Source organism: Vitis vinifera, chromosome 7 (genome assembly GCF_030704535.1).
Source record: "Vitis vinifera cultivar Pinot Noir 40024 chromosome 7, ASM3070453v1".
Classification (NCBI taxonomy): Eukaryota; Viridiplantae; Streptophyta; class Magnoliopsida; order Vitales; family Vitaceae; genus Vitis; species Vitis vinifera.
Window position 1 is genome coordinate 25,211,102 of NC_081811.1, and position 135,503 is coordinate 25,346,604.

The window sequence follows — 135,503 nt, forward strand, 5'->3', positions numbered from 1 at the left end:
GTCATAGTTTTGTCTGAGGGCGTTCTGCATTTTTTGGGTTTCTTCTGATGTGAGGAGGGAACTGATATTCGTAAGGTGAGTTCCTTCTGCCAAAATTTGGATCGTTTGCAAGGGATCTGCTGTCGGGGGATATTTGTCCACCGGACCCAATAATTGCTATTGGTCATGCGGATTGTTGAACTCAGGGAAGGATGCATCTTCCTGGCTGGTCCCTAATTCTCGTGCTATCTGGTAGCATTGGCGAACAGCTAACTGGCTGCCATATAGATTAACTTGTCCATCCTTGGTAAGGAAACTTACCATTTGATGATATGTGGAGGGGGTGGCTTTCATGTAGTGTAGCCATGTGCGCCCCAAGATGACATTGAAGGGCGATAAGTCTTGTACCACCAAAAATTGTACGTTGAGAGTGACTGGGTCAGCTTGGACCGTTAATATAATGTCTCCCAAGGACGTAGTTGACGACCCGTTGAATCCGGACAGGATTCGTCCAGGGTTTTCGAGGCCTGTGAGACTGTGTCCCATGCGGCCAACGACCGATGCTTGCACAAGATCGGCCAAGCTGCCTGGGTCAACCAGGATGCGTCTCACATCGAAGTCTCCTATCTCTAGGGACAGGATGAGTGCGTCGCGATGTGGCTGTAGTGTCCGGGTGGGATCTACTGGTGGGAAAATGATTGTCCCATCTATAGGGCGAGGGCCCTCTCTAGTTAGTCTAGGCCGGATGGAATTGATACGTTCGCATATTGATGCGGCTCGCAACAATTTCTGCCTTTTTCGCATGGAGTCATACTCCTCGTCAGATGGGCCTCTGTTAATATAGTTTATAACGGCCTTGGGGGCGGCTGGGGCCTTGGGGGCTCCAGAGTTGTGATGTTGAAAAGCGCCCCTACCCTCAGCATCTGAGCGGAGGTACTGCTTTAAATGTCCTGCTTTGATGAGCCTCTCGACCAGATACTGGAGGCACCTGCATGTCTCTGTTGTGTGACCATGTTCTTTATGGAAGACACATCTCTTGCTATGATCTCTTGTGGATGGGTCTGTTCCGATGGGTCTAGGCCACTTGAAGTCGGACAAACCCTGGATCATCGGGAGAAGTTTCTCATATGATATGGAAAGAGGTGTGAGAGACGGCCTTTCCGGGTGACTTGGCCCTTCCTGTCTTCGGTCAGACGGCCTTGGCCGGTCCGGAAGTTTAGCATTTCTTTCCGCGCTACCTCTAGATGCCTGTCCAGCGACTAAGACTTGCTGGGTGGCTGCCCGTACGTCATCTTCGAGCATTGAGTATTTGTTTGCACGTCCGAACAAGTTATCCATCGTTGTAGGAGGCTTTTTAGCTAGTGATTCGAAAAATGGTGTGCCTGGACAGATGCTTCGCTTAAAGATCTGTAGGATAGCATCCATACTGCAAGACTCTACTTGAAGCACGGCTTGACCGAACCGCTTCACGAACTCCCTTAGGGATTCGTTATCCCGTATTTTTATGTTTTGCAGAGTGCTGATGTTCTGTTTGTGTCGAGCGGAGCACAAGTATTGTCCCACGAAAGCTTCGGACAGGTCCTTGAAATTGTCAACAGAATTGGGAGGTAGGCGGTGAAACCATGAAAGGGTTTGCCCTTGTAGACTGGCGGGGAATACTTTGCACAGCAGCGCATCGTTGCCAATATCGAGCGTCATGAGCTGTTGATAATGTATGATATGATCGAAGGGATCGCTGGACCCATTGTATGTGGAAAATTTTGGTACGAGGAATCCCCTTGAGGGCTCGTAATGAATGATATAAGAGCAGAAGGGCGTGGAGAGCATGTCGTCCAGCCTTTTGCTGATGGAGCCAATGGGTGGCTTGTTTAGGAGGTTTCTCCCAGCTTGTTGTACCGCTAGGTGCGAGTGAACATTCCGCACCATGGGGGTGACCATAGGGTCACGGTGCGGAAGCACGTTCTGCACCATGGGGGTGACCATAGGGTCAGGGCGTGCTGCCTAGGTTGTGGCTGTTGGTGGCCTTGGTCTCCCAGGCTCTTGTGGGCCTAGTCTTGCGCGCATTGAATTTGACAACTGGGATTTTCTATCGCGTTGTCTTTTTGTTGAAAAATGAGTGGAGTCTGAGCTTTCCTCACGGGGAGCTCGAGGCATGGGTGTGTATGGCTCATGTGGCCTCACGTTGTATGTTTCTGGGATAGCTCCCGCTATCTCAGGATGTATTGACTCTGGTTCTGGCCTCGAGTTTGCTACCTGGCCTCTCGAATGCTAACGACGAGGAGGCCCCGATGTTGAAGCCTAGATGCGTAGTACCGCGTTTTCTTCTCTTAATCTTTCTGTCTCCTGGAGGAGAGCTTTCAGTTGTCATTCGCTTGCCAACTGTCTTCTTTCGATGACTTGGCGCCATTCAGAATTATCTTCTTTTTCCTTACCAGATGAACGGCTTTGGGAAGGGGTGGCCATCTTTGCTGGTGACTAAATCAGTGATATGTTCCCACAGAAGGCGCCAATGTTGAGGCCTCGCGTCCTTGGTAATCCACGTAGTTGCCAAATGAATGGACGCACGATCTCAACCAATATAGATTCTTGATTCAGTCGTTCTACCTGAAAAAGGCATCTAGACGGGGTGTCCAAACGCACCCTCCGATGGTTTTGTCAGCCATGGTTAGAGAGAGATAAATCAGTTGGCCTTTTACTAGGTATAGCAAGTTTACCTTCCTCTTTGTGTGAAGGTTTGTATATATCGTATCAGAAGCTTTGTTCCCCTCTTTAATGGTGGGGAGATATTTTGTGTTGTCATGATGACACTAGGTGGTGGCAGGGGCATCATCACCCTACGGGCGACTGACAGAGATCGTGGTAGGTGATGCGGCTGTCAGAGATTGTGGTAGGTGATCGTGGGAAGTGACTTGTTGTCACTTCATCTTGTCCTTTCACTCTGCAGGTGGCGGAATGTGGGTCATGGTAGGCTGTTGTGATAACGTGCAAGACTTGCTTACTTCAGTCAATGATCTGGACAAACGTATCCGGATGGCCTATGTTGGTCGTCCAGATGCATTTGTGGAAGTCGTCCGGATGTTATGCTTATGTATGTCGTGTGCCTCTCCTTGAGGTAGTCCGGATAGGAGAAACGCGCCACGTGCACTCTTAGGGAAATCCGAATGAGAGTGATCCGGATGATAATGCGTGCCACGTATCACCATGAGGTGTGTGGCAAGTGTTCTCAGGAGGAGGGGTCCCTACAAAAATTGAATCAAATAAATATTCTATGCGCTCGTATCTTATAGTTTATAATTGTTTATTATTTGATGAGTTTATAAATTTCTTTTTAAAAAAATTGAATTTAAGTTGAATCAAACTAATCATATAAATGAATCAAATCAATATTCTTTAGTTTGGTTTTTCCATCCCCAAAAGATGGAATCAATTGTGATTCAAACATGAATGGAGGATGACGCGAGTTTTTCTCTAAAAAATGACCAAAAGCAAACCTTTCTACTCTCCGACTTTGACTTGTGTGTCATTGGACACCTTTCTTCACCTTACCAAACTAAGATTTCAAAAAGGGAATAGGAAACGTAAAGCAGAGGGACAAAAATTTGTTGTGACATCAAATTAGAGATGTCTATTTAAGCATCCAAATTCGTATCACATAGAGATATAAACTACACGATTCACGGGGTTCATCATGTTGGGGGTTTCTTATCTAGATAAATTCGGTAAAAGCATATAACCATACATTAATTGACCGAAAGCACAATTTGACATTTTTCCACAGCATCCAGTTCATTAAGCTTTGTTCCACCACTTCTTTAAAGAAGATTCCAGTTCATGTGAACTCCAGGTATTCCATGGTCCTATTTTTATCTTCTTTCTTTCTTAGATCGCAGTCGGGTAATGAAATCAATATTCTGCTTTTTCGGAAATCGTTAAGCTGTCATAGCATATCACAATTCACAAATAGGAGTGCGGCTATTTTTCCAAGCCACATGCAAGCTTGAATGGCATATTGTTGTTGAATAAGACGGTGCGAAGTTTCCATCCAATGAATGGCGTGTGTGTCCAGGACCCAGGTAATGGCCGTAACTGGAGTCGCTGTCTTATATTTTGCGGGTATCTTTCCGCCACTCCTTTGTAAGGGTTCATAGGAAAGTGGAAGTTGCTTTCACTAATCTCGCCTTCAACCTTTTTCTACCACTTCTTGAATGTGATTTCAGATCTTTATTCGGCATCAAGGAGAAGAGCCACAGAATTTCTAAATCCGAGTAGTTTTTGTCTTTGGCTTTATTCTGGCTGAATTTTTGTGTCTACTAGAAGGTGGTTTCTGCATACCTTCATCTATATGTCGATTTGAAACTAATTCCCAAATGGACCCAAGTGAGTGCATCCCGTGTGAATCCGCTTTCTCCATGTTGTCCAATATCCCAGTGGTGGCCAGCTTTTCACTGCTGCTGCTGCTGCTCATCATTGTGAAATACAGGTGCATCCATTCAGAGATGCCAAGTTGGCCCGTTTGAGGGAAATTTAGGTGGTTTCTCTTTTGCTGTGTTTGGTTACCGAAGATATTAAGAAAAGACAAAAAGAACGTTAGCCTTTTTTTTCTTTCCTTTTAAATTGATAAAACATCACTCATCATAGTTCTAGAAAATGTGAATATTTTATCAAGTTTGAATTAAAAGCTTCATCAATAAGGATGACTTCTTTATTCTGCGGGGGCCACAGGCCACAGGCCACAGCAGGCCATCACTGCAACCAAACACACCCTCCACCACCGTATCGGCGTATCGTTCCCGGCACAAGACAGAAAGGCTCCAATGAGTATCTCCGTCATTTGAGGCCAAGAGTATGACCAATTTCCAAGAGTATTTTTTTAAGGTGTTGGGGCCATGCAGGAACGTGAAGTGAATCATCTCCAAGCTTGGTGGAAGTCCACCACCACTACCTTTTTTCTTTTCTATATTTTAATTATTTATTACTTCAAGAAAGAGTAGTCACCTCCCCCTTACTCGACAAAACCTTGGCCCATACCACCCCATCCATTTCAAACAATCCCTTAATTGACCCATCAGTGTCATGACCAAAATCACCTCTACCACATATCTCCTCCCCCAGTTCCCATCTCCTTCTGTTCCAACTAACACCACACTTTACCTTCCAAAATTTAATTACCATGTTTTTATAGGAAGTTTCCCACCCTCCTGTGAGCTTTGGAAAGATCATCCGTCAAAGTCTCTGCCTTGAGATGCCAGTTTTCAACTCACACATCACCCGTCACTCATAAACTTCATATCAAAACAAAAATGTCAGATTTAGAGATGACCAAAAAAGAAAACTTCATCAACCCGAAACACAGATGGAACCCTATTCCTAGTCCCGAACCTGAACCCGAACCCGCTTGAGTATGTTATAACTTATATCATATGTATTCATACTAGTTCTACAACTACCAAGCATTATCACTGTTTGAAGACTTTCCCTTCTTTATGTCTCATTCTCTAACTTTCTTTCCATGTTTCTTTATCATATAATATATAACCCTTATTATAAATAAAATTAAATAATTTATTAAATTAATTTTTTATTTTCTTTAAATCTTCTATTTATTTATTTCTATAATATTATTACTTATTTTTATGAAAAAATTAGATAATTTATTTACTAAACTTTATTTTTTCATATTTCTCTATTCTTTAATATTTTCCATATTATAAAAAAAATTATAATTTATTTACTAAAAATTCCTATTATGCTCCATATATTTTTTTTCCTTACTTCTTTATTCTTTAATATATATTATTCTTTTTATAAATTAAATGCCTATTACCTTTTCATGTTTCTTTTTTTCATATTTGTTTGTTCTTTGATATTTTTCCATAACTTGAAATTAAATAATTAAATAATTAAATAATTTATCTACTATAAATTTGTAGTTTGTTAATTTCATGCATTCATTTTAAACCTTCTATTTTTATATTTTTATTTTTTAATAAATATTATTCTATTTTTAATATATATCATTTTTCTTTTTTGATTGGTCTTTCCTCTTTCTCTCACATGTCCACCTCTCATTGAACTTCCATTGATGGCTACTTGTACCCATATTTGATTTTTCCCACTGACTTTTCTTCAGGATTTTGTAATGCCTCATGGGAAGATTGGATTAGTATGAATGAGTTGCCGATCTTTAACTTATTTCACTTTCAAATGACTGGAATCTTGGAAAGATATTGGAAAGGATCATTAATAAATGGGAATAAATAAAATTTATTTATTTTCAATAATTTGACTGGAAATATATATATATATTTGTCTGAATTTGTTATTATTATTATTATTATTATTGTAGTAATGCTTAGTAAAGAATTTATCAAAACTGAAAAAGTCAACTTGTGAGGCTCTGATATCTTTTTAGTTTAATTAAGCTTATTTGGTAGGATATTAAAATATTCCGCTAGTTTATGGCACTTTGAATATTAAAAATTGATTAAGAAATAAGTTTAGTATCGCTTAAACCTCCAAAAAAGACACTTGCCTCTAATCCTAATACATTTCCATCGAAATTAGGCCGGAAGGGGTTTCACCTGAAAGCATTTATGAGCTATGACGTATATCTGCAACCATCGCCACTTTCTATATATAAGTGACCACGTAATCTGCACCAATTAAGTGGGGGGTTTAATTCTGTAAAAGATCCTTATCTTTTCTTTTCCATTTTTTCAGTGAAGGAATCCAATTGAATCAAAGAGATGAGTCGATTTGAGATTTTGCACACAAATAAAGAAAATAAAAGATTTGACTAAACACGGGTTGCTTGTGCGCTGTCTTTGATTTGATTTTATTTGGTTTAGTCCTCCCTGGCGTATGAGCTAGTGCTTGTTTTCTTCCGCCAACAGAAAAAGGTTTGATTAAGCAGACAGAGCGGTTGGTCTCAATTGGACACCAGCTCTTTCCTTGTTAGATGCACTTCCGACGTGGAGCCACCAAAAACATGGAACTTGTTCAACTTTTGAATGCGTTTTATGTAGCGTATGTATGTTGTGTAACAAAAATATTCAATTGTTATTATTATTACTATTTTTCTTTTTTTGCTTTATTTTAATTATTTAAATAAAGGGTATAAAGTTGTAGCATGTGGATCACGTTAACGAAGCAATTTGGTGGGGGCAGATTTGACAATTAGAACGAGGTCCACTCAACAGAAAAAAGAAATCATTCTATGCTTTTCAATAAATAAAAAAAACTTTATTATAAACAACACGGTTTATAATAGACATGATTCAGTATTGAATTTTTCTTTTTGGATTTTTACTATTGATGCGACGTCGTTTGAGACAGTCCAACGGCCGTTTACAGGGGCAGAACAACTGGGGGAGCAAAGGCGGGTGTGGACCAGCGCGAAGATTCAAAAAATAACAGCGGATGTCAGCACCTAATTTTTTTCAATGTAGGGCCGCTTAAACCTCGGATAGTTTCCTTACATGGATGTATGAGGTGGCGCATCGTTTGGCGGCCGTACGTGTTTCGATGACCGAACGATAAGCATATGACTTGGAGGCGATGATGCTGATGGCCCCCACACCCCCAACCCACCCTTCCCCCCGATTGACACGGGAAGGTTCTCTCTTATCCTCCTCACGAGTACGTCATCCTTGGAATCTAGTTCTCTGTGAAGTTCATTTGACGGCTCAGATCTTTTCTTGATTGTGATGGACGGCCTAGAGTTGAAGAAATACGAACTCCCGTCACGGAGGTTATCTGCAACAAATTTTCGTGGTTTAACCTTTCTATTTATCTAGAGATCTGTTGGTAAAGCCATGGGCGGTGTCGAAGATGTCTACCATTACGTTGCTGACACATTGATACTACCATGGTAACATTTTTGGCATTATGATTACATATACGTATTTATCTTTTCTATTTTTTTATATTTAAATAATATATTTTATCATATCGTTCATATCCTAATTCACATTCTTGTTATCATAATCATAATTTTTATGACCTTTCAACAAAACTCTAGAAAAGATTTAAATCTTTAATTTTTAGTTTAATTTTAAATTCTATTTCAATTTATTAACTTTTTATTGAAAAAATAATTTTAATAAATAAATTAACTAGAAATTACTTATAATTCTAATTTTATTATATTGAATAACTAAAAATAAAAATATTTTATCTTAAAATTATTTAATTTTAACAAAAATCAATTAAAAATAAAATTTAATTCCTAGACATCAACTATAAAACAAGTTATTTTGAAATTTTACTTTCATTGCTAATAAATATTTTGATTTAAAAGAAAACAGATTTAGTATAAAATTATTTATTTTACAAAATACTAATATATAAGGTAAAATAATAATAATTTTTTATTAAACAAATTACCGATTTTTAAATAATATTTGGTCTCAAATTATTTAAATTTTTTGTTATCATACACCCTTAAAAAATGGGACTTATCATTTTTTTTCAATTATATGTCATTAGATTATTTTTTTTTCAGTCTTTGTGAGACGGGTTTTCCTCCTCCGCTTAACTCTCCGTTAAATTTTAAATTTTCTATGAATTTTTGACTCTTTCATAAATTTCTAATTGTTGAAAACAATTTTAAAATATTTATTTTAAATTATTCTTCCAACTTTTGAAAACAAATTTAATAAAAAAATATTTAGGTTTTTTTATAATTCATAGGATAAAAATATTATGTATTTAAATAAAACAAAATATATTATCTACACGATTAAAAATATTACCTTTGTTTATTTGACTAATGTTAAGGAAATTAGGATAGAAAATTTGGAAAATTAAATACATAAATTATATAATAAAATCAACATTAAAATAAATAAATTCAAAGAAAAAAAAATAGTTTAACTGATTTGGTTTGACTAGGCATGCAAAGACGAAGACATGTTCTTCTAAAGATATAATCATATTTTGATTCCTAACAACTCATTGTCTTTTTAGAATATTGACTAAATCGACGGCATCTCATTGCTAAAAAAATAATGAATAAAATAGAAAAAAAATAGATTTTGTGAATTAACAAAAAAATTTATTGACAATTGTTACGAAAAACTCTCATTTTAGAGCTTTAAACTTATAATTCCTAGAAAATTAAAGATTATTAATTATAAAATAAGAAAATCTGATTTGCTAAATTAATTTGTATAAAATATTTTTATTCCAATTTTAAAATAATTAAAATTTTAAATATGATTTTATCCTAACCCAACGCTCACATCATCCATTTAAAACGTATTATTAATAATATTCTCACGATGAAAAGAAAAAAAAACCTCACCAATAGATCTTGTGCACTTTGAGTCATCGATCTCATCCACGTAGGTATCCAAGTCAGCCATCTGACGGCTGCCAATAAATCAGGACAAAAAGTTGGATTTGAGCGGTCCATTTAACAACTATGCATCTGTTTGCGGCGAACCGACGCGGATAGGCAATCATAATCCAGTACAAATGAGCACACTTTATTAAACTAATCCTCTGTATGAGTTTTTTTCAATTTTTTTAAAAAGTTAAAATTCATGGAAATAAGTCAACTGTAAATCTATTGATATTTTCACGATACTTTGACTGTGAGGTTCCGGAACTGAACACGAATTTAAATTTGAATTAATGTACGGTGGAGACACCGTTGCAAACTGTGTGTGTACATGGAAGGTTATCTGGTTATGGCGCTCGCGTGTATACTCATTCGTATATGAGGGGAAATTTCATGTACTCCTGAGACTACCGAGCAACAGAGCGGTCTCCAATCTCCACCGTGACGAGTCAGATGATCATATTTTCTGGGTTTGTGATTTATACAACGGACTTGATTATCTGAGGGTAACCGCGTTAGGCGGTCCTGGGTGCACCCGAGTCTAAAGGATATGAAGGTCCGTTTCCAACTTAAATGGATTTTTTTGGAAAATTTCACTTTATGGAACTTTAACCAGACTAGATAGGGTTTAACCATAGTTAGTTTGACGAGGGTTATACCCTAGTTAGAGGGGGGTGCTGGAGCCTTTAAAACGGTGGCTTGGGCACTCCATTATTCGCATCACCTTCTCATTTACCTCTACGAAAGAACTGCACTTTGATGGTGGAGTCCTTTGCTTTCATTTCCATTTCATTCTAGCTTTTGGGTTTTGTTTCCCACTCAGTTCTCATTTTCGTTTCGAGCTCTCCCCCTCTGGTCAGATTTCTCTTTTTCTCTGGATTGAATTTCAGAGAATCTCTTGTTGCTTCGTTAACAATCCCTGATAATCGAGTATATTGTTCTTTGAAATGAAAAAGATATAAAAAGATCTGCTTAGATCTACTTTGAATGGAAATATACGCGTTTTCAAGCATAGTTTGTTTGATGATTTGTTTAGATGTATTTTGGTGTTTTGAATACGAATTTCTGATTGTTGTTGATGGATATTGCAGAAAATGGCAGGAAACGGAAACGGACACGAAGAATTCAGCTTCAACAACGGAGTCGTCGCGCGCAACGGACTGGCGAAGGTCCAGACGCACAAGAAACAGAGCGAGATCTGTCACGACGACAGTACTACGCCTGTAAAGGCACAGACGATCGATGAACTTCACTCGCTTCAGAAGAAGAAATCCGCGCCAACCACTCCCATTAAAGGGTCTGAGGGAGCTTTTGCCACCATTTCGGACGAAGAACGCCAGCAGCTACAGCTCCAGTCAATCAGGTATACACAACAGTCATCCTGACCGTCCACCTCAGCAAGAGGGCCTCAGATTATGGGCCTCTTCTGATGTGGACGATTTGGATGCTGCCACGTCCTCTGACCGTGGAGGAGCCTAATTAAAAATAAAAAGGGAAAACAAAAAAAATGATAAACATGATCCCCTGCCCAAGGGACCCGCTCACCGCTTCACCATATGCATGATGCATCTGCATCTCTTAATAAGGGGCATAAAAGTATTTTTATCTCTTAATAAGGACATAAAAGTAAAGTATTTTCATCTCATAATAAGGGGTATAAAAGTATTTTCATTATTACTGGAATCATTATCTTTTTATCTTTATACCCCCGATGGACACATGTCATGACAAGAGGGTCACTATATTCCCACCATTCATAGTCCTGGATATCGTATGTTATGAAATTTTACCTGATCGGCCTTCACCACGTGGGCCTCGCTTGAGTACTGAGATCTGAATGGTGGATATGTAGTACTGGAGATATGGTACTGGAGATGTGGAAGAGTTCTGATACACCAGACGGTTTAAACTTTAAATATGGTGGTGGTTCTGTAGGGTTTATCATAGACAAGCAGGGCTGGGGCCCAGGAAATATCGGGTGGTGTGCCCTTAAAGAAGCCCATGAAAATTTAGTATAAACTAAAATTATAAAAATACCCTCAAAATTATAAGATAGGTCGAGATCTGGAAACTGGGAAATTTTGGTAATTTGGCCATTCATGAGGATTGATAAGGTATTTTAATCCTGGCTTGTTTTTGCCGTTTTTGTTAGAAGCAGAGAAAATGGTATTGGGGACGGCCATAATTGGTTGGATAATGACTATTGTGGTTTCTTTTAAACAGCGCATCTTTGGCGTCCCTGACGAGAGAAACTGGACCAAAGGTCGTGAAAGGGGACCCAGCTAGAAAGACCGACACTACTCCAAAGTCGCACGTGACGCACCACCATTTCACTCCGACGCTTAACATCAGCGATAGTGCCTTGAAGTTCACCCATATCCTCTACAATCTCTCTCCTGGAGGTAATAATTCTGTTCATCGATATATATGTATATGGTACTGTTTTTATTATTATTTTTTTCCTTGTGGTGGTACCACTAATTTTCATTAAACCTTTGGGTCTGGGGTTGCAGAGTTATACGAGCAGGCAATAAAGTACGAGCATGGGTCGTTCATTACATCGAGCGGTGCCTTGGCGACCCTTTCTGGAGCCAAGACGGGCCGTTCTCCTAGAGACAAACGCGTCGTCAAGGATGAGACCACCGAGGTCGAGCTCTGGTGGGGAAAGTATGTGTCCCTCCCCCTCCTGCTCGACTCATTTCAGCACCCAATAATTTACTTCGGCTGATTTGCTTGATCTGAATCATTTATATTTACAGGGGCTCACCCAACATTGAGATGGACGAGCATACCTTCATGGTGAACAGAGAGAGAGCTGTTGATTACCTCAACTCTTTGGACAAGGTATCTTCTTTCTAATCTTAGATATTGTTCCCTACTCCCGTTTTACTAATTAATTTCAGTATTAAATGGACTTTTTTTATTTCTCCCCTCCTAAACATAGAAATTTAAAAAGAAATGGAAACCGTTGTTTCTGTTTCTCTTTTTGGTCTATGGCTCCCACGCTTTAATTAATTTCGTCCCTCAAAACAAGGGGTTTGGAACCTTGTTTGGAAAAAGAAGAAAAAAGCTGGCATGTTCTCATCCATGATATGGCTCTGAATGATGGTGATGTGTGTCATGGTATCTTTCTTGTCTTTTTCTAAAATGACCCATCTGACCCTGATCCTTTGGGAGAAGCAAATTTGTCCTACTGTGAGTAATTTACATGTCCTTGCTAGTATATGGTATTCTATTTCTTTTTTCTCTGTTTCTTATTCAATCCATGACTCAGGAATTTAGGTCATATATGATAAACTCTTTCGGGAAAATCAATTACAGAAGGGGTTGGTTTAGGTGTACCCCTAGTGTGTCACGGTCTGTTGTCCATGATGGACCACCTGATCCTTTTTCTCCTCTGTTCTGATTTTCAAGTGGCAGTTGGCCAGGCCTAAGGTTCCTGGATTGCAAGATTTATGGGTATGGGTTTGTTTGTTTATGGGAAAGTTTAGGAAAAATAAAATAGAGATTCAACATAGCTTTCGAGAAAATCTGAGAAAAAAATATTAGGAAGAGAAAAAAAAAAAAAAAGAGAAATGAAAAAATTAAATAAATAAATAAATAATTCTGTATTTTATTTAGATGTTTTAGCATTTTTCCCACATATTTTCCTTCAACATTTTTTTGTTCTCACCTTTTTCATTGAGATCTAATAAAAAATCAAGTACTTTCAAGACTCAAACCAGGAGTATGCCTTAGATATTAGATGCCCTTGAGGAAAGATTGGGTCATTTATTTATAGCAACGAGATTGATATACCTTCGGTATTAGCCTGGGATTGTAGGGTTAAAATGATGTTTACTCATCCAATTTTTAATCTCGCATTCTTAATCCTTTTGATTTCATTTGTGAAAATCTTTTTTTCTACGTTCTATTCATTTGCGAAAATCCTTTTAATTATTTCATTAGCATTTAATGAAATATTTAATGTCCTGTGGATCAGGAGATGGATGGCAATAATAGCTTTTCTATCTGTGATTTTCAGGTTTTTGTGAATGATCAATTTCTGAATTGGGACCCAGAGAACCGACTCAAAGTCCGGATTGTGTCTGCCAGGGCTTATCATTCACTGTTCATGCACAACATGTAAGTAAAAAAAAAAAAAACAGAGACATTAATTAATTATTTGCAGTATTTATTTGTGTTCTTCCCTCCTCAAAGGCCTAGAGCCCTGCCAGATAAGTCTCCTTAACGTTGACATAATGTTAATTATCCTATGTTGAGCATTATCATTCCTACATGGAATTCAGTGAAGGAACTAAGAATGAGTGGTAGAAAATGTGCCATGGTGTATTAGCTTAGTGTACAATTCGATAACTGGGTGGGTGGCAGGTGTATCCGACCCACACCTGAAGAGCTGGAGAATTTCGGTACTCCGGACTTCACTATATACAATGCTGGGCAGTTCCCGTGTAATCGATTCACCCACTACATGACATCCTCTACTAGCGTAGATCTTAATCTTGCTAGGAGGGAAATGGTCATCCTCGGCACCCAGTACGCCGGGGAAATGAAGAAGGGTCTTTTCAGTGTAATGCACTATCTCATGCCTAAGCGTCAAATCCTCTCCCTACATTCCGGCTGCAACATAGGCAAAGATGGAGATGTCGCCCTTTTCTTTGGATTGTCAGGTAAGTCATCAGCGGATGGATCGCGATGTGGAGCCATTTCCCCTTGCCAATATGATATGTGCCTTTTTACCTTCTCACCTCATTGACCCCTTTTTATTAATGACATAACTGGCTATTTGGTTTATCTCGTGCTTTCACTGTTATTAATGAGTACTTCAATTGTTTTTCTTTAATTTTAGGTACTGGGAAGACAACTCTGTCTACTGACCACAATAGATATTTAATTGGAGATGATGAACACTGTTGGGGTGACAATGGCGTGTCAAACATTGAGGGTGGTTGCTATGCTAAGTGCATTGATCTCTCAAGGGAGAAAGAGCCTGATATCTTTAATGCCATCAAGTTTGGCACTGGTAAGGTCCTCTCCTCTTATTATTCTAATACAATTATTTTGCTGGATCGTTTCAAAGCTAAGGTTGTGAAGTTGAATTATTATAATTTATCGTTGTTGGCAGTGTTGGAAAATGTGGTGTTCGATGAGCACACACGCGAGGTTGATTACACGGACAAGTCTGTTACAGGTAAACACCAATCCTTTGATATAATCTGACTGATTATTGGATAAGTTATGACTTATCACCGTTATAATTGGTAGAATATTAAAGTCTACACTTAAATAGTTATGAGGATAATGTAGAATATATAATTAAATAGTTATAAATGTTATACGGATAACATAAAGTCAGCGCCCACTTAACCAAATGGGTTGTTTAAGTCAACGTTATAATTTCCTTGATGCTCCCTTCAGTTGCCCAGATGACAATGGAAGGCCAGCCCTTTTACCCTTTTAAATTTGACCGCCAGTATATCTGAATGATCCGAAGTGAGGAATGCAGAGGGACTGAAACAATTTTTGAATAAGATATACTAGATAAATTATGTGTGGGTTAACAAGGACATCTATGCAACAGCCTTGTTTTCATCTTATGACTGTTATTCTTGTTGCAGAGAACACTCGTGCATCCTATCCCATTGAGTATATCCCCAATGCGAAGCTTCCATGTGTTGGCCCTCACCCAAAGAATGTCATACTTCTGGCATGTGATGCATTTGGTGTGCTCCCACCTGTGAGCAAACTGAACCTGGCACAGACCATGTACCATTTTATCAGTGGCTACACTGCTCTGGTATGTACCTCATCCTTCGATTACTTATTTCCTTAGAATGCCACTTTAGTATTAGTTGGATAGCCACTTATTGGTTCGGCTAACCGCTGCCACTATTCACTGAGTGAATCTCTTGACAATGATTGAAATAGGTGGCGGGCACAGAGGAGGGTGTGAAGGAGCCACAAGCAACATTCTCAGCTTGCTTTGGTGCTGCCTTTATAATGTTGCATCCTACTAAGTATGCGGCCATGTTGGCCGAGAAGATGCAGAAACATGGGGCAACGGCATGGCTGGTCAACACTGGTTGGTCAGGTGGAAGGTATACAACCAATGTGGATTACATTATACAAATCCTTCATTACTATGGTACAATGTGATTAAGTGAGTGACTTCCATTTTCTTTCTCAGCTATGGCTCAGGGAAGCGTATTAAGTTGGCACACACCCGGAAAATCATTGATGCCATACACTCTGGAAGCCTTCTGAAGGCAAATTATAAGAAGACTCAAGTGTTTGGGCTTGAGATCCCAACCGAGGTTGAGGGTGTGCCTTCAGAAATCCTGGATCCTGTGAACACTGTGAGTTGGCCTTTCTTGACCTCTTTTCACTACTGCTTAGTACTTATATTTAATTTTCTTTTACTGATGTACTTAAGTTTTGGATTGCAGTGGACAGATAAGAAGGCATATGATGAAACACTGCTGAAGCTGGCTGGCCTATTCAAGAAGAACTTTGAGGTATTCGCTAACTACAAGATTGGCAAGGACAACAAGCTGACTGAGGAGATTGTTGCAGCTGGTCCAATCTTCTGATCTGGTCCTACCTTCTGATCTTCAATGGAAGAAATAACAAAATTATCTGTGGGAGTTGCCGTAAAAATGGTAGAAGAAATAAGAAGACGTAGATGTATCATTCATCTATTTCAGTTCATATGTAAGTACGTAGGTTAATGCAGAATGGGAGTTTGAATTGGAATTAATATTAAGTGGTCCTTTTGTTTGGTTAATATTCTTTGGGTTTTGAACCAGAATCGTATGGTGTGATTAGTTTCCCTTGTTGCTTTTTCTGTGCTTCTAACTAGTAGGTGTGAATTAATAATTGTGACCTATCCTACAACCACAAAGTGTGCTTAGTACTGTTCAGTTTAATCATTTTGGCACCAGCCAAGTGGCCATTGACCAGTAGTTTCACATCACACCAGATTGAACTATATAATATAATGGAAATATGTATATCCTTAGCCCCTAACTCGTGATGCGATGGGAAGTGGGGGTTCTTTCGTCTTCGGTTAAAATGGACAAGGGAAACAAAATTATGGGCTGATGAGACGTAACCATCAGAGTACCGCAAGGAAAACCCAGTCCAACAGACCAGCGTATGAAATGTAAGGACCTTTCAACAAACACTATGATCGTATGAACTTCAGATCACTTTGCCATCAGGAAAAAAAATGTTGGAACGTTTGATGTGCATATGGCAAAGAAAATTAAATCTATACTGCTTATAAAAAATTTGATTTTCAAGGCAAAGGAAAGCATGGGGGGCAAATTTCATTAGCGAAACATCTGGGGCTGAGCACCACCATTTTCCTGGAAGACAAACAGTATTATATCATCTAGGAACTCATATATGGTAGTATTCTAGTTTAGGGCAAGATTTATTTATTTTATTTTATTATTAAAATGTATTTTACTTGATAAATTAAATACACTGCAAATTCAGGAAATTCGATTCTCGTTTCCTTTTTCTTTTCTAGTATGTTACTCTGAAATCATTGAATGGCTCAACAAGAACTACCAATCATTCAATCGTCTCCTTCTTCTGTTTTGTTTGGAAGTGAGTATTTTTTGTCTAAGAAATGGAACAAAAAGCGGCTGAATTAGCCTATTTCTTGCGTGTACCAATTAAAGTACTTTGAAATGAATTGTCCTTTTCTATAGCATAACTTAACTGAAGTTTCTTCGCTCATTTGAGCCAAAGCAGACGTATACGAAACAATCATAAAAGGAAATTGTTTTTGTCTGTAAAAATGGTCTTTTATGCGTATGAAAATCTACTCACAGTACAAAGCAAGTATCAAATCAAAAAATTCCCATAAAGTCATTATCAAGAATTATTGTAGTATATAGAATTTAAGGAGCTATAAGAAAAATATCTAAAAGAGTTACCATAGAGTACCACTTATAGAGTGTTCTCTACTAACATCTCTTTAATAAACTCTCTATACTTGTCACAAGTACTATTAAAAGGTCAAGTCCTTATTCTATTCCTGACTAGGAGTCAAGAATAGTGGACTTGCTTGCCACAATAGTATACTCATGAAAATTACTTACTGGTCGTGACCCTTATAATCAAGAGTCACTCTCTCACTAGAAAAAGAAAAGGAACTTTATTTAGCTTCTTTGCCAATGGAGTTCCCCTGGACCCCCATGTGTCACTAGGCTCCACCAATAGACAAATTAACTTAGGAACAACTGGAAGACTTGTTCCTGACTCTTGTCAGAGTCACTCACGCTAGGTTTAATCAGTATTTTATCAGTAAAAAAATTAGTTAAAGTTTAATCGTATAGTGACAAGAGAAATAACTTATTCGAAGAGAAGGGACCCCTTGGTTAAAGGCCGAAATATACTATATCCTTTAGACTCTTGAGGAGCGCTGCATTTATATAGCTCTTAGGCGTGAGTGGCATAGTGTTTCCGTTTTATAAACTTTTAAGTGAGTTGGGAAACATATTACTGAATAATCCTTCTCAGTAGGTTTGTTAACGAGAAAGCTCTTGTTGTTAATGTCCAGTAAAACTTTCGTATACCTAATGGGGTTATGCCTCTCTATGAACTATCAAATAACGGGAAATGGGAATCAATGGTCCCTATACCGGTTTGTTTATTGAGTAAAATAGAGTTATCGAAGTTAGTAACTAGTTGTTTATTTCGAACTCGATAATATAATTCGACTATTCGAGACAACTAGAGGAACAATATTGCCAGCGTTAACATAAAACTCTATGCGGTGGTCTAGGAGTGGTGAACCTAGATTCGGATGAGAAAGAGAGTGGGGCCTTCCCCAGTCCGTTACATAAGCGCCTATAGTGTTGAGCATGTTGACTAGCCGACGATGGCTCCATACCCTAGGTAGATATGTGGAATCTCAATTCGAGGATTTTAAAATCTAAAAATTGTTTTTATTTTATTTTATATGGAAAGTCAATAGGAGAGAGGGTTCCCCCCTCACCCCTTATAAGGGTCGTCCCTTACTCCATTCATTTTGAATGGCGGGACGGGAGGAATAACAATAAAAGAAAATAAAAGAAAAGAATAGGCTAGCAACTCAATAACTCTCCTTTGCTTAACTCTCCTTCTTAAGCGATCATGAGCACCGTCGGGTGCTCACTCACTTATTTAAGGGAGAAGATGAAGAGGTTATTTTAGTTTCTAAAAGGTTCCTAGGGGAGGACCCTTGGATCCCCTTCCACGAACAAGAGATTGTGAGTGAGCACCTCAGTTAGAGGCACTCACTCACCTGTTCCCTTTTCGGAATAATAACAAATATTTCGTTAAGGGAGGATTGTAAGTGAGTGTCTCTGACAAAGAGGAGATGAGAGAAATAGCTCACGGGCTTGGACTTAGGAAGCTTGACTTCATATAGCTTGTTAGGTATCCTTTAGGAGAGAAAATCATGGTTGGAGAGATACATGTATATCTTATATCTTAGTTTAAGATTCAGTCATCTTATGTACAAAAGATATTAAAAAAATTAAAAAATAATATATCGAATTATTTATCTTATTCTATGTTTAATTGAACATATAATAAAACAAATGATGAAATTCATTTTATCTCATATTTGGTCAATAATAAGATATAATAAGTTATCTTTAAGAATAATATATCCTATTATAAAACAAAAATTTTATTTTATTTTCTTACTCTCCCTTAGCAACGAGAAAGGAGTCTATCTATCTGCCTAACTTTGGTAGATTTCCCACAACACAATCTATAAAAATTCCACAAATACCCGAGTGGATAAGTCCGATAACTCAACAACAATGTAGAATTGATTTTCTCATAAGTATGCGTATAAGAGTATATAACCAATCTACCCTTTTGTATAAATCTATACACATTAGTGAAGTGACTGGATGCATAAGGGAAGTACATGTTTGTGAGACCTTAGTCGGGATGCATAGGGTAGTCAACCTACTAGCACGGAAGAGTGTGATATTTGTTGAATATAAGACAAAATATAATAAGTTATTCTTATGAATAATATATCTAATTACTTTATCTTATCCCACGTTTGGTTAAATATATGATATATTAAGTATTGAAATTGTTGGAAAAATATTTTCATTTGATGTTTAATATTGAACTTAAATTAATTAAGACATGGTTAATAATTTAATTTTTTAAATGAATCTTTTAAATTTTAAGAATATGTTAGATTTCAAAAAGTTAATCCAATTAATTACAAATAAAATCAATACAACGTGGAATACTTTATCGATAATTGAGTATTAAATATGTGCATATAATAAAAAAATTGACTCATTTATATGTTAAAAAATTTAAATTTTATTTGTTTTTAAATTCATTATAAATAAAATATATTACAAACAATTACTATTTTAAAATTATTTATATTCATTTAAAAAAACGATTATGCTTTTAAGTGGATGTTAATATCATTATTTTTATAACATATATTAAAATAATATTTTTTATAAAAAGAATAATTCATGATTTTTTTTATAATATTACTATTTATATCTTAATAAAAATATTTTATTATTCACTTGTAATTAAAAATTATTTAATTTTTTAATAAGACTTAAATTGAATTAATTAATATTATATAAATTGAATTTACAATATTTTACAAAATAAAATAGAAAAATCATTTTTAAAAATAAACAAGTTTTTTGTTTTTTAATTTTTGAAAAATGTTTTTAAAAACAATTTACCAAACATCCTTATTTCTTTATAATATATATATATATATATATATATATATTTATATTTATATATCTACTTAAAAATATTAACCTTATTAATACACTCATTTATCCCCCATGCACACATATATCCCTTTCCTCTCATTTTAGAAAATAGTTTTTGAGGCGTGCATCCCCAAGAATCGATTTTAGTTACAACAAAATGCTTTGGACAACTTATAATTTTTGAAGCAAAATACTTGAAAAAAAAGAAAAGAAAATCCAACATAATTTTTAAATTATGTTGATTGAATATAAAAAATCTTTCTAAATAATAAAATTAATTTGAAAAATAAATTTAAATTAAAAATTTAGAAGAAAAAAAATCTTTTAAAATATTTTTAGGTCATATTTGGTTGATTAGATATAACATATAACCATAGATAAGATTAAAAAAATAAAATATTATATTTTATATCATGTTTGATTAGTAATGAAAATATAATAACTTATAAGTTATCTCTTATCATATTCAACACTCAATCAAACAAACACAGATAAGCGGTGGAATATATTATTTATTTAATTTTTATTATTTCTACATGTAATATGAATATTCCTTGAATTATACAATTAATTTTTATTTTATTTTTTATATACTTATTTTACTAAATATCTTTTTTATTACAAGTTAAATTTATGGTTAAAAAAAACTAAAAATAAATTTATAAACTAATATTAATATATAACATATGCATTATTTTTATATATTTAATAACATAATATAAAAAAATTTATTTATAAATTTCAATTTTTTAAATAGAAAAATATGTGAATGTAATATAATTGTTATTTTAAATATAAAAAATAATATATATTTCATATTATTATTTTATTCATTTCACAATTAAATATCATATTCATAAGATATATATATATATATATATTCAATAATATCAAATTTCATTAGAAATCATATCATATGTTGAGATATGATATCTTATTATATCATATCTAGTGTTTTTAAAATTGACTCAAAGACCATTAACTTTCCTTTTATATATATACCTATTGAAGAGTTCTCTTTTAAGTGCGGTTTTAGATCCAATGATTTTTCACCTTCATACATTTTTTATATCGAAATTTTCATTACTTGTATTAAAATCTTTAAAAAAATGAATGGAAAATTTCAATACATATATTAAAATCTTTAAAAAATCACTTATTCACTCTCTCCTATCATTACCGTAACGTATCATTGGTTTTTCTTTAAAGTGTTATAATGGTGTTGTAGAGAACAAAAACATTCTCCATATTCTTTTCTCCCTCTTTCCTTTTCCTTTTCTTTGTTTGGCTTTTATTTTTATTTTACTTTTTTATTTTTTATGGCTTGTACACGTCACTCCTGCCCAGTTCTAATTGGCTCAAAATTATTTTTATTATTTTTGATCATACGCATAGAATTCATATTTAAGTAAATTTATTTTCTTAAAATTGAATCAGGACTAGAATTTTAAGAAACAGTGAAAAAGAAAAAGCGAATCATAAAAGAACGAAAAGGAATAATCTTTTATTTACAAGAATTTTGATATATTTAAAATTAATTAATAAATTTAATTTCTTTTTTTTATTGACATGGAGTTTGAAAATTTCCGATTTGTTTCCGTTTTTGGAAATAACCTTTTTGATTGTATTCCACTCAGGCAAAATAATTGTTCATGATATAGAAAAAAAGATTGAATTGGTATAAATAAATAAATTTGGACTAAAAAATAAAATTGGTATAAAGTTTTATAATAAGATTTTAAAAATAAAAAATATTATTACAGCTCAGCTAATGAGAAAAATAATTTGATTTGAAATTGATGATGAAATCTTTACAATCTTCTCTCCTTTTTCCTTATTTATTTATTTATTTTTAGGTGATAGGTTCTGTAATTTTAAATATTAAATATTTTAGTTGAAGTAAAGTTCTTTGGTTGAGGGGTGGTTTTACCGGGATTCGGGCTATGACTTTAAAGTGGGGGCCGGCTGGGGGTGAACTGAGAAATGTGACTTGGGGGTGCGTATTACGCACCTTGGCTCAGTATAGCATTCGCAGCGTTTTGTTTCTGGGTCCTTCCTTTATTCCTCAAATTGACGACGAAACCCCTTTCCCTTTGGCTTCCTTCTCCGCAGATCCCAGTCATTCCGTTCGCTGTATCCGCCCTTTCAATTAATTTCGCTGTCATCTGCGGTTGGATTCTGTTTTCGCGGTTGAAAATTGCGTAATTTTGATACGAATTCTTCGAATCCTCGTCAAGCATCAGGTATTTGAACCTCTTTGTGTTAGATTTTTTATCGTTGTACAATTTTTTATTTATTTTTATTTTCTGGTTTTGGTTAATTTCGAGGTTTTTATTCTTTTTGATGTACTGATGATTGGGTTTGCAATTGGCTTGGAACTGTCCAATGTCAACTGTTTCGATGGAATTAGGGTTTGTGTTTTGTATTTTTTTTTAAATCGCTGCAAAATCTTTATTGCGTGCATGTGTCTCCTCTCGATTATGGCCCGAATTTGGATTGATTGCGAGGTTGGATTAGGGTTTCTTTATTTTCTTAATATGTTTTGTTTAGTACAAACATCTATATTGCTTTGTGTATTTTTCATGACCGAAGAAGAGTTTTCTTCTTCTTGTTCTTCGAATTTTTTTTTTTTTTTTAAGTTTTTAAGGAGAGAAACATTTTTTTTTGGAATTAATGTCGACGATTGAATCATTTCAGATTTTTCTGATTTGTGCAGATGCTTACCATCTCACCATGTTTAATTTTATTTTATTTTTTTGCAAAGAAAATCCATTCAGGGTCACAACAATTGGAATAAAGAAAAGGCGTACATATTTTTTCATTTTTTTATTTGTAATTTCTTCCCAATATTTGATCTTTAGTTGTTTTTGCTAAAACCTTCTAGTTCTTTTTCTTTTCTAAAACCTTCAGGCATCCAATATTTGTAACTGGTGCTAAGTAAGCTTGTTCGAGAATCAGACAGGATGCGGGGATATGATAGAGCTGTAAGCAGTCTTAAAATCAATTTTGAAATTTTTATTTTAAAATTATTTTCTTATGTACTTTTCTGTATTAAGGGGTGTGTGTGTGCGATTTTTAAGTACTGTTTTCCCCTAATGGTGTGGTCTATAGGAGTATTATCGAAGTGATGAAGATTTAGATGAATATGAGGAGGAAGGGGAAGAAGCTGATGAGGATCAATATGAAGAAGAAGAAAAAGAAGCTCCAAAGCCTACCAAGGAGGAAGTGGAATATCTCGAATTGAGGCAAAAATTAAAAGAATCTTTCAGAAAGCAGTTGAAGAAGGACACTGGTTCTGGTCACAACATTTACCAAGAGAAAAGGAAGAAACTTCCATATGACAAGTGAGCAATGTGCCTATTTATCCTTATTTGCTATACAACCATTTGGTTGACTCCATTCTGTTACACTGACAACTTTGTGTGTTTGATCTGTTTATTCTTTTCTTATGTGATTGTTTCTAGTTATTCCTAACAGAATAGCCTATGTTCTCTCTGAGAGTATTGATGCAGATTGCAACAGATCTTATTGCAATGATGTATTTCATCACTCTCAGAGAATGTGCATTTTACTTGTCTGATGCTATAGTATTGGAACCCATGTTATCATTGATGTCCTTGGCTAGGTTAACATCTGTTTTTTATTAGGATTTCTATGTTTTGGCATTGAAGGTTATTCTAAGCTATCCCAGTTTTACTCTGATATAGGTTGAGTTGATATTTTGTTGATCAAATTTGCTATAGATATTTAATTACTCTTGGTTTATTTCATAATTCCCAAGCAGCAGGGAGAAGGTTGTGGATTAAGTTTAATCTTTGCTTTTGGGTTGTACATATTTTTCCTTAGTTCTATTGTTTGATCTTCTTCTAAGCTTAGTCTGATCTATTTCCGGTTTATTTATGGGAAGGGTTTTGGGTGATTTATATGGCATGTAACGAAGAAGGGATCATTTGAAACTTTTATCTGAAATAGCATGGAAGTAATCAAAGGATTTTGGGGATTGCCTTCCCTTCTTTTCATATTTATTTTAGGGGTAAATACATTTAATCTCATCAACCTTTGGTGTGTTTTACAATTTGCCCCCTCACATTCAAAACTCAATATTTTACCCCCCAAATTTGTTAAAGAGCAACACTTAGCCCCCCAATTACAATTTTTTTTATAAAATTATAAAAGGAATTGCTCTTTTTCACACTTTGATTCTAACATGGGTTTGAACTTGGGTAGAAGCAACTTTAAATTGGTAGCCTTGAAGTGGAATTTTTCAAAGGCCTTCAAAATATGACAACTACCATTTTTCAGCCTTATTTTTTAACTTAATATGCTATTCATTGACTTTGAAACAAGTTTGGGGGGCCAAATGTTACTCTTGAACAAATTTGGGGGCCAAAGTGTTGAGTTTTGAATATGAGAGGCAAAGTGTAAAACACGACAAAGTTTGAGAGGATAAAGCTTCAGTTTAAGTAGATGTTATTGTCATGGTCTAGCGTTCTGTTGTTATTTGGTCTGTACCTGAATTTTTGCCCTTGGTGGCAGTAGTAGCTGACTGATGGTAAGCTTAGGTACCACTTGAAAATATGACAATGTGTTTTGGAATTTGCTCAATGTATTGATTAGTCCTCTACAATAAAACCCCTATAAAATAATACTCTTGGGACAAATAGAAATTATTATCTTAGCAGGGTTATTGATGTATTGATAAATGAATAATTTATTAATTTAATGATAAACAAATATTTATTAATTTTGAGAGGCTATAAAGTATTTATACATATATGACTTATAAATCCAAAAATAATGGATGTGGTGAAAAGTTAATTCATAGAAGTCTAACCTATCAAAAACAAGTTAAAACATAGAAGTTTAATGCACTTTCCAAAAAAAAAAAATGATTATTAATTGTAGAAGATAGAAAGACTCCTAAAAGGGAGAGATTTGATGTCAAAACTTAGTGTCTTAGAAGATAAAGAGCTTTCAAATGTGTTATGGTTCTAAGAAAGAGTTGAATTGAGAAAAATAGTAGTTGTAAAAAACTAATCAATATTATATTATGAATTTTTGTTTGTTATTTTTTTATGGGCTTCATCAAGCCTTTAAGGATTTCTAAAAAATTATTATCTTATGCATTTAATGAGATTATTAATTTGGTATGCTAGCTTGAGTTATTTAAACGAGTTTATTAACTTATTGGACATTTATTTATTGAGGTTTTACTACATATCTTTCAGCATTTTTGATTTAGCACACACGTTATAATGGTATGGACCAATTAGATTTTGCCTCACTAAGTATTTTGATTAAGGGAAGATTTAATGGTTGTATAACTCTAAATCATTTGGTTTATGCTGTGTGATCATTTGTCTTTTTAAATTTAGCACATGGGTTCCTTCAGTGAGACCTGTCAATTTTTCTGCTATGTTTGGTAGTTTCTGCTGCTGGTGGAAATAATTTCTGCCCAAGAGAGCTCAATATATTACTTAATCAAAGTTCAATCCTTAGTTTATGGTTTGTTTTGGGGTTGAGAACACGCAACATGGTATTACTGGGAGAGGGAAAAGAAATTAAAGTGTAGGGATAATTCAAATTCAAGGAATCCTACTTTATGTGGGGAAAAAGAAAAATTCAGCTATTTTTAATTGGAACTTCTAATATCAACTTGTAGTCTGATTTTTCAAATTTCAATAACTAATATTGTAAGCATTGTTTGTCCCTTGTAACTGCATGTAAAATGCCTAAACATGTTTAATTATTTATTGTGGCATTTGCTAAAAAATGCAGGTTGCACAAACACTTGATTTTAGATATAATTTTCCAGTTCCATTGATACTTCTAAAATCAAATTCTGTTTTTTAATTTGCAATGAAAAGTTTTATTAAAAAAGGAAAATCAATTGGTTTAGGCAAGTTGGTTTAGGTGGACCCATGGACCTTGTGTTGCATTGGGTTAGGTTTAAGATTTTCAACCCCAATAGCAAACAGGTCTGGTTAATGTTTGGCACGTATGGAGTATTCCATATGCTTGGCCGTGCCTGAGCAGAACCAAACTGAACATGTTGCTGTATCTATTGTTTGAAGTAGGCATTGTATTTAACTAAGAACCCAAATGTTATACCATGCTCAAGCTTTTTTACCTTATTGGGAATCAGTGTTTGGTGCTTTTAATTGAAGCAAAGAGTGAACAGCAGTTCCTTTTGTGTGTGTGTGCGTGTGACTTGAGGCTTGTTACTGGTTTTTTTAATCCTTGTTCTTACTTTTAAATTTTTAGTACATCCATAACTAACTTTAAACGTCTGAAGGCTTTATGAAGGTAACAAACAAAAGACCTTGTTATGCCAATGCAAAGTGTGTGTTTGGGGTTTGTAACAGTTTTTTTTTAATAACTTTGTTCTTTTTCTTTTTTACTTCTAAATTTTTTTCTACATTTATGAAACTTTTGGATATCTGAATGCTTTATGAAGGTAAAACACCAAATACTTTGTTATGCTGATGCAAAGTCTTATCTTTAACTAGGTCTCACTTCATCTTTGAATACAAATTAATTTAGTCATTAAGATTCCTTTACTGCACTAATAAATGAATCTTGCAACTCATTTCCAGACTTTCAACTTCCAATTAGAATTATACATTTGTATGCCCATCCATAGTTTATTATTAACAGGGCCTTGTTTTGACCTTGAAGACCAATTGGCCTGGTCACCAGAACACTATTGATGCACTAATAATTGAATCTTGTGACTCATGGTTAAATGGTTTTTCCAGTCATATTAGCAAGCAAAGAATGGTTTCTCTAACATTATGTGTTTTTTTTAAAGGCTGTTATGTTTCATTTCTTGTGGTAGGAGTCAAATGCGATACGCAGTTGATGTTTCATCTTTTATGATGCTTATATTTGATGTTTTCACATCTGAAGGATATCCTAGAGGTGAAGATGAAGTCTGGTTTCCTGAATTATTCCTATAAGATGTTATTCCTCATAATTGTGCCTCATAATTTGCAGTTATGGATCCTTCTTCGGTCCTTCTCAACCGGTTATTGCTCAAAGAGTAATCCAAGAAAGCAAGTCATTGTTAGAAACTCAGCATCTGGCATCTTTGGTTACAAACTCCCATCACAATGTATGTATTCAGTTTGTGTTTTGTGCACATAATCCTACTTGCTGCAAATATGATCTTGCTACAACTGACTGAATAACGTGATTGTGGAGGCTATGACCTATATGCTCATGAAGCCATGTTTCTTTTAATACCACTTAAGAGCCTTGTGCTTATTTTCAGTTATGATTTTTTTTGGGATTAATAGTGTTTTCAGTTATCTGGAGATCTAAGAAATTCCAGCAGTGAGATATCAAGCTTTGACCTAAGTTACTGGTTTCGGTTAACTAAAAATGCTGGAATAAGACATGTATCACTGTCCTAACTCTGTGTTAGGTCACTTCTTCAAAGAATTTGTGGGGGTTCATAATGAGATACATATACATTGCAACCCTAGATTGTTAAAAAATCATTTTTCAAAAAAATCTGTGAGGGTTTCTAAAATTGATATTAAGGTGAAGCTTGAGGAAAATGCCTCAAGTTCTAGTGTAGCAGTCAGGTCCCTAGATTCATGCTTGATGCTCAGGAAAATACCTGAACAGAGTCTGGGAGTATGTTGCCCTAGGATTCTTGCCCTAAAACATGAGGACACATATCTGATAGGTTGGCAAAGAGACTCATCTTGTTTATGACATTTAAGCAGTAATAGGGTTTTCAATGCGATTTTAAATGAATGACATGTGCATTAGGTTTTCAGTTCAAAGAAAATCTTTGAGGCCTTATTTCCCTTGGAGGATTCTTGTACTTGTTAAGGATGCATTGCTGTTATCCTACAACTTTTTGCAACAATTGTTCAAATACAATAACACAGCTTTCCATAACTTTACCTTTTGTTTTTCAAAAACTAATTTTAATAAATAAATAAGTAAAATAAAATATATAAAATTGGTTCCATGGAAAGGCAAAAGAAATCTCAGGCTTTAATGTGCTTTTTATTTATTTATTTTATATGTACAGTCAATTTTTTGTTATTAACAAAATAAAGAAGTTGGAGATACTTAGCTGTTGAGGCTCACATCTTAAGAAGGGAAACTTGGCTTAAATTTTTATCATCTAATATTGTAGGGATTTGGCTGTGTGGTTTGATTTATGCTATATGCTTGGTATTTCTTTTTAGGTGATTCATTGGTCCTTTTCTTATAGAGATACTCAGAATTGTGTTGTTAGACTATGGCACTAGGAAGTCGTGTTGTGATTATAGCTTCATTTGAGATGATGTTTATTTGATGACGACTTTACCTGCCTCCACAGAACAAAAAGAACTCTACTTCAACCAATGCAGGATCAAGGCCTAGAGAACAGGGCCACCGACCCAAAGTCATAAATGAGGTAATTAGAGCAATCTATCACATATTGGCCTTGTAACTTTGACAAAAACCTGTGGTTTGAATTAAAGTCATGAATTTCCTGATATGTGCAGCTAAAAGTGAAGGCTCAGAAACTTAAGAATACAAGAGATTACTCTTTTCTATTATCTGATGATGCAGAGTTTCCAGCTCCTAGAAAAGAGCCTCCACCTCGAAAAGCTCCTGTTCCTAACTCTGGTATATTTCTGCTTTGCTATATCAAATCTGTTTTATGGTCTATGAGATTTAAAGCATGCTACTTTCATTGAGGGCTTATACAGGTTTTTTTCTGATGTTGAAGAGTCACGGTCAGTTCAATTACCACAAAAAAGCATACCACCAAAAAGCAAACCACCTTTGAGCAACACTGGCAGACAAGCTCCTAGCAGCCGTGAAGAGAGAAAACCAGTTTCAATGAATGGTCAAATACAAGCTAAAGCAGGATCCCAGAAGTTAGTTTCTGCTAGCAAGCCTAATTTGATGTCAGTGGATTCCAGAAAACAGCTTGGTACCAATAATGGAGCTGGTCCTGGCCGGCCTGTGGGCCCAAAAAGCCTGCCTTCAAAAATGCCAGTTTCCAGTGCAGAAAAGAAGGCTTCTGCACCAGGTGCAAGGAGTTCAATGTCTAGTTTGCACAAGGCCCCCCCTTCAAAGTTGCATCCTTCTATTCCAAGGCAAAACTTGGACCAGAAAAGGCAATTTCAAGATTCTAATAAGGGTAAAATGATGCCAAAGCAGAGAGTGGATTCATCAAGGCCTCAGGTTTAGCTGCACTTCTACATACATTTGTACTGTCATTTGAGTGTTAATTCCTGTTGGATATCCTTAAGTCTTTTGAAAGATCTGACCAATGTTTACATACTTGAAACTGCCGCAGATAAACAAGCCACTTAAGCAAATGTCATCACACTCTACTTTGTCGGACCATCGCCCCAAGAAAAAACCTGTTAGACGGTACTCTGATGATGAGGATGATGATGAAGATGGAAAGGCTATTAATATGATCAGGCGAATGTTCGGGTAAAAGTTCCTTCTTCCTTATTCTTCTTGCAGTCGGATGCCTTTTAGTCTTCTGAAGTTATGCATTCTTTATGTGCATATTGCAAATTTAAAATTTGCTGTAATTTCTTCAATGTCAAATCTTCACATTTGTTGGCATTCCCAAAATGTTTCTAAAATGCTACCTAACCTACGGACATTTCTGAGATGTTGGGTTTTTATTGGCTGTTTGGCTGAATGGGTTGGATTTGTGTTAGGCTCCTTGACCTGCCATCTCAAAACCATTCGAGTTTTTTTCAAATGTAATGGTTCTATTCTGATATTAAAATATTCTCGGTATTGTGATGAGATGCTGGAGAAACTGAAGGATGCATGAATTTGGAATTAAATTAGATATAAATTGCTGCCCTTATAAGTAAAGTTTGGTCCATTTGATTATCAAGCCATTTCTTTTTCAGGTACAACCCCAATAAATATGCAGGCCGTGATGATGATGATGATAGTGATATGGAGGCTAACTTTGATGATATTTTGAAGGAGGAGAGGAGGAGGTTAGTTTGGGTTTCTAAGTTTCAATGACTGGTGTTAAATTTCCTTGTTCAATTTTGGTTTAGATATGTATTTTCCTACTGATATCAATTTCTAGTTTCTACCATCTTCTGCATATACCATCTGGCCTATAGGCCCTGTACCCACCTGTCCACTTTTACATTCCTTACAATATAATCTTTCATATTCATCTTTAGGAGCTGACTGAGTAGATGGTTGGAAAATAGAATAACTCTAAAGACATTTTTTCTTGTTTTCTTTTGTAATGGTGAAGGAAATAAGGAAAGAAGAAAGAGGTCTGTTGAGAAAATATTTTGTTTTCTATTTTCATGGAGCTCTCACCAAAACTGGAAAAAATTAATTTTTTAAAAGAAAAAAACAGTGTCTTCTTTGGTTCAGAATATTTGAATTTTTCCTTTGCTTTCTACAGATTCACCACAAATTTTGCAGGTTTCATTTTACGTAGGGACAATAGGAGGCAAATTTTAGAATTATTTTCTGATTCATGTTGAGTTGATGTTCTAATTTCTATCACATATTTGGAATGTAGTGCAAGAATTGCAAGGGAGGAAGACGAAAGGGAACTTCGTTTGATAGAGGAGGAGGAAGAACGGGAGCGGCTGAGAAAATTGGCAAAAAAGCGCAAGCTGAGTCAGCGATGACAATAGAAAATCAATTTAATTTTTATGTGGGGTTTGTTTGGGTTGGGTAACTTAAGCCTTTCTTGATGGTTCTCCCCTCTTGTAGCCCCCACCACCCACCCTTGTGAATTATGGGACTTCATTATTCCTCATTCTTAGGAATTTTATTGGCAATTTTAGATGTATTTTTCAGGATGAAGGAGAATATATTTGGAAGGATATTTGGGGATGTTGGTTCTCTTCCTCAGGAGTAGTGTCAGCTGTACCCTGTAGGCAGTCTCACTTGTTTGTATGAGGACCAGGAGATATTCAAGAGAATACCGTCGACTTAGGCAGACTTGCTACATACAACTTTTTGACATTCGAATAGCCCCTAATTGGGTTCGGTTCCACCAGGAGATATTCAAGAGGATACCGTCGACTTGGGCAGACTTGCTACATACAACTTTTTGACATTCGAATAGCCCCTAATTGGGTTCGGTTCCCCCTGCCGATGTATAGCATATCTTGACTTCACATGATATCTTGAAATTCTGCTGTGTTTGTCATTAACCCATCCACTCTCCAGTTCTCTACTAATGTTGAAGGAGACAGTTGTCATTTGTTTATTAGTTCCATAATCCTAAGAACCGTTTTGTACGGTTGTCGGGTCGAGGATTTGGCCTTGGAGTGGGTGTTCTTCTGAGTGTGGTTTGGGCCCTGCACACTCGTCAATTGTCTCATCTCCAACAAGCCCGTCTATGTAATATTCCCTTTTCCGCTATGACGGTGGCTCTATGACTTTACTATGTTTTTCAAATTGTTCAGAGTTTTTTTTTTTTATGCATTTATCACAAGTCTCAATCTGCCTCGAGGGTCTGATTCGTTAAAATCACTATAAACATTATTCTCACGGCCAAAATGTAAGAAAGTGTCCTGCATTTTTATGAAAAAAATATTTAGATGATGTTTGACGGAATTGACGATTAAAAAATATTTTTTGTTAAATTATAAGCACTAATAGTATGCTCTGAAATTTACTTGTTGAAAATAGTTAATAAAATTTAACAACTTAATTTAATTTTTGGCTATTTCATAAAAGAAAAAAAAAAAACATAGTTTAATAGTTTATTTTCTGTTTTTTTTTCCTTAAAATGACATAAGAGTTGTTTGATTACTTAAGACATTTTTACACGAAATTCTTCTTTTTAACTAATCACTTATTAACGATATGATATACTATATTGATATATTAGAGGAGTTTACGTACCATTGGATTGGAATGAATAAAAAACATAAGTCCAAATAAAAATTCAAAATATATTAACGAGCCATTAACATTTTTATTTTTATATATATAAGAAATATATATAAAAATGCTTTATTTCTTAAGCTTATTATAAGAGTTTTAGTATTTAAAAATTTTGAGGGACAAACTTTTTTCTTTTTTCTTTTTTTTTAATTAAAAAAAGATTGCTTTTAAATTTTGTTTTCAAGTTAAAGACAATAATATATATATATATTGCTTTTGACAATTTATTTTTAAAAATAGTATTAAGAAAAGAAGAAAAAAATTCGTTTAAATAAATAAAATTTAATTATTTTTAAATATGTTTGTTATTTTGATTCTATTAAAGATTATAAATTCAATTAATATTAAATTAAATTCACTTTAAAACTTATTAACAGAATATTTTTACATTTAGAAATAGGTTGAAGATAAATAGTTTTCACTAAAATATAAATATTAATACGATAAAATCATAAGCCTTTTTTTTTAAAAAAAAAAATGATACTATTTTAGTCTATGTTATAAAATACGTATAGGAAATTATTTTTCAAAATTATTGGAGTTATAAACAAATCAAACTCAACAATTCCTTGTGTAAGTCAAAATATGCTATCTCCGTTTTCTCCTGTCTGCCAGTTTTGGTTTCTCCGTTTCTTCCTCTCTGGCGTTTTTGATCGCATTCTGGAGTTCTCCTCTCCCCCACGTGAGAGACTCCTTTAAGCCAAACACCACTGGAGTTACATACGCAGATATGCTTAGAGACCAGATGACGATAGCGGTCCCGAAGCAGCAAATCCCTTTCGCCAGATCTAATTAGGGTTTTGTAAGCTTCAAAATTTGATATTTCTAGTGTTCCTCATTTGTATGTTTTTGTTAGTTCGAATGTCTTCAAATATTAAAAGCAGTTGAACTGTTTGAATTGTCTTTTGATCATTAGGCTCCATTTGGTTTCCGAGAAAATATAGGAAAATAACAGACGCGGGAATATTATATATTAGTTTTTATGCATTCTGTTATTCCGCAGAACGGTGAAGTAGGGGGCGCTAATGGAGACTTTGATAAATGCTGCGATCCCTTTGGCCTTCGGTTTTCCAAAATTCAACACATCCAATAAGCACCGTGTTAAACCTCGAACAGTTCGCTGCTTGAGGTAAAATCTTCAACTGAAAATTTTGGTCGCTTTCAAGGGTTACACTAAAAATACTACTATAATACTGGCTCCTTATTCTGACACTTCATCAGGAAGAATGATGAGGTCAATGGCTTATTCGAAGCACCTTCACAAATGGAGTAGGTGTAATTTTTATTTTTATTTTGAAATATGTATTTGGTATGTGCAACTCCGATAGTGACAGGTTTTCCATGACATTGCCTTCCAGCTTAGAAGGTCATGCTCATATGAAAATGTCCCAAGTGCGTATTTGATTGCTTCAGAATCTGAGTCCATATTGTCTTTCCATTTCATCTAAATGTCTGTTTCACATGGATATTTTGGTTGTTCTTTGATTAAAAATTGCTGCAGTCACCAGAGAGCGATCCGGATACAAAACATAATGAAATTTGGCAACTCTTTAGAGAAGCTCAGAGGAGTAAGCCCCTAATTCTGACTCAGTTTTTGTTTTTTTCTTTTCTTTCTACAAGTGAAAAGGTAAAACATGAAGTGAGAACTCATGCAATGACCAATATTTAAGACCTTATGTAGTTAGAATATAAGGTCTGGTTATTATTGTATAAAGAATATTCTGTGATATATTCTGATGCATTTTTTTAATTGGGTTTTCAGATATTCTGTACTTAAATAAACAACGCCTGATGGCTGTGGAGGAGCTGAAAAAGGCTAAAACGGAGAAGGAAATGTTGCTTGATAGGATACAAAAATTGGAGGAGGAAAACCAGGCTGATGCCGGAAAAGGTGATAGTTCCTGACATTGTAGACTGAATTTACCAGTGAGGCTTAAGTAATGAATTATAAATAATTGTAGTCTGATTTAGAATCTTGATTTGTTTATACCATTTTTTCATTTGGTGCCTTTCTTTTACAGGATGTGCAGTGATGCATTTCCTGCAGTTTATCATTTGTATAGTATTTTACATGGGTATTGGATTCCTTATGAATTTGTATAGTACTTGCACCACTGTGCTACATGCCTACGACAATGTTGGCTGTATACTAATCATAGTATCTTGTGAAAATAAAAAATATTATTGATATTGGCACTAAAGTTGAGAAAACCAAGAATTGTACTTCAGTGTTTAAATATGTACTGTCCGGATATAACATTGTGTATGAGGGGGGTATTGTTTAACAATCTTCTTTTCCACTTAAACCAGATAAGCTATCAATTCTCTGGGATTTGCTGCTTCGTATAGACTCGATGGTCCTCAAAGGCATGATTGACACTGGAGAGGCATCTGATTTCAGAAGGCTGGTCATGAACTCTAATGCCATTGTAGCTGATGTTTTCTTTGACATCATGCAGAGAAAAGATGTGGAACTTCTGGCAGAACTACGCCACTTCTCAGACAAGAACAAAAGGTAAAACTGATTCTTTTATTTTGACTGCCCAATAGTATTGTACTGAATAATGCAATACTGTAAATGTTCAAACATGCAGACAGTTTTTCCTTATAGTTTGAATTACTCATAGTATTCTTGTGTGGGCGATGATGGTGACTTTTTCCTTAGATCTTGTCTTTAGCTGAGAAGCCCACCATAATCTGTGTTAAGGGTATGGTAGAACTGTTGTAGAAAATGCATGAATCAAATGAACAGTACTGAACATATTATAGTTTGAAAATTTATGAAATTTAGAATATATTTGTTTCTGCAATGCTTACTTCAAAATATGACTTCTTTAGAGAAAAGTTGTAGTTCATATATAAAGTAGTTCATGAATCCTTTGGAGAAGTTATTTTATTCTTTATCTTTCTGAATCGTGACACCAAGATAATTCATGACATCCCTTTTTCTTTTTCTCTTCTTTCCTTGTTTGTCCTGTTCTAACATTTTTCTTTTCCTCTCTTATTCAATTCAGGAATGGTTTTCACATTGTCCACATATGCACTGAAATGGTACCTGTGGTCTCTGTTGGATCTTTGGCATCTTATGTGACTGGTTTGTCTCATGCACTTCAAAGACAGGGCAACTTGGTGGAGGTTATTTTACCAAAGTAATCAAAGGACTTCAACTTTCATGTTGATTTTGTCTCAAATTGCTTCCAGAAATTAGCAATTGAAGATGATGACCTCATAGCTCGTGCATATCAATTATTGGCAAATGCCATAAAATTGAATGTCAACTGTGCACTATTTTGGGAACACGCGCAGACAAACATTAGCAACAGAAGACAGAGAAAGGCAAATCATAGGATAATAAAATTATTCCAAGGAGACATGTTAAGTATTTTATAGCAGCAGTACCCTAATTTTAGTGTAGTTAAGGAATCATCTTGGCATCTTCTTGCCTGGCAGGTAATCAAACTCCTTTCTTAAGTTGTAAGCTGCAGTGGTAGCAGGTGACACTTTGGCTTTCAATGAAGTGGAGTAACAGGTGTCAGCTTGATAACCTAGATCTCTTGTTAGGTTTAATGGGATCTTAAGCACTTTAGCTGAACATGTGTCAAGATGGTCCTTAGCATATTGAGTCCACCAAAGACCAACATGTAGAAATCGATTATCTTATTTGTTAAGGCTTCTGAAACTATTTTAAACAATTTGAACCGTTTGATACTACAGAAGGTCAATTGCTTCTGAAACGCATCCTAAATTTTCACCAATGTAGATTCCTTTGGGTAGAACTGTTTAGCTCTGTTGTCTCATAACCATGATCATTTTGAGTATAAATTCGCTTTTTTTGAAAAAATCGGTGCTTTGATATTACATCTTGCAAGTGAAATAAAAATGCTTAGCTGACCTTGTTTACTTTCAAATTGGCACATCTGCCTGTGAATTAAGCTTCACGTTGTGTATCTTTAACCCTTTTTTCATGAACTCTATTCATTGAGTGGGAGAAATGAAATCTTACGTTATATTACTCTATCTACTCAACTCATCTGCACAGATGCATAACTGCAAATTGCATGCCTCACCACTTAAATTAAAAATGTGAAATTCAGTATAGATGAAGATAGTAATAAACTTTTTTTTGCTTAGGCACTGTATAGGCAGAAATGGGCCACACTTCAACTTGTGATGCCCAATTACCTGGACATTGCCTAGATGCCCTAAATTATACAGCTGCTGTTTTGTGATAATCCTGTTTTTTATACTACAGGTCCATTATAGTATGCATCAAATGAAAGAAACTTAACTGTTGTTCCCTTAATTTTTTTTGTATGTTTCATTAGAGACCTGAAGTTTCAGAGTTGACTTAGAGGAGTAATCCTTGTGAGCAGGTATGCAAGCCTAGACCTAGATGAAGTTCAAGGATTACGAGAAATTGAAGCGGAGTTCTATTCATATTTTAATGGTCAATTGCAGGGAAACAGAATTTGGACAGGGTGAGATTTGGTTGTTCTTTTTGTACTAAAAATTTACAGTGGCCTTGTTTTTCGGGGCAAGATGAAATTTAGAGTTTCAGTAAATGGTAACAAAGGAAAAGGAGAGAGACAGAGAGAGGGGGGAGGAGAGTCTAACAATTAATTTTGCAGTGAAATTCATTAGTTCCTCTTCTCGGCAAGACTTTTGGAAGGATTTAAATTATGAGACTCTAGATTTATGTATCTTTTCTTGTTCTTGTTCTTTACTTCTGGACGCATTTCTATACATTCAACTGGCCTTCCATTAATCCTAATTTTATTCCTAAAACCCTATTCTTTGATTGTGAACTCTAGCCTTGCTTTTACTTCTACTACCATAAATTAGAGACCCAAAATTCCCTTTCTGTCCAGATCTTCTAGCAAGCTTTTTCTTTTGTTTTTGACCTAAGCAACCTTGATCCATTGCCAATCAGACCCTTATTTTATCCTTAACACCCTATTAGACTGTTCCCTTCATAAACCAAACTAAAAGCCTAGCCCATATTATTTGTTTGTATGGAGCTACTCTTAGGTATGTAGTAGATCGATATTTTTTGTCCCCATCAATTTACATATCTTTTTATTGATATTACTTCTTATTCATATTATGCAGAGTTGTCTATGGAATTGGAGTTACTTTTATTCAACCTGTGCACTATTCAACCTTTTTTACCCGTGAGAGGTTATATGGCTATCCAGATGATTTTGAACGGTTGGTAAATTTATCTATAATGTGTTTGCTGTTGCTCTAGTTGACTCTGTGTTGTAGAATTCTTTTGTACTTATTGCTAGCCTAATTAGATAACGGTGACCATCTGACATGAGTTGTATGTCTTGATTTCATAATATATTGACAGAGGCATTGCTGCCTGAAAATGATGGTGCCTATAATGTAGTCTTGCATGGTCCGACTCTAGTATGCTTGACACTACCTGAAATTCTAGTGTGTTGCATGTTGAAACATTGCTTTTGTTAAATAAATAAAGCTAATAGAGATTTAAAAATCTGAACACTCCATTGTTTACAAGTTAATAACTTAAAACTGCTACCAGGATAAATACTGAAGAGAAAAGTCTGATTATGGAGCTAAAAAAAAGTTGAATATGAATCCTGAAATTGGGAAGAGATCGACATTATTAGCTTTTATTGTTTGTGTTACTTCTTATATATCCTTTGCTAATTTATGCCACTGTTGGTAACCATTTTTTCCTAATGGATTATGTAATTGGTGCTTTCAGATTTAGCTATTTCTCCCGTGCTTCGTTGGATTATATAGTAAAATCAGGAAAGCAGCCTGATGTGTTACATATACACAACTGGGAGACTGCTATTGTTGGACCACTTTTCTGGGATGTTTTTGTTAAACAGGTGCAGTTAAGAATTAAGTTCATATGTTCTATGTACTGAATATTTTGGTTTGAAAGGCAGCTATTGCACTATATTGTGGTAATATTCTTATTATCTGATCAAAAGAATATGATCTTCACACCTTAAGATTTTATTTTATTTTGGTAAATCAAGGAATTTTTTAATGTTCTTGGAACCTATTTGAGCATAGAGTATTCACTGAGCAGTTATTTAGTTTCTAATTTAATTTTAAAAACCTTACATAAGAACCATAGCCTATTGGATTTGAAAACAATGTTGGTCCCTCAATTAGTTCACATGTGGTATGGTGCACTTGTGTTGCTTCTTAGGAGTGTTGTTCAAAAGGAAAATCTCTTTGACTATGTTTGGTTGGCTGGATTGGATCTGTAATCCTAGGATATCATTTCCAATGAGATATGATATCCTTGGATATTATATCCAATGGAATGATATCACTAGGTTTTATATCCAATGGGATATGTTATGTCCTACTTATATTAGTTGCTTGAGGTGGAAGATGGGGAATGGTCCTATACAGTAGCAGTTTCAGTCACCGGAGAAGATGAAGACGCCGACGCTGTCACGTCTGAGAGAAACCGTAGCAAGAACGAGTGGGTGAGAGTGGGAGGTTGTGTCTCTCAGTCGTCAAAAGCTGCAGAAGGGCTACGAGGTAGTGTTAGGGACATTGAGTGCTACAGAAAGAGGCGTCTTCCCAGGGCACGTTATTGACAATCAAGGAAGTGTTTGGCAGATAAAGGGGAGATAGGAGGGGGATGGAGCAGATCGGGCCCAGCTGAAGCAAATTTTATTGGGCCCGAGCATGAGTTCTCTTTTAAAGCCCACAAGGTTAGTGCCCAAAGTGGGATGAGGCATCGTGGGCTTCAAGATGGCCCAGAAGCTCCTCAAGCCCACCAGTCTGCATCGGCTTCGTCCCTTTCTCCCCAGCGAGCTGATTCTTCTACAAAGGCGATCGCGATGCTCTGTCCAGACGGTGTAAGGGCCTGCGCCAAGGTTTTCTTTGGAGAAGAAGGTCGAGCCGTTGAGCTAAAGGCCCACTCCCTTCCCAACCCTAGGCCATGGTCAGACAACACCGTGGGCTGTAAGTTTAAAGGCCTGTTGGGATTGGGCCAAAACTTAGGAGGAACGAAGCCCTCTGGTATGGAAGTCTGGTCACGAAGGGAAGAAATCGAAGCAAGGAAGGGGAAAGCCCCCGCGGTTCACACGAGAGATGCTACGCAGGAGGAAGAGACAATAATTTCAAATAAGACATGGTCTGCCCTCTTCCCTCCAAGCGCCGATCGACGACAGGGACATCGGTGTAGCAATGAGCCTATTTTCACACGGGGTTCGTCGTCGTCAAGTGAAGACCGCAACATGGAAGAAGAGTTTGGGATGGGCTTTCAAATGGAGCGAGGAATCAGAGTGAATCCTCTCTCCAGATGTCCTCTGTCTGGTAACCTTTCGAAGGAGGACACCTCGGCGAGCCGCGTTGAAGTCAAAGAAGGGCTAACGGGACAAGTGGGGTTTGATCCTCGTGGCTATTCAGACATGGTTTCACCTTCTAATTCAATAATCAGAGGTAAATGACTCATCTTTGAGGGGTTTTGCGAAATTCCGGGAGCCAAAAACTTGGAGGTATGTCAGCCCTCTCCTTCTTAGCCACCCGAGTCACCTTCTTTTCTTTCCTGTACTCTGGATTCTCCTTTGACGAATCCCTCTGGTCCACTTCTTCCCAATTCAGTCCCTCTTCCTCAGTCTCCTACGGAAAATCAAAGCATTTCAAAATTTTTTTATGAAAAAGGTGGTGTTGACTATTTAAAACATGGTGACATACCTGACCGTGTTGAGGAGGAGAACCAGTGTGCTTCATCTAACCAGATGACCGAGAGCTGTACCCCTAAGGAATCTATTGTCAGGTCGCATAAGGAGGATTCGGGTGATTTCCTTATTGATGGTCTGTCCCCCGGGAAAATGGCCAAAGTGCGAGAGGTATTATGCTCTCTTGACATTAAGGTGTATTCTAGGAGGAAGAACAGAGGCCCCACAGGTTATTGAGACATGTTGGTTTTGGCTCGGAAGGTTAGGGTCTTTGTGTTTTCCCATGAAAATTATTAGCTGGAACGTTAGGGGTTTAGGTTCAAGGAATAAGCGTAGGATGGTTAAAGATTTTCTTAGGTCAGAGAATCCGGATGTTGTGATGATTCAGGAAACAAAATATGAGAATTGTGATAGAAGGTTTGTGGGTAGTGTCTGGACGGTCAGAAATAAGGATTGGGTTGCTCTTCCGGCGCCTGGGGCATCAGGTGGGATTTTGATCATCTGGGATTCAAAAAATCTGCGTAGAGAGGAGGTGGTAATAGGATCTTTCTCGGTCTCAATCAAGTTCTCTTTGGACGGTTGTGGACCTCTTTGGATTTCTTCTGTTTATGGTCCAAACAGTCCTTCACTTAGGAAGGATTTTTGGGTGGAACTTTTTGACATTTATGGATTAACTTATCCGCTATGGTGTGTAGGCGGTGATTTTAACGTCATAAGGAAAAGCTCAGAAAAAATGGGGGGTTCTAGCCTAACTCCAAGCATGAGGGACTTTGATAGTTTTATTAGAGAATGTGAATTGCTTGACCCACCTCTTCGGAATGCTTCATTCACTTGGTCAAATATGCAAGAGTCTCCCGTGTGTATGAGATTGGACCGTTTTCTCTACTCAAATGAGTGGGGGCTGCTCTTCCCCCAAGGCCTTTAAGAAGCCTTAATCAGAAGGACATCGGATCACTGGCTAATTGTTATGGATACCAACCCGTTTATATGGGGGCCAACACCTTTTAGGTTTGAGAATATGTGGTTACAACACACTAATTTCAAGGAGAACTTTAGAGATTGGTGGAGTGGGTTTCAAGGAAACGGATGGGAAGGTCATAAGTTCATGAGGAGACTTCAATATGTTAAAGCTAAATTGAAGGAGTGGAATAAGTTTTCTTTTGGAGAGCTTAAAGAAAAGAAAAAAAGTATTCTCAATGATTTAGCTAACTTTGACGCCATTGAGCAGGAAGGGGGTCTCAATCCTGATTTGTTAAGCCAAAGAGCCTCAAGAAAAGGGGAACTAGAGGAATTAATATTGAGGGAGGAAATTCATTGGAGACAAAAAGCCAAAGTGAAATGGGTTAAGGAAGGGGATTACAACTCTAAGTTTTATCATAAAGTGACTAATGGCAGGCGAAATAGGAAATATATCAAGGAGTTGGAGAATGAGAGGGGCTTAGTGCTGAAGAATGCCGAGAGTATCACAGAGGAGATCTTACATTACTTTGAAAAGCTTTACTCAAATCCTACAGGAGAGTCTTGGGGTGTTGAAGGATTAGATTGGTCCCCTATTTCGGAAGAGAGTGCGTTAAAGTTAGACTCCCCTTTCACCGAAGAAGAGATTTCTAAGGCCATTTTTCAGTTGGATAGGGACAAGGCTCCGGGGCCAGATGACTTTACTATTTCCGTATTCCAAGAGTGTTGGGATGTGATTAAGGAGGATTTGGTGAGAGTGTTCGCTGAATTTCATAGGAGCGGAATTATCAATCAAAACACTAATGCCTCTTTCATTGTTCTAATACCAAAAAGAGTTTGTCAAAGAGAATATCAGACTTTAAACCTATTAGTTTGATCACTAGTCTTTACAAGATAATAGCCAAAGTGCTCTCAGGGCGTCTAAGAGGGGTTCTACATGCGACCATCCACTATTCTCAAGGCGCTTTTGTTCAAGGGAGACAAATATTGGACGCGGTTCTTATAGCGAATGAGATAGTGGACGAGAGAAGAAGGTCAGGGGAGGAAGGCGTCGTATTCAAAATAGACTTTGAAAAGGTATACGATCACGTGAAGTGGGATTTTTTGGATCATGTGTTAGAAAAGAAGGGGTTCAGTCCTAGATGGAGGAAATGGATGAGTGGTTGTTTATCTTCGGTATCTTATGCAATCTTGGTGAATGGTAGTGCTAAAGGGTGGGTTAAGGCATCAAGAGGATTAAGACAAGGTGACCCTTTATCCCCTTTTTTGTTTACTTTAATCGCAGATGCACTGAGTAGGATGCTTATGAGAGCTGAGGAAAGAAATATGATGGAGGGTTTCAGGGTGGGTAGAAATAGAACTAGGGTGTCCCATTTGCAATTTGTTGATGACACCATATTCTTTTCTAACTCAAGGGAGGAAGAGCTGCAGACTCTGAAGAGTCTTTTGTTAGTGTTTGGGCACATTTCTAGGCTCAAAGTCAATCTTAACAAGAGTAGTATTTATGGCATTAATCTTGATCAGGCTCTTTCAAGATTGGCTGTGATGCTTGATTGTAAGGCGTCTGGATGACCTATTCTCTATCTGGGTCTCCCTTTGGGCGGGAACTCTAAGACGTGTGGCTTTTGGGATCCAGTGATTGAGAGAATCTCAAGTAGATTAGATGGGTGGCAAAAGGCCTACTTATCCTTCGGGGGGAGGATCACTCTTATCCAATCTTGTCTTACCCATTTGCCAAGTTACTTCCTTTCCTTATTTAAAATTCCCGCTTCAGTGGCTGCAAAAATCGAGAGGTTGCAAAGGGATTTTTTATGGTCAGGGGTTGGGGAAGGCAAAATGGATCATTTAGTGAGGTGGGATGTTGTGTGCAAACCGAAGACAATAGGGGGTTTGGGTTTGGGGAATAATTCTTGGAGGAATCTTGCTCTTCTAGGGAAATGGTTATGGAGGTATCCTAGAGAGGGTTTAGCTCTTTGGCATCAGGTCATTTTAAGCATTTATGGTTCACACTCTAATGGTTGGGATGCTAACACTTTAGTCAGATGGTCACATCGCTGTCCTTGGAAGGCTATTGCTCAAGTCTTTCAGGGGTTTTCTTTGATTACTCGGTATGTGGTAGGAAACGAGGAAAGAATTCGGTTCTGGGAAGATTTGTGGTGGGGGGACCAACCTTTGGAAACCCAATATCCAAGACTATTTAGAGTAGTCGTGGATAAAAACATTTTTATTTCTTCAGTTCTCGGTCCATCTCGGCCTTTCTCGTGGAATTTGAATTTCCGCCGTAACCTATCAGATTCTGATATTAAGGACTTAGAAGGCCTCATGCGGTCTCTTGATGATTTGTATCTCTCTCCTTCGGTCCCAGATGCCAGATTATGGCCATTATCATCTTCAGGGTTTTTTTCAGTCAAATCATTTTTTCTAGCATTATCTCAATCTTCTGGTTCTCCTCAGAACTTTCCTTCAAAGTTCGTGTGGAATTCTCAAGTTCCTTTCAAAGTGAAGTCCTTTGTCTGGTTAGTGGCACACAAGAAGGTGAATACTAATGATATGTTACAAGTGAGAAGACCCTACAAAGCCCTTAGTCCTGATATTTGTATCCTGTGCATCAAGCACGGGGAATCAACAGATCATCTTTTTCTTCATTGTTCCTTGATGATTGGGTTGTGGCACAGGTTATTTCAGTTAGCTAAGATGGATTGGGTTCCCCCAAGGAGCATATATGACATGATGTCCATTAAATTTAAAGGCTTCGGTAATTCTAAGAGAGGGATAGTTTTGTGGCAAGCTACGAGCATAGCTCTAATTCGGGTTGTGTGGTGGGAAAGAAACGCAAGGATTTTCGAGGATAAAGTAAGGAATTTAGAGTTCCTTTGGGACTCTATTGTTTTCCTTGCTTCCCTTTGGGCTTTCTGCTCCAAGGCATTTAAGGGGATTCCCCTTAATGTGATTCAACTGGATTGGATAGCGGTGTGTATTCCATAAGGATTGGTCCTTAGTGGGAGTTCGTTTGTTTTATGTGTATTTTCCTGTAATTTAGTTGTCTTTGGTGGGAGGATTTCTCATCTTTCTTCTTGTACTTCTTTTTTATATTAATATATCTTTGTGGCGTTTCCAATCAAAAAAAAAAAAAAAGGCAAAGTTGTGGGGTCTGAAAGGCAATTTAGGCTTGGTCAAATTGGAAGACGGCAAGGCATTACTGGAATTTGAGGTGATAACAGAAGCTGAGAAAGCCTTAAAAGATGGGGAAGTACCGGTCGGTGGCTTCGTCATGCGATTGGAGAAATGGAGCCAAAGGACGGGATGTTTGATGGAGGGAGAGAGAGGGAGAGAGGCCTGGGTGAGAATAGTTGGCCTTCCCATTTCCTTATGGGATTGGGATATCCTGAGTAAGATAGGAGAGGGGTGTGGGGGTTTTTTGGACATTGATGATAAAACGGAGAGGATGGAGGAGCTGCAGTGGGCTAGAATTCTGGTAAGGATTAAAGGTGAGAAAATCCCTAATATGGTGGAAATTTGGGTCGAGAATATGTGCTACTCTTTAGCCTTATGGTGGGAGACCAGGCCGACGCTAAGAGCGCTGATGACAGACGAAAGGGGGAAACCCTTCGTAATAACTGGAGAGGTAAAGGGTGAGGTTTAGTCACGCAAGGGCAAGCGCGTGATGGAGGCTGAAGGGGGTCCAAGGCTCAAGGATCAGACGCAGTCGACGGATGGGACGCGGAGGCTGACATATGGGTCGGGGCGACCCATGGATTGTTTTCGTGGGCTTGATGGGTTGCATTTAGGGCCCCAGGGAGTGGTGAGAGTGCAGGGTGGGCCTTTAGAGATGGGCCTCTTGGAAAAGCCTCGTGGGCCTGTGGGTCTTAACCCATCCTCCTCTTCTGTGGACTCCTTTGGGCCAAAGGAGATGGTGGATCTCAGACGGACCAAGGTCTGGAAGACCTCGGAGGGTGCTGGACTGGTAGCCGATGGTCAAAGCCCCTCGGTGGAGCCCAACGACCATTTTGGTGAGGCCTAGAGTTGTGGCCCAAGCCATTCGGGGAGTCCATTCTCTGAAATTCCCCTGTTTTGGGAAAATGATGGCCTGCACAGGCTGAGCGAGGCAGAGATCCTCTACAAAGAGAGATCGAAGACTAATCTCACCTTTGTTGAGGAAGCGTTGAGGTACGATAGTGTTTCTTTTCAGTCTGGTTGTCTGGTCTCTGGGCCTCTTTCTCTCTCTTCTTCTTTTTACGGTCAGACTCCATTGGGGGAGTATTGCGACCTTTTTGGGGATGAAAAGGAGCATGATGAGGGAGAAAATCCGCTTCAAATACTCATTGGCACAGAACCCCCCATGGGTGAGACTGTCGAATGTTGGGATTTGGTGGAGGTCAACAAAAGCAGAACTGAAGCTGTTGGAAAGGAGATAGGCTTTGATCAAATAGTGTCACGAGTAACTAAGGCAGGGGGGGAGCTCAGTTGGGAGAAAAGTGATCTGGCCAAGTTTAGTAAATTCTTGGGGTTCTCGACAGAAGGTCTAGAGAAGGATATTATGGACTTCTTGGTTAAAATTCGTAAGAGAAGGGAAAGAGTTCACAGCAAAACCCTTCTGGAGAAATCTAAGTTTGAGAGGGAATTGAAAAGATTAGAGTGTTCCATTAACTATGAAGGGGGGAAGAAGCAAAATGGTGGAGAGCAAGTAAGAGGGTGCCAGATTATGGAAGTTAAATGAAGCTAAGACTCCTAAGTTGGAATGTTCGTGGAGCCAATGATAGTTCCAAAAGAAGGGTTATTAAGGCAGTGATCAGAAGTCAGAGGGTGGATCTTTTTTGTCTTCAGGAGACCAAAATTCAGACATTGTCGGAGGGTCTGGTGAGAAGTTTGGGTTCTGGTAGGTGGTCAAATTGGGTGGCCTTGGACGCCTTGGGCTCTATAGGAGGGATGCTGGTGTGTTGGGATAAAAGGTCTCTGGAGGTGATGGAGACGGAGGTGGGGAACTTCTCAATCTCCTGCAGGATTAGGAATGTGGAAGATGGGCTAACCTGGATCCTTACTGGTGTGAAAAGGCCTTTCTCCAAAAAAGACAGAGATTGTTTGTGGGAAGAGCTAGGGGCAATCAGAGGCTTGTGGGAAGATCCTGGGTGTTTAGGGGGTGACTTCAATGTCATCTTGTCCCAGAGGGAAAGGAATAGACAGGGAAGGTTGACTGGTGCTATGAGAAGTTTTGCCCAAACTGTTGATGAGTTAGAACTTCTTGATCTTTCTATGCAAGGGGGTGTTTTCACTTGGAGTGGGGGTAGGAATAATCAATCCTAGGCTAGATTAGATAAGTTTCTTGTGACTCAGTAGTGGCTAGATATGTTTAGTGGGGTCGCCCAATGCAGACTGCATAGACCTACTTCTGACCATTTTCCTATTTTGTTGATGGGTGGTGAGTTGAAGAGGGGCCCTACCCCGTTTAGATTCGAGAATATGTGGCTGAAAGTGGATGACTTTAATGGTCTTCTCCGGGGGTGGTGGCAGGGGATTGAGGTGAGAGAAAGGGCCAGTTTCAGATTGGCCTCTAAGCTGAAGGTATTGAAGCAAAAAATTAAAGTTTGGAGTAGGGAGGTGTTTGGAAGGTTGGAAGTCAACAAAAATTCTGCCCTCCAGCAACTAGAGTATTGGGATGGAGTGGAGAGCGAGAGGAGCCTGTCTATAGCTGAAACCGAGCAGAAAAAAGAAGCCAAGGATGCCTTCTATAAATGGGTGCTTATAGAAGAAGTCCATTGGAGGCAGAAGTCAAGGGAGTTGTGGCTCAAGGAAAGGGATAGGAATACTGGTTTCTTTCACCGGATGGCTAATGCCCACCGTAGGAATAATTCCTTGGATAGGATTATGATTAATGGGGAGTGGCTGACTGAGGATCAAGAGGTAAAGGAGAGGATTGTGAACGCCTTCCAGAACCTACTCTCAGAAGAGCCGGGGTGGAGAGCGGACATTGAGGGGCTGCATCTCAATCAACTTAATTCCTAGGAAGCTGAAGACTTGGAGATGCCTTTTTCTGAGGAGGAAATCCATTTTGCCTTGATGGAGATGAGGGGAGACAAAGCTCCAGGCCCGGATGGATTCACAGTGGCTTTTTGGCAAGCATGCTGGGATTTTGTGAAGGAGGAGGTGGTGGATCTGTTTAAGGAATTCTATGAGCATGGGTCCTTTGCCAAATGTCTCAACACTACCTTTCTGGTCCTTATCCCTAAGAAAGGAGGTGCTGAAGACTTAGGGGATTTTAGACCTGTCAGCTTGCTTGGGGGCTTGTACAAACTCTTGGCCAAAGTCCTAGCGAATAGGCTAAAGAAGGTGCTAGATAGGGTGGTCTCAGTAGACCAAAATGCTTTTGTGAGAGGGAGACAGATTTTGGATGCTCCTCTAGTAGCTAATGAGGTGATTGATTATTGGCACAAACGAAAAGAGAAAGGGTTGATATGCAAGTTGGACATTGAAAAAGCTTATGATAGCATCAATTGGAAGTTTCTTATGAAGGTGCTTCGGAAGATGGGCTTTGGGTCTCGTTGGATGGATTGGATGTGGTGGTGTATTTCAACTGCTAAGTTCTCCATCTTAATCAACGGGGTGCCTGTCGGTTTCTTTTCGAACTCAAAGGGGTTGCGGCAAGGAGACCCTCTCTCTCCATATCTCTTTGTCTTGGGTATGGAAGTGCTTAGCACCCTTCTTAGATGGGCTGGTGAGGGGGGCTTTCTTTCCAACTGTAGGCTTCGGGGGAGAAGAGGTGAGGAGCTGACTGTCTCCCATCTCCTTTTTGCTGATGACACAATCATTTTCTGCAAAGCTAGAAGAGAGCAACTAACCAATCTAAGCTGGATCTTGGCGTGGTTTGAGGCGGCCTCCAGTCTCAGAATTAATCTTGCCAAGAGTGTTCAAATTCCTGTTGGGGAAGTGGATGAGCTGGAGGAGTTGGCGGCTGAGCTAGGATGCAGATTAGGGGCTTTACCCACTGTCTATTGGGGCTGCCCCTTGGAGCCCATCATAAAACCTCTTCTTCCTGGGATGGGGTGGAAGAGAGAATGAGAAGAAGACTAGACTAGCACAGTGGAAAAGACAATACATCTCGAAGGGGGAAAGAATTACTCTTATTAAGAGCACTTTGGCCAACATACCCATCTACCTTCTATCCCTTATCTGCATTCCTAAGTCTGTTGCAAAAAGGATTGAAAAAATTCAAAGAGACTTCCTTTTGGGGGGGGCGCGAAAGCTCACTTAATTAACTGGAAGGTGGTCTGCAGCCCTAAGGATGAGGGTGGATTAGGCATCCGAAAGATAGACTTGTTGAACAAAGCCTTGCTGGGCAAATGGGTTTGGAGATATGTCTATGAGAAGGATAATCTTTGGAAAACGGTGATAGGGGTGAAATATGGTCAAGAGGGGTGTGGGTGGAGAACTAAGGAAGTTTGTGGGTCTTTTGGAGTGGGATTGTGGAAGGAGATCATGAAGGAGGCTGATTGGTGCTGGGAGAGCATTGAATTTAAGGTAGGGAAGGGGACTAAAGTTTTGTTCTGGACGGATAAGTGGTGTGGTAATGAGGCGCTATCCCAAACTTTTCCACAGCTGTTTACCTTGGCGGGTCATAGGAATGCCAAAGTAAGTGAAGTGTGGGACTCTAGCCTGGGTCAAGGAGGTTGGAATCTCAGCTTGGCTAGAGATTTCAATGATTAGGAGCTGGATCAGATAGGAGATATGCTGAATCTGCTGAGGGACTTCAGGACTTCTCCTGAGGAGGATTCAGTGAGATGGAAAGGGGATGACAATGGTTTTTTTGGGGCTAAGGGTGCTTACAAAATGCTAATTGGCTCCTCAGCTTGTGCCTTCCCGAACAGACGCATTTGGATGGATAAGGTCCCAACAAAAGTGTCTTTTTTTACTTGGGAAGCTTCGTGGGGGAAGATCCTCACCTTGGATAAGCTTCAAAGAAGGGGGTGGCAGCTCCCTAACCGGTGCTTTTTGTGTGGCTGTGAAGAGGAAAATGAGAATCACATTCTTTTACATTGTACAGTGGTTAAGACTCTTTGGGAGATTGCCCTCGCCATTTTTGGAGTTCAGTGGGTGTTCCCAGAGTTAGTTAAAGAGGTGTTACTTAGTTGGAGGGGTTCTTTTGTGGGGAAAAAAGGAAAAAAGATCTGGAATTCCATCCCGTTGTGCATATTTTGGACGGTTTGGAAGGAAAGGAATAAGTTAACTTTCAGGGGGGGGGGGGGTCGTTAGATATTCAGAAATTCAAAAAAAAATTTGTATGTAACTTGTGGAGTTGGGCTAGGGTGTACAGTGGTGAGGAAACCTATTCTCTCTTAGGCTTTTTGGAGTGGCTTGCGGCCACTTGAGGGTGGGCGAGGTTCCTCCCCTCTTTTCTTTCAGTTCCTTGTTTTGGGCTTATGTGTATACCCCCCCCCCTGTATATGTGTGGCTTTTTAGCCTTTTTTAATATATTTTGTTGATTGTCTATCAAAAAAAAAAAAAAAAAATTTACAAAATGAGTAAGTAATATAGAAAATTGAAAAAAAAAATTAAAAAAAGTAACAAGAGTAAATTTATGATTCATGGGATATATATATTCCATAACATAGTATTAGTGTATCCCATGTGTAAAGGATATAAAAAAGAAGTGAGATAATACATCTCACCACTTATCTTATTATATCCCATGTTTGGTTTAAGATAAGATATGATAAGTGATAGGATAACTTATCCTATCCTATCCTCAACCATACATGTGATAGGATATATTATTCTATCTCTTATTCTATCTCATGTTATATCAAACTAACCAAACATGGCCTTTATAAGGTGAAGGCATTGATTGTTATCGGTTTTCACCTTCTTATCATGTTTTTATTTTGTGATTGACTTAGTATGTGTGTTTATTTGAACAATAATGTCCAATAAGTTTAGCAACATCAAGTGATGTTGTCTATTCAAATTGTAGCATGTGGAAGGAAAGAAGACTTTAGGGGTGTTTGATAAAAGAACTACTTAGTTAAAAGTGGAAAAATTGTTAGGTCCTACTTTTTAAGCACATTTGATAACACAGATTTTAAACCACTTAAAAATAAAAACTATGAAAAAGCCATTGAATTTGTTTAGTAAGAGAGGTTTAATTAACCATTTAAAGAAAAAAACAGTGAGTGATTTTTAAAATTTAAGTCTTTTATTCCATTTTTATCTTTCTTTTATAAAATAAAGATTTTTATTGAAGAATTCTTTTTACACTACAATATAACTTCTTTTAAATTAGAATCTTTTCACATGAGTTATTTAATACAATAAAAATTAAAATTATGAAAAACAAAACTCTATTTTAATTGATAATATTAAAGGGTTCTAAAAATTTCTTGTTCATATAATTAGAGAAAAAAATTGCAAGGTATGATGGAAAAACCATTCATGTTATTTATTTATTTTATTTTTTCTATGAGTATGTAAATATTGTAATAATTTATTTTAAAGTTTTAAACTTTGGTGTGACAAGCAATTGCCCAAGTGCTTGGGCATGTGCCCCTAGACTAGCATGATACAACTTTGAAGCCTATTCATGTTGGAGTTGAGTTATAACCATGAAAGTTACAAGCTTGGTACACTAACTGCTTTGTCACGCCTCACCTTAAACCCTTTAAAATTTTTAAAGTTTGAGGTAGCAAAATTTTTTTAATATCTCATTTTTTTAAAAGTCATCACCTTTTTTTAAGGTAAATTTCAAAGAGTTCTTGCGTTTTATGGCGTTACTATCATTTGAAAAAAATCAGAAAACAAGAAGTGTAACTATTTCAATTATTTGAACTTTTTTTAGCTATTTCAATTATTTAGGATTTTTGTAACTATTTATTTGTTTTAATTTTTCTAGGGAACAATCCATATAGTAATTTGTGTCAATTAATATTAATATATTATTCATACAATATTTGGAAAGAATATTTAAAATATGTCATTTCATGAGTATAAGATTAAATTGTAAAATAAGCCATTTTCAGATTTCAATTTTTTCTATTATTAAATAATTAAATTAAATCTGACATATAAATCTAAGATGATATTGAACACTTTTTAGAAATTTGTTAATTATATTTTATATTACTTATAATTCAACTGTCAAGTTCTTATTACTTAATTTTCAGTTTTATTAAACACCTCTTTATTTTCAATTTTAGGTGCAGTGAAAGTAGCCGTGTTTCTAAAGGTATTTTCTTTAGGAAATTGCACTATATAGATTCCAAATCCCCTCAATGGACTTCTTCTCCTTTAAATGTGGTTTTAGAATGCAAGAAGCTAGGATGAAGGTGAGGCTTTTTGTCCACCTGCGTCTCAAGGTGTATGCATGAATTCATTGGCATAAGTATCATGATAGATGAATTTATTCAAGGCAAGAATTTGCAATCAATAGAAAGAGAGTATCTATACTTTTTCTAATAATTAATTGTGTTAGATGCCACCTGGTCTAAAACCAAAGTTGAAGAAACAAATTTACCTTGTGATCAATTTAAAGCTGATAAACAATTTATCAATGTGAAATTCTAAGAAATTGTAGGGCTAAAAAGCTATAAAGCAAACCTTTCAGTCCAAAACTCAATGTGGATTTTGGATTGTTGGAAAGCAGTCAAAAGTACCTTTAATGTAATTTAGTGACATTGACTTACTTTAATATTAAATAGGAGCTAAATGAATTTTAAAAACTGCAGTTGTATTTGTAATGTTTGAGCAAACAGGCAACAGTTACAGAAGTATGTAATTTATACAGAATTGCCCCAATTTTGGAAGGAAGGTATCTACATCTGATTCATCTAAGAGGTAGATGCTGAGAGAAGCCTCAATGCATATATGTCTAATTAAAGCCTCACCTTGTTTGATCCTTTGACAGTACTGGTCCATTTAAACTGTGCTGTGCTACAGTTGGGCATTTGCCTTTTAGCATGACATCATTGAGAATTTCTCTACTTTTTTTCACATCCTTTCATAGGAGTGGTACTTGCTTGTTAAACCAAATTCAAACATGTGAAGAGTTTTTTCCTTTTTTGTATTATACTCTTTTGCTGAAATATATGCATATTTGGGGAAAACACAAACTTCCTGGTAAATATTGGCTGTTATCCGTTTATGAATTTATGATTACCTTGAACTGATATGAACCTTCATAAAACTATTGTCTAATAGCTCAGCTCTGGTGGATTCTACTAATTGTAGAACTTAAGAAAATGGTTAATTGTCTATGTTTCAAAACTTTTTCTTTTATATCACATGAATTTTTTATTTGACACGTAGTAATGCATCACATTGTTGTATATATCTCTTTTTTTTATTTAACACTTCTGACAATTGATTTGTGGAAAAAGAAATGTTAATCTGTTGGAAACATTCTCATCATAGAAATGTTCTTGTTTGAAATATGTAGGGACTTGGAGGTACTAGAATAATGTTAACATGCCATGACTTTGGTTCTCAGGTGATGACATTCTTTCCTGAATTTACATATTTCTTCATTTTGTGCTTGACATCATTAGCCATCTTAGTGATAATGATTTATTATTTATCTTTTAGTGTCTTGAGCAACCTGATAAGCTTGCACTTTGTGGACTTGATTCTTCTAGGCTCCACCGCTCTGATCGTTTGCAAGATAACACTAAGGGCCATCTTGCCAACATTTTGAAGGTATACATTTCTGCCTGTTATATAGGTGTGTGCTCTCTATGGTTGGCATTGTTATATAATCTACCATCTTGCGAATTGTTACTCTGTGGCCAGCATTGGGTGATTATTGTGCCATCCATCCATCATTTTGAGAAACTGTGAACTTCATATGTTTTCAGGAATTTTTACCACACCTTAGTTAAATGAAATAACCAGAATCATGAGACTGAGCAAATCAAACCTAGGTGAAATTGGCTGCATATTTTCAAGGATGAAATTATATTCAACATAAATAGGATGTAAATCCCATGTTGCAAGTAACTCATTACAAATCTGCCACATAACCATATATCTTTTCACATCTTCATCATATTTTTGCAAATTTCCTCCAAATCCCAGTCTCTATTTTTGTAGAAAATTGTGCCATTAAAGTAGGTCTTATACCTTTTCATCCACTATCTGATGCTTATTGTCAACATGCAAACTCCCTCTTTATTAGAATCTTTAACTTTTTTGGCTGCTTGGAATCACTTGGGTTTTATTCCAAAAACTTGCAGGGTGGAGTTGTTTACTCCAATAAAGTTGTCATAATGTCATCCATGCATTCAAAAGCGAGTATTATTCACAGTTTGAGTCATGGGTTGGAATCCACTTTCACCATCCACAAGTAAGTCATGCTTCTATGCTGTTTATGAATTTGGGCCTTTGAATGTTTTATGAAACTTTTTTTTGTATTCCCCATTTTTTTCCTCTTTGAAAACTGAAATGGAATAGATGTTCTTGGTACAAAAAATTGATTGGTTCAGAAACATTAATTTTCTCTCATTATTTGAGGCTGCTTTAATACTGCAACTTTCTAATTCTTCTAGTTTTTTTCTTGTTTACATTTGGTTGTAGGGACAAATTGCTAATTGCTCCTTACGGATTTGACAAGTTCACCTGGGATCCTTCCAGGGACAAGTTTCTTCCAGAAAACTATACTGCAGATAATATGATGGGGAAAGCTGTTTGCAAGGTCGCATTGCAGCAGCACTTGGGTTTAACTGAGCACGCTTCTGTCATTCTTGTGAGTGTTACATAGAGGGTTTCTTTAATCTCCTGATCTTTTCTTTTTTTTCCTGTTGCAGTTTTGGTTGTGATTTGTTAAGTTGGCCAATGTACATGTTAATGTTTTTATGTGTCTAAGTTGGAAATTCTGTTCCATTTTCAATAAACCAAATCAGTGACTGATAATTATCTTGTCATGGACTTACTCAATGATCAAAGGCCAAAGAAGTTCATGGTACTTCATCCCAAGGTCTTTGAAGATATTGTAAACTAGACTATGATAGGTGTGGTTTTACTCAAAAATCGACTAAACCAAGCTTAGCTATAGGTTGGGTGTACAGAACGAGCAGTTCTGGCATTTCAGAAGACCTGTTTTCAGATTTCTTCAGGAGACCAATTGATCCATCTTGGAGTCAATCCATCACTTGAGGAAACTGAGAGACTTGCTACATCAGACGATTGGTCAACCACACTCGAATGGCTTGATTGATTGTTCTAGATGGGTGATTTTGGGAATAGTGTGAAATAACGCACAGCCAGAATGGTTGATTGATAGACAATTCAGGCGATGTCTTAAATCATGTTGTTTTGAAACTCTAGTTTGTACCTAATGTCATCATGATCTCACTCAGTTATGATTGCTGGAGTATATTCGTCTTCATATAGCTCTAACTACCTCATTTGGCTAGTTAAAGAAGCAAAGAAATTAGAGAGTTTTTGGGGAAGGCTTTTTAATCATTGAGTTGTAAAATTCACATCCATACTCTCTTCATTCAACTGGGCCAATGTTTGATTGGCATCTTGGAGTGAATTCATGATTGTGAGAGGCTTTACACCTTGAAGCAAGTTCAAGGAAGATTCATGAGAGTGATCAAGTGCTGAAAGTGTTTAAGAGTGGGTAGCATGGAGTAAGTCCATGAGTGGATCACAGATCTCATGTCTGGTAAGTGTTGTATCTTGACTTGGTTTTTCTCTCATGTGGATTGTGGAGCAAGCTGCAAAGGCTTGTAGTTTCTGATCTCGCACAGGTTTTCCTTGTACATCCATTGCCTCTTATGATTGTTTATGATTTCATACTTCAATTATGATCATCATATTGGACCAGAATTAATTGATTCTGTTTGTGATCCAAATAAGCTTTATTGAAAGTAATTCTTCGAGCCCCCATTGCTTCTAGGTGAATTTCATAACATTGAGTAGCTAATTTCAATATTTGTAATCAGGTTTCACCTTCTGATGGAAATCATAATTTTACCTTTTATATGGAATGATTTGGTGTTTACTGGTTTCTTAAGATGTAAACTAGCATATGGAGCAATTTCAGGACATCAGTATCTGCACGTATTTTCTAGTTGAGTTTGTTAACATGCAAGGGTGAAAAAGTTGTTTGCTAGTTTTCTACTTCTGAAGATATAAAATTAATTTTTTTCCTATTTCTGGAAAAATATATGATAATCACTCACACATACACATGCTGTGATCAGTTTTTGTTAGAAGGTTCTGGAAAATTCTAAAAGAATTTCGTTAGCAGGTCGGATGCATTTTCTCTGAAGTTTCAGATGTTGATCTGGAGAACCTGAAGGAAGTTGTCTTGATTGCTTCCAGGAGGAATGTTCAGGTTGTTACTTCTATGAATGCCATTCTGTTTTTTCATAGATATTGTTGACTCATCCACAGAATTTCCACTGAAGACCCTTATTGGCCGTTGTAGTAGCCATGACCTTCTGTAAAACTAATTTTTTATAGACACAACTTTCTGTAAAAATATTTGTATGATGTGCTTTTCTTAATTCCATAAGAAAGTGATTTGTCCAGTGATTCTCTACAGTTTGTATTCACAAGGCTTAGCAAAGTACCAAGCAAAAACACGTCTCTGGATTCTTTTCTGGAAGAAATCAAGGTACAAGCATTGCTTCCTTGTTTGTCATACACTTTCCTGTCCCTTAATATTTATTTGTATTCATTGCAGAGTCAGGACAAATATGGTGAAGTGTTATCTAATATGATTTAAATCAACTGTTCTATCTTATTTGGTTATGGTAAACCTACCCATGCAGTATATCCTAGATATAGGTGTCATTTTCAAATTAAGGATGGAATCTTGTTGAAGGCCTTGTGGAGTTTGTAAACCAAATATTTACAGCCATTAGCCTTGAAACAAGCAAGCTGTAGGTGCTTTCGTAATATTTTTTCAGAAGCAAATAAATTTGCTTATGAGAATGAGGCTCTTTGGAAGCTGGTAATTGTAGGGAAGTACAGAGAGGAAGAAGGGGGGTGGCATTCCAGAGTTTTGAGGGAAGGTTATGGGGTGGGTCTTTGGAAGGCAATCCGGCATGGGAGGAAGGAATTCAACAACAGGTTTGATTTTAAGGTAAGGAAATGGTGGGAGGGTGAGGTTTTGGAATGATAGGTGGTGTGGAGAGAATCCTCTGGCAGTGACTTTCCTAACATTGTTTTCAATTGCCAATGATAAAGAAGCTTGGGTAGACCAAATGTGGGATCAGGTTAGGGAAGGGGGTTGTTGGAACCCAATGTTCACAAGACAAGTAAATGATTAGGAATTGGGAGAGATGGAAGAGTTGCTTATAGGTTTGATGTAGGACAACCCTAGGATGGTTGCCTACACTCAAGGGTAGGTGGGCTAGGGTTTTATTTTTAGGGTGTAAGGAGAGGAACAAGGAATAAACTTTATGGTAGAGAAAATTATAAGATAAGAAATAGAGAGAAAGAAGAAACAATGAAGAAAAGATGGAAAACCTTAGAGTCTCACTAAGGCCTTCTAGGAGTCTCACCTAGAAGAAAATCAATGGAGTCTCACCATTGAGGGTTGCAACCTTGCAATGAAAGAAAGTATAATATTATTCATCAAAATTCATCCCTTTGATTTACATTGATTAGCCTATTTATAGGCTTCTCTAAGAAATCCAAAGTTTACTAGGACTTTAATAACTTATTCTACTAGGACTCTAATAACCTATTCTACTAGGACTCTAATAACCTATTCTACTAGGACTCTAATAACCTATCATGACTCAAATTCTAATTATATTAATCATACTTAAAGTTTACTTAGGTCTTCTCTTTCTTCCTTGAATAAACTTTAAAAGGCTTTTCCCCATCAAGGTTGCAAGGGCAAGTGATCAGAAAAGGCGTTGAGGATGTCATGGCTTGACAGTTAACAAAGGAAGGTACCTTTACATTGAATTCCTTTTACTCTTACCTAGCAGGGAGTCAGTTTTTTTGCTTAAGAAGAGGTTTGGGAAAAATTCTAACTCTAGATCAGCTAAAAAGGAGGGGTTGGTGTCTTCCAAGCAGATTTTATTTGTGTAAAGGTGAAGAAGAGTCAACAAACCATATCCTACTCCACTATCCAAAGGCGACCTTGTTGTGGCACCTTCTCCTTGCTTTTTTTAATGTTTAATTGGTAATGTCTTTCTCAATCAAGGATGCCTTCCTTAACTGGTAGGGATCCTTTGTTGGGAAGAAAAGAAAGAAGGTATGGAGAACGACTCCTTTATGTTTATTTTGGATACTATGGAAGGATAGAAACCGAAGAGCCTTTGAAGATTTAGATTTGACAGACCATGCTATTTTACGCTCCTTCATGTAGATGTTTTTAGAGTGGTTCAAGGTACATTTAGGGTTTAGCACATTGTCTTTATTTGATTTTATTGATTGGTTGGGTTGTAAGTGAGATGAGGGTGTTGTTTTTGTGAATCCCTCCCCTTTTTTTGGCCTCGTATACATCGTATATACTATAGGCGCGTTTTAAGCACTTTTAATGCATTTGCTTCTACCTATCAATTTTTATTTTTTTTTGGAATCAGCCATTGACTTCTCTAGTCAGGATGGCAAGCTTGAACAAGCCACTTGTATGGGTTGTTGAAGATGTTCTAGTGATGATATTACCAAAATGGTGGATTTTTTTGAACCTTTGCTTAATAGTTGGTGTGTGTGTGTTTCTTTTTAATAAGAAGCATTGATTTCATTGCAATGAAATATTAAATACAAAGAAGGATGAGAAATCCTTCCAAAAAGTACACAATGCTCTATGAAGAAAGTTAAAGAAAGCTTAGGAAAATTTCATTCTTACTTTTCTGAATGAGTACAATACTTTAAATAATACAAAATAGTTCGACTTAGTAGAGCCAAATAAGGAAAAACAGCTAGGAGCTAGCCTATCCTAATTGCATTCTGATCTCTAGGAGTACATTACAAAAATATCTATAATTAAGTCTCATTTACAGCAGGAAATAAAGTAATCTTTTCAATAGTATCAACATAATATCCTCAACACTCCCTCTCAAGCTGGTTCAAATATGTCTATCATTCCTAGCTTGCTAATTATGGATTGAAATATTGTCTTGTGAAAATGTCTGCTAATTGTTCTTTTGTTGAGATAAATGGTATACAAATTAATCCATAAATCCAATTTTTCCTTGATGAAATGTTGGTCTATCTCAATGTGTTTTGTTCTATCATGCTAAACCGGGTTGTGAGCTATGCTAATAGCTGCTTTGTTGTCACAATATAGCCTCATAGACCCTCCATTTGCTATTTTTAATTGATGCATTAGAGACCTTAGCCACATGAGTTAATAAATTCCTTGTGTCATATACTTGAAGTCGGCTTCTACACTTGATCCAGCCACAACTTGTTTTTTTGCTTCTCTAAGTCATCAAATTTCCTCTAATAAAGGTACAACACCTAAAAGTAGATCTTCTATCAATTATAGAGCCTGCTCAATGTCGCATTAGTTTACAAATTCCTTGTGTCATAGACCTAAACTTGGCTTTTACGCTTGATCTGGCCACAACTTCTTGTTTTTTGCTTTTTTAAGTTATCAAATTTCCTCCAATAAAGGTATAATACCCAGAAGTAGATCTTCTATCAGTTATGAAGCCTACTCAATCTGCATTAGAATAGGCTTCAACCTCTAGGTGACTATTCTTAGTGAATAGGAGACCTTTCCCAATAGTCCCCTTTAAATACCTCAATATTTTTACTACAACATTCATGTGTTCTTCATTTGGAGCATGCATGAATTGACTGATAACACTTGCAACAAATGCAATATCAGGTCTTGTGTGTGACAAGTAAACTAACTTACCAACTAGCCTCTAATAGCTTTCTTTATTAACTGCAATACATTTTGTTGATACTCTAATTTCGTGGTTTACATCTATTGGTGTATTGTCTGGTTTGCGTTCCAACATGCTTGTATCTTTCAAGAGGTCTAAGACGTGCTTTTGTTGTAATAAAAAAATTCTCCTTCTTGATCTAGCAACTTCAATTCCAAGGAAATATTTGAGGTTATTTAAATTTTTAATTTCAAGCTCTTGTGCAAGTAGCTATCTTAACTGCTTTATTTCAACAAGTCATTACTAGTTATTATCATGCATCAACATACATGATGGGAATTGTAATTTTGTCTCCCTCCACAAACTTGTAGAACAAAATATGGTCACCTTAGCTTTGAACATATCCTATCTTGTGAATTGATTTAGTGAATGTCTCAAGCCATGTTCGAGGAGACTATTTCAAACCATAGAGTGAGTTCTTTAGTTTATAGACCATTTTTCTTTTGAAGGTTTGTTAGAAGCCCAGAGGGAGTTCCATGTACACTTCCTCTTATAGATCACCACGGAGGAAAGCATTCTTTACGTCTAACTAGTGTAGTAGCCACTCCAAATTAGCTATAAGAGATCGAAGTACCCACACTATATTCCATGGTTCAAAATCGCGATATCGGCATCTCGATTCGGTATCGGGCGATATGCAAAATAAGATACTTAAGAGGTTCAAAAAATTATAAAAATTATTTTTAATATAATTAAATGAATTAAGAAACTAATAAACTTAATAATAAATTATTGACATAATAATAAATGAAATAATTTCTTAAATTATTAACAATAAATTAACATATAAAATAATACATCTTATATAATACAATTTCCATGTAAAATAATATATTACCTAAATTAAAGTCATTCATATCATATTTAATATATAAAATACTAATTTTCAAATTTCCAATTCCAAATACCGTTGGCATATAAGGTAAAATGATGCAAATACATGAACATTTGAAATAATAAATCATTTTTATATAAAACAATACATTAAGCCCTTTTCTTTAATTCTCAATCCCAAACATCACTTATTCACACCACGGGATACCCGATTTGCGGAGGTAAAAACCTCTCTGCAGTACACAACCAAACAACACTATGTAGATTGAGCAAAGAGAGGCAACGCCAACGTGCAAAGATCCTCATCGATGAAAGAATGTGATGTTTCTCATCGGTTGGTCACCACAACTACATCATCGACACGACGTTCTTTCTTCTTCTTCTTATCCTTCATGGTTATGGGTCTTGAAAAAAATTTTATTTTTAAGAGAATTTCTCATACTTATTAGAGATTTCTCAGCTTTGGTTGCCTTTTGTTGTGATTTGAAAGGAAATTTTTTTTTTTTTTTTGGTTTAATCTGAGAATATTTAGATCTTAAACAATTGAACTCGTAATTTCGATCAAGTCCACTCAGAATCTTAACCGAGGCGACCAAGTTTAACCAGTTCTTAGGTTGGTTTGTGTTGAAAATGGTACCGAGTATCGGACTTGGCGCAAAAAAGTTCGAGACTAATACGATTAGGCCAATATTTTGAACCATGCTATATTCATCTTGGCTACTGGTGCAAATGTTTCTTGAAAGTCAATCCCATAGGTTTGAGTAAATCCTTTTGCTACCAGTCTGGCCTTATATTTATCAATGCTTCCATTTGCTTTCAATTTTATTGTAAACACCCATTTACAACCTACCGCGTTCTTGCCATGGGGTAGTTCTACAAGATCCCATTGCTTGATCATTGTGCAAGACCCTCATTTCTTCCCTCACTGCCTCTTTCCACTTTGGACTTTCTAAAGAATCTTGTATAGTTTTAAGTGTATTCACATTGAAAAGGTTAGTAGTAAAGGCCTTGAAAGATGAATTTAGTCTATGGTAATAGACAAACTTGGCAATGAGGTGTTGAGTATAAGACTTAACACCTTTTATAAAGGTTATAGGCAGATTAAGATCAGACTGATCAATGAAAGAATCAAATTGTGACTCACTAGAGTTTAGTTCCACCATGCTAGGAGTAAGGGATTGGCCATATTGAGGAGTATTTTCAACCTCTTTATTCCTTATTGTGTACACCTATAGTTGTGGTTGATTGGGAATAGGCACAATCTCCCTTTCACAATTGACATTTTTCTCAAACACACTTTCCCTCTTTTGACTCTCTAATAGCACAGGTATAGGACTCACGAGCAAAGGACTCTCAAGCATTAGCATAGGTAGAACAGACCAACACCGATCTTCCACTCTACTCCTTAAACTGAAGTTTGGGTAAAATATGGTTTGCCTTCAAAGAAGGTAACATCCATAGAAACAAAGCATTTCCGAGAAGGAGGATGGAAGCATTTATGGATCTAGGGTCTAACTTGCTCCAATTTTGACTGTGGACATGAACGACGACCTCACACCCCAAAACCTTAGGAGTAATGGGAGACCAAATAAAGTTGGAAATGGGACAAGATTGTTTAAGGGTATTAAGATGAGTATTAAATTTAACACTTGAGCTGGCGTACGATTGATTAAGTATAAAGTTGCCAAAACTGCTTCACCTCAATAATGTTTTGGTACCCTCATTTGAAACTTTAAGGCTTCCACAACTTCAAGTAAATGATAGTTTTTTCTCGTCTATCCCATTATGTTGAGGCATATTAACACATAATGATTAATAGATAATCACATTTTCCACTAGGTAGGTTCCCAATACTTTGGAGAAGTATTCCTTTCCATTGTCAATTTTTAGGATACACACTTTGGCCTGAGATTGTGTTTGAAACATTTTTTGGAAAACTTTAAAAATCTTTTTGGTCTCAAATTTTCCTTTGAGAAGATAGACCCAACACACCCTGGTATGGTCATCAATAAAGGTAACTGTTAAGAGAGAGAGAGAAGAAAACCTTGATTCTCATTCATGTAGTTTCTACTTACAATTGAGAAAATATATATATACAAGGCTAGGAGTCCTAACTACCATACATATGACCTATATTAAAAAAAAAGGAAAGATTGTACACTATAAATTCATTATATTCAACACTCCCCCTCAAGCTGGAGCATATACGTCATATGCACCAAGCTTGTTACAAATGTATTTAATCCTAGGACCTCTAAGAGATTTAATGAAGATGCCTGTTAGTTGATCATTTGAATTAACAAAACTTGTAGCAACACATCTTGATGCGATCTTCTCTCTAATAAAGTAACAGTCAACTTCAATATGTTTGGTCCTTTCATGAAAGACTAAATTGATGCAATATGTAATGCGGTCTGGTTATCACAGATGAGTTTCATTTGTTCATCCTTTCCAAATCTCAACTCTCGAAGAAGATATTTCAGCCATATGAGTTCACATGTTGGCAAAGCCATAGCTCGATACTCAGCTTCAGCACTAGATCTGGCCACTACATCTTGTTTCTTACTCTTCCAAGATATTAGATTACCTCCAATAAAAACATAGTACCCTGAAATGGAACGTCTATTTGTGGGTGAGCCAGCCCAATCTGCATCTGTGTAACCAACAACCTGAGTATGACCTCTGTTCTCGTACAACACACCTTGACCTGGTGTACTTTTGATATATTGAAGAATGCGGATTACGGCATCCCAATGGCTATCACACTTATAGGAAAATAAATGTCTGGACGAGTAATGGTGAGATAGTTCAATTTACCTACGAGCCGTCGATATCTCCCAGGGTCTTCTAAAGGCTCCCCCTGTCCTAGTACAAGTTTGACATTCGGATCCATAGGTGTGTCTATCGATTTACAGTCTAACATACCAGTTTCTTCCAGGATGTCTAAAGCATACTTCCTTTGGGAAAGGACCACACCGGAACTGGATTGAGCTATCTCAATTCCCAAGAAATACTTGAGTTTCCCCAAGTCTTCGGTCTGAAAGTGGGTAAAAAGATGTTGCTTTAGTTTCTGAATATCATTCTGATCACTGCCTGTAATGACAATGTCGTCCACATAAACAACCAGATAAATACACTACCCCAAGGAGTTATGATGATAGAAAATCGAGTGGTCTGCTGTACTGCGAAGCATGCCAAACTCTTGAACAACAAAACTAAAACGGCCAAACCATGCTCAAGGAGATTGTTTCAAGCTATATAGAGAACGGCGTAACCTGCACACTAAACCAGACTTCCCCTGAGCAACAAAACCAGGAGGTTGCTCCATATAAACTTCCTCGGCAAGATCACCATGAAGGAAGACATTTTTAATATCCAACTGATAAAGAGGCCAAGAACACATAGCAACCATGGAGAGAAGCAAGCGGACAGAAGCAATCTTGGCAACAAGAGAGAATGTGTCACCATAATCAGAACCATAAACCTGAGTGTAGCCTTTAGCAACTAAGTGGGCCTTAAGGCGATCAACCTAACCATCAGGACCAACCTTAACTGCATAGACCCAACGACAGCCAACTATAAATTTACCAGAGGGTAAAACAACAAGATCCCAAGTGCCATTAGAGTGCAGAGCAGCCATTTCATCCACCATTGTCTGTCGCCGGCCTGGATGGGAAAGAGCTTCATGGGTGCTGTTTGGAAGAGAAACAGAGGATATAGCAGAAACAAAAGCAGAATAGGGTGAAGATAATCGATGATAACTCAAAAAATTGTAAATAGGATGAGGACTACGAGTAGAGCGAGTACCTTTCCGAATAGTAATGGGTAAATCATCAGGAGAAGACAAAGTCGGGGCAGGAGAAGCTAAGGGATAGGAAGTGAGTCAGTAGGTGCCTCAGCAAAAGGGAGAGGAGCAGCGACACGAGGGCGACGATGATAAACCTGAAGTGATCGAGGAGGCACAACATCAGAGGGGGAGACAATGGGAAGGGGCAAGACTTCAGAAACAGAAAGAGACTCAGAAGTGGTGGAAAAGAATGGTGAGTCCTCAAAGAAAGTGACATCAGCGGAGATAAAGTATCGATGAGTCTCTAAGGAATAACAACGATAACCCTTCTGAAGTTTGGAATATCCCAAGAAGAGGCACTTCATGGCTTTGGCGGAAAGCTTGTCCTGTCCAGGAGTGAGAATATGAACAAAGCAAGTACAACCAAAGACACGAGGAGGAAGGAAATAAAGTGGTTGGTGAGGGAAAAGAAGGAAATGAGGAATCTGATCATGTAAAACAGAGGAGGGCATACGATTAATCAAATAACAAGCGGTAAGAACAGCGTCCCCCCAAAAACGAAAAGGAACATTACTATGGAGGAGGATAGTACGAGCTGTCTCAACAAGATGTCGATTCTTGCATTCAGCTACCCCATTTTGTTGAGGAGTATGAGCACAAGAAGACTGATGAAGAATCCCATGATGAGACATAAATGAAGTAAATGGGGCTGAAAAATATTCCCTGGCATTATCACTGCGTAACACACGAATAGAAATATTGAACTGGGTTTGGATTTCAGCATAAAATTTCTGGAAAATAAAGAATAACTCAGCTCGATTTTTCATTAAAAATAACCAAGTACATCGAGAATAGTCATCAATGAAAGTGACAAAATACTGAAATCCTAAAGTAGACGCAGTCCGATAAGGACCCCAAACATCAGTGTGGACAAGCTTAAAAGAAGACTTTGCCTGATTATTCAAACGCTTTGGGAACGAGACATGAGTATGTTTCCCAAGCTGACATGACTCACACGAAAGTGACGACAAAGTGGAAAAACGAGGGACCATCTTCTAGAACTTGGAGAGACTAGGGTGGCCCAAACAACTATGAATGAGGAGAGGAGCATCAGTGGAAATGCAAACTACAGGAGATGAATCCAAGGTGAGGTGATAGAGGCCTTGAGACTCACGTCCTATGCCAATCGTCTTTCCCGTACTCCGGTTCTGCAAGGTCACAAATTTATCAGAAAAGGTAAAAGAGCAATTAAGAGTACGAGGGATTTTGCTGATGGAAATAAGATTAAAAGGACATTCAGGAGTATAAATGACAGAAGTAAGAGGTAGAGAAGGCAGAGGAAGGGTCAAACCAATACCTTTAGCTACAGTTTGAGAACCATTAGCTAAGGTAACAGTAGGTAAAGCAGAGGTAGTAGTAATAGAGGAGAAAAGATCCTTATTACCAGATATGTGATCAGAAGCTCCAGAATTTAGAATCCAGGGTCCAAGAAAAGATGTGTGGGTAAGGCAGGCAGAAACATTACCAAGCTGGGCAACAGAGGCAACAGAAGCCTGAGATGCCTAAGATGCGGAGGAGCTCGGAGGCTGAGGCAGCTGAGAATCAAAGGACTGGGCCACATGGGCAGTGCGAGGAGGCCGTCCATGTAACTGATAGCAACGATCGCAAGTGTGGCCAAGTTTATTGCAATAGGTGCAATGAGGACGTTGGCCTCTACCTCGGTTACCACTGCGTCCTCCTCGAGAGGTAGTGTGAGAAACTAACACAGAAGAATCTGAAATGCTATCAGATGGCAAAGTCTGAGTGGATGAGATACAAAGGAGGCGAGCAAACACATCATCCAAGGACAGAACTGATGAACTACTAAGAATTTCATCGCGGACAGGCTCAAGATCCGGACGGAGGCCAATAAGAGTAAGGACCATGAAGAACTTATCAAGCTGTGTTTGTTGAGCCCTAACATCAGGAGTAAGAGGCATCACAGTCAAGAACTCCTCCTTAAGAGAGGCAATCTGGCTAATATAAGTAGATAGATCCAAGTCCTGTTGGCTGATATGGACAATAGCAGAAGCCACCTTATAAAGACGCTGGATATCATTCATGTATAATCCTTTGGCCTGAGTCCAAAATTTAAAACAAGTTTTGTAGGCCCGAAGATGAAGAAGGATCTTGGGATCAACTGATTGCCATAATACACTACATAACTGGGCATCTATCTTTCTCCACTATACGTGCTCATCCTCAGGGATATCTGCCTCCTGTGTAACCAAGTGATCTTCATATCCTTATCCCATAAACCAAAGTTCAACAGAGGCAGACCAAGAAAGATAATTTTCACTGCTAACCAATTTCTCCGAAGTAATCATAGGAGATCCAGATATGACAGAGGAAAAAATGAAAGTTTTAGTAGTCATATCCACTTATCTGGAGAATGAAGTATATTTGGATCGAAAAGAGCCCTAATATAGCTTCAGATGCGGCTGAAGAAGGAAAAACCGAAGAATCGCCCGTGTGAGAGACCAAATAGAAAAGAAAAACAACCGTGGCACCACCGGAAAAGTAGAAGAACACTTCCCAAGGCACGTGTAGGGATTAGGGTTGAGAAAAAATAGTCGAAGGATGCCGGAAAAATTGTTCAGAGGGCCGGCGGAGGCAAAAGAACCCCAAAAGAGGCACGTGCAGGGCTCGGATGGCAGAAATAGGTATGAAGGGTGGCTAGTCGACGTTAAGCGAGGCTGGAGGAGGAAGCGCGTCGCCGGAAAGTGGCTCACACGCCGGCGCGTGAGATGCAGTCGCCGGCTGGAAAAACGCGCGTGGCTGGCGTGTGGGTGGTTTTCTGGCTCCGATGCTTTGGGAAAAATTGGAGATCTCCTCCAGGCGCTCCTTGCGGTGTCGGAAAAAGACGTTGCCAGAAAAGTCGCCGGTGGTGAATGTTTTCAGACGATGATTAGACCGATCAGAAAGCTTTGGGGTCTGGGGAAGGTGACCGGAATGAAACACGGTTACAGGAAGGTTTCCCGGAATTGATGACATGGGGAAACTGGAAAGAATTAGGTTTTCTCCCTTGGCTTTGATACCATGTTAAGAGAGAGAGAGAAGAAAACCTTGATTCTCATTCATGTAGTTTCTACTTACAATTGAGAAAATATATATATACAAGGCTAGGAGTCCTAACTACCATACATGTGACCTATATTAAAAAAAAAAAAAAGATTGTACACTATAAATTCATTATATTCAACAGTAACAAACCACCTAATACCCATGACAGTATGAATACATAAAGGCCCCCATAAGTCTCTATGCACCTGAGCAAATGGGTTGGATTTTTTTACAATTTTGTGCAGGAAAATGAGTTCGGTAGTGTTTAGAAAGTTCATAAGTTTCACATTGAAAGTCAAAAACAGTATTATTCTGGAACAATAAAGGAAATAACATCTTTAGATAGGTAAAATCAGGATGACCTAACCTAAAGTGCCACAAATTTGTTTATTTTTCACAAGATAAAGAAATGATTCCTAGAGCTTTAGACTTCTCCTCCTGAATGAACAAACCATCCATCTCTTTAGCACTACCAATCCTCTTCCCCATACACAGTTCTTGAAATTCACAATGAGTTGGAAAAAAATTTAGCAATACAAGTTAGGTCACATGCGAGTTTGCTAATAGAAACTAAATTATAAGACAACTTTGGGACACGTAAAACAGAATTTAAAGTAAGGTACTTTGATATAGATATAGAACCTTTTCTTGCAACAAAAAACTAGGATCCATCAACAACTTTTACCTTTTGATGACCAGAACATGGAACATAGGAAGAAAATAAGTTAGATGACCTAGTCATGTGATCTGTGGCTCTTGAATCAATGATCCAAGGGTCTGATTTTAAGTTTGGAGTATGCATGTTTTTGTATAGGTAAAATTTGTCTCCATTGGGACTTGAACATGGAAAATCTCACAAACCTTCTCATCCCTTTACCACTAAGCCAGGCCTCAAGGGCAGTTTGGAGTATGCATGGAAATAAGGAAGTTACCTGCCTGTGCCAAATTAGAGGAAGAGGTAGGATTAGAAGAGATCTGTGTTTGACTAATAAAACTATGCAAGTGCTCCAGTTGTTCCTTGGTGAAAAAAGGTTGTTCTGGATTCTTCGAGTTCCTAATAGCTTGATTCTTGGTTGGTTCAGTCATGACTTGTAGGCTGCATCCATTATTACTAGGAGATTTGTTCCCTTTGCCCCACACTTGAGGTTTTCTATGTAACTTCCAGCACATGTCTCTTGTGTGATGAGACTTGGGGCAATGGTAACACTACAAATTTATCTTTGTCACTAATCTTTTTGCCATTGCTTTGCTGCCCACTTATCATGGTTGTCTTAGGTTTGATGCTGATCAATGCTGAAGTTTCAGTGTTGGGGCTATCCATCATAGCTAATAATCTACTCTCTTCCCTTCTAACCTTATTATATACTTCTTTGACAGATGGAAGTGATTTTTCCCTAAGAATTTGACTATGGACCTGATCGAGCTTGAGATTTAGACCCGCAAAAAAACTTTTCAAGTATTTGCTTGAACTACTTACCATCTTCTGGACATTTACAATCATAGTCCTGATAGATATTTGACTCCTGTCAAAGTCGATTAAGGGTGTTATAGTAGGTTATCATAGTTCTTCCTCCTTGTTTAGTCCCGGAGTTTATTTCTCAAATTATATAATTAAGATTCATTATGTTGATTAGAATAGGTAAGTGACACTGCTTCCCATATCTCCTTCGCCGTAGAAAAATATATATAACCTTGACTAACGTTGGGCTCCATTGAGTTGATGAGCTAGGACATGACCATTGAGTTTTTTGCATCCTAGGGCTTGAAAATTGGGTCTTATTGATTAAATGTCTTCCAAGAGCCATCTAGTAGTTCCATTTTCCCTTTGCCTTTGATGAAAAATTTCACAGATTGAGACCATCACAAGAAGTTGTTTCATTGAGTTTATGAGAGGTAATCTAAATTGTAGGGCTATCATTAGGGATTACAAATTGCCCTATTGAATTATCAAATATCTCAGAAGTTATTTCAGACATTTGAAAAGAAGACTGAATAAAAAACAACAATGAAATTTTTTAGAAACACTAGATGGGCTTTGATACCATGAAGAAAGTTGAAGAAAGATTAAGAGAGTTTTGGAAATTTTCTTTCTTACTTTTTTGAATGAGTACAATACTTCAAATAATACAAAATAATTTGACTGAGTGGAGCTAAGGGAAAACAGCTAGCAAATCATATGTCTAGCTCCGCTTTTTGCTAATGCATGTGCCACTTGATTGCCTAAGCAAGGAGCCTAAGAGAAGAAACATCCTTACTCTAAAGAAATGTCAATAATTTGGTGCAAACACCCATCAAACTTCCATGGTCCTCTTTCTTAGTCTCCCATGATATGATAATAGCAGAATCACCTAAACTTTCACTTGTAACAACCTTTCTAAAAGGGCTAGAATTTTTGCCTCAATAGTTAAACCTGCAAGTTTAGATAATGCTCTTAACACTCTACCGTGGTGATCTTTAAGCAACCCCAATCCCCCCCAACTCAATCCCTAGTTGCCCTTGGTTGCCTAAAGAATATTCATCAAAATTTAGCTTAACAAAACCCACTGGATGTGTTAGCCATTCACAAAGTGTCTCCTTAGTCAACCTTGTGGTCTACAAAATAGGTTCTAACTTAGTAGAATGTAGCTTAAAGGGATACCTGCAAAAGCTTCACTAGTAGAAGTCCACATGGAAGAAGAGAAATAAAACAAGCCCTAAACTGCTTCTAGAGACATCCACCTATCTTCGAAAGTCCTTGCATTCCTTTCCCGCCAAATGATCCAAATTAGAGTGAAACATGCAATGCACCAAAGAGTCCTACCTCAAGGATGTTCCTCAAAACCTTTAAATGATATAATCAGTGTCTCCTTCACCCTTCTGGGTGGAACCCAATCAATCCATGCACGCTGAATTAATCTACACCATAATGTTAATGTTGCAAGGCAATGTAAAAAAAAACATAATCTATAGACTCTCTACTCCCCCTGCACATGACACACCATTATGGGCTAAGTGCTTTGTACGGTCTTCAGAGTTGGAGGCTGACTCCATGTGTATTTTTGGATCACTTTAGCAGTGTGTGATAGAAGAACTTTTGAAGTCTTGGAATAGTCTTGCTTGGATATGAATGATGTACTTCTCGAGACTTTGTTTTTGTGGTCTGGTAGATGAATGGGTTTTCATTTACTGTCCCTTATGGATTTGTTGGATAGTATGACGATTTGTTAGTTAAGCAGAGGTGTAGTTCTGATCTTTAATGATCTGCTTTTATACATATTGTGTACATGGGTTGCACTCCCTTTTATTAATCCTTCTCCTCTATTTGCCTGTTAGTACAACACACACACAGACAAATATAAAGTTCTTAGGTTGCATATTTATCATTTGACATAAGAAAACAATCTGTTGCAGAAGTTAAGACTCAATTAATATGATAATTGTCATTATTAGATTGCATATTTTATTATTTGACATCAGAATACAACTTATTGCATAAGCTACATGCAACTGATGCAAAATGTTTGCATTCATATTTCCACAGGATGAAAATGTGAGATTCATAGACAAATGCGATGAAGCTTTGTCACATTTAATCTTTGCAGGATCTGACATCATCTTATGCCCATCTTTTCATGATCCAATGCTCCAAGTGCCGGTATGTTAAGCACAATGTTATTCAAACTAAAAATAATTGTATATAAACAGTATATTTGGAAGCAGTTGCTTGTTTGGATGCTTTTGAAAAATTCCAAGCCATTACCTTTCTTTACCTCTGGGATTTATATATTACCTGAGGTTTTTCTGCATATGTAAGTGTGTATCTTTGGTCTCATTACAAAAATTTTATACAACTGGAATTTGTAGCTCAAAGCTATGAGGTATGGTGCTGCTCCTATTGCAATAACTTCCATTGGTAAAAGATTCAGGTAATTTTCAGTTGTACAGTTTGAAGTTACCAAACAGAATAATTGTAGTCATTTATCTCCTGGTCATTGGGTAGTAATACTCACGTCTTTGCATCTGTAACAGGCATGTTGTGGACCATGACTTCCAGAGCACTAAATTATCTCAGTTCCTGAATACAACCTTTGCATATATGTCACTGAATGAAGCCCTAGATGAAATTGTATGCTCTCTCTTAAATTGGGTTGCAGATTTTTCCTTCGTCGAGCATTTTACGCTTGATTGATGGATCATTTTTATTTGACACGGGGGTTAACCTTCTTCATTTTCTTTTTTTCTTGGGTTGCTGCCTATAGAAGAGTAATTCCATGCAGTGGAATCAGAAGATAATGGATGCTATGACAAAAGACTTCTCATGGGATGCAGAGTGCTATGACATGCATATTTCTGCTTACACAGCCCTAAAGAACTTGTGAAATACGTGTTTATTACATTTATATGTGTATATATTAGACATATTTGACTTGTGTAGGCAAATAGCTATTAGTATGGTTAGAGTTTTCATCTTTTAGTTCTTTAAATAAGTTCAGCTTTTGGACATTGCAGATGGGTTATCAATCAAGATGGACCCTGTTTGTTAACCTTCTTTTACCATAAAAATCATATACTGGCATCTTCTTTTTCAATTTTTTTTTATTGAAAATAAATTTGAATATGAGGTTGCTGCATGTTAGTGGGTCTACAGTTGCAGGAGTACTTGATCTCTCTACATGTTTTTTTATCAAATCAAAATCAAGTTCCCTGTCTTCCTCAGTCAACCTCCCTGTCTTCCAAAATGTCCAACCACTTCCTGTGTGTGTAAGATAATCCCCTTTCAGCTCTGAGAGGAATGAAGAAGTAGGCTTGTTAATGCTTGACCTAGATTCGTGTATTCAAGATAGAATACATGGGTCTATGAAACCATAAGGAAAAATTGGAGATACTCTACTCTGAATGAAGAACACAAAACCAAGGGCACAATAATCTGTCAATCACAAAACTTTAATAAAATTTCTAGGGGTGGCAAAATGCAAAATTGAAAATGGAGAAATTTAGTAAAAGAGTTGGAACAATTTGTGCTTGCAAGTATGACTGAATATAAGAAAAGTGGTAAGATCAAAACAAATAATTTTTACCTAGTATGTTTAGTTATTCAAAGATGTTAAATCTTTTATCTAAAATATTTTCAGAGTGCAGAAGCAGCATCATAGCCAATAGAACTATCAACTATAACATTTGGAATTTTTTTTAAAGATTTGTAATAATATGTTAGTGTTTGATTTCTCATATAAATAAAAATTAAATTATAAAATATTTTATGTCTCTCTTATATTTATTACTACCCTTTGTAGCCTATTTTTTAATGAGTAGTTTTTATTTAGGGAAATTATAAATGTATCCCTTAAATTCTTTTTGCATCCATTTTATTTATACATTCACTTGAAAACTTTTAAATAAATCCATGCTATCACTTTAAAAAGCCTGCAAGACTCCTAATATTTTCTATGTAAACTCATATTCTTTTTCCTTTGTCTCTCGGTCAATTTCTTCGCAATCACAACTCTAGTTACAAATCATTTTATTTGATATCAAAATACTATTATAATTATACATATATTTGTATTTTGTTTGAAGTCATATAACATAGAATATGAAAATCTTTTAAACCTCATTCATATATAATTTTTGATAGAAAAACGTATTGTAAAAATGATTGAAAAATAATTAAAAATAATGTAGATGTGATTTAGGAGTGAAAAATTGTGAAAAACTGCAATGCAAATGGAGGATAGAAATAAATAAAAAAGCAACCCCATGGTATATAGTCTTAGAAGGTCGGACATAACTCAATATGTCAATCCTAAAATGTCAGACATGACATAACTCAGATATCTCAGCTATGCTTTGTTCTTGAGTATTGAACATTTAGGCTCTGTTTGGTTCCCGGAAAATGCTAAGGAAAGGAAAAAAAATGTAGAGGAAAATAGTTTTCTTTAGTTTGGATGACATGGAAAATAAGATGGAAAAAAAATATAAAGGAAAGTATGAAAGAAAATATTGTAATATTTTCCCTATTATTTTCCTTAAAAAATAACAAGGAAAATAAGGGGAAAAGAGAAGGGCAAAGGGGGGGAAAATTTTGTCGGGGGATCTATTGTGCCCATTATTTTTATCAATTCTGCTCAGCCTCCTCCCCTTTAGGACTTCAAAGCACCTTGCTACTTAAAGGCCAGAAAGAATTTTATACAATCCAGCAATTTTTTATTTTTTTTATTTTTTTTAAGAAAAAACCAAGGCAATTTTTGGAAATTATTTTTGAAAACAATTTTTGAAACTTGAATTATTCTTAACCAGTTTTTTTTAAATCTTTTTTACTATACTTTAAATATAATTTTTATATGTAATATTTTACTTTTTTCTATTATTTATCATTATTTTTAAGGTAATTTTTTAAAAAATAAGTTAAAGTAATTCAAATATATTATTTAAAAATATCATATTTTGTGATTTTAAAAAAATCATTTTATGTTTTTAAAAATATAAAATTATTTTCTATTTTCTAATTATTAAACTTATTTTTTTGATCTTTTATTTTAGAAAACAGGAAACTGTTTTAAAAAATAATTCATAAACATAATTCGAAACTATATCTATCATTATTTCATAATATTGAATAAAAATAAAAATAAATAACACCTAGCTAAAAAATGATGAAATTTAGGTATAAAGTAATAAAATACAAAATTATGAAAACCGACTACACACATTAGACTTAATAATTGGTGGGGTATTATGTGTTCTTGGAACTCACCCAAAAAGTATCATTTTGGTGCTCTACTAGGACCTTCTTTTCAACAAAGGTGCATCAAATTAACCCTTTTTTCTTTTCTTTTCTTTTTTTAATATATATATATATATATATATTGTGTGTGTAGCATGCAGCATATAATAATCCTTTCTCCATGTAAAAATATATGAACATATTTTATTTTTAAATTTTGATTTCTAAAATCCTTTTGAATTTTTTAAGAGCTTTTTATTAGCTATAAATGTTCCCTTGAAAATAAAAAATAGTTATTTACTCATATATTTTATTTGTATTACATGAGGAAAATTTTATACATCAATCTTATAATTATTAATAAAAAAAATAATAGCAAAGACCTTTTATGAGCAATGTTTTATGTCTAAAAATTCACGTTTTTCAACAGTTTTTTTATTGGATTAATTTATTTTATTATTCAACAAATTGATAACCATTTAAGACAAATTGTTGATTTTATTTTCCTTCCATTTTTCCTTACATTTTTTTTTTGTGGTTAACCAAATAAAAGAAAATGAATTCCTTTTTTTTTTTCCCTTAAATTTTCCATGGATAACCAAACAAGTGAAAAAAATTTATATTCATTTCCTTACCTTTTTCTTCCCTTCCATTTTTCCTCCCAATTTTCTTTCTCTCGCATTTTCCGAGAACCAAACAGAGCCTTAAGTTACATCTAGTCTTCTAGGAGCAGACATCATGGGTTCCAATTTTTATTTATGTTAAGAGTGTACTTTGGATATTTTATTAAGAGAATGTCTTAAAAAAAATCACTATAAGAGGCATACAAAGAGGGTTAAGGTAAATATATTTATAAAACTCCCTTTTATTTATTTATTAAAATATTCAAAGTTTTGTAGATAAGTAATATTAAATTTCCAACCAAATATTCAAACATTAAAAAATAGAAGAGAACACCATAGAGAACTGAATTTATGAGAAATTTTAGATTTAAAAGAGATGGTGATATATCATACTGCTAACGAAACACGGGAGAACAAACATTTCAAGGAAGTAATCATTTAACGTGATTTGTGAGGCCAGTAAAAACTGTCACTTGGATTAGAAAAGAAGTTACATATATATTATCTATACGACTTATGCGAGAAGCTACTGAAAGTCTGAAGCATTTCCTCTTGTGATTCCTTTTTGAGGCAAGAGACAAAATGTCAAAAGCACAAAACCCACCCCAAACGGCTTAATAAGTGAAATCGAAGCTTAACAGCGTGGCAAACGAGTCTTTAAGCTTATCTACACTATTTATTAGTCTTTGAACCGTAGGTTTCAACGGTACTTCAACGTTTCCAAGCAGAATGAGTTAAGCCAAAAAACAAAAAGAAAGGGGGAGAGACAGCCATTGAATGAAGCCATTGGCGGAAGATTGAGCTTTTTATGGTTGACGGACCTCCAAAACTCACCAACCCATCGCCGGCATCCAATTCTCTACACATCATCGGCTCGGAAATGGCCAAGACTCCGATCGGTGATCATGCTTCCAATCCTTCTTGGTTCACACCTAAAAGGTGCTGCTCTATGTTTTTCTTCACAATATAGCGTTTTTTGAGGTTTTGTTATTTTCTTTTTTCAAAGAATAGGAAACACTAGTCTGCGGGTGTGGTCAATTTCTAGGGTTTCGGAATTGTTAGTTTGTTTCTACGTTTCTTCTGGGGAAAGGAAAGTAATAGAATTGAATGATGAGTTTTATGCTTATTCTATGTGTTGCACGCGTGAGTGGAGGAGTTTGGAGTTTTCCCATGGAGAAAAGCTATGTGATGGGATTTAGTTTGTTTCCTAGGTTTATATCGTCTACCACACGGAGGGCAATGCTTATGCAAATTAGGTTTTACAGAGTGTTTATATTATGGGTGAGTGAAATTTTGATGGTTTGGTCCAGGATGCAGATTTTGGATATGAATGATTTTTATTTTGTTTTTAATTCAATCTGATTATACCAATTACCAGTCTCTGAGGAGGTGTTATTGGTGGCTTGAATTTTTCTATATGCTACTGAGCTTCTAGGGTTTTAGCGTGATTAGTTGTTAAAAATGATCCCTTTTGAGCCAGATAAAGGTTGTGTGCTGGGCTCATGTTGAAGAAGCTTTCTCTACTCTTTAGAAGGCCTTGCTCATGGTTGTTAGCAAGAATTGAAGTAGTAGCCGTTGACTGTGCTTGTTGGATCATTTGAGAATTTGGATTGTTAATTTTTATCCCCGTCTAAATGTCAAATCCCATTTTTCAGAAAGCATTGGTAATGTTTGGTTGTTAAATTTGGTGTATGATAGATTTGTGCTTTTCTCTTTGCAGGTTACTCATAATCTTTTGTGTGATTAACATGTTAAATTATGTGGATCGAGGGGCAATAGCAAGCAATGGTGTAAATGGAAGTCTCAAGACTTGCTCAGAAAGTGGGGTATGTACCCCAGGCAGCGGAATTCAGTAAGATTTATTGAAATTCACTTAAGGTTTTGGTTTGGTTTCTTGAATAATATTTTGGCTTCTATGATTATGCTGTGTTGTCATGCCCAGTATGTGGTGCATCCTGATGGTAGCAGCGATACTTTACCCAATGCTGATAGAATGAGAGTCTGATATAAAATCATGTTTTTTTTTTTTTTTTTGTTATCTCATAATTGACATATGGAGCAAAGGCATCTCTATGTGTACAACATCCATTCTTATGCACTAGTGAATTTTGTGCTCTAAGATTCTAAATACTTGAGGATCTTTTGTCAATTATATACACATACTTCCCAAGGCTACAATATGGAATCAGTCACCCAAGACAGTTCTATATTGTTTAGGTCAAAACTCTGTATTCTTAGGTCCTGCTGAGCATGTGTATATTTAAACTACCACCAGGGACAAGATGGGAACATAGCATGAGCTTGACAATTTGTCCATGCCTTCCCCATCCTAAGGAAGCCAAGATTCACACATATATTTTATTTTTATCCAATGCCTGCGCATTCTATGGAAGTTGAAAGACCAAGAATGCTTTTATCAGCTGATATAAAACAATTGCCATTTTCTAAAATTTGGCTGTATACATTTAAGCAGAAAACATTTATATAGCATTTTTCTTTTTAATTTCTTGGTTTTCATTGTCCTTATGATATTATTGTTGCTTGCAGGGGGGATTTTAATTTGAGCAACTTCCAGGATGGTGTTTTATCATCTGCATTCATGGTTGGACTTCTTGTAGCTTCTCCAATATTTGCATCCTTGGCAAAGAGGTGAATGCCTTCTATTATGTCATTGGATACTCTCCTCCTTATGTTTCAAAGTTTTTGATAGTAAAAGGCATGAACAAAATAAAATTTGCTGAAGACAATTATAAAGAGATATAGTTTAATTAAAAATAGATGAATGATTAAAAATAAATACACATGGTAATCTCTATGCAAGGGTAAAGTAGAATCATCTGATGATTCTGATTGCATCCTTCTCCATTGCGCCAAAACAAGGATCTTGTGGCAATTGGTACTCTCTAGTTGGAGTGAAGTGGGTGTTTCCATTTTCAATAAGAGAGACCCTTTGAAGTTGGCATGGGAAGTTAGTGGAGAAGAGTAGGGGAAGGCCTGGAGAGCTGTCTCATTGTGCTTATTCTAAACCAATTGGAAAGAGAGAGATCACAAATCATTTGAAAATGTGGACTTGTCTGATCAGGTCCTAAAAATAACATCTGACTACTCTTTAGCTGTGAGTTAGAAAGTTAATAGATGAAGATTCAGTGTTTTTGTTACAGCTGATTGATTGCTGATTTGCCTGGGCTCAATTCAAGTTAAAGGGAGAGATTTTTTCTTTCCCTTTTTGTCCTTTCCCCCTTTTTCTTTGCCATTTTGGCATCCTTCATATGCTAACTGTGTACTTCAGTTGACCCTTTTTTGGTAATAATATTTTTGTTTGCCTGTATATAAAAAATTGTTGTATGGTTGGAGTATTATAAGGGTTTCAAACACAAAACAGATGGTGAGGTTCCAAAGTAATGTCAGCTTTTAATTAATAATGATTTTCTTACATGTCCTTCCACAAGAACAGAGCCAGTATAAAACTTTTGTATGTGGAAATAAGTGGCTTCTATGAATTGTGAAAGTAAATGTTGGTTTGGTGTGTCCTATGTAAACCTGAGGCACAGGATGCTCTATGGGAGGAGTATATCTTTAAGTAATACACAATCATGAAACTGGATCGTAAACTGTTCTCCTTCTCAAGGTTTGATTACTACTATGCCAATAGCTTACAATTTCAAAGAATTGGAAATAAAAGCCAAATTCAATTTTTTTAGGGTCTCTGTGCATTGTGTAGTTTTTTTTTTCTTTTTTCTTTTTCATTTTTATGTGGCATTGCTGTTTTGGTTTTGTGTTCTCATACATCATGCTTCTTGCAGCCACAATCCTTTCAGACTTATTGGAGTTGGACTATCTTTTTGGACATTTGCTACAGCCGGTTGTGGCTCTTCATTTGATTTTTGGTCTATTGCAATATTTCGCATGTAAGTGTAAAAATGCCAGCGCTTTTTTTATTTATTATTTATTTATTATTATTATATTTTTATAAGTTGAATTTTTCAATCATCGCTTTCTTTCTTAAACTAGACTGTGAGCCATAGTATGGGTGATGTCCTTTCAGGTTGGTTGGTGTTGGTGAGGCTTCATTCGTAAGTCTTGCAGCTCCATTTATAGATGACAATGCTCCTGTCACTCAGGTTTGTTTGATTGTGTGGTTTTCTTTATTTATTTTTTAATTTCCCTCTTTGACTTTACAGGATTCTATGTTTATTGTAGTTATTTGCTCTCCAGTACAATAATTTCAAAACATTGCACCATGGTTTATGGAAAGCGCTTTAATTACTAATAATCACGGTGGGAAGTGGTGGAAGGATACATGCTCCTGTCCTTTGTCTTTATTAGATTTTGTTGATTGGTTGGGTTCTTATTGAGAGTGGGTATTGTTTTTTGTAGCTGCTCTTTTTTTGGGTGGTGTCCTTAGGCGTCCGTTGTATACTTCCTGTGTACTTTGAGATGCTTTGTTGACGCTTCCTTTTTCATAATACTCCCTTGCTTTACCAATTTTTTTTTTTAAAAAAAAAAAGTCCTTTCAAAGGAATTGGATAAGGACTTTACCAAACCATTTCCATGCATATCTCTTGAGGTTCACTATTTGAAAAGGAATAGAGTACAATCCTTACCTTCAAAGGGAGGAGGTCATTTTTGACGTCTGTCTTTGCTTAAAGAGGGTGTCCAAAATTTCCAAGAATGCAGTCTTGCTGTGCTAACATGTTGCATCAATATGAAAGCAGAAGATGGCTTAATGATGTGTTATCAGCTTTTGATGGAAAGGCCAGCTTCTTGATTTGTTGAAATCTAGTTGTATGGCATATTGGAGCCATGGAAAACTAAACAAGTTCTCTCAAGCAAGCTATTAGGATTCTTCCCAACCCAAACCAATCCAATCGCTCCCCCCACAAAAGGGGAAAAAAAAGAAAAAAGAAAAAGAAAAAAGGAAAGAATCTCCTGCATCTATATTGCTGTTGAACTAACTTGGTGATAGCATTGGTGTTACCTGATGTACTTATCATTTATTGGCAATACTTGACATAGTTTTCTTGTGCTGTTGTTTGCTAAATTAGGCACTAATTATACTTTTGTAAGCATAATTAATCCTACTTGGCTAAGCACAACTAGAGTTACTTGAGGCCTGGCTCAAGTTGCAAGGGGCTGGGATGGGTATGTGGGAGGTTCCAGGTTCAATTAGGAGGAAGAAAAATGTAGCCTATAACAAAATGAACTTTTCTAAGCAAATTAGTATGTGTAACAGAAGATAATTGTTAACAGTTGGGTGCTCAATGTATACATTCTGTATACTAGGGTTGTGTTCCCCTAGTTTGGTTAATGTAAATTCTCTTTCCCCTGAACTAACTTAAAAGCTTCCTTACCCATAGGCGTCAATTAAAACAAGAAGGAAAAGGGAAGTTTTAGTTTTAAATTGAACTGATGTTATAAAAGTTTGGCAATATTATCTTATATATAAGAAACTTATTTTTGGTGATTATATAAAATATCTAAACCACATATGAATGCTTCCCATGGCTTTATGGTTGTAGCCATGTTTTGTTTGGCCTTCCAATAGTAATCAAGTGATGATACCTCCTCTTGTAAATATATCTTACCATCATATGACATCTATCTGGTGGGAATAAGCAATACGAAATTCTTATGTTTCTTCTTTATACCTGACTTAGTAATGATACAAGTTTTTTATTTATATTTTTAGTATAAGCTTAGAAAGTAGTCTTTTTCATCATTATTTTAATTACTTTACAAACCTAGGATAAATGCTTGGTGGAAAAGTGAGCATAGGTGCATGACTAAAACCAAAAAAAGAGCAGAAAAAAACGAGCACTTGCTAGGCTCATAGAGCAGCCAAAATGACATAAGTGCAGGATGCTGCTTGGTTTGAGGGAATGGACAGCATTTGTTCCTGGTGCATTATTACTTTTCTTTTTTATGGTGCACTGGCATTAACACGGAAATAACTAATGTTATATCATTATATTCTCAACCATATTTAAGAAAGCAGACTGTTCTATGCATGTGTATATGCACTTAGGTATAATGTTACCTTAAAGCTTACAGAAGCACTAAGAAAACAAGCAGGGATGCTTATCTTTTCTCCAACATAAGCTTCTGAACTGCTTTGAGGCAATTCTCAGTATCTATAAAGGATGTAATATGAGATGCCCATTTAGATGCTTAATTTGTGCTTGGTTTCGCTTGACTTGGTCATTTCTTCTCTTGTAGTACTAACTGCCTTATTTGAATTTTTAACAGAGCATTTTATTTCTTCTTTGCTGTTCTTTGGTCTTTTATTTTATTCATTTTTTATTCTTTGTCATGCAGAAAACAGCCTGGCTTGCAATGTTTTACATGTGTATACCAACTGGGATCGCTCTAGGCTATGTTTATGGTGGTTTTGTAAGTTCACTTGTGTCACTAGCTTGAGATTCTTCTTTCAATTTTTAATTATTTTTTTTGATAAGTAAGATTCTTCTTTCAACTATTATATCTTTAGAGGAGAGATGGGAGAGAGAGAGCGAGAGAGCGCAAGAGAGAGAGAGGGCGAGAGGGCGCGTGAGAGCGCGTGTGACGGCGACAACGAGGAGATCGGCGAGGCGAGCCGAAAGCGAAGCTTTACGGTGGAATCCAAGACTTTCGAGCTTGCCCTGGAAGATAGGAAAGGGAAGTGCCAGGTTCGCGTAGTGGAGAAGAAACGAGGGGTCTCGACATGGGTTCGGCTAGGGCTGGACAGCTTAGGGCTCTTTAAGGAGGGTTTAATCCACTGTATTCGGGACGAGAAAGAGGGGCGATGGGAGAAGGAGTGGAAAGAAAGAGGTAAGCTGTACACCTTGGCTCGGGGATTCAACAGAGCGGGTGTTTTTTTGAGATTGGGGGTTGAAGATTTGGAACGAAAAAGGTTTTGCATCTTCTTACCGAGAGGTAGGAGGGACAAAAGAGGATGGACGGCTATGGTGGAGATGGTACGTCAAATGGAAGAGTTGGTCGGTAGAAGAACAGAGTTGCAGGAGGTAAGGACTGTCGGAAAAATTACTCCGGTGAAATCTTACGCAGAAGCAGTCAGAAGGACAGACCGGGTTAGCTTAAACGCAATCAAGATGAAGGTCACTAGGGAGGAGATCGCTGGTAACTTACAGAAGCTGGAGCATTGCCTCGTCGCGAGCTGGAAATCCAACGAAAAGGAGGAAGACGATTTGGAAAGGTTGGGTAACCTCTGGGCGAATTCTTAGGGCCTAAAAGGCAAGCTAGGGCTGGCCAAGTTGGAACGAGGTAAGGCTTTGTTGGAGTTTGAAGATATTAGTGAGGCACACCGTGTGGTCTCTTCGGGGAGCAGACTGATGGGAGGAGCCCATTTACGGCTGGACCGATGGAATCCAAAGACGGGATGTCGGATTGAGGAGGAGATGGAGCAGGTAGCCTGGGTTAACATCTTCGGCCTTCCAATTTCGCTTTGGAGCCAGGGGATTCTGAAGAAAATAGGAGAGGAATGTGGGGGCTTCTTAGACATGGATGAACGCACAAGGTCGAAGAGGGAGATCCACTGGGCTAGGATTTTGGTTAAAACAAAAGGTGATTTCAGACCGAGTTTGCTAGAAATGGAGGTAGAGGATGAGGCATATACTGTGGCTTTATGGTGGGAGATCAGGCCGGTGGTGAGACGGCTCTTCTCTGCGACGGAAAATAGAAGGAAGAAGGAGGTTAGGGGTGACTCGCATTCACGCGCAGAGAAGCGCGTGGGAAAGGAGTTGGTAGGTGAGGGAAACGAGGACCTGCAGCTGCCAGATGATGGGAGAGCTGTGCAGGAGAATGGGCCGGGTCCAGCACCCGGGATACAGACCCATGGCAAGGTGTCCTAGGACTGGGTATGTCCGGATGGCAGAATGGATGGGTCGGCCGCATGTGGCCCAAATATGGGCCTTTATGGGTTGGAGAAGGATGGTGGGCCGAACAAAATAGATGGGCTATTGGGCCGTAAGTTAAAAAATAAGGCTAAGGTGACTGGGGATTCAGAGGCAGGCCCAAGTTGGGCTGCTGAAATGGCCTGCCATCAGTTAAATGAGGAGGGAGGTCCGGAAAGGGAGGGCCCAACTGCTCCACTTGAGAAGGCTGGTCTGCTGGGCTGTTTTAGTCCCAGAAAAGGAACCTTTTCAGAGGATCCTTTGATGAGTTTGGTGCTAGAGGAGTCTAGAAGGGAACAAAGGGATGTTGGTCTTTCAATGACTGACCGTGTGCTGGAAGAGGAAGCTAAAAGGTATGCCTCATTTTCCCATCCTAAAGGTAAACGGGCTGTGGGTACACCTCTTCTTCTATTTTCTAATTCTGATCGGGCTCTGGAGGGGGAGTCTTTCGATCGCCCAGGGGGTATTGAGGAGGAACCAAGGGGGGATATGTCGACTTGGTTAACAGTATATGAGGGGAACGTTGAGAATGTAGATGGATCCTGGAAATTGGGAGAGGTCAACAAGAACAGTGACGTGGCTAGGGGCAAGGAGGGGAACAATGGTGGCTTTGGTTCTCACCATACTGAAAATGAGAAAGAGGATCTATGGGAGGAAGGCAGTCTAGCTAAATTTAGCCAGTTCTTGGGATTCTCTACAGAGGGACTGGAAAAGGAGATTTTGAGTTTTTTGATTAAAATCAGAAAGAGGCGGGAAAAGATTCACAGTAAAGAACTCTTGGAAAAGACCAAGTTTGAAAGGGAGCTGAAGAGGCTGGAATGTTCTGTCAATTACGAGGGGGGGACTAAGCAGAAAGTTCCTTCACAGGGTAAGGGGGACCAGTTGATAGTTGCCCGATGAAGATGAAGATTATTACCTGGAATGTGAGGGGAGCTAATGACAGCTCTAAGAGGAAAATCATTAAGAACTATATAAGGAACCAGAGGGTGGACCTAATGTGCATTCAGGAAACTAAGATTCAGGAGATGTCGGAGGGTATAGTGAGAAGTCTGGGATCGGGGAGATTCTTAGATTGGAGAGCCCTAAATGCGGAAGGGGCTGCGGGTGGCATTTTGATATGCTGGGATAAGAGGGTCCTGGAGATTCTGGACTGGGAAGAGGGTCAGTTTTCCTTGTCTTGTAGATTCAAGACCATAGAAAATGGGGCTACTTGGGCTTTTACGGGAGTGTATGGCCCTTTCACCAAAGTGGAAAGGGAGGGTATGTGGGAAGAACTTGGGGCAATAAGAGGCCTTTGGGATGATCCCTGGTGTCTCGGTGGGGATTTTAACATCACTCTGTTCCAACACGAAAGGAGCAGCCAAAGAAGAATCAGCTCAGCCATGCGGAGATTTGCAGAGTTTGTGGATGACCTAGAGCTGGTGGACTTGCCCCTTCAAGGGGGAGAGTTCACATGGAGTGGGGGGCTGAATAATCAGGCGTGGGCGAGACTAGATAGATTTTTAGTCTCTCCTAGCTGGTTAGATCAGTTTAGTGGCATCACGCAGGGCAGGTTATCTCGGCCAACTTCTGATCACTTTCCAATCGTGTTAGAGGGGGGTGGGATAAGAAGAGGCCTAACCCCGTTTAGATTCGAAAATATGTGGCTTAAGGTTGAGGGATTTAATGACATTGTTAAAACCTGGTGGCAAGGAATTGAAGTAAGGGGCAGCGCTAGTTATAGATTGGCCGTCAAAATGAAGGAAATTAAAAAGAAGCTGAAAGTGTGGAACAAAGAGGTTTTTGGGAGGCTGGAAACTAATAAAGCTTCAGCTTTATATCAAGTAGATTTTTGGGATCGGGTGGAAAGTGAGAGAGTTTTGTCTATGGAGGAAGCTGAATTAAAAAAGGAAGCTAAAGATTCCTTTAAGAAATGGGTCCTGTTGGAGGAAGCCCATTGGAGACAGCACTCAAGGGAGATTTGGTTAAAGGACGGGGATAAAAATACGGGGTTTTTCCATAGAATGGCTAGTGCACATCGAAGACACAACGCTATGGACAGAATTAAGATTAATGGGGAGTGGCTAGTAGAGGAGCAGGAGGTGAGAGAAGGTGTTGTGAACTCGTTTCAGCAGTTGCTTACTGAAGATATGGGTTGGCAGGCGGATATTGGTAGCATTCCGGTGGGTTGTATCAGCCAGCAAGATGCAGAGAGTCTGGAAACCCCATTTGCAGAGAATGAGATTCACTCGGCATTAATGGAGATGAATGGGGATAAAGCCCCTGGCCCGGATGGCTTTACTGTTGCCTTTTGGCAAGATGCATGGGACTTTGTCAAGGAGGAGATCATGGAGATGTTTAGAGAGTTTCATGAGCATAGTTCCTTTGTTAAGAGCCTTAATAATACCTTTTTGGTGTTGATTCCTAAGAAAAGCGGGGCGGAGAATCTTGGAGACTTTAGACCTATCAGCCTGGTGGGGGGGCTCTATAAACTGTTGGCTAAAGTTTTAGCTAATAGACTCAAAAAAGTGATTGGTAAGGTGGTGTCTATTGCTCAGAATGCCTTTGTAAAGGGAAGACAAATTCTGGATGCGTCTTTAATTGCTAATGAGGTGATAGATTCGTGGCAGAAGAGGAAAGAAAAGGGTCTTATTTGCAAATTGGATATTGAAAAAGCTTACGATAGCATCAATTGGAAATTCTTGATGAAGGTCCTCCAAAAAATGGGCTTTGGGCCCAAGTGGATGGGATGGATGTGGAGTTGCGTTTCCTCTGCTAAATTCTCCATTCTTGTTAATGGAGTGCCAGCAGGGTTTTTCCCTAGCACTAGAGTGCTTCGTCAAGGGGACCCCCTTTCCCCTTATCTCTTTGTTATGGGAATGGAGGTTCTGGACGTCCTTATCAGGAGAGCGGTGGAGGGGGGTTATATTTCAGGGTGCAATATACGGGATGGCAGTAGAACATCTTTGAATATTTCCCACCTATTTTTTGCTGATGACACAATTGTGTTTTGTGAGGCGAGCAAAGAGCAAGTTTCTCACCTAAGCTGGATTCTCTTTTGGTTTGAAGCGGCTTCGGGTCTTCGGATTAATCTAGCCAAAAGTGAGATCATTCCAGTTGGAGACGTGGAGGATATTCTTGAGTTGGCAGCTGAGTTAGGTGGCAGGGTGGGGTCTTTGCCCTCTCATTATTTGGGCCTCCCCTTAGGGGTCCCCAATAGGGCTACTTCTATGTGGGATGGGGTGGAAGAGAGGATCAGGAGGAGACTTGCGCTTTGGAAAAGACAGTACATATCCAAAGGGGGGAGAATCACTCTCATAAAAAGCACCTTGGCTAGCTTGCCAATTTACCAACTGTCTATTTTCCGCATGCCTAAGTCTGTTGCTAAAAGAGTGGAAAAAACCCAAAGAGATTTCCTATGGGGGGGAGGAAACTTGGAGGGAAAAGTTCATCTAGTTAAATGGGATGCGGTCTGTACAGAGAAACACAAGGGAGGGCTTGGATTAAGGAGAATAGCCACTCTGAATAGAGCCTTGCTGGGAAAGTGGATTTGGAGGTTCGCTTGTGAAAAGAATAATTTCTGGAACCAAGTGATCACTACAAAATATGGGCAAGAGGATTATGGCTGGAGGCCAAAGAAGGTCCGTGGGGCGGCTGGAGTAGGGGTCTGGAAGGAGATCATGAAGGAATCTGATTGGTGTTGGGAAAATTTGGCATTTATAGTTGGGAAGGGTTCCAAAATCAAATTTTGGAAAGATAGATGGTGCACTGACATTCCGTTGTCCCAAAGTTTCAATCAACTCTTTGTCCTTGCCGTGCATAGGGATGCTACGATTGAGGAGATGTGGGATCAGGATTCGGGCCAAGGGGATTGGAAGCTTGTTTTTGTGAGGGACTTCAATGATTGGGAGATGGATATGGTTGGAGAGCTGCTTCATACTTTGAGGGGCTACAGGCCCTCCTTGGAGGATGATTCAGTTGTGTGGAGGCAGGGAAGAAATGGTATTTTCAAAATCAAAGAAGCTTACAGGCAGTTGGACAAGCCTAATGTCACAGTATTTCCCGCAAGGAGGATATGGGTGGATAGGGTGCCAACTAAAGTCTGTTTTTTTGCTTGGGAGGCTACGTGGGGGAAGGTGCTTACTCTGGATAGACTCCAGTTAAGAGGGGTGCATCTCCCGAATTGCTGCTTTCTGTGTGGTTGTGAAGAAGAGAATGTAAATCATATTCTTTTACATTGTATAGTGACTAGAGCCCTTTGGGATATTATTTTTGGGTTGATAGATGTTAAGTGGGTCCTCCCAGAAACTGTAAAGGAGACTTTAATCTCCTGGAGAGGCTCATTTGTAGGGAAGAAAAGGAAAAAGATTTGGAAATCCATTCCGTTATGTATTTTTTGGACGGTTTGGAAGGAGAGGAATAGGTTAGCTTTTAGGGGGGGTGAGTTGAATATTCAGAAATTAAAGTATTCTTTTGTCTGTAACTTGTGGAATTGGGCCAAAGTGTATCTAGGTGAGGAGTCTTTCTCCCTCATAGGTTTTTTGGAGTGGATAGCTTCCACTTAAGGGGAGGTAGTTTCTGTCTGGTCCTTTTTCTTTTTTGAGGCTTTAGCCGTCTTGTATACTCCCTGTATGCTTTGTGGCGTTTAGCCTTTTCTAATACATATCTTGTTTACTTATCAAAAAAAAAAAAAACTATTATATCTTAAATATTCTATTATGAAATTTTATTTATCTTCTTTTGTCAAACTCTTTTGTGATAAATCCTGAACTGTACATTTAATCAGCCATTGAAATGGACATGGTATGTATAATATTATATTTATGTTCAATTAAATTAATGAAAATATTTACAAAACCAATTTCAATGTTTAAATGAAATAACGAAAGTTAACCAATTAAAGCTAAAATGTAAATTAAGTTTCATTTTTAGAAACAAAATCAACCAAAAAAAAGTTTCATAATTGTTAATCTAGATGCCATATAGATTGATGAATATATTCTTTAATAAAAAGTAAAAAAAAGGTTGGACTAACCTGTGGAAGACTTGGTTCAATCTGAAATAATATAGAAAATTATGAGTAGTATATTTGAAAGGAAATTCATCAAATGACAACAATGTTTTTCAAGAGATGAGGGGAAAAACAATTTTGGAGAGATTTTTCAGAGAGGGAGAAGACAGGTAGTTTTATCAAATCTTTTTCTTAGCAACAGTTGAGACATTCTTTTTCGATAGTTAAACTGACAGATTTAACTTTTTTTATTTTTCATTTTTATTTTTATTTTGAGACTTAAAAAAAAAGTTGTTCTGTGAAAAATTGAAGTCCAATTGCTGTTCCCTTCATCTAAATTGATTTCTAGGTGTCGCAAACATGTTGGCTTTCATTCTTGGTTGAATTGGTGAAATCCTCTAAATGCTATGTGTTTTCTGTGAAAATGTATTTCTTGTGCAACCCTTTTAGGTTGGAGAGCATTTTAACTGGCGATATGCATTCTGGGGTGAAGCAATTTTGATGCTTCCATTTGCTGTTCTGGGTTTTGTTATGAAACCTTTGCAGTTGAAAGGTTGGTTTATTATACATGTTCCACGTTGCTAGAACTAGAAGTTCAATTCCTGTGGTCCCATAATCATTTTACTTTCCATCCTTCAATGATTTGTGATCACAGGTTTTGCTCCGGCTGAATCAAAAAATGCAACAGTTGGTCCTGAGACTGAAGGTACTACATGATCTGTTATCATTGCCATGGTCTTGGCTTTTTTTCTTCTTCTTTTGTAGTTATTTCTTCTAATATAATTTTCTTTATGCAACACTGTTTATTTAAGAGAACACTATGGCTTTGCTCGTATTTCTAAAGGAAGACTGGCTTTAAAATGAGATGTTAGAACAGCTTGTATCAAACTCAGAGTTGCAATAAGGTTCCTGAAAAGTCAAAATTATAAGTAATTTTCTGACGTTTACCTATATTGCTGGCTATGTAGTCTATCCATAATGTGTTATAAGTCAGATCAGAAAGTAGAGTTTTCCATATTCCATTGTTTTCTAGCTTCACAAAGCACAATATTAGAACAGATCAAACATGCATGAATGGGCACTCTTTGAATTTTATAGACAGTGTTGGGCAACCACCATCAATTTTTCACGGTGCCTTTCTACAGCTTTTTGGTTTAAAATCTTGCCATTTCATTCTAGCATGTTAAAGGGCATGTTTCTAGTCAACCTTATTCATTTCTACTTTTGTCCTTTCTAATCTTTCTATTCATCAATTTCAAATCCTCAAGTTGCATCTTGTTTCAAATGAATGCATATCTCTTGGTTTCAACATTTTTTTCTGTATTGCTTATGTAGCACAATTGATCTTAATATATTTTTGTAAAATATATTTTATTTAGTTTGATCAGAGTTACAGCTATGTTTTTCAAAATAGAAAATGTGTCTCACTTGTTATCTCTTTTCGTTTAGGTTCTGCTTGTTCCATTGGAGAAGCTGTTGGCAATAGATTTCCATCGTAAAGTGTGAATCAATAGCTACTCAATTGATTTTCTTTTCTCTCCTTTTTTTTTGGGAGTTTATTCACCGTATACTCAAATGGCTATAGAAAACAACTACACTGATGGATGTGCTACTTTTAACCCTGTACAAAATGGTGTAAACAACTTCCTAATTTCATTAAATGTCTGAAAGTTCTCTGCTCTTGAATGAATCAAGGTGTATTAGAGTTGGTCTCCTCAAGTTATTCCTAGGGTTCAGTCTTGACCATCACGTAATTTTGATTCCAGGTCTAGTTAAAGTTGTATCTCTGAATTTTGTTTGGTTCAAATAATGTTCCTTGTGTACATGAGTAGCATATTCATCCATCATGAAGCAATTAATTCTACTGCAGAAAATTCATTTCCTTAATAGCTTGTTCTCATTGAAGGTTTACTTGCCAGTGAAACCATCGTCCTTTTTTTTTTTTTTTTTTTTTGGAAAAAAAATTGAAATAACTATGTTTAGGTTATTTGTGCACTGTTGTAGTTATCATATTAATAAAACTCACCTTAGCTATGTGGGTTTGGATGCACCAAACCCTTTTTGGCAATTGGCTATTCAGGGCCATAAACACAAATTTTTTCTCTTCACTTGAATATTTAAATCTTAATTTCTGAATATTATTGGATATCAAACTGACAAGGATATGTGCATCAGTGATTCTTTTGTTTCTTTTTTTTTTTTTTTCCTTTTAATTTACAATTTTATCCTAATTGCAGGTCCAGGGCTTTCAAATGTTAATGGTGGTGTGTTGATCAGAAATGAACTTATAAGTAATAATGCATCAAATAAAGCTTCGAAGTGAGTGGTTCTCCAATCCATGCTTTTCTTATGCTTTCTGCCCTTAAATTCTCGCATTCATGTCATTTGTACTTGAGCCACTTTGGATTATGAGAAGCAGCATCTGTATTCACTAACCTGTAGATCCGACAGAGTAGAGTGCATCCTAGGTTCAAAAAATGGGGACGAGAATGGTGGTTTGGGATAAAGGGCATGCCTTGTTCAATTTCTGTACATCTTTTGATTGATATTGAAGTTTCAATATCATTATCATGACAGATCAGGAAGGCTGGGGAAAGGGTCATTTATGGATGTGGATATCTTGGAGCCAGTTCATATTATTGATGTTAGATAGTATGCATTCTGTTTAGTGGCAATCATTTTACTAGAGTACTGATGCTTGCTTCTCTGGCATATTTAGACACAGATCAAGTCTGCATTTGGTTTGTTGGCATTTAAACTTGGATGTAGAGATCAGTTTTTTTGGAACTAAATTTCCAGAATTTAATGGGTATGAGATCTTCCTTCTAATATTTTACTAAGAAGCTAAGAATACAAAATTCTTGTCAAATTTTATTTCCATCTACCTACTTAGGTTTGCCTTTGGGTGCTTCTTTCAAATGTAGTTTGGTTTGGGATGGGGTAGAGGAGAGGTATCGTAGAAGGCTGTCTATGTGAAAGAGGCAGTATATTTCTAAAATGGGAAGACTCACATTGATTTAAGCACTTTATCCAATATGCCTATCTATTATATGTTCCTATTTGCTATCCCTAGAAAGGTAAGATTGAGACTAGAGAAGATTTAAAGAGACTTTCTTTGGGGAGGAGCAGCTTTGGAGAGTAAGCCCCATTTAAATGGGCTACTATTGCATGGATAGGAAAGGGGGGGTGGGGGGTTGGGGCATTAGAAGTTTGTCATCCCTTAATTGGGCCCCTCTTGGCAAGTGGATCTAGGGGTTTGTTTTTGAGAGGGATGCTTTTTGGAAACAAGATATAGAGGGGAAGCATGGGAATGAAGAAGGGGATTGGTGTTCGTGTGATGTGAGACGGGTATGACGTAGGTGTGGAAAGCTATTAGGAAGGGGTGTGACTTTCTCGTTAGTTGGGTTGCTTTTAAAGTGGGTGGTGGTATGAGGGTGAAGTTTTGGAAAGATAGATGGTATAGGGAGGAGCCTTTGTGCAAGTCCTTTTCCTCTTTGTTTAAATGTCCAAAGACACTTGGGTGATGCAACAGTAAGGGAGGTCACTAGAATTTGTGCTTCTCTAGACACTTTAATGGTTGGGAATTGGGTATTGTTGAGTCTTTTTTCTCAAGATTGCAAGATAAGTCGATGAGGAGGGATGTCTTTGATAGAATAGTTTGGAAGGAATTGAAGAATAGTGCTTTTTTTGTCAAATCCCTCATCTCTTTCTTGGAGTCGGGGAGGTCAATTCCGTCCCCTTCAGGCATTATTTGGAATTCATTGGTGCTACCAGAAACAAGTTTTGTTGGCTTAGGAAGCCAATTGGGGAAAAGTTCTGACAATAGATCTACTTCAAAGAAGATGGTAGTTGTTAACAAATAATTGTTTTCTTTGTAAAGTCAATGTGGAATCAATTGATCACGCGCTTCTTCATTGTGTCAAGTCAAGGGTCCTATAACAATCGTTGTTCTCTGTATTTAGAGTAGTTTGGGTGCTTCCTATGCATATTTTGGACTTCGGGGAAGGAAAAAAACTGTTGAGCCTTTGAAAACAAGGAGATGTCAGATAAAAAATTGAAACATTTATTCCTAAATAACCTCTTAGCTTAGGTGAGGATGTACATAAAGGAAGGCTCATTGCCTTTGATTAAGTTTGTCGATTGGTTAGGATCTTATTGAGAGGAGGGAGAGTTGTTTTTTGTGTTATCTCTTGTTGACTTTGCCTTTTTATGCTAGTTGTAGATGTCTTGTGTACTCTTTTTTTGCTATATTTATACATCTTTTATTGCCTATCAAATATATATATATATTTCCATAATAGGATTTGGTCAGCCTAGGAATTACTTGGGAATTAATGTGAACTTACCTGACAACCTCTCAATTTATGAAAATTGGATGTAGTTATAAATAAAGAAACACAGTAAGTTGCCCCATCTTTCTTTTATCTTCATTCACTAGGAATGAGAATTTAAGAAAATTTAGAAAGTCTTGTATGGGTGTGAGATTTTCCCAAATTTGAACTTTCTAAATTATTCACACTCAAGCATGGGTAATCTTACAGTTGGATATCGTGTAATGTACTCATTTCTTGGTTAAGATGCCCATAAACCAAATGCATTCTAAGTAATATTGATTCTTGTATCCTGTATTCCCGTATGGCCTTTAACCTTATATTTTCTCTTCATGCATATAATTTCTTCAATTGATCATTATAAATCTTTCATTCAAGTTATTATGGACATACCACCTGAAGTGCTAAGTAGGATAAAGAACTGATTTTGTTCTCTTCTTTTCTTTTCTTTTTTTCTGTGGCAGATCAAGGGGTGCATTCAAAATGTGTAATCAATTCCCCAGATTTCTGATAGATATGAAAATGCTTTTGCTCGATAAAGTTTACGTTGTAAATGTTCTAGGTATTTTCTACTGTCTTTATCTATACGGAATTGCATTTTTTTGTCAGATAGTAAGCTATAGAAAGTATCAATGCCAAAATCATATGGTCATATAGCTGTGTATTATTTTCCTTTATACTTTTCATGGTGAGATATTCAAAAGTGGTAGTTGTAGTAACTCATACTGGCTTATATATTTTCACTATAGAAATTTCAAATGGTATGGTGTTTTCTTAGGTTACTAATCATATAGTAAATTGTTTGGTTTTTATAGTAATTCTACTATTGTTTATTGTTTGGCAGGATATGTATCATACAACTTTGTAATAGGAGCTTATTCATACTGGGGGCCAAAGGCTGGTTATAATATTTATCATATGGTAATGTTATTTATAAACCTTCAAATGTTAATTCTACTTCAACTTCTTTCCCTGTTAACTTTTTCCTTTTTCTTGGATGCAAGTCCTTATCACTTGCTTGAAGCAAATGCAACTTTTCTTCCTGTTATGATGGTGCATTCTGGTTAAATTAAGGCTTTTGACAGAATAATGCTGATATGATGTTTGGAGGAATTACAATTGTCTGTGGAATTTTGGGAACCCTAGCTGGAGGCTACATTCTTGACTGCATGGATGCTACAATCTCTAATGCTTTCAAGGTGAATTCTGTTGTGTCAAGAGAATATATTTCATTGTTTGTTTATTTTGTTCTAATTTACTTTTATTTGTTTACTTTACACCTTACAACTTGATTATGTGCCCTCTTAGTTACTTGATTTTAGTTGGATGTGTACATTGGCAAATATGAGTTTTTGTAAGATTGTGATTTCTTATTAAAAGAGCCGAACACAATTTTGTTGTTTATAAATCATTACACTATTTTTTCCCCTCCAATTTCAAAACTAGGTGACTGTTGTTGCAAGCCTAGTGATTTAAGATAAATCCTGTCTTGACATGGGAGTGGTTAGGATGTCGGAAGAGGGAGTTAGGTAGGTATAGAGTTTCCTATGAATAATTCCAATGTCCAGACTCTGTATCATCTGAAACATCAAGATACAAGTTAGCTGATCTCAGCATCCACATGAGGGAATGCCAATATGCAGGACAATTCTTAGGTTTCTTTAACAGATGAGCTACTCACCATGGGCTTCTAGCTATGCTTCATATCTATAGAGTATTTGCACTATCACATTAACATGGTAGGTCTTAAATGGTTCTTTTTGTTTGTCAGTGGATCACCATGTAAACACAATTTCAACTTTGAAATCATAGACAAGAAAAGGTGCACGAATCTTAATTTTTATTGATAGGAGAAAAATGGGGTAAAATCTTTTAAAATATATTTCATAGAACAAAGTTGTCCCCTGATTTTTTTTTCTGTCAAGTAAATTTAATAAGGAATTATTGTAAATATGCTTTGCAATGATATATCAAACTTTTACCTATAAAAAAAATTCTTTATCAAACTTTTTGTAGAAGAGAGATTGAAGAATAAAAGGTAGAAAATTCTTTTCCTTAATTCTCTTTTCTGTACAGAGACTCACATATTTAAATCTATGTAACAATTGAGACGGGGCAATTCATACACTCTAATTACATACAAAAAATCCTAGCATCTTAATTAGGAACTTTCCTAACTCAACAAGAACAAATCCCTTTGATCATGGGATTACCTAATTCTCTTTACAAAATCACAACTTCCCTATAAAAAAAAATGGCTCCTGTGTGACAAATGATAATACTGTTTGTAGAAAATTTGCATATTCATGAACTTTAACTATGACACATTGAAATGTTTCACTTGCTTCTTATGCCTTCTTTCAAGTGTTAATAGGCATGTGGAAATTATTGATTTGTCCAGAATTAAAATAATTTAGATACCTGGCAAGTAAGTGGCTTGGCTTTTAGCCTTCTATGCTTGTAAACTTTAATGTCTTGTTTTCAGATATTTCCTGTTTAAATGGTTTTTTTTGTCTTGTAATGGGTCATTTGTATGAATTAATATTCATTTATTATTTCCTGATGTTTTCCAGGCAATCTTGTCTTTCTCTGAAGCTCCTTAAATTTATGCGGTTACAAAGATTTCTTATTCATCTATTCACTTGAAAGAATTAATTTACTTCTGAAAAGACTGAAGTTTTTACTGTATTTGATAACCTTGCATATCCCAAAGATCTGTAATTCTTCTATGCATGTTAACACAGATTGCCAATAGCTTTCGATTGTTAAGTCATTGAATCTGTTCTGTGTATGTCTTCTGTTTAGTCACCCAACTTCAGAATTTTGACTTCATAGGATGCTAACTTGCTTGTTACTGGTTTATGATATTGAATTTTTTTCTTGCCTTCCATTACAGCTTCTTTCTGGAGCGACCTTTTTGGGTGCAATATTTTGCTTTATCTCCTTCTGCTTAAAGGGCTTGTATGGGTTCATAGCACTTTTCTCAGTGGGTGAGCTACTTGTATTTGCCACACAGGTAATATATAATTTAGTTAGTTTGGTTAGAAATTTAGTTTTTTTAGATTGCCCTCACAGTTTTTGCATGCTTACCAGTTATTTTATTTATTTATTAAATATTAAAGGAAGTAGTAAACATGATATTTCCCTTTTCAGTTCAGAAGAGTTGCATTTCGTCTCTCTTTATGCATCAAAATGTGTGGGGAATTGTCAATGATGCTTATTACAGATCATATTTCTATGCCCATATCAAAAGAGAAAATTACATTTTTAGGCAGCTTTTTGGAATATTACTTCAGTAGATTGTAGGATTATTGACTCATGGAGCATTACTATTTGTGTAAGCCATAACCTCCACATCTGCTTGTAAATTAATTGTAATGATGAATGATATTATTCTAGTTAATGAAATCTGAAATTACTTGAAGTAATGATGAAATATGTTTCTGTTAGTGTTCTTCTCTTGCTTGATACTTGATGCAAGCGTATATATGATTAATTTTCTGTTGTTGGCACCTGTAAGGCACTTTGCCTCAACTCCCATGTCCCAAAATGCGTTAGAATGGATTTGGTAGACATTAATATTGCCCTTTCTCAACCCAGTTGGTTTACTTCTCTCAGCCTCTTTTCTTGGTTATTTCCTAAGCAGTCCTTATATTCCCTATGTGTATCACATTTTCTTTTTCTTTCTGCTAAGCATTCTAATCTGTTTACTACCTTGATTGTGTTAAGGGCTACAATCTTGAGCATTTAACATATTGGTATCATGACCCAAATGTGAGCTATCTTCATGGTATCTTCCAGCCTACGTTTTTTTTTTTTTTTTTTTTTTTGAAGAACTCATGGTTTGAGATATTGGTTTATATGCATCATATCAGCATTCTTGTGTTAAGATTGTTGGCTTTGTCCTCTTACCAAAGAGGTGATCTAGCATATAGTCTTGGCTGTCTGTATCAGCTGACACTGTACTATTGTAGTCAATATGGACCATTATGTCTATAGAACTTGGTGATAATTCCTTGAGCAGCTCATAATTTGGTGGATATTATTTAGTTATTTTCCTGAGGTCCATCCTATCACTATTATCTCACATTTTTCTTAATTGCTTATCTATATCTAGATTTACAAGTCATGATGATGATATACTGCTAACTGCTAAATTTTTTTTGTTTTGCCATTATTTGCAAGGATTCTTAAGGCATTAGGAAGATATAGTGCTCTAAACAGAGTGTGACCCAGCATTTTAATTTAACTTTGAGAGATATTCTTTGAATTTTTTTTGGTTTTTTATTTTTATTTATTGGAGTATAAATAGCCAGGTGATGTATCAATTATGCCAAACCATGCACCTCAATGTTGACCAGCTGAAAAATTTTATAGTACTACTAAAAAATTGGCTGGTTACTTTTCTGTTTTAGTAATGTTATGGGAGCATCTAATTTCAAATCTTACCCATCACTAACAATACAACTTTGCTTTGCAGGCTCCAGTTAATTATGTTTGTCTACATTGTGTTAGACCAAGTCTGAGACCATTATCTATGGCAATGTCAACTGTTGCAATACACATCTTTGGTGATGTGCCTTCTTCACCACTTGTTGGGATCCTTCAGGTGTGCCTTCAGATTTTTTTTTTTGCTTCATAGCTGCTCATTTTTTAACTAATATTTTATCACTTGTAAAGTGGTGCTGATGTGATTTCATAGCCAATGTTCTTTTTCTCACAACAGCAGCAGTTTCTTGTTTCTGAAGTTTTGTTATGATAACACCAGTGATTTTGTAAACTGAATACAAAAATAAATTTAAGCACCTATTAAATTTCATTTAGTAACTACAGTAAGAAACAGTGAGGTGGGGAGAAAACAAGGCATTATAACTGTTTGATTTATGCCTGTCAATGTGAGAGCATTATCATACACGCACACACACACACTGCATGCAAGCACGTGCAGAGAAACTCTAGTTTTTTTTTACTACTATGTGCTAAGCTACTGGTAATCCTGCACCAAAAGCTTGCCTATGACTTCTTATTTTTGTTTGCTTGTTTGTCTGTTTTATTTATTTACTTATAACAAAATGTGCGTACATGCCCGTTACATTTGACTTTCACATGCACACATGTATATACAACCGTGGTAATTGTATTATGATGAGAGTCTATGAAAAACTTAGATTTCCATGTTCCATAGGTATAATTGTTTGGAACAATAGCAGGAAAGAAAAAATTGAAGTTATCATAGTTGTGTTCTGTTTAGTTGGATGTAGATTATTTTTTTATAGGCATGTTTAGTACAGTGTTTCGAAAGGCATTATTGAGGCCTGCTTTGAGGTGAGGGGACATGAAAATGCCACAAGACATTGAAAAAAAAAAACGCAAGACACAAAAGGTGTTCCCCTTTTGGCCTGAGGCATGCTTTGCATATGCCTTTTATGCCTCATAGTTTGAAGTGTGAGCCTCTTGGTTGCTGAGGTCGCCTATCCCAAAAAAAAAAAAAAAAAAAAAAGAATAGAGAGAAACCTAACCATAATAACTCACAAAATAAAGAAAGTAATTAAGAGATAGAGAAAGAAACGTAACCCTAGCTCTTTGCACCTCTAGCGGCTTGAAGATTGGACCTTTCTTTGGCGACAACCTCGCTAAGACGGAAGCACTTACTTCGATCTCACTCCAGCGACATCATCTAGGTGGTGTTATTTTGCTGCAGAGCCTCTTCCTCGTCTCAATGGGCAAAACTTCATCTTCTTTGGCTTTCTTTCTCTTCTCTCTCAGTCTCTCACTTTCTTTTCTTACTTCTCTCTCTTGGTCTCACTTAATTGGTCGCTTACACAATTCCCACTTCTTTCTTGTTTTATATGTATATATATTTATTTTTGTTTTTTTTTTCTCACCTCACCACACTTCTCTCAATTTTTTATTTTCTTTTTCTCACCTCATTAGAGTTCTCTATTTCTCACTTTTTTGCATCATGCCCACAATTTTCACAACCATTGTTTTTATTATTATTGCCATTTTATGACTTAGTTATAGTTTTTTTGTGAAAGTATTTAACTATTAGTATGGTTTTTAATAATTCTAACTTGTTATCATGTTTTTCATTTATGCTATTTTATTTTATCTTATTTTATATATTTTAACTTTTTTAAATATTTATTAATTGCAAAAAATGTGGGTCTTAAAAGGTTTATGCCTTGCCTCATGGGCACAAAAACGCCTCACCTTACACTTTCGCCTTTTAAAACTTTGGTTTAGTCTAATAGAGATGAATTAATGTAATAGGTGATTAATTATCAATTTGGATTTTATGCCACAAAATTTGTGCTACCAAAGAAAATGATAGCCTACACCAAAATAAAAATTTGGGCAACATATGTTGAGATAAAGCCCTTAAAAGCAAGACATGATGTAATAAAATTAGACTTGAGCTTTCACTTTATCTATCCGTTGTATGCATTGATATTGATTTGAGCATTTAGATTCATATTATTTGCTTTGTACATGACTTAGTGCATTAGGAGTTACACAGACGATACAAGTCATGGGTTCCTTGCACGATGATAAGTAATTCATAGTCGGTTCATGGATTTAGGTAATCCAACAGAGACTATAATGTACCGCCTCCTATTGGAGGGATGACTTGTCTTGGCCATCGGGATGGGGTTCCCATGGTAAGTGCATTAGTATGTTCAGTTACACATTGGATAAGACTCATAGTGAGCCATGACGTAAGGCTATCGGAGAGTCATAACTTCACTAATTATGTTGTATTGCCTCTCAACCTTGAGAATATTGAACTTGTATCAAAGTCAATAGTGGCTTTGACCTACAAGTATGATCCTAAAGCTATCATACATTCCCTATGAATTGGGTCCCTGTTAATGGAAGCTGGTAAATTCTCAATAGAGTTGTCATGATATCTTATGGACTTTGAGGTAGTGTGTCCCCTTGAGTGATCCTAAGGACATCTGATTAGAGGATTTGTGGTTTTAATAATTCCTTAAGTGGAATTTGACATGTACTCTTCTGAGCTAGGATATGTTAATTGATCACATGATTCAAGGATTTGTAACTCAAGGATGATAGAGGTAATCTTGAGAGGCTGATAATTTTTACCTTATTAGATTACAGACGCAAGTTTATGGGGAGATCGTATATAATGCATAGCAGGTCATAGACTCGGGTTCTTGTATTGCGTTGTAATATACTTAGGCTATTGAAGAACAATTAATTCTCTATAGTGGGATAATAAGTCAACTTCAAAATTAGATTATGAGGGAGCCAATATTTTCCTATGGGTCTCGGTGGTCTCCACTTGAACTCATATTTCTTGATAACACGGTTTATGAAGGTTGTATGAGTTTATAGTTTATTTGTATGCATAAAGACATTTAGTAAATGCGCAAAGTTGCATAAGAGCTTATGAACAATTTCTTTGGACTGAGCTAATTGATTAATTGGAACCCAATATGGGTAATTAATGAATTAAAACCCTTTTTGAACTAGATTAAGTGATCCAAGACCAAGGTGGACTCAAGTCACTTAAGCCCATGGAGTTGCAGGACGGTCAACACTCTGAGGGTTGGGTTCCCATGGAGAGTCCTAAGGGCTTGGCCATGGGAGGTTCCTCGATTATCAAAAAAAAAAAAAAACAAAGGTCACTTAAGCCCATGGGAAGCCTATAAACACCCCTCTTGGGGTTAGGGTTTGAGTATTGCTTCATGTCCACTTAAAGAGAGAGAATCCTACCCTCCACCCTCTGTGAGATCTCCACCATCTCAATATGTGGATTCAAGGAGGAGCCATCGGGCGGAAGATCTCTAGGTCTTTGAGGTCATCTTCAACACTTTGAATTTATTCCAAACCTAAAGTTTAGTATTTTAACCCAAAAGAATCAATTTTGAAAATTGGTGTTGCTTCCGTTGTGCATAGATCTAAGATTCCAACAACATATACGTGGTAGCTCTTTGTTATCCTGAAATTATGTGGAGTTCTCATTAGAAAACTGAAGGTTTTATATATTGACTATCTCATATTATTAAACTCATAATGCACTGTAAATGTATACATGATATTGCAGGTTTTTCCCAAAAGCTTTGTGGTATAAAAGATTGAATTGATATATATTAGTTGTTATGTTAGATTTCTCTGAAAAAATTTGAATTAACATTAATCTTTAGGCTTCCTTTGTGTTTGGGATAAGTGGATTGTGGAAATGGTATTGGGAAACCCCACTAATCTTTTACTTGCAGCACTAGAATATGTCCTATTTATATCAATTCTGCAGTTTTACAAAATCATGCATAGTGGCTTCCTTTTTTACTTTTTAGACTTCAATTTCTGAGGTAGGAAACTGAGTAGAACGATAATGAGTGTAATACTTTGGTGCCCAAATGATGATGCTAATGAAAGAAACCTTGATATGCTCAGTTTCTCTTTTCACCCTGCTGGTGATTTAGTGCCTAGTGTAATTGCTTACCTTCTTTAACATCTTTAGCTTTTCTTTTTCTTTTGGCTTTGATTTTTTTCCCCTACATGATACCATTTTGATTTTCTGAATGTTGTGCAGGATCATGTTAACAATTGGAGGGAGACAACTCTTATTCTAACATCTGTTCTGTTTCTTGCCTCTGGAATATGGTTTCTAGGTGAGAAATATACACTAAATCAGTTAAAGAACCTAATTCTAATTATCATACCTATCTCTACCTTCCAATGTAAAGTCATTGCAAAGCTTTCAAAAATTTACCTAAAAAGCTCTGCTACTGGATTCAAATAGCTTGTTTAAAGATTCTCCTATGTCTAATCATGGATGCTTATCTCTGCCATTCATCATAAAGTCTTCCACTAGGGTTTCCAATATTACTTAAAAAGCTCTGCTATCAGAATCAAATAGCTTGTACGGTTGGGATTGTGTGCTGGAAAAATCTGGGTCCCAACTATTTAGTCTTGTCATTGTGCTCCATGTAAGATCCATTTATTTAGTTAACTCATAAACCATCATGTTTTTTTCTCAATTTTATTGCTTATTCTTTTGTCCGGCCTTTGTCTTGCTGTGCCTTCAACTTGAAGCATAGTATTCCTCATTAGAGCAGTTGGATTGTCTTTTCTGAACTACCCCAACACTTTTGGTCGGATTTGATTCAACCTTCCCTTTTCTGGGCCTACCTTTTAACTTGCAGCATACATATATTTCTGGGCCTATCTCTTAAATTTCCATTTCTTTCATGTTCAAGCCTCTAAATAATTTCCAGTAAAAGTTTCATTCATGACTTGTCTGTTTGATTTCATAAAACCTAGTGCAACTCCAATTTTCTTGATTATTATTTATTTTCATGTTTTTATAATCTTTTTGAGCAAAGTAATCAACCATGTTATATGCCAATATCAACCATAGTTAGATACATTAGTTATCAATAGCAGATGAGCTTGCCAGCTGAACAAGAAAACCAGTGAATCACTCTTGGTCAATGTGATGTATATAAGGGGAACTGGCTTTAAAACTGTCTAAACACATGATCTTTTATGTTGGACATAGAAGCCAGTGAGGTCCAGATGGGGGATTGGCTTTGAAAGGCCCTCTGAATGCATAATCATGTGAGATCTATAAGCCAGTGAATTGGTACAAGCAGATTAATTTGTTACTTCATACTTCCAAACTGTCTTGCTTAATGCATCTTGAAAGGTTTGAACCCCAAACCTCAGTGAGAAAGTCCTGGCAATGCCTGTTACTCTTTCCAAATTTGTGTTATTCAGTTGCATCATTTTTATCAATCTGCGGATTTTTGTTATCCAGTTGCATCATTTTATACCCTGGTTCAACACAACATTACACATCTGTACCACATTTGAGAAAAGCAAAAGAATTGGGTAATTTTTTCTTAGGACTTTGGAAGTACTTTTCTTGATTTTAAGAGCTAAAAAAATAATGCAACTTTTGCCTTAAAAGGTTAGAAAAGTATTTTGAAAAAAGCTAGCCATGTAACCTCTTGTGTGTTTTTCTTATTTATTCATTTTCACAAATATAAATTTGGGTGTAAATTTTTTATTCAAATTGGTCATTCAGCAAGAGAAGTACTTCATTAATGCCAAGCCCAGAACTTTTTTGGGTGTTTTTATTTACATTTTCATGTGTGCTTAGGGTGGAAATTTCTAGGTCCAAGCATGCTCAATTTGCTTAGTGTTGAATGTGTTTTCCAAACAGCTTGGGCTGGTTTAATGAAAATTGGTTGTATACTTTTGACAGGAGTCTTCCTAGACAGTGTGGACAGATTTAAATTAGATAGTGAAAATCAATCTGTGCAAAGCAAGGCCACCATGAAACCGTTGCTTGAAGGAGAAGATGATGAGATGCCAGATACTTCTACTGGGCCATAAAGTTTCAGTATGCTACATTTTTAGTTGCAACAGGCTCCAACAAATATTTCAGATAATGCTTATAGCTTTGCATATGAATTGAAAAAAAAAAAAAAAAAAAAGAAGATTATAATTTACTTGCATGTTAGACTGGTTTAAATTGAAAAACAGTTTGATCTTATTGAGTACCTACTTTCCTGTCCCGACCTAGTGATGAGTAACAATTGAAACTCTTTCAACAAAACTAGGGAAATGCTGGTATTTATGAATGAGGGACAAAGGAATTAGGTTACTCACTTTGATCAACTAGCAGGCTGCCTGAGCTGCATACTTTGGAGATTGTGAGAATTCAATGAGAAAGAGATAAAATGACTCTTGTTTAAATCAGTCAGAGAACATGCATGTATATTATAGTTAACAAAAAAACTGTAAGAAAGCTATGTTCATATCGGTTAACAGTGATTTTATTCTTTGCTTATTGTATTTTTCGTGTATAGTTTTCAAACAGAAATGTAAATAGAACTTTCTCTGAGGTGTTTCGAGAATTTGACTCACACATTGATCCATATTAAGGAGTTTCTACTGTTTCTCTACTTAGTGTTCTGTAATAACAAAATCTTAAATTAGTGTTTCTCAACCATATAAACATTTATTGTTGTGACAAAATTATAGCTGATAATTATGATTTTGAATTTTTAAAAAAAAATTTGGATAAAATTGTAGTTAATGATTATGAACTACTACTATCAGTTATGATTTTGAACTTAAGCTGAAGAACTTATGAGTTTATCCTTTTCTTCACGTGGCCTAGAAATTTTCTTTTGGGTTTTTTTATTTATTTATTTAATTCATGGCCTGTTTATGGGGAAAAAAAAAAATTGTTAAAATGGATGAGGATGGCAGGAACACTGAATTTTCAATTGATTTTTCTCTAGAATGTTTTCCAATATTTATATTTCATAAGTTTCCACGTGTCATCTTTTCATTGGATCGATTGATAACTATCCATAATAGAAAAGATGCCCTCTGGGCTTGCATAGTTGTGTTAGTGCGAACATGCCTCCTATGTGCATTTTGCCTAAATGAATGATTTGTGTAGGTGATAACACTATTATCAAATATGTCTTTCTAGATGAGTGGCTTTGTGGACCCTCCTCGATCCACTGATTGGCACGGCTTGCGATTACAAATATGTGGAAAAAAAGTGGTTTTCGAGTTTTGAAAAATCTGTCCCCAATGAGGAACGATTTTGTTTGGAGTAGCCACTTACTTTTTATTTTTATTTTTGAAATGAGGAAAATTAAGTAAGAACAAAAACCCCTCAATGACTCCAATTAAGAAAAAACAGTCCGTGAAACTCGATTTTTGGTTCCAGGGATCAGGTTACCTATTAAGAAGGTACCTCATGCAAGGTAGCACCCCTTTAGGTCTGGGGTTCGATCTTTACTAATGAATGGGGTACATTGGAGCATATGGGTCAAAGATCAGTCAATCTCCCTTATGTTACATAGATGACAAGACTCATATGATCCTATTGGTATTCGCCATGCATAGAAGATCGACAATCAGAACAATGATGCGTACTTGAGGTCCCTAGCCATGCGCTACGGAAAAGGGTGAGTCAATAAGTATAAGCACACAACATATGCAACCACCAAATTTACTAAATTTAGTCGTATTTCTACTTAGAATTAAGAAAATTTTCAGCCATGAACCAACCTTATATATGTAACCTTTAATCTCCCATAAAACGACCACCAAAATGCAGCCATGAAACTTCATTACATGGCTAAAATTTAGCTATTTCGATTCCATTGATTTTCAGCTGGGAATTAATATCTTTTCCACTTGAATTTCATCCACTAATAGCCACAAATTCCGTAATTCTCCATAAGAAAATAATAAAAAATCAGCTGCCAAATATCAATAATGGGCCATCGAATTCATGAAAGTCACATGCATTTCATTCAAAAAAAAAAAAAAATCATCAATTCAAATATTTAACAACCACCACTTTCACTCATTCTTACCATTAAAATAATAATTCAAGCCTCCAAAAGTCTCACCATGTTGCTGCCACCTTTTCCATTAAACTTACCAATGCGGCATGAACTTCTACCCCAAATTTCCTTGTCCAACCTTGAATTTTAGCCAATTACATCATTTAAAACTTTAGCAAATCTATACTTGAAATTTCAGCCATGATTTTCATTAAAAATTTCAGCAAATAATCGCTCTAATTTCAATCATGGTTTTCATTAAAATTTTAGTATTTCTCTACTTAAACTTCCATAAAATTTAGCCGCTTTATTTAGCAAACACAACCACTAAAATTCAGCTGTGAATATCCATTAAGGTGACCACTTTTCTCCATTTTTTCTCTAAAAAAATTAGCCATAGAAATTCACACACACAAGGCCACTATTTCCATAATTTTCCACAAAAATTCAATCATGATAATTCACCCATTTATGGCCGCTAAAATCAAATTTTCAGCTGCTGAAAGTGCCCACTACCAGTTCGCCATGTTTCTGATTCAAGCACAAAAAAAGATAGCAAGTTACAGAGAAAACAATCAAACACAGAAAGTTGACGATCCCCTCTCAGATCTGATAATTTGTGATCATCCATTGCCCAAAATCACCAAGATTATAAAAAAACAAGAACGATGATCAACAAGGGGTTTCAAGGCTTTGAGTCTCCTTCAAGTGAAGATGAATCAAACAAGGGTCACTCAAGTATGATCTAATCTTAAACAACAAAGAAAAAATTTTGCAAAACTAAATGCCCTTCAAAAAAACCAACACAAGCAAACCTAACAGTATACAAAAAACCAAACAGAGATGAAAAGGTAGTAGAAACAGAGAAAAAAGTGAATTGTAAAGAGAGTAGTCATATATATATAAAAGAAGAGTATTACAACACCACATCCACACCTCAAACAAATGAACAGTGCCTAGAAAATTAAAGATAACCAGAGAGAATGAAAGAAAAATAGAGTAATGAGTGGAAATGATCAAAGAAGCTACAACAAACGCACTTGGAAATGCTCCTTCCAACGAGAACAACTGGGCTCCAAGTTGCTCTGTTTTTTTTTTTTTAAATCCCTAGCAAACCACAACAAAATTAGTTTCCCTTTCTTAAACATCTCCCATCTTCTTCTTTCTCTTTTTTTGTTCACTTCTCTCTCTAGATGCAGAGCCCTCAGAGATGCTAAGAATCTCACCCCACACTTTCAGTCGTCACCCCAACATAGTATCCCCATCCAAAATTTCCAAAACCTTCACTCACACTCTCTCTAAAATGCCTTTGATCAGCTTTCCTCCTCAATATTTGCACCACCTCATTTTTCTTTCCCTTCAGCTTTGGAATCCCCCACCATCAGCCTCGAAACTTCAGCTTATTCAACTTCTCCTTCAGTCACAAGGTGGGTAGCTGCCCCTCATAAATCTACCATTGCTTACCCGTCAAGAATCCACATGGATTCAAGGTGGGTTGCAATCAACTAGAAAAATAGTCCAAATCAGACTTAAAACCATCCTATAAACCCATTTGAAGCACCAAGACTCGAACTGATAAGAAAAGGACGTCAAAAATGCCAAAAACAAAGCAGTTTGCAAGTAGCCCTGACGAACCAGCTGAGCCAGTTGATAAAAATTCTCAAATTTTGACAGAATATTTCTGGAAGAGTAAGGAATCCAACAAAAAAAACGGTGCGCAATTCTAAACTCGGATGAGAGAGAAATGACTAAAATAAGCCAGAGTACTCCAAATTTGTATGGGGGCTTCAACAAGCTGCCCCAACGAATTGGCTGAGCTGGTTGCAAATCAGTCAAGCTAGTTGAGAAAAATTATCAAATTGTGACAGAATATCCCTTGAAGAGTAAGGAATCCAACAAAAAAAACGATGCGCAATTCTGAGATCGGATGAGGGAGAAGTGACTAAAGCTGTCTAGTTATGACCACCTCAAGGATGACTAAAAAGCTTTCCAAACTTCGTGCAGTTTGTTAATGGAAAGCTTTGAGAATTTTATTTGTCTCTTTTAAGGCCTCTTCAATATTCTCAACTCTAAGATGAAAAGCTTTCTTCTCTTACAAGCTCAATTTCATTCCCTTATTTCCCAATCACAAACCATATGTGAGAAAATGATAGATTTATAAGTTGTCCCTTTGGGCTTTGAATTGTCCATATCGCTTAAGAGTTGAATTTTGCGGTAAAATTTTAGGCTACTTGTAAAGGCTCGAGAGAGCTGAATTCCCGGACAAGAGGAGACAGCCTATGACTAGTCTAAACCCAATCATGATTCGAGGGAACCAGTTCCAATCCTGAATTTGGTGCCCGGTGCCGATCTGGAAAGTGAAACCCAGTGGTGGTTGTGATATCACGTCCTACCCTCCGCTCAATAACTAACAATTAACAAGCTATTTATTCTGAAATGATTAGGCTAGGGATAGTCCATATTTCATTAACCCTTCCGCTCAATTCGCTGAGCCAAAAAAAGCCAAAACTGTAATGTGATGTTGACGCATCTGGGGTAAGCCGATAGGTGCCCATTAATGAAGAAAACGCAGAGGATACGAGGGGCTAGGACCATCTGACAAATTGAGGGGGCACAATGGACACATATGAACAAGTCCTCAATGAACAACTCATTAATGACCCCACCAAACCCATTTCAATTCCTATTAAATTCCCTTTCGCATAGAGAAACGCCCCAACGGCCCCACACCCATTCTCTCCCCTCTCCTTCCATATTTACATCTCTGCGGATGTGGTTCTTAATGGTTTCCATTTTCAATACAAGACCACGCGTGTCTCACCTCTTTGAGGTATATACATTAATATCAATATTTTATAGCCATTGCCATGGTTTGGGTGCCGTTTGGGAACCACTACTTAGTGGACCACGTTTCCCATTTATTTTAATTCCAAGGCTTTTGTTAAGCCTATTTAACTATAACCAAACATAGAATAATTTGATTCCCCGTTTTCTTTTTCCTTCTTTTTTAGACCCATTTTCACGGGTAACATTTATAAATTGGATGGATCATTTTTATACTATTCGTTTGCTTTTATATTTTATATAGAGTTGTTCTTTCAATATCCTAAATAATATAATTTTTTTTAAATTAAGGTTTTTTTTACTATAATTTGGGTGGTTAATTTCAATTTAATCTTGACTTTTGGGTAAATTTAGTAATTATTTTTAATATATTAAAAATTTTCAACTGAATTCAAACCTCAAGGTTGAACTCCACCTACTTTAATATTTTTATAATATTTATAATTTATATTAATATATATTTATATCATTTATATACTAATATTTATTTTATTTTATTTTTAAATTTTAAATTATAATTGTATTACCTACTTTTTAAATTTTCTAAAAAAATATCTGACTTTATTTTTAATTTTTTATTGATATCTTAAATTTTTGTCTCATTTATTATGTAAATTTTGACATGAATCTATAAAACAATTTTTTTTTAAAAAAATTATAAATGAAATTTAAATCATACATATGCATCTGATCAATTTGAATATAACCCATTTAATCGAAGCTTAAAAAAATAAAGTTGAGTATTTTAAATTAAATTCAGATGAATTATTTTTTAATTTAAATTGGATTGGAATGAGTTATTAATTTAATTCCACCCATTCGGTTTTACTATTTTCATATTTTAATGATTTAATAACTAAAATAATGTATTTTAATTTTTAAATCATAAAGTATTTAGAAATTATTTTTAATTAATTCAAATATAAACCGGCACTTCAATCTATTATTTCTTTATCCGGAACGCATTTTAAAATACACTTCGGTTTAAATGCTGCCATATGCCAGTCCCAATTCTCAGAAATCATTTTCAATAGAAAGTGGTTGGTAGAAAGGAAAGGTGAAAGCCATGATCCCACAATCCACATCAAAACCACTTTTTTCTACCAGACCAAACAGTCCCCAGAAAAATCCAAATATACCCCACTTTTTATTTTATGTTTTGTTTTTGAAAATTTTTATTCAGTCATCTGATCTCCTAAACCAACGGTGCTGATCTTCCCACAACCTCCATTTGCACAATTTTCTATATGTTTTCCCTCGTCCCCAGCTTTAACATTACCCGCGAGAAATGGCACTCCGAGAGTACGCGTACGAGATCCTGTAAACCACCAGGTTTTCTTGTCCTCTTCGGGGGCGTTGATTTTTCTTGTTCCTTCGTCGAAACGCGTTTTTCTTAGTTTAATTTTCCAGCATTTTCTCGAGAAAATTGTTCCTCGCTGTTTGGAATGCAAATCTTTTTCTCTATAGCTGGAAATGCCTTGTTTACACATTTGTGGCGTTTCTTGAGCGATTTTAGGGCAATGTTGGGGTAATGCATTGGACGACGTGTTCTGTTTTTTTGTCTGGTTGGCCCTTTTGGTGATTATTGGTAGTCGAGATTTTGTGGTGAAGCGTGTGTTATTCGTTTTTTCGTTTTTGGTGGTGTTGGATGTTAAGGGTTTAGTTTCAGGGTTAGGGTTTTGTTAGTGGTTGCAGTTTGGATCAAGAAAGAAGATTTCTGTTGCGGCATTTTTCTCATGTTTGATTTTATGGGAGTTTTTTGGAGGAAGTTTGCGCATTGAATGATGTAAACTTGTGAATTTCTGTATCGGCATGTGAATTTGGAATGACTTAAGTCTCTCGAGCATGGAAGCAACCATTTTCTAAGATTGTTGGGTTTGGAGAGTCTTAGGCTTACAGAGGGTTTGAAGCAATCTTACATTGCAGATTTGGTTGGAAGTCAGGGTGAATTGCGGAGCTTCACGGACGCGGATGTTAATCAAATATGCCGAGCATTAGAGCTCCGGCGACCAAGAAAACCACAACCCTCACGGTTAGTTATTTTGTTTGCATCTTAGTGTTGCATTGCCTTGTTTTTGGCCGCTCGTTTTCTCTCTCCATTATCAGTGCTCACAGTAGATTGTTTCTGCTCACTGTGATCCGATGATCTTTTATCTATAGGTTGCCATAAAATGTAGGCCATTGACAGAGAAAGAGCGGCTAAGAAGCCGTGATATAGTTCGGGTGAAGGAGGATAAGGTGTGTTGTGATTTTTCTTTCTACCTGTACTTGTTTTTTGAATTCTATAAATAACTTACTAAATTTTAGAAATGAAAATTTTGATATGTGATGAAATTGAATTTGTAGGAGGTCGTTGTATTGGATCCTGACCTGACAAAGGACTACCTCGAGCGTATACAAAATCGAACAAAGGAGAAGAAATATTCTTTTGATTATGCATTTGGCCCTGATTGTACAAATTTGGTATGCGACATTTTATGTAATTCTTGAAGCTTAGGCCTTTTACATTTTCAGTTTCTATTTGTTCCTATATTACAAATTTCATTCTATACACAGCTTATTTTAATGGTGAATAATTAGTTGTTTTTATTCCACAAATACAAGAGTAGAAGACAAGTCCTTTGGGAAAGTGATATGTTTCAGGCATCTGGAAGTGAAAGTATGTAAAAGCTTATGTGCTGTTTGGAAAAGAAACTAAAATCTTGGATCTTATCTCTCTCTTCATTTAGGACTCAAAACTAGTAACCTCCACCCAGTAGAGTCTGATTTTACTATATGAGTCCACCTTTTTTAATGATATTTTGGAAGCCATGCCAATAGGAAAAAATATATTCAAATATTCATATTCTTTCTATGCTTTTTCAGTGTCTGGGACTCTGGGTGGAGGATTATTTTATTTTCTGTTCTAAACCAACACAAGCTCTTAAACACAGTACCGAAAAATGAATAAATGATTTGCTTAAAAACTGCAGTAACATTATAAGGAGAGAGTGGGGGTTAGTGTAACCTGATTATTTCATCCACTGGTTCAATAATCTTTTGGTCACTACTTACATATTACAGTTATCTGTTCTCATAAATTTGCATTCTGGTGACCTGCACTGTGGTTGGACTCACGGAGTTCTCATAAAGCAAGGTTCTCTGAAATAATTTGTGCCAGGTGCTAATCTCATTAGCTTTGACCTCTCCTTTATAGATAGTAAAAATGGATGGATAGAATCTAGCTGCCATATGTTTATTTTCATGACAACACAGTTTAAATATTTGGTGAAATTAGTGAAAAATAAAGATATTAACATTGGCCTAAGGTTTTTACAATTCTGAGATTGTTTGAACTGTTATTATTATTATTATTTTTTTTAATCAGAGTTATTATTAGTTTTTTTCGGCCTAAGGTTGTTCACAATATGATTTATCATTTGGTCCACACTCTTGTTAGGATGTCTACAGGAGAAGTATATGTTCTATAATTGCTGGGGTTGTTCAAGGTCTCAATGCAACTGTCTTTGCATATGGTTCAACTGGAAGGTACTTGAGAAATCCATTGATTGTCTTATGTGCTTATAACTTTCATTCTCAAGATTGAGTTTGTTTTCTTGTCACTCTACCAGCTAAAACAACTTAATTTTCAGTTCATATGTTTTCTATTTTTAATTTTTGATTGGAAAAAAAATGTGTATTAACAATAAGAACTTAAGAAAAAGAACTCTGATAGGAAATATACAAAGGGCACCATACATCAAAAGAACCAGAGGAGAGAAACAGAACACTCCCCTGCCACTTACCTCCCAGCAACAAAATCCACCATAGATGATGACACCTCATCTATGTAACGTCTAACTCATTAAAAAAATATTACATATACAAAGAGGATTTGAGCATTTGCTCCAATTACTTAATGTTTTTTACTTGGATTTCTCTCCCTCTAGATAGTCCAAAATAAACACACAAAGGGCATTTGTACATGTTCTTTTCCACTTCTTCCCAACAAAGAAGAACCTATGCAACTTGATAAAAACGTCTCGTCGACAAATAATTTTTTTTTTATTTAAAAAAAAAACAGTTTCATTGAAGAATGGTCACTGACTCACCTGAGCTATCCCGAACAAGGAAAAGACTAATTGTCACAAAATTCTTGTTGTTGCACAATGTGAAAGGATGTGATCAACAAATTTTCTTTCCCTTTGGTACATATACAATCTATTCCCCAAAGACAAACCTTTCCTTTTCAGTTGATCTAAAGTCAATATACTCTCCAAGCTACTTCATAGGTAAAAAACCCCATTCTCATTAGGGTCCAAGGATTTCAAACAACATCCACTGGAAATGGCTTTGATTCTTCTAGCTCCAAAAAGAAGTAGAAAGCTTTGATTGAGAACTTTCCACTATTTGAGTCCACCAAGCCTTCCTATCCTCTACACCTCACCTCACCACTTGCTCTTGTAGTCTCAATAGAAAAGCCTCCACCATTTTCAGCTCCCAATCGTGGAACTTTCTTGAAAAGCAAGGGCTCCAATAGCCCTTCTCCTAGCCTTTTCCCACACATCCACCACCCACGAGTCCTTTGAATTGGCTATAGGAAATAAGGCAGGAAAAGATAAATGGGGTGAGGTTCACAGAGGAACAAGATATGAGGGAAGGAATAGAAAATGCGTATCAGCAGCTTCTTTCGGAAAATTCGGGATGGAAGGCGGATATAGGGGGTCTCTTATTGAAGCAGACCAGTCCCTCAGAAGCGGATGGCATTGAGATTCCTTTTTCTGAGACTGAAATCTATGCAGCTTTAATGGGGATGAATGGGGACAAAGCCCCGGGCCCGGACGGATTCACAGTGGCTTTTTGGCAAAGTAGTTGGGAGATTGTCAAGGAGGACATTTTGGGTTTATTCAAGGAGTTCCATGAACAGAACTCTTTCATTAAGAGTCTGAATCATACTTTTTTGGTGCTGATTCCGAAGAAAGGGGGGGTGGAGGACTTAGGTGACTACAGGCCAATCAGTTTGCTTGGGGGTTTATATAAATTATTGACTAAGGTGCTGCCAATAAGCTTAAAAAAGTTATAGGAAAGGTAATATCTTCTGATCAAAATGCTTTCATTAAAGGGAGACAGATTTTTTACGGTTCTCTAATCGCAAATGAGGTAGTAGATTCCTGGCAAAAAAGGGGAGAGGAAGGTATAGTTTGTAAATTGGACATTGAGAAGGCATATGATAACATCAATTGGAAATTCCTGCTAAAGGTCATGCAAAAGATGGGTTTTGGGTCAAAATGGATAGGATGGATGTGGAATTGTATTTCCACTGTCAAATATTCAGTGCTTGTGAACGGGGTTCCAGCTGGGTTTTTCTCAAGTACAAAAGGGTTAAGGCAAGGGGACCCCCTTTCCCCCTCCTTATTTGTCATGGGTATGGAAGTTCTAAGTGTGCTTATCACAAGGGCCGTTGAAGGGGGATTCATCCATGGCTGCAGGATATGGAGAGGAAGAGAGCAGGCTGTTAATATTACTCATCTCCTGTTTGCGGATGATACAATTGTTTTTTGCGAGGCTAAGAAAGAGGCTTTATTGCATTTGGGCTGGATCCTCTTTTGGTTTGAAGCAGCCTCAGGTTTAAAGATTAATTTGGACAAAAGTATGGTAATTCCGGTAGGGGAGGTGGAAGGGGTGCTGGAAATGGCGGTTGAAATTAGGTGTTGGGTGGGGCAGTTGCCTACTGTTTATTTGGGGCTGCCCCTTGGGGCGCCAAATAGGGCCTCTTCCGTTTGGGATGGGGGTGGAAGAGAGAATGAGGAGAAAGCTTGCCCTTTGGAAACATCAATATTTATCCAAAGGAGGGAGAATCACTCTTATAAAGAGTACGCTGTCCAGCATCCCCTTGTATCAAATGTCGGTTTTCCGTATGCCTAAGTCAGTGGTAAGAAGGATTGAAAAGCTTCACAGAGACTTTTTGTGGGGTGGAGCCAATGGGGGGAACAAGGCTCATTTAGTCAGATGGGAGGTGGTGTGCGCGGATAAAGAAAAGGGAGGGTTGGGTCTAAGGAAACTTACTCTCTTGAACAAAGCTTTCCTAGGCAAATGGATTTGGAGATTTGCGTGTGCTAAGGAGGAGCTTTGGAAAAAAGTGCTTGAGGCTAAGTATGGGAAAAAGGAGCTTGGGTGGAGGACAAGGAAGACAAATGGGGCGTTTGGAGTTGGAGTTTGGAAGGAGATTCTGAAGGAGTCCACTTGGTGTTGGGATAATATGGGGTTCAAGGTGGGAAAAGGCAACAGAATAAGGTTTTGGACTGACCTTTGGTGCGGTAACAATGTGCTGTCCCAAGGCTTCCCGAACCTTTTCTCCATGGCTGCCCATAGGAATGTCACAGTGGAGGAATGTTGGGATCAGAATGTGGGTCAAGGAGGGTGGAATTTAAGGCTGTTAAGGGACTTGAATGATTGGGAGTTGGGCTTGGTGGACAATCTCTTAGTTGAGTTGAGGGATTATAGTGTAAATTTGGAAGATGATTCGGTTTTTTGGAAGAAAGGTGAGGATGGGCTGTTTAAAGTCAAGAAAGCATATAGTGTGTTGGTAAATTCTCAAGGTGTGGATTTTCCTCATAGCAATGTTTGGGTGGACAAAGTCTCAACCAAAATTGCCTTTTTTGCTTGGGAAGCTACTTGGGGGAAGGACCTCACTTTGGATAGGCTGCAGAGAAGAGGGTGTCAATTACCTAACCGGTGTTTTTTGTGTAGGTGCGAAGAGGAAACGATCAATCATATATTAATACATTGTACAGTGGCAAAAGGGTTGTGGAATATCATTCTTGCGTTGTGTGGTGTACAGTGGGTCTTTCCAAATTCTGTAAAGGAGGTTCTTAGTAGTTGGAAAGGCTCTTTTGTGGGGAGAAAAAGGAAAAAAGTGTGGAAATCCATCCCGTTATTCATTTTCTGGACTATATGGAAGGAGAGGAATAGACTAGCTTTTAAGAGGGGTGTGTTGGCTTATCAGAAATTAAAAACTTTACTTGTATACATTATTTGAGGTTGGGCTAAAGTGTACATTGATATGGAGTCGAAATCCCTATTAGGTTTCTTGGAGTGGTTAGCCTCCAAATAGGGTTTGGGTCGTGTTGTTTTTTGTTTGAGGGGGTGGTAGTCTCGTATACTTCCTGTATGCCTTGAGGCTTCTTTGCCTTTTTATTTATATATCGCTTGCTTATCAAAAAAGAATGAGTTACCATACCACCCATCCTTCTAAAACTTTACTCTTCTTTAATCCACCCGCAACAACACAAATTCTAATTTTGAATACCTCTCATTTGCTCTTAATTGCCTTCCACAACCCTACTCCTTAACCTTTGCCATACTAAAGCACCAACCCCCTTCTTTTTCTTGAAACTTCTCTTTTATAATCTGCTTCCATAGAGGCTATCTTTTTGAAGCAAATCTCCTACACCATTTGCCAAGAAGAACAATATTGGGAATGAATAATTTTTTTATACCAAGCCCCCTTTTCTTCTTAGTCATGCAGACTTTGACCAATTCACACCAGGTAAGGTTTCTTCTCAAGTGCTTTACTTCCCTAAAGGAAGTCTCTTTGAATCTTCTCAAGCCTTAAGCTTACCCTTGTTGGAATCATAAATGAGGACATAAAATAGATTGACAAGCTAGATATAGCTGCTTACTATTTCTCTTACTTTAATTTTATTTTATGCTCCTAGTTTAGAGTTTAGTATCTATAATAGAATAAAGTGTAAGTTGGTAGAAAAGAGTGGAGACATGACTCATTGATGTAATAGGATTGATGCTACCCAACCTCAATCACATGGAATCAAGCACCTTCTGAACAATATCAGTGTCTCTGTTTTTTTTTTTTGATAGATAACAACATTAGTGTCTCTGTTTCCATATAAACAATGAAAATCAGAAGGGGGAGATTGGAATATAAGACTCTCTAGAAACTCTAACGATTGGGAGCTGGACGCTTTAGGAGAGTTGCTTCATATGTTGAGGGACTTGAGGATTTCTCCTGAAGAGGATTCAGTGATATGGAAAGGAGGGGAACACGGTCTTTTTCGGATTAGAGATGCTTACAAGCTGCTGACAGTCCCTAGTGCCATCACCTTCCCGAAAAAGAGTATTTGGGTGGACAAGGTCCCAACCAAAGTTGCTTTTTTTGCTTGGGAGGCTACTTGGGAAAAGGTCCTAACTTTGGATAGGCTTCAAAGACGGGGCTGACATCTTCCAAATCGTTGCTTTTTGTGTGGTTGTGAAAAGGAAAATGTAAATCATATTCTTTTACATTGTATAGTTGTAAGGGTTCTCTGGGAGATTGTCCTTGCCTTGTTTGGGGCTAATTGGGTGTTCCCAGAGACAGTCAAAGAGATGTTACTTAGTTGGAGGGGCCCTTTTGTGGGGAAAAAGAGGAAAAAGATTTGGACTTCCATTCCGTTGTGTATTTTTTGGACGGTTTGGAATGAAAGAAATAGATTAGCTTTCAGGGGGGGCTCTCTAGCTATACAGAAGTTGACAAATTCTTTTGTTTGTAACTTGTGGAGTTGGGCTAGGGTGTATATGGGAGAGGAGTCCTCTTCGCTTTTAGGTTTTTTGGAATGACGAGTGTTTTGTTCATGTGTTTTTGCTTAGACTGCTATGTATATTTCCTGTATGCTTTGTGGCTTTCTACCCCTTAATATATTTGCGCTCACTTATCTAAAAAAAAAAGGGGGAGATTGGTTCCACTGCAATGATGAGGATCCCTTTGTTATATCCTTGTATGGACTACATATGAAAATCAGTTTGCATCAATTTGAGATCATTATGTTACTGTTCTTTGTCCTGATTTCTGCCATCCACCCTTTGTTGTTTCTTTGAGTTGTGGAAGCTAACCTTTATTCTACAATTTCAGTGGTAAAACATATACGATGGTTGGGACCCAAGATGACCCTGGGCTTATGGTTCTTAGTTTGCATACTGTTTTTGATTTGATCAAAAAGGACAAAAGCACTGATGACTTCGAAGTCACTTGCTCCTACCTTGAAGTCTACAATGAAGTAGGTTGTGCATTTTGATTAAGAAAGTTCATTTTTTTAATGTAGAAGTGCTCATGTCTTGTACTGAAAAGGAACTTGTTAATACCTAATTTTTCAGGTCATCTATGATCTGCTTGAAAAATCATCAGGCCATTTGGAACTGAGAGAGGATCCAGAACAAGGAATAGTTGTTGCTGGGCTTCGATGTATCAAGGTTCATCTTATTTGCATTATGCATTAGCGGGAATCTGTGTATTTTTTTTTTTATATATATTTGTCACATCAGTTGCTTGATAAAAAAAGGCTAATTGTAAACAACTCGAGTTTGCCTGCTTTCTTCAGAATTGGGTTGTTCTTTTACATGGATGCTTCTCCTAGACAACCAAACAATAAATCTATTTCGTTTCCAATTTTTTATTTATAACTAAAACAGAGAATTAAAAAAAAAAGAAGAAATGTTTTAGCCATTTTTGTTGGTTGGCTTTTATGTAATTCAGTTATGCAACAGTTGAATGTCCAATATATGGAATCTATTTATTCCACCATGTAGCATTTTGAATGCCTCCATTTTGCTTTGGGTAGAAAATGAGCTATTTGTTTACTCTTGTTAAAATCCACTGCACTCCAGGTTATCACTTTTTAAAGAACCATTCTAAGAACTTCAAATTTGCCTCAACTCAGTCCATCAAGTGATGTGAATCAATTCTTCTTCTGTTTCTATTTATTAAATACCATACACTTGGCCTCAAACTAGATGTATTTTTTATTGCCTATCACTCTAAATTTTGATTTCTTTCCTTTCCTTTTTCAGTTTGATTTGATTTTTTCTGTAAAATTAATTCCTTAGTTGCTGTAGTAAGTTAATCATTTGGGAGAATATGATCAGGATGCTCATGATTCCTCGATTCTTTATGCTTTTAACTCAGGTTCACTCAGCTGATAAGATTCTTGAACTTTTGAACTTGGGAAACAGTAGACGGAAAATAGAAAGCACAGAAGCTAATGCGACATCCTCACGGTTAGTGAGCAATAGTTGAATTTCTGTACTTGCTATGGAGAAATGTACATGAAACCTTTTATTCTTAAGTGGATATAATGTACTCCATTCTAAGAATGGTTTTTAAATGGATGTGTGCTCAATTTTTAACTCATTCCCTTATCTCATTCTTCATGCTTGCAACTTTTTACAAATGTAATTGCCCATTTAATGACTGCTTCTTAGGGATGCAAGCCTAAAGTTTTTGCCTGTGGCAATGGTAATCTTTTTAAATCAGATATTAGCTATTTAAATTCTGATTTCCTCCTAATTTTAATTTTTTTTTTTTGATGAATAAAAAGCAGTATTAGTTGACAAGCATCTTACTAGCAATAACTTATCAACTAAAATTGTCTTTGCAAAAGGTTTTACAAAGTTAGGATGTAATAAGCAGAATCTCCAAAGGCAAGCTGGTATGATCATCTTATGCAATAAATTACAGATCTCTCTTAATCTTTGGAACTGGATGTTAATTTTGGCTAAGAAAGGGAGTGCTCTTGTCCTCTGAATTTTTTGCAGTGTTTTTTACTGTATTTTTCTCCCCTCCTGCTTCCCCTCTCTCTTTTATTTGATTTTTTGCTTTTAAAGGAATCTGCCCTTCCTCGGGAGCTTCTCATTTTTTTTTTCTATTAAAAGTTTCCTTTCTTATAAAAAGAAGGGAAGATAGCCTTCCTGCCAACCAAAAAAAGAAAGCGGGACTTTCTATGTTTTATCACCTTTTTGCCTGATCTAATACAAAATTTGCTTCATGTAAACAGCTCACATGCAGTTTTAGAGATTACTGTTAAAAGAAAACAAAGAAACAAATACCGAAATCAAGTGATTAAAGGAAAACTTGCACTTGTGGATCTTGCTGGCAGGTAAGTTCGTTAGCTTTATTTTTTGTCCCCCACCTCTCTACTGGCTTTGTATCATATTTTAAGTAAATGGTATGAGTACTACCATAAAAATGATTTGATGCAGTGAACGAGCTTCTGAAACGCATAGTGGTGGTCAAAAGCTGAGAGATGGAGCCAATATTAATCGTTCGCTTCTTGCTTTGGCAAACTGCATCAATGCTCTGGGAAAACAGCAAAAAAAGGGTCTTGCATATGTTCCTTATCGTAATAGGTATCTGAATTGTGATTGCTGTAATATGGAACCCTCTCCAACATTGTAGCTAATGCCTAGTTTTTGCAGCAAACTAACTCGGATTCTTAAAGATGGTCTGAGTGGAAATTCTCAAACAGTCATGATTGCCACAATTGCACCTGCGGATAATCAATATCATCACACAATTAATACCTTGAAATATGCTGATCGAGCAAAGGAAATTAGGACACACATTCAGGTGAGAGTCATTTGTATGGAGTAATATTAATTCATATATCACCATTCTGATAAAATACAGGGAAAGTTGCTCCATGCATTTCCATTATTCAAATTTTTTGCTTTTCAGTTTGAGATTGCAGTAATTTTTATATCCTTTTGGAAGCTCATTAGAAGAGCTCACCAGCTCTTCTGTAGTTTATGCCTCCCCTATATAAAAATTGTATGGGGGAGAAAATATGATGCTGAATTTAGGAGTCTATTTATGTGGTGAGCTACATACTAGAGTAGGGTGTAAATGAGCTAAATTGAGCTGAGTATTGAAATGTTCCTTAGATCTGATGTCATGTTTGAGCTGGGATTGATTAGAAGATAGGCCAGTCAGTTGGGCTGGTTCATTTCAAAAGTTTAATGTAAACAGGTGGTTTTGAAAGGTAAGTAGTGTTTTGGGCCACTTGTCATGGTGTAATGAGTCAGAACAAAGGAAAGTACAGTATGTTAGGAGAAACATACAAGCCCTTTTACTCAACTCTCAGTTGACTTGTCAATTGTCAAAATCAAGATTGATGTTTACCCTATCTCAACATGAATTTTCAAACTAACCTGAGAAATTCTGTAATTACAATAAAGCCCATATAGGTGCTGAGCCAAATTTTTAGCTGCTAAACCTCATTTTGATTGGGTTTCTGAGGGAGCTTGGATGAGAATTTAATGGCTGAGTTCAAGCATGTTTATACAGCTTTTTTGAAATTTCAGATTTGCATTCACATGCATGCACACACACATGCTTGTGCAATTTTAATTGACAAAAAGAAAGTCATCCACTTATGACCATTACTATGGATTCTGAGTGCCATTTCTAATTGGCATGGATTGATTAGGTGGTGGTTTTATTTTTAATGGAAGTTTTTTAAAATTTTTTTGTCAAGGCCACATGATGTCTTATTAACAATTGATTTTATCTTACTTAGTTCAAGGTGTTTTTAAGTATGTCTTGTTGATAATGGTGAATAGTGGATGGAGCGTAGAGGTACAATTTATTCACTAGGATAATCTGTGAGATATGGAGGTCTATATTATTTAGTTTAAAGGAAAAATGGGTTTTTTTTTCAGTCTGGAAGAGTTAACTTGGCCTTTTTTGTCAAGGATTCAATTTTGAGAAACTTTTTTTTGTATATTTTTTCAAAAAGAACCCTTCTATATGATTTCTTGAAATAAATATGTCTCAAGGAGTTCTTTTTCCTCATTAACTCTTTGCATTTTTCAGTGCAATTTGGAATGAATCATATCTTAAGACCTTGGCTAAGGTGTCCCCATAACAGCAATGAGAGATTTTGTATAATTGTGTCAACACCTGCATTCGCGGTTAATTATGCTTTTTGATTTTCTTCATTTGTCCCCCTCAAAACTATGGCGGGAATCATGGGTTATAAATCTGAAGTTCAGTAGATCAAATACCATACAAAGTGTTTGAGGTTATAAGATTTTAAATTGGATTTTGACTGGTTAGGGAAGAAAGAGAGTAAAAGACAACAAGAGTTGAAAAATAATAGACTTTTGAGGACTGTTTAAGTGTAGTAGATGATAACGTATTCATCTCTTGATATAGATGACATATCACTTGATATTCCAAAGATCTCCTAGTAAGCTGTGAAATGTATCATATGGTGGATGTATTTGATAGATTTGATAAGTTTGGAATGGTTATTTGTTAGTTGTTTGATTCATTAATCAAATATACGAACTCATCAAAGGATCAAAATAATGATCCAAGGTTGGCTCACAAACTGGGTTGTATCTTGATGTTTGGAATAGATTGCTCAATGGATAGCAATTGTTTTGGAGATGATTTGTTAGTTAAAAAAAGAGTTTCTATAAAATCCTCATTTTGTTCGGCACTCTTTAATTTATTTTGTTGCCTATAAAATAAGGGTTTCTGTGGAATGAGTGTATGGCTATACACCTGAACCATCATTTGAGAATCTCCAAAGGATCTATGTACCATGGGGACTCCAATTTTAGCATTTCCCTTTTGCCTTGCTGGAGATTCATGGTGCTTGTTTTACTTTCAGGTCAATGTGGCATAAACCTTGTCTTTGTGTTAACACAATAAACCTTGTCTTTGTGTCAACACAATAAACCTTGTCTTTGTGTCAACACAAATGGACATTGTGTTTGTATCTTTGTTATATGTCATAGGCAATGAATTTTTGGTTCTGTACTTTATACTATCACTTTTATGCTGCCATTTTCCAATATAAATTTCCTTTTCTTTTCCTTTTCCTTTTTATGTTATATTTACCTGGTTTTCTTGGGCTTAGTTTGGCTCTGATATGTTCATTCATATTGGGCTTTGTCTGCATGCATCTTTGGCTATTCTACATGTAAGTAAGTATTGCCTCTCATTACGTGTATTAATGTTGAGAATATGATTACTTCCCTCTCCAGAAAAACATTGGTACTGTAGATACCCATGTATCGGACTATCAACGCATGATCGACAGTCTTCAGGTTAGCTGTTTAATGAATTCTTTCTTATGTGTGTTATTTTTGGTAGCGATCCTTGTGTTGGAACTTAAAATATTTGATTGAACAGATAGAGGTTTGCCGGTTGAAAAAGGAATTAGCTGAAAAGGAATCACATCTTAGTGTTAAACCTGTTGAAAAAGCAGCAGATGATGAATTGTCTTGGTTGAATGTTTTGAGCCATGAAACCAGTGAAAATGTTCAAGAACGGATAAATTTACAGAAAGCTTTATTTGAACTTGAGGAAACTAACCTTCGAAACCGCACTGAACTTCAGCATCTTGATGATGCTATTGCAAAACAACAGGTACGATAGGGCTACTTTTACTATGGAGTTTCATTTATAATGACTGCAATTTGTGTTCATTATTGCCTTCACTTGGACCATTTCAAGTCTACATATGGAAAATGATAACCATTGTGTCGTTTGAATATATTTATTTTTTGTTCTTAAAAACACAAAATGATAGTAACTTCTGTATAAAATGCAAGAACTCTACAAGACCTACTTTAAAAAGATAGTGACTTCTAAGAATTGTTTAAAAAAATGGGGAACTAAAAGATTTTGCTACCTCAAATTCTAAAAATTTTAGAAGTAATTTTTAAGTTTTATATAAAAGTTATTAATATTTTCTATTTTTAAAAATAGGTAACAAAAAGTATATCCAGATAAGTACTAAATTTTCTTCTCATTTCTTAAATTTTAAGCAATTTTTTTTTTTTTTTTCAGATTTAGATTTTTGTAATTTGTTTGTCAGATGATGATTCATAAACAGACAAAGTAGTACTGATGAAGTCTTAGCTGTTATCCTTTTTCCCACTCTTTGCTCATTTTTCTTGCTTTCACTCGGAACCCTCCCAAAAGGAGAGACACAAGTTGGTTATTTCTTTTTGTTTTATTTTCCTACTCATCTCACAGTATCTTCCTGAACTGGTTAACATTTTAGAAAAGAAGTTGATGTGGAGATTGGTTTTGATGATGAAATTCCTGTTGTATTCAGGTTATTGAAAAGGATGGAGCTGTTGTACAGGCTTTAAGAGCAAGGCGGCAAGACATCCTTGACAACATCCGTGACAATGATGAGACTGGTATAAATTACCAAAAGGTGATGCCCTTTCTACTGCTAGGGGTCTTTAGGGTTTATAATCTCTAATGTCATTTAGCCATATTATTGATTTTATTTATTGTAGGAAATCGAAGAAAATGAGAAGCAAAGATGCCAGCTTCAAAACATGATTGATGAAGCCATTAGTAATAATGGCAACAAAACCTACTTGCACATTCTCAGTCAATACAGGCTCCTGGTAAGTAGATATAAGGCTGTTTTCTTTCTATATACCAAAATATGTAATAGTCCTGAAATTTAATGCTGTGAATTTAGCAAATTTGGTTTCAGTATGAAAAGTTCAAAATCCAATTACTGAATGTTGTAAACAGATCAATAGGAAATTTGTTGTTACTGAATGAAGCAGGGCAAACAAGCCCAACTACTGGACAAGAAAAAAGAAACAACTCTAAGCTTATATCCTCAAGCAAGAACGAAGTGAACATGTTTGCTCAAGTCATGATGGGTTCTTTCTCATATACTATTCAGATCACCTCTTAAGAAATGGTCTCTGCTAATGTAGGCCCTTTGTGGGGCCATCAGTTCTCATAGGGCATTCCTATGGCCTGTTCCTTCTTTTGATAGGAATAATTTTGTTAACTTGCTACTAAAGCCTAACAGTATTTTCACTGTAATAAATGTAGGGCATGGCTAACACTGAGCTTCAGTTTGAAATGGCAATGAGAGATCAAATTATTCACAACCAACGGGAAGCACAGAGAAACCTGTGGAACTTGCTCATGGGTTTAGGACTTGATGAGAAACAAATATTGGAGCTTGCTGCCAAGCAAGGATTAACAATTGAAGACTCAACAATGACACCCTATCTGGGTCAGTCAGATTGGAAACAGTCTCCAATTCTAGATTGTAGAAAATCGACCCCTTACTGCTGTTGCCCTTGCACTGGGCAGACCTATTCTAGATCATCTTGCAGCTTTCAACACCATCAAGACTTTGGGTCTAGGTCTTCTATGAGGGGCCATTGGGACTTGGCTCATACTTTTTGCAGGGAGGAGCACCACAGTTCCTACTACTTGCTTTCTCATAATCACTCTCCATCAGCATATTTGAGGCTGAGGCGAAGTAGTGAACATTTGATCAGTGGCAGGCCAAGTTCATGGTTTGACGCTTGTGATAATCATCCTCGAGATCTGCGCAAGTCACTTCCTGAGATGAAAATTCAGTCTTCTCCCTGTAATGAAGGATGCATGTCAACTTCGTCTTTTACTGCTGATTTGGGCCAGCAGGTAAAGGTATTGCTTGCAAACATTCCTATATTGCTCACCTGCATTCTGGCTAACTAGAGTGGTTTGCCTTGTTTCTCATCAGTTCTCAGCACCATGTTTATCCTTCTTTTAAATGTGTCAAACCTTCGATGCAGGATCCATGGAATAATACTCTGAGGCAACATCTCAAGGATGGTCATCATGTTGGAATGAGTCGGAGCCAAGACGTGTCCAAAGGAATGATGACACATTATGGTGGGACAATTCAAGGTCTACTTCAATATGGCCCATCAGAACAAGGTGCCGGCATGCTCAGTCCTAACCATGTTTTTCAGAACAATGTTCCCCCAAACTTCTCAGACCTCTCTCCAGGGCTTCCTTCATATGCTACTACAGGACCAGTTTCTTTTAGTTCCCATAGCCCTGATTTTGAAGCTTGCCCCTCCAATTTTGTATAGATTTTTCTACTCCATATAATTTTTTTTCCTCCATCTTTCTCTTGCTAGCATTTCTATTCTTTTTTTTTTTCCAGTCCAAATGTCCATATGTATATTTACCCATTTCTATGGGCGTGCTCGATTAGAATTCAATCTTGACCTTTTTTCGGCCCCTGGTTGGATGGAATTTAGGTGTTTTGAATGGAGGTGAGAAGGGGGTTGATAAGATAGAGAAGTTGGATATAACATTCAACATATTGTGTAGTTGTGTTCCTGTGCATGTATATAAGTGTTGAACATTAATATCAAATTAGAGCATTAGATGCAATTTGCTTATTGTGAAGCCCTAGTGGCGGATTATGACCATTTCTGTGCTGGCTGTCATTGGGATGGATTAAAATGTTTAGATGGAACTGTTTAAACTTTACACTGTGTAGAGAGAGTGTGTGAGTGGACTGGTGTTGAATTGACTTGGCAGTTGGCAGAAGCTGTGGATGAGCATGGGCATGATAGGTAAGCGCATCTCCATTGCAATTGTCCAGTACAATATGCTAAAATTAGCCGCAATTGTTAAATGTCATAGCAAAAATATTATTGTGTATAGCATTCTGCGTTACAATATTGTATTAAAATTTGACATTGCTAAAATGATCCTCTCGTTATGTAGGTTTAACAGTACATCATTTTGTCTCCTTTGCAACCATAACCAGTTCCTTTTCATTCTGTATCTACTCCTCTATAACTAATTTGTCATGCAAGACAATCTCCTTATTTGTTTGTAAATCTTGACATTCCGGAATGGAGTCTTGAACCATTGAGTAGAACAGTTTTACAGAAATGATTGAATTGAAAGTGATTCAAAAATGAAATTTAAATATAAATCATCCGCCAAACAGGTTACATTGAGAACTCTGCTAAGGTTTACAGCCAAAAACAAGCAAAAAAAAAACGAAAAGGTAAATACAAACAGCCGGTGGTATGGATGATCTTTTCAATTTAAGACTGAAACAGGTCTGGGTGTACTCACACGGTCACACCAATAAAGCATACAATTTAGTGTCCTAAATGTAATCTGAAAAGCAGTAGCGGCCGAGTAAGAAACAGCTATTAGCTTCCAAATGGCTTCAGATCCATCAGAATTCATCACCCCCTACAAGCTCAAACAAACCCTAACAGCCCACAAACGCGCCGTTTCAGCCGTCAAGTTCTCCTCCGACGGCCTCCTCTTGGGTTCTTCCTCCGCCGATAAAACCCTTCGCACCTGGTCCACCTCTGGCGACTTCTCTACTCTCCAAGAATTCCATGGCCACGACCAGGGCATTTCGGACCTCGCCTTCTCTTCGGACTCCCGCCACGTCTGCTCAGCCTCCGACGACAAGACCGTCCGCCTCTGGGACGTCGAAACTGGCTCTCTCATCAAAACACTACAGGGCCACACCAACCACGTTTTCTGCGTTAACTTCAACCCCCAGTCCAACATGATCGTCTCAGGTTCCTTCGATGAGACCGTTAGGGTTTGGGATGTCAAGACTGGCAAGTGCTTGAAGGTGCTTCCCGCACATTCTGATCCCGTCACTGCCGCCAATTTCAATCGTGATGGCTCCCTCATCGTTTCCAGTAGCTATGATGGTTTGTGCAGGATTTGGGACGCTTCCACTGGTCATTGTATGAAGACTTTGATCGATGATGAGAATCCTCCCGTTTCTTTCGTCAAGTTCTCCCCCAATGGCAAGTTTATTCTTGTGGGCACTCTCGATAACACTCTGGTCAGTATTTACTTATCATGTTTGTTTAAATTCCTCAATGAGTGAACGCTAAAATCCTGAACTGTGTTATCTTTAAAAGCCAAAAAACCTTTCGGTTTCTTTTTTCTTTCTTTCTTTAAGAATTTGCCTCTACTTTCTATTATTGCATTATGAATTGCTTCTCAACATTTTCTGGTTCGTCCTTTTCGATTCTAGGACTCATAGAACCCCATGGGGGGACTCAATAGATACTCATCCTTATATAGTTTAAGAAAGAATATCCCAAGCCATAGAATTTAAGGCACGGCGAACTTAGATTTATTTTAGAATTGGCCTCTATAGTTGAATTATGGGTGATTAATCAGTTGTCGGAGATGTTTTGGTTATGGTTACTATTCGTTTTTTTTTTCTTTGATAGGCCTGGTTATGGTTACTATTCATGTAGCAAATGAACGGGATTGGGGCTATGATCTAAAAGTACGTGATGGGAAAGTTTAAATCAAGTAATTGACAATTTGAAAGGAACGTCAAGCGAACCAGCTGTTGTTTGTGAAACTAGTAGCATTGTAAGTTGAAGACAATACACACATAGGCCACATTGGTGTATACTTGATAAGGTGTCACACATACCAAGATATTATATATTTGTGGAAATATAAGGAGGTTGATATTCTGATCTAATGTTTTGTGCAACATTGGAATAAGGTCTAAATATTATTGTTGTTGGTATTCAAAGTGTGAAATCATGACTTTTGATGATTATACCTGAATTGTTAGGCTAATATCAAAAGGGAAAACCAAATGAATATGAGATTCATCAAATTAAAAATCATGAAAGATTAACAATGTGGAAAAGACAATATAAAGGGGGAGGCTCACGCTGATTTGGAGCATTTTATCTAGCTTGCCTATTTACTCTAGTCATTATTCCAGATGCTAAGGAAAGTGAGGTTGAGGTTGGAACATGTTCAAAGGGATTTCCTTTGGGGTGGAAGGAATTTAGAGAGAAAACCTCATTTAGTGAAGTGGGTTGTTGTTTGCTTAGATAAGAAAAAAGGGGTCTGGAATTATGTGTCTTGCTTCGCTCAACAAGGCTCTTCTTAACAAATGGATTTGCCTGTTTGCAATGGAAAGAGAGGCATTCTTGAGGCAAATTATAGTGGGCAAATATGGGAAGGTTGAAGAGGGGCGGTGTTCTAAGGAAGTAAGTGATAGGTATGGGATTGGATTATGGAAAGCCATATGGAAATTGTGGTCAATTGTTAATTCTGTGGGTAATGGAAGGAGGGTAAAGTTTTGAAAAGATAAATGGTTTGGTAATGGGCTGTTGTGTGTTTCTTTCTCCTCCTTATTTGCCTTAACTAACTCAAAGAAGGCGTGTGGCTAATTTGTGGAATCAATCTAACGTTAGTAGCTGTTAGACTTTTAGCTTCTCTAGACATCTAAACAATTGAGAGATTGAGATTGTGGAGCGTTTTCTTTTGAGGCTTCAAGATAAGGCAGTGAATGGGGAAGGAGAAGATAAGGTGATCTAGTTGGAGACAAAGAATGATTCTTTCTCTGTGAAGTCTCTTTATGCTTTCTTAAAGCCTAGAAGTTCAACCCTTTTCCCAAGAGCTGTTGTTTGGAACACTTGGGTTCCACCTAAGGTGAGTTTCTTTGCTTTGGGAGGTGTCATGGGGTAAAACTCTAGCTTTAGATTAGCTCTAGAGGAGAGGGTGATCCCTGGCTAACAAATGCTTCCTTTGTCATATCCGGGAGAAGTCAATTGACCACATTTTTCTACATTTTATTATGGCAAGGTTTTTGTGGAAGCTTTTGTTCTTTCTTCAAAGTATCCTAGGTGTTACCTTTCTCAGTAAGAGAGACTTTGTTAGGTTGGCGTGGGTTCTTTCTTGGAAGGAAATGGAAAAAAAGTGTGGGGAGTAGCTCATTTGTGTCTTTTTTGGATAATTTGGAAGAAGAGAAATAAAATATCATTTGATAACAAGGAGTTCTCTATCCAAAGACTGAAAAACTTGTTCCTTTGTTCCTTGTTTCCTTGTTATTTTGGACTAAGTTGTACATAACTAAAAACCCAATATCCTTGTGTAACTTTATTGATTGGCTAGGTTCTCACTAAGGGAGGGAGTCGTTTTTTGTTTTCCTTCCCCTATTTTTTGGCCATCTTTTGGCGGTTGTTGTATGGTCTTGTGCACTTTAGTGCGCTCTCTTTGGCGCTTTTTAATGCATTCTTTTTTTACCTATCAAAAAAATGTAAGATTAAAAACTGAAATTGTAGGGAATGATGGTTGCATAGGTTGTTCCAAATTCAGTGCTTGACGAAAACTGAGCAAGAAAAGAAAGAAGAAGAATAATAAGATAATGATGATGATGATGGAGGTGGAGGTATTCATACACATGGATCTTAATAAAAGAGTGTGTTTGATTCCTCCTCATCATTGGTTGAAAAAATTGTGGTAGAATTGTTTGGATAGAAGAAATGGATCTAGTTAATTAATTCATATGATACTAAAAATAAAGTAAAAATTTTAAAAAGGGCAATTCTTACTAAAAATAAAGTAACAATTTTATAAAGGCAATTCTTAGTATTGAATATAAATGCTTCTAATTTGAATTAGAGATATTTTACTGTTACCATCTTAGTTGTAGCCTGAAGAATTTGAAACAAAGTTTTTTTTTTATAATTCAAACAATTTTTAACATTAGTTTATTGCCTACAAGATTCAAAATCCAAGTCCTCAACCTTGTTTGGGTTATCTAGGTTTTGTTAAAAGAATTGACCTTGTGGCTTTGCTCAAGTTAAAGGGTTGGGGTGGGTTTGTGGGAGGTTTCAAATTCAAGTTCTAATGAGGACAAAAAGGGGGGGAAAAAAAAGAACAGAAAAGAAAAGAAAAATGAAAATTTACCTATCAAAAGAAAGAAAAAAGGTTTTGTTAAAAGAACCTAAATTCAGTTAAGGTTCAAATCATCCCAAGACTTAAGACAAGACTCAAAACTAAATCAAGTTAAGACCCAAATTAAGCTCAAGGCATTCGAAATCAAGCTTCATTAAGCCCTCACTTAACAATTAGGAAAGGAAGAGTCATGGAACAAAATAGAGATTGTACTCACATCCCTCTTCAAATAAAGAAAAATTTAATTTGACCACATATAATTTTTATTTAAGAAAAATTTGTGTGGACAACTATATATATGTAAAAAAATGTCATTTTGACCCCCCTTTTTAACTGAACAGGCCAAAAATGACCACATTTGTTTTTAGAAAAATTAAAGGCATTCAAGCCTCTCTAACAAGGCATGCCCCTTGGCAGGAGAGTTGCTACCACTGGGTGTCAATATATGCCTTTCAGAACTATGAGGATGCCACAAACCAAAAGTGGCAGTAGATGCATTTGTTAAAAAAAAGGCTCAATAATCCTTTAGTTATCCTATCAAAAAATAATCCTTTAGTTAAAAAGTATGACAAGGAAAGTGTTGATGTTAGTGTTGCATGTGGCTCTTACTTGCACTTTGCAGGTTATATGCATGGATTCTTTTATTTTTTTTGATAGGCAAATAAGAATATGTATATGCTTGACCTATAAAAAAAGAGTATGTATATGCTTGAATTTATTTCTTTACTTGCACTTTGCAGGTTATATGCTTGAATTCTTTTATTTTTTTTTGACAGTCAAATAAGAGTATGTATATGCATGAATTTGTTGCTTAGTCTTGGATAATTTATTATGTTTTATGATATTGTGCTAGTCTCAGCCTATTTACTTTTAGTTCTTTCTTTGTCTTTTGGTCTTGAAGATCAATTACAAAAATTTCATCTGAGGATGGCTTCCACAGTGTCAGTTGAAGGGTTTTGGTTAAACATAAACCATAGTTGTGTAAGTGGAAACAGAGTGTATAGGCATGTTGAAGGCTTGAAACTTTATCGTTCCTATAAATATTGATGAGGTGCTATTAAAACAGAACATATGCTATCCTGATCACATGGACCTTGAGGATAGTGATTGAAAACTCTAGTGTATAACATTTGCAGATGTAAGATATTGATGAAAGCTTATGTTTTCATCCTTCAATGTTATTATCTCTTGTGGAATTGATTTTGTATCGTATTGTGCTTCATTTTTCACTATATGCAGACATAAGTTTTTATATCTATTTTTGAATATTTAAGAAAACTTAGAAATGTATGTATACAAAATAATAGAAAACCAGTACAGTACAATTCATGAGTTGAGAACCATGTAGTTGGTATCCAAGAAGAGAAGTAGCTATTACAATTCATCCTATTTGCCTCTTTGATTGTCTTTGCGAATCAGTCTGTCAACAAGTATTTGATAATCAGTTAGTTCATTGTATAGTGGCTAGTGTGTTGTGGGGGATTGTTCTTGGTCTGTTTGGAGCCCAATGGGTCTTTCCAGAAACTGTAAAGGAGGCGATTATCAGCTGGAAGGGTTCTTTTGTAGGAAAAAAGAGGGAGAAAATCTGGAGATCCATACCGTTATTTATTTTTTAGACTGTTTGGAAGGAGAGGAATAGATTAGCATTCAGGGGGGGGGGGGGGGGGGGGGGGGGAGTTAGCTATACAGAAAGTTAAGAATTCTTTTGTTTGTAATTTGTGGGGGTGGGCAAAATTGTATAGTGGTGCGGAGCCTCGTTCCCTTATAGGTTTCCTGGAGTGGATAGCCTCCAGTTAAGGGTTGGTGAGTTTTTTGTTTCTTTTGGTTGTTGTTGTGAGGTCTTCGTCGCCTCGTATACTTCCTGTATGCTATGCGGCGTTTTGCCTTTTGCTAATATTTGTGTTTACTTATCAAAAAAAAAAAAATAATCAGTTAGTTTATTGTTTTAATGCATAAACTATTTTTATAAATAAATTTTTTTTTACTAAGATGAGAAGTGTTAGGATTGACTAAAAGAACATGTTACGACTCTCTAGTAACTGCTTATTAAGTATCTGCTGTGGGATTTGCTGTTGGCATATATTTGGTTGTTGGAGCGTTTCTGATGATATTTGTTACTTTTGAATTTTGTGGAATTTTAATACTGAATTATCAGTTCAAATTATCAAGCAATGGAACTCCTGCCTTACACACTTTGATTCTAAGTGGAGTTTTTGGTTTTTAGAATAGAAAATCCATAACTGAAGATATATTGTATAACGAGGGGATAGACATAAGCAGATGCTATGGGTAAATCAAATGCACATGAGGCAAAAGTGTAGAACTGTCAGTGGGATAATCTTTTATGATAACCGCTAACTTCTATCTTATGGAGAATATTTTCACCCATTTATTATTCTGTGTCTGCAGCGGCTTTGGAACTTCTCAACAGGGAAGTTTCTGAAGACATACACTGGCCATGTCAATTCAAAGTATTGCATTTCATCAACATTTTCGGTAACAAATGGGAAGTATATTGTTGGTGGTTCCGAGGATAACTGTGTGTACTTGTGGGAACTTCAGACGAGGAAAATAGTGCAGAAATTGGAAGGTCACACAGACACTGTTATATCGGTTTCATGTCACCCCTCCCAAAATATGATTGCATCTGGTGCACTCGGCAGCGACAAGACAGTGAAGATTTGGACTCAGGAGAGAGATTGATTAGACATGTTAACTGGCATCTGAAGATTGTAATAGAATGGTGTCTGGTGAGCTTGGCAATGACTAGCTAAGGTGTTAACTGCGAAGACTGACTTGGTAAAAAGGGATTTACATCTTTAAAGAGCCAGGCTATCACTGCATGAGAATTTTACCATTTAGATTGTTAGGAAGGCAAGAGAATGTTACCATTTAGATTGTTAGGAGTTTCTCCCTCTCTCTCTCTCTTTCTCTCTCTCTTAATGTCTTCAGGAACATTGCTTCATGATGGTTAATATGAACTCTGCCCGGATGACTACTAAGCAGTTTTCTATTGTTGTCGTTGTTTTTGTTAGTGTTATTATTATTATTATTATTTACTATTGGGTGTTTTGGTTCTTTTTGAGGCAACACCAGCAATGGTGATAAGAGGGCATTAGAGATGTCCTTCCGTATGTTGAGGATAATGTATCCTTGTCTGTAGTAGACTCTCTCAAGACGCAAGCCTTGCTGCTTGTCCATGAAGATGCTGTAAGCGCTGGTTTAGGTCAATTATAATGCAAGCCATCTGATGCCATGAGTGACAATAGTCCAAGCAAAATGCACTTTGCAGAGTGGCCTAGGACTCGAGGTCAGCGAGGATACTCACATGAATGAGCATGGTTGGATGACCTTAAAAATGTTTAAAATGGATTCCATGCCAATATTTGACTACTCATTAGGATTTAGGGCACGGATATAGATCACTTCCATTTTGTTTTCAATAGCATTTTAAGGGTACATGAATTCTATCTCTAATTGTTGGATATAAGGGTGATAAAGTTTGATATGATTTATCGACTCGAACCCAATATATTTATCATAAATTTGGGTCGTGGTCAAATTTGTGTTGGCCTATATTACCTATTTAATAAATAGGTAATTTTTAGGTCAATCTTTATAATGTGAATTTGATTCGAAGTGACTCATTTAATAATCTTTTTAATTAATTTAATTATAATTTTAAATTATTTACTTATATTTGATTAGCTTAAATTTGTTTTCTAATCAATAAGTCAATTGAGTTATAAATATATTTAATTAAAGTATTAATCATATAGATTTATATAAGATTTAACTTAGCTTGGTTATTAAATAAAAGAATCTAATTTTTAAATGGGCTAAATAGGTTATGTAAAGTGTAGCGTGTTAAATAATGTTTGAATTTATATATGCAATGTATTTGAATATATGTTTTTTATTTTTATTTTTGACATAATTACTATTCATGTCTAGTTTAGGTCCATCTATGTACGTAGTATACTAGGGCTTCAACAGGCACGAATACTACCACCAGCACGAATTGCCACCCTTGAGGGATGATACATCAAAAGATCATTACAACTGTGCAGAGAAGCGGTGTATAAGGCCAAGGTAAAGAGAACCCCCAAGGGATGAAGGCATTGCTTAATAAAAACATTACTGGCTGCGATGCGGTTCTGGACTCCCGTTTCGCCTTATCAGCACCTGCTAATTACAGCTGAAAGATTATAGAAGCGGGGAAACGATCATTGACCGTCTCATTAATATAATATGACTGAGGATTTGTGGCCCTCCTGAATGGAGTGGAGTTAAGACACTTTGAAAAGAGTAGTAACATTTGATTAGAATACGTCAAGGTTTTTGTTTTTATGGTAGCGTGGATCTCAGATGCATTTAACTTCACATGCAACCAGGCTACGTGGTGCCGGCACTTGTAAGGGGTTGCCGGCCCTAAGTGGTTGGTACGCCTGTTGTCTAGGCGCTGCATGCCAACCGTTCAACGCAATTCCTGAAAGAGGTGAGTTTAAGCTGGTTCATTCGTTGTGTGAAGGTTCTTTGGCTTCTGATTATGAAAAAGGGATTGATAAAGAACGTGAAAGCCATTGCATAAGACCTGCCAAGCATGCCAATGTCCGTGAAGCGTTGGAGTCCTTTCGGCGGATGAATACTTCTGGAACAAAGCCCACAAAGTTCATTCTCTGTACTGCTCTGAATTCTTGTGCAAAACTGCTGAATTGGGGCTTGGGTGTGCAAATTCATGCCCGAATAATTCAAACTGGGTTCGAGGATAATCTGTTCTTAAATAGTGCTCTAGTTGATCTATATGCAAAATGTGATGCTATTGTTGATGCAAAAAGGGTATTTGACGGCATGGAAAAGCATGATCAGGTGTCATGGACATCGATTATATCTGGGTTCTCCAAAAATGGGCGTGGAAAAGAAGCCATTTTGTTTTTCAAGGAGATGTTGGGTTCCCAAATTAAACCCAATTGCGTCACATATGTAAGTGCTATTAGTGCATGTACAGGGCTAGAAACAATTTTTGATCAATGTGCATTGCTCCATGCTCATGTTGTCAAACTTGGATTTGGGGTGAAAACTTTTGTGGTTAGCTGTCTAATTGATTGCTATTCAAAGTGTGGAAGAATCGATCAAGCTGTCCTGCTATTTGGTACTACTATAGAGCGGGATAACATTCTATTCAATTCTATGATTTCTGGGTACTCTCAGAATCTTTTGGGTGAAGAAGCATTGAAACTGTTTGTGCAAATGAGGAACAATGGATTAAGTCCAACCGATCATACTTTAACTAGCATTCTGAATGCTTGTGGAAGCTTAACTATACTTCAACAAGGAAGACAGGTACACTCTTTGGTTGCTAAAATGGGTTCAGAAAGCAATGTGTTTGTGGTCAGTGCTCTATTAGACATGTACTCAAAGTGCGGAAGCATTGACGAAGCTCGTTGTGTTTTTTATCAGGCAGTTGAGAAGAATACTGTATTGTGGACTTCAATGATCACAGGGTATGCTCAAAGTGGAAGAGGACCAGAGGGACTGGGACTATTTGAGCGCCTAGTGATAGAAGAAGGCTTCACACCAGACCATATTTGCTTTACTGCTGTATTGACTGCCTGTAATCATGCTGGATTTCTTGACAAAGGCATAGACTATTTCAACCAAATGAGAAGGGACTATGGGTTGGTCCCTGATCTTGATCAATATGCTTGCTTGGTTGACCTCTATGTGAGAAATGGGCATCTAAGAAAGGCAAAGGAACTGATGGAGGCAATGCCTTATGAACCAAATTCTGTAATGTGGGGTTCCTTCTTGAGCTCTTGCAAACTTTATGGTGAAGCAGAGCTTGGGAGAGAGGCTGCAGATAAGCTTTTTAAGATGGAACCATGCAGTACTGCCCCGTATGTAGCAATGGCAAGTATTTATGCACAAGCTGGTTTATGGAGTGAAGTAGTTGAGATTAGGAAATTGATGAAACAAAAGGGTTTGAGGAAAAGTGCAGGATGGAGCTGGGTTGAGGTAGACAAGAGGGTTCACGTTTTTTCGGTGGCTGATGCTTCACACCCTCGATCTCGAGATATCTGTGTTGAATTGGAAAGGCTCAACTTGGAAATGAAAGAGGTTGGGTATACGCCCCAACAAAGATTCGAGTTAGAAAGTGTTGATGATGAACAATTCTGATTGGACAGAGGATTAAAATTTGAGCATTGGATAGGCAAGATAAAGGAAACTTGATCTCTGAAACTGACAGGAGAGCAGATTGGATCAAGCTCTTAGGTAAAGAGTTAGGACTTCTAAGATATTTGTGTAGCACAATGTATACCAACTATAGGGATCTGCAGCTGAAGTGTTTGGTTTAGCATGGGAAGATTTTTGTTCTCTGATTGACTTTCACTATCAAGGTAACATATGTTCTTTGGGACTATTTTTTGGATATAATTTACTTGGCTGAATGTCTGATCAACATTTATTCTTTGTTTTCCATTTCTAAGCTTATTGGTTGGTTCCTTGAGATGTTGAATGGTACTGGGTTTTTGTTAAAAGATTCAGTTATGTAATAAACAGGTCTGACAGTTTATGAAAAGATAGTACACAATGCTTCAGCGACCAATCTGCCATGGCCGTTTGCCTTGTTATTATATTAGACTTACTTGGTTGTTGTGGTGCAGGGAAGGACATGGAAAATGTAAATGACCCAATTGTCACAGCCTCTGGGTTTAATCTATGACAGGAAGAAAACTTCAAAAACAAAAACAGGGCAAAATTGACTAAATGTGGAGCTTAAGGTTTGGGAAAAATCGAATTGAGGGAAAAAGCACAAGCAAAAAAATAAACAGAAAAATTAATCCTTCACTTCTGTGAATCAGAGGAACATGTTAATGTTAAATTACCTCCTCTTTATATTTATATACATATAAAATAGAATGAATGTCAGATCGAAGATATGATTCCCTACTAATTAATGGACTATTTCATGGTGGAAATAAATCATTGGTACCGCCAAACTGTCAGCGTTGGATCTCTACTTTATTTTGCTTTTGCTTGGCCCCAGATTGCATTGGCCTGAGTGCAGATAGAAAGTTGTTATATTTTGGTTCTTGAAATGGACGTAGTATCAGTTGTTCATGTTTTTGGATAAGGCATCTTCTGGTGAGTGACGATATATTTTTTTTTTTAAGAAGAAAGTATCCCCCATCGATCTTCACAAATCCAAAGCAGATCCTTCCAAAATTTGAGGTCGCCCATACGTGGTTGAAGAGGGCCACCAACCCCAAATTCACTGTCCTCGTACATTTTAACAGCCCCATATCTATAATCACTCAGAGTTGCCTCTGTTGTTTACAGCGTGCTTCAAACCATGCAGCCAAGTGGAGACATCTACCATATATTAAAATTCATTTTATGTTGGAATAAAATGAATGAAGAGAAAGCTGGACGCAGCTGGGGTTCTTGGTGTCCCAACAACACTGCAACGGTTACCCAATAAAACAAAAGAGTACTTGCTTCGATGTCCAGCATATTTCTTAATTGAAGGGAGCCAGGTTGGCTTCCAAAAACCTTAACCTTAGTGCCACATTCGTGGAGATTATAATACAATGCGATGCTCCCGAGGTATCAACTATCAACGTACAGCTTGTAATTTACAACAAATCAATATATGTATCCACCCAACACAATCCAATAGGATCTTGGTCAATGGAAATTCACTGCCTCTTTCACATGATAGACCTTCAATTATTTATCACCCCTAACCTCTATTACATATTCATTTTTCGTCGTGCACGGTGGTTCTTGGTTGAATGCATAACGCGATATTCTCTCACTGTGTGGAATGGTTTCCTCTCATATTTTTCACGTGTGGAATCACTCATATACTATGCTTCCTTCTGTTTTCCACCATGCTTTGATTCCAACAAAGTGTTTAAGCTCATAATTAATCAGTCTCAGACCCTTATATTGTCTTTTTCTTGATTTGGTTTGCGTGTGAAGATCATGGCAGTATACTGCATCTAGTTTAAAAATCAATTAAAATTAGTCGAGAAATCATGGGGTATCAAGCAAAGGTTGTTAACTATCTTGATCACATACTGAACATTAAAATAAATAAGGCTCATATTTTATATTCAGAACATTTTTTTATTTGCACCATACTCAGTACATATATATGATATAAAAAGATTAATTACCATAGCTGGTATAGTTAGAGGGTGTTTTGGAAGCTACCCTCTCTCTGCCTATCATTTCAACTTACCACGTGCTTAAATTAACATCA

The 135,503-nt window shown here is 36.7% G+C and overlaps 7 protein-coding genes across 13 annotated transcripts; all 7 read left to right on the forward strand.

Annotated features, from left to right (window-relative positions):
* The first annotated feature begins 10,020 nt into the window (after window positions 1-10,020).
* Window positions 10,021-16,106, forward strand: LOC100256754 (phosphoenolpyruvate carboxykinase (ATP) 1). 2 transcript variants are annotated; one of them, XM_059738602.1, is made up of 13 exons: window positions 10,021-10,177; window positions 10,414-10,685; window positions 11,546-11,724; window positions 11,836-11,989; window positions 12,082-12,166; window positions 13,347-13,447; window positions 13,694-13,992; window positions 14,172-14,345; window positions 14,448-14,513; window positions 14,941-15,119; window positions 15,251-15,420; window positions 15,510-15,678; window positions 15,769-16,106. In XM_059738602.1, exons 2-13 carry the CDS (start codon window positions 10,417-10,419, stop codon window positions 15,910-15,912), a joined length of 1,989 nt encoding a protein of 662 aa, XP_059594585.1. In that variant the 5' UTR covers window positions 10,021-10,177; window positions 10,414-10,416; the 3' UTR covers window positions 15,913-16,106. The 2 variants fall into 2 exon arrangements, with proteins under 2 accessions (XP_059594585.1, XP_059594584.1); XM_059738601.1 differs by having other exon boundaries at window positions 10,022-10,177; window positions 15,510-16,106.
* Window positions 16,107-22,076: 5,970 nt separating this feature from the next.
* LOC100241361 (protein spt2) lies at window positions 22,077-31,521 on the forward strand. The gene is made up of 10 exons (XM_002265389.5): window positions 22,077-22,340; window positions 23,008-23,081; window positions 23,209-23,441; window positions 27,094-27,211; window positions 28,439-28,516; window positions 28,608-28,731; window positions 28,835-29,295; window positions 29,411-29,553; window positions 29,991-30,083; window positions 30,632-31,521. Exons 2-10 carry the CDS (start codon window positions 23,061-23,063, stop codon window positions 30,741-30,743), a joined length of 1,383 nt encoding a protein of 460 aa, XP_002265425.2. The 5' UTR covers window positions 22,077-22,340; window positions 23,008-23,060; the 3' UTR covers window positions 30,744-31,521.
* Window positions 31,522-32,593: 1,072 nt separating this feature from the next.
* Window positions 32,594-70,786, forward strand: LOC100233139 (probable starch synthase 4, chloroplastic/amyloplastic). Of its 3 annotated transcripts, none has more exons than XM_059737686.1 (21): window positions 32,594-32,815; window positions 33,017-33,142; window positions 33,235-33,282; window positions 33,372-33,405; window positions 33,515-33,581; window positions 33,776-33,904; window positions 34,324-34,528; window positions 35,028-35,162; window positions 36,387-36,491; window positions 37,123-37,221; window positions 37,748-37,877; window positions 52,072-52,122; window positions 52,218-52,328; window positions 52,865-52,974; window positions 53,205-53,373; window positions 54,886-54,972; window positions 55,183-55,254; window positions 69,739-69,852; window positions 70,062-70,123; window positions 70,227-70,323; window positions 70,457-70,786. In XM_059737686.1, exons 2-21 carry the CDS (start codon window positions 33,039-33,041, stop codon window positions 70,574-70,576), a joined length of 2,049 nt encoding a protein of 682 aa, XP_059593669.1. In that variant the 5' UTR covers window positions 32,594-32,815; window positions 33,017-33,038; the 3' UTR covers window positions 70,577-70,786.
* Window positions 70,787-74,211: 3,425 nt separating this feature from the next.
* On the forward strand, window positions 74,212-101,694 carry LOC100265412 (probable sphingolipid transporter spinster homolog 2). Its single transcript, XM_002273285.5, has 16 exons — window positions 74,212-74,483; window positions 75,265-75,396; window positions 76,092-76,193; window positions 77,348-77,452; window positions 77,590-77,665; window positions 79,860-79,934; window positions 86,874-86,976; window positions 87,079-87,129; window positions 88,661-88,742; window positions 91,219-91,316; window positions 91,599-91,675; window positions 91,840-91,953; window positions 93,651-93,770; window positions 95,235-95,363; window positions 99,315-99,393; window positions 100,992-101,694. Exons 1-16 carry the CDS (start codon window positions 74,353-74,355, stop codon window positions 101,120-101,122), a joined length of 1,605 nt encoding a protein of 534 aa, XP_002273321.4. The 5' UTR covers window positions 74,212-74,352; the 3' UTR covers window positions 101,123-101,694.
* Window positions 101,695-107,006: 5,312 nt separating this feature from the next.
* Window positions 107,007-122,962, forward strand: LOC100854756 (kinesin-like protein KIN-8B). Of its 4 annotated transcripts, XM_019221214.2 has the most exons (17): window positions 107,009-107,731; window positions 107,872-107,977; window positions 108,106-108,183; window positions 108,292-108,408; window positions 109,385-109,473; window positions 114,830-114,974; window positions 115,072-115,167; window positions 115,880-115,971; window positions 116,748-116,849; window positions 116,953-117,099; window positions 117,169-117,319; window positions 119,746-119,808; window positions 119,894-120,130; window positions 120,825-120,929; window positions 121,015-121,128; window positions 121,574-122,182; window positions 122,311-122,962. In XM_019221214.2, exons 2-17 carry the CDS (start codon window positions 107,930-107,932, stop codon window positions 122,611-122,613), a joined length of 2,496 nt encoding a protein of 831 aa, XP_019076759.2. In that variant the 5' UTR covers window positions 107,009-107,731; window positions 107,872-107,929; the 3' UTR covers window positions 122,614-122,962. The 4 variants fall into 4 exon arrangements, with proteins under 4 accessions (XP_010652697.2, XP_019076759.2, XP_010652696.2 ...); XM_010654395.3 differs by having other exon boundaries at window positions 107,007-107,977; window positions 121,574-122,176; XM_010654394.3 differs by having other exon boundaries at window positions 107,009-107,977.
* Window positions 122,963-123,120: 158 nt separating this feature from the next.
* Window positions 123,121-130,247, forward strand: LOC100854719 (COMPASS-like H3K4 histone methylase component WDR5A). Its single transcript, XM_003632434.4, has 2 exons — window positions 123,121-124,358; window positions 129,644-130,247. Exons 1-2 carry the CDS (start codon window positions 123,711-123,713, stop codon window positions 129,935-129,937), a joined length of 942 nt encoding a protein of 313 aa, XP_003632482.1. The 5' UTR covers window positions 123,121-123,710; the 3' UTR covers window positions 129,938-130,247.
* A 971-nt stretch (window positions 130,248-131,218) lies between these two features.
* LOC100246268 (pentatricopeptide repeat-containing protein At3g12770) lies at window positions 131,219-133,830 on the forward strand. The gene has a single exon (XM_019221216.2). It carries the CDS (start codon window positions 131,603-131,605, stop codon window positions 133,409-133,411), a length of 1,809 nt encoding a protein of 602 aa, XP_019076761.2. The 5' UTR covers window positions 131,219-131,602; the 3' UTR covers window positions 133,412-133,830.
* The last annotated feature ends 1,673 nt before the right edge of the window (window positions 133,831-135,503 follow it).

Excerpts from the sequence above, each read along its gene's own strand:
- LOC100256754 (XM_059738601.1), top strand. The coding sequence starts at position 10,417 with ATGGCAGGAAACGGAAACGGACACGAAGAATTCAGCTTCAACAACGGA. Across the intron at positions 11,725-11,835 it reads CTACAATCTCTCTCCTGGAG|AGTTATACGAGCAGGCAATA; the intron begins GTAATAATTCTG and ends CTGGGGTTGCAG. Across the intron at positions 14,514-14,940 it reads CACGGACAAGTCTGTTACAG|AGAACACTCGTGCATCCTAT; the intron begins GTAAACACCAAT and ends TTCTTGTTGCAG.
- LOC100241361 (XM_002265389.5), top strand. The coding sequence starts at position 23,061 with ATGCGGGGATATGATAGAGCT. Across the intron at positions 28,517-28,607 it reads GACCCAAAGTCATAAATGAG|CTAAAAGTGAAGGCTCAGAA; the intron begins GTAATTAGAGCA and ends TGATATGTGCAG. Across the intron at positions 29,554-29,990 it reads ATGATCAGGCGAATGTTCGG|GTACAACCCCAATAAATATG; the intron begins GTAAAAGTTCCT and ends TTTCTTTTTCAG.
- LOC100233139 (XM_059737686.1), top strand. The coding sequence starts at position 33,039 with ATGGAGACTTTGATAAATGCTGCGATCCCTTTGGCCTTCGGTTTTCCA. Across the intron at positions 36,492-37,122 it reads GGAAACAGAATTTGGACAGG|AGTTGTCTATGGAATTGGAG; the intron begins GTGAGATTTGGT and ends CATATTATGCAG. Across the intron at positions 70,324-70,456 it reads ATGAAGCCCTAGATGAAATT|AAGAGTAATTCCATGCAGTG; the intron begins GTATGCTCTCTC and ends TGCTGCCTATAG.
- LOC100265412 (XM_002273285.5), top strand. The coding sequence starts at position 74,353 with ATGGTTGACGGACCTCCAAAACTCACCAACCCATCGCCGGCATCCAAT. Across the intron at positions 76,194-77,347 it reads TTTGCATCCTTGGCAAAGAG|CCACAATCCTTTCAGACTTA; the intron begins GTGAATGCCTTC and ends TGCTTCTTGCAG. Across the intron at positions 99,394-100,991 it reads CTCTGGAATATGGTTTCTAG|GAGTCTTCCTAGACAGTGTG; the intron begins GTGAGAAATATA and ends TACTTTTGACAG.
- LOC100854756 (XM_010654394.3), top strand. The coding sequence starts at position 107,930 with ATGCCGAGCATTAGAGCTCCGGCGACCAAGAAAACCACAACCCTCACG. Across the intron at positions 107,978-108,105 it reads AGAAAACCACAACCCTCACG|GTTGCCATAAAATGTAGGCC; the intron begins GTTAGTTATTTT and ends TTTTATCTATAG. Across the intron at positions 116,850-116,952 it reads CTTGTGGATCTTGCTGGCAG|TGAACGAGCTTCTGAAACGC; the intron begins GTAAGTTCGTTA and ends GATTTGATGCAG.
- LOC100854719 (XM_003632434.4), top strand. The coding sequence starts at position 123,711 with ATGGCTTCAGATCCATCAGAATTCATCACCCCCTACAAGCTCAAACAA. Across the intron at positions 124,359-129,643 it reads GCACTCTCGATAACACTCTG|CGGCTTTGGAACTTCTCAAC; the intron begins GTCAGTATTTAC and ends CTGTGTCTGCAG.
- LOC100246268 (XM_019221216.2), top strand. The coding sequence starts at position 131,603 with ATGCATTTAACTTCACATGCAACCAGGCTACGTGGTGCCGGCACTTGT.